The 117,456-nt window shown below is 44.4% G+C and overlaps 12 protein-coding genes, 2 long non-coding RNA genes, 2 other non-coding genes and 1 pseudogene across 19 annotated transcripts; 8 read left to right on the forward strand and 9 right to left on the reverse strand.

Moving 5' to 3' along the window:
• Positions 1 to 11,329: 11,329 nt before the first annotated feature.
• Positions 11,330 to 14,546, reverse strand: LOC117855726 (probable indole-3-pyruvate monooxygenase YUCCA10). The gene is made up of 3 exons (XM_072294262.1): positions 13,850 to 14,546; positions 12,199 to 12,564; positions 11,330 to 11,771 (listed from the first exon to the last, which is right to left on the reverse strand). The coding sequence occupies exons 1-3, from the start codon at positions 14,468 to 14,470 to the stop codon at positions 11,574 to 11,576; spliced, it is 1,185 nt and encodes a 394-aa protein (XP_072150363.1). The 5' UTR covers positions 14,471 to 14,546; the 3' UTR covers positions 11,330 to 11,573.
• Positions 14,547 to 31,932: 17,386 nt separating this feature from the next.
• On the forward strand, positions 31,933 to 34,466 carry LOC117854584 (probable indole-3-pyruvate monooxygenase YUCCA10; annotated as a pseudogene).
• A 2,250-nt stretch (positions 34,467 to 36,716) lies between these two features.
• On the reverse strand, positions 36,717 to 45,965 carry LOC117857221 (uncharacterized). 2 transcript variants are annotated; one of them, XM_034739743.2, is made up of 11 exons: positions 44,086 to 45,963; positions 43,340 to 43,570; positions 42,794 to 42,923; positions 42,162 to 42,314; positions 41,815 to 42,053; positions 41,656 to 41,725; positions 41,241 to 41,447; positions 40,014 to 40,243; positions 39,326 to 39,404; positions 39,120 to 39,257; positions 36,717 to 37,495 (listed from the first exon to the last, which is right to left on the reverse strand). In XM_034739743.2, the coding sequence occupies exons 1-11, from the start codon at positions 45,786 to 45,788 to the stop codon at positions 37,484 to 37,486; spliced, it is 3,192 nt and encodes a 1,063-aa protein (XP_034595634.1). In that variant the 5' UTR covers positions 45,789 to 45,963; the 3' UTR covers positions 36,717 to 37,483. The 2 variants fall into 2 exon arrangements, with proteins under 2 accessions (XP_034595634.1, XP_034595635.1); XM_034739744.2 differs by lacking the exons at positions 36,717 to 37,495; positions 39,120 to 39,257; positions 39,326 to 39,404 and adding an exon at positions 39,437 to 39,590 and having other exon boundaries at positions 44,086 to 45,965.
• A 1,239-nt stretch (positions 45,966 to 47,204) lies between these two features.
• Positions 47,205 to 47,400, forward strand: LOC117859364 (U2 spliceosomal RNA). The gene has a single exon (XR_004641163.1). It is a non-coding gene; the product is annotated as a U2 spliceosomal RNA (small nuclear RNA).
• A 476-nt stretch (positions 47,401 to 47,876) lies between these two features.
• Positions 47,877 to 53,631, reverse strand: LOC117855147 (pentatricopeptide repeat-containing protein At3g63370, chloroplastic). Its single transcript, XM_034737435.2, is given in 7 exon segments — positions 47,877 to 48,345; positions 48,490 to 48,553; positions 48,637 to 48,877; positions 49,637 to 49,716; positions 49,927 to 52,195; positions 52,197 to 52,531; positions 52,534 to 53,631. Coding segments are annotated over 3 exon segments (2,841 nt in total). The 5' UTR covers positions 53,285 to 53,631; the 3' UTR covers positions 47,877 to 48,345; positions 48,490 to 48,553; positions 48,637 to 48,877; positions 49,637 to 49,716; positions 49,927 to 50,440.
• A 1,013-nt stretch (positions 53,632 to 54,644) lies between these two features.
• Positions 54,645 to 54,717, forward strand: TRNAI-AAU (transfer RNA isoleucine (anticodon AAU)). Its single transcript has one exon. It is a non-coding gene; the product is annotated as a tRNA-Ile (tRNA).
• A 2,544-nt stretch (positions 54,718 to 57,261) lies between these two features.
• Positions 57,262 to 61,706, reverse strand: LOC117855523 (uncharacterized). 3 transcript variants are annotated; one of them, XM_072294250.1, is made up of 3 exons: positions 60,532 to 61,706; positions 59,783 to 60,437; positions 57,262 to 57,353 (listed from the first exon to the last, which is right to left on the reverse strand). In XM_072294250.1, the coding sequence occupies exons 1-2, from the start codon at positions 61,582 to 61,584 to the stop codon at positions 59,796 to 59,798; spliced, it is 1,695 nt and encodes a 564-aa protein (XP_072150351.1). In that variant the 5' UTR covers positions 61,585 to 61,706; the 3' UTR covers positions 57,262 to 57,353; positions 59,783 to 59,795. The 3 variants fall into 3 exon arrangements, with proteins under 3 accessions (XP_072150351.1, XP_034593792.1, XP_034593790.1); XM_034737901.2 differs by lacking the exon at positions 57,262 to 57,353 and having other exon boundaries at positions 59,679 to 60,158; positions 60,273 to 60,437; positions 60,532 to 61,687; XM_034737899.2 differs by lacking the exon at positions 57,262 to 57,353 and having other exon boundaries at positions 59,679 to 60,437; positions 60,532 to 61,699.
• A 1,580-nt stretch (positions 61,707 to 63,286) lies between these two features.
• Positions 63,287 to 67,757, reverse strand: LOC117859285 (ATP-dependent Clp protease proteolytic subunit-related protein 4, chloroplastic). Its single transcript, XM_034742496.2, has 7 exons — positions 67,449 to 67,757; positions 67,153 to 67,356; positions 66,760 to 66,815; positions 65,018 to 65,144; positions 64,694 to 64,771; positions 63,591 to 63,704; positions 63,287 to 63,510 (listed from the first exon to the last, which is right to left on the reverse strand). Exons 1-7 carry the CDS (start codon positions 67,668 to 67,670, stop codon positions 63,439 to 63,441), a joined length of 873 nt encoding a protein of 290 aa, XP_034598387.1. The 5' UTR covers positions 67,671 to 67,757; the 3' UTR covers positions 63,287 to 63,438.
• Positions 67,758 to 73,085: 5,328 nt separating this feature from the next.
• LOC117858615 (NEDD8-activating enzyme E1 catalytic subunit) lies at positions 73,086 to 77,781 on the forward strand. Its single transcript, XM_034741720.2, has 9 exons — positions 73,086 to 73,294; positions 73,390 to 73,553; positions 74,012 to 74,214; positions 74,689 to 74,921; positions 75,021 to 75,083; positions 75,163 to 75,219; positions 76,273 to 76,394; positions 76,612 to 76,729; positions 77,169 to 77,781. The coding sequence occupies exons 1-9, from the start codon at positions 73,175 to 73,177 to the stop codon at positions 77,451 to 77,453; spliced, it is 1,365 nt and encodes a 454-aa protein (XP_034597611.1). The 5' UTR covers positions 73,086 to 73,174; the 3' UTR covers positions 77,454 to 77,781.
• A 1,045-nt stretch (positions 77,782 to 78,826) lies between these two features.
• Positions 78,827 to 81,380, forward strand: LOC117854491 (uncharacterized). Its single transcript, XM_034736700.2, has 3 exons — positions 78,827 to 79,073; positions 79,198 to 79,250; positions 80,958 to 81,380. Exons 1-3 carry the CDS (start codon positions 78,983 to 78,985, stop codon positions 81,075 to 81,077), a joined length of 264 nt encoding a protein of 87 aa, XP_034592591.1. The 5' UTR covers positions 78,827 to 78,982; the 3' UTR covers positions 81,078 to 81,380.
• Positions 81,381 to 83,019: 1,639 nt separating this feature from the next.
• On the forward strand, positions 83,020 to 85,784 carry LOC117854963 (hydroxyproline O-arabinosyltransferase NOD3). Its single transcript, XM_034737228.2, has 8 exons — positions 83,020 to 83,582; positions 83,919 to 83,986; positions 84,194 to 84,395; positions 84,562 to 84,659; positions 84,768 to 84,837; positions 84,927 to 84,998; positions 85,136 to 85,249; positions 85,417 to 85,784. The coding sequence occupies exons 1-8, from the start codon at positions 83,130 to 83,132 to the stop codon at positions 85,480 to 85,482; spliced, it is 1,143 nt and encodes a 380-aa protein (XP_034593119.1). The 5' UTR covers positions 83,020 to 83,129; the 3' UTR covers positions 85,483 to 85,784.
• A 2,539-nt stretch (positions 85,785 to 88,323) lies between these two features.
• On the forward strand, positions 88,324 to 89,584 carry LOC117859335 (early nodulin-like protein 6). The gene is made up of 2 exons (XM_034742576.2): positions 88,324 to 88,817; positions 88,929 to 89,584. Exons 1-2 carry the CDS (start codon positions 88,577 to 88,579, stop codon positions 89,327 to 89,329), a joined length of 642 nt encoding a protein of 213 aa, XP_034598467.1. The 5' UTR covers positions 88,324 to 88,576; the 3' UTR covers positions 89,330 to 89,584.
• A 184-nt stretch (positions 89,585 to 89,768) lies between these two features.
• On the reverse strand, positions 89,769 to 92,964 carry LOC117859334 (uncharacterized). Its single transcript, XM_034742575.2, has 7 exons — positions 92,328 to 92,964; positions 92,049 to 92,102; positions 91,745 to 91,954; positions 90,724 to 90,836; positions 90,531 to 90,628; positions 90,268 to 90,392; positions 89,769 to 90,181 (listed from the first exon to the last, which is right to left on the reverse strand). Exons 1-7 carry the CDS (start codon positions 92,814 to 92,816, stop codon positions 90,029 to 90,031), a joined length of 1,242 nt encoding a protein of 413 aa, XP_034598466.1. The 5' UTR covers positions 92,817 to 92,964; the 3' UTR covers positions 89,769 to 90,028.
• A 1,717-nt stretch (positions 92,965 to 94,681) lies between these two features.
• Positions 94,682 to 98,048, reverse strand: LOC117857711 (protein DELETION OF SUV3 SUPPRESSOR 1(I)). The gene is made up of 3 exons (XM_034740532.2): positions 97,903 to 98,048; positions 97,712 to 97,823; positions 94,682 to 95,001 (listed from the first exon to the last, which is right to left on the reverse strand). Exons 2-3 carry the CDS (start codon positions 97,809 to 97,811, stop codon positions 94,868 to 94,870), a joined length of 234 nt encoding a protein of 77 aa, XP_034596423.1. The 5' UTR covers positions 97,812 to 97,823; positions 97,903 to 98,048; the 3' UTR covers positions 94,682 to 94,867.
• Positions 98,049 to 98,553: 505 nt separating this feature from the next.
• Positions 98,554 to 101,780, reverse strand: LOC117857712 (uncharacterized). Its single transcript, XR_004640838.2, has 4 exons — positions 101,343 to 101,780; positions 100,907 to 101,059; positions 99,407 to 99,563; positions 98,554 to 99,013 (listed from the first exon to the last, which is right to left on the reverse strand). It is a non-coding gene; the product is annotated as an uncharacterized lncRNA (long non-coding RNA).
• Positions 101,781 to 102,147: 367 nt separating this feature from the next.
• On the reverse strand, positions 102,148 to 104,995 carry LOC117858547 (uncharacterized). Its single transcript, XR_004640986.2, has 5 exons — positions 104,705 to 104,995; positions 104,515 to 104,608; positions 104,022 to 104,134; positions 103,729 to 103,925; positions 102,148 to 103,622 (listed from the first exon to the last, which is right to left on the reverse strand). It is a non-coding gene; the product is annotated as an uncharacterized lncRNA (long non-coding RNA).
• A 9,069-nt stretch (positions 104,996 to 114,064) lies between these two features.
• LOC117858594 (G-type lectin S-receptor-like serine/threonine-protein kinase At2g19130) lies at positions 114,065 to 116,669 on the forward strand. The gene has a single exon (XM_034741694.2). It carries the CDS (start codon positions 114,110 to 114,112, stop codon positions 116,531 to 116,533), a length of 2,424 nt encoding a protein of 807 aa, XP_034597585.1. The 5' UTR covers positions 114,065 to 114,109; the 3' UTR covers positions 116,534 to 116,669.
• Positions 116,670 to 117,456: the final 787 nt, after the last annotated feature.

Here is a 117,456-nt window from a genome sequence, read left to right on the forward strand (position 1 = left end):
ACCCCACGCAGCCCAGCCCAAGCCCAGATTTAGTGATGAAAATAACCGTCATAAATTGTCGCCACGTGAGATAGCTGTTGGTCATGGATTAAATAGCCACGTAACTAACATGACGTGGCAACTAGCGTTTTGTTGTGGGCTTAGCCCATATAAGAACTTTATTTTCTTGTCTGGACCATTTATTGCTCATGGCCCAATTGCTTTTATCTCCTAGCACATTACAGGCTCAATCTTTATGTAGGCCCATCAATTTACAAGCCAAACCAATTCAGGCCCAATTCCATACTAGAACACAATTTAAAAATATTCTTAGAACATTACAGCACAATTTAAAAATATTCTTAGAATAATCAAGGTAGCCAAAATTACTGTCATATAGTATTGAAGCCATTTCATCATGTATTACAAATCACACAGAAATAGAGACCAAAGCTATTTCATCATGTATTAGAAAGGCAACAAAAAGTGCTATGAATAGACCAAAATCATTAGTCTGCCTTCATCAAACTCTCAATCTCTTACTGCTTTGCACTGGCCAGATCTCATCCTCAACCAATCTCTTCTAACTACTCGTTCCTTGCTGCATCTGTTCATCGACCTAAAAAAACACATTGTCAAATACTCAAATACTCAGTAATATTTGCAGTGGAAAGTTTTGAATTCAATGGATTACTATCAAATTTGAACAGCATGTTATAGCTCTAAGTTACTGCTGGAATTTAAAGTAGTAGTATCAAATTAGAATAGGTTAGAGTAGCATGAAAAATGTTACTTTGACCGGATCATGTTAAAAAGCATGCATATCCATGGAAAATATGACAAACAAATGACATTATCAGTACTTAGTCCCACAGTCCATGAACTAAGCAAGCAAAATATAATCAAAGCACCATGCATGCATATGACCTGCAATGTCAATGTACAATAATTTGCTCACACCAGAAACACCATGCATACATATGAACTGCAATATATGTTACATCTAACAATATAATTGAAGTTGGACTATCATCATTTACGGAAAGGTCGCATACATCAAAGACTATGTTACATCAAAAAACTGCATGGTGGAAGACAATATTTTGTGAATTGCCATATGGTGTACTGTACAACTACTCAGTATATTTGCGTACTAGAGCCATAGGGTCCAAGGTTTTTCTTACACGTGACAAGAATATTTCTGTTGAGGCTAGTCTTAGTGTTGGTGTTTTGTACCGCCAACTAGTGATTGTACGCCGCACTCTCCTCACTTCTGATGGCTAGTACACAAGAATAAGGAATTATACCGGTTTGGGAAGTCCCCTACGTCCAGTTTTGGCAGGAGACGTGTTCCTCGGATCGAGTGCATTGAGCTTACAACGGGGTGCTTGCAAGCAAGCGTTCATGCAATGCGAGAGTGTGTGCGTGTGAATGAAATGCAAGAGAGAGAAGCAAGGCCCAATTCCGGGTGACAATGTTGAGAAATGGAGGGGGTCCCCGATCTCAAAGGTCGGGGGTTGTGGTGTGGTCGGGGCAGCCTTGCGCTAAGGGACTTCCTTATCCTATCCTCTTGACCGGTCGTGGGCTTCGCACGCCCTGTACGGTGGCTCCTGTGTGGTGTGGGCTGCTTACGCATGGCTTGGCCTGCTCTGCGATGTGCCCCCATCCCGTCCACCAACCCCGTGGTAGTGAACAGGACGGAAGCTGTCGCTGATGTCCATATCAGAGATGAGTAGGTGAGTCTTGGTCAACGCCTTGGACAGGGCGTGCTGCTTCTCTCAGCTTTCCCCAACCCCCTTAGTGCACTCACAACCACTCCACACCGTTACACCTGATGTTGGATCATGCCTCGCCTACGGGTACCAGGCCTGGTGTGGTGGCATGGCCATGATCTGGACGGGTCACCCTAGCGGCGAGGGTGATGATGATGTCGGGGCGCGTGGGCATGTACGACCGCGTGTGGCCTCATCCTGCAGGTCATCCTGGGCGATTCGAGGGGTGTAGCCTCACCCTCGGACCCCCCGGCTAAAGGTCGACTCCCTTCGCGAGGTCATGTCACCGCGTGGGGCGATCAGGGGGGCCACGCCCCGCATTTAATGCTCCTGGTACGGCACCGGTCATCCCTAGTCAAGGAGTGGGTGGAGCGTTGTGGGACCCTTGCAGGCTCTATCCCCGATCTGGATCGGTGAGTTATGGCCCTCAGCCCCCGACCAAGGGAGGTCGGGAGGTGGGCCAGGGCATCTCCTGGGCCGCCTCCAGTATGCTTCTCACTGTTGAGCCCCTGGCCTTTTTGCGTCTGGTTGTCTTAAATCCCTTCCTCGGGGTACCCCTGGTGCAGGAACCCGTCACTTAGTGTTCATGGAAGTAGCAGGAGCTGATGTGGTTGACAACACCCTGCAAATTAGTACAAAGTAGCAGCCCATGGCAACACCCTGTAAAACCACACATATAAGAACAATTATATAAAAGCAAAAAGAGAGCTATTGCATTGTAATATTTACAATACTACAAATAAGCTTTCAAATCTGTAGACATTTAGCAAGTAAAGGACTACAAGGGCAGATAGATTTTAACCAGTGTGTGTGTGACAACACAATCTCTGGTTCACGTTCATTTACCAACAGCAGGATACAAGTCAATGTAAAAGAAGGCATTAAAAAGGAGATCCCTAGCACTAGAAATTAGCGTCTCTGAAATGTAAAAGGAGACATATGATTACTATCAGGCACTTTGGATGCACGAAATTTATTTAAGATGAACACTAGACTGAAGACTGAATTATCCAAATGTAGAAGCAAATCATGATGCAGGCACAAAGACAGGCATTACAATACACACCTGCACATTTTACCAAAAAGCCCACGATTGCACTTTCTCCAAGTGCTGCAATCACAATCTGCTTCAGAAGAAATAAACAAATTAAAAGGTTAGCTATGCTACTGATACATTATTCTCAAATCCTCGAAGAAACTGAATGGTAGATACATCAGACACAAGAGAATCTATTATTTTGATTTCTTTTCCAACAGGTCACAAACTGCAAACTAAAGTGTAAATTACATTTTAGCATCTACAAAACTCATGACACAATTAGGCCTTTTGCAAGAAATTATTTGAGGAGATCTGCAGCACGTTAACCTTAGCATGGTTGCAGACTTTGGAGATGGGGGGGGGGGGGGGGGGGGGGGGGGGGGGGGGGGGAAGCAATGCACGCAACATCATGGAACGCCTACTGACGTCGCCTGCTCCTCCGCAATGGCACCATCAAGGGGTGATTCTGACAGCAGCCTACACGCACGCGACGCCAAATCAAATCAACGACAGCTCTCAGTCACAAAGAAACAAAACCGAAGCAAAATAGCGGAGGCATCACATACATTGGGACGAGGCCCTATTCCTAGAGCACGAGGCACCACCGGGTGCGCGGTGGATCTCGTCCGCGGTGCAGGCAGGCAGATGAAGAGGGCGGCACCGCGGCACCACTCGACGGACAAAGCGCCGCCGCTGGATTCCATGGAGCCGGGGCTAGATTTTTTTTTAACGAACTAGGTAGGAGAGCTGCCGATTATATTAGAAAGAAGGTGAAGTTCATACTCGACGAAAATAAAAAAAGGAAAAAAATAATGCAAACACCGGCATGTTGGATTGGGTTATCAACGCACGCCGCACCACACCTCACACGTAACTCAACTCTACAACACATCGGCCAGTTGGATTGGGACATCAACCCACGCCGAACTCAACTTATCTCAACACCTCGACGATAGAACCGAAGCTTTACCGCAGCTTGTACCACCATACACACGGTCAAGAAGTCACCGAAACCTCCCATCGTAACCTAGCGTCGACGTTGAACCGAGAAACAAACTGCACCGCACCGAGAAGGCCACCACTATGCAAGACCTTCCGCTGTAGTGCCGCTATAACATCACTCTCCACCTGGCAGGGTGATAGCACTGAATCCGGACCTCTCGCAGGCTGCCTCACAGTCGCCGCCACGATAACACAATGTGCGGGGACCTCACCACATCCACTGTTGGACTCTGCCTCTCTCTCGTCACCTCGAATAGACACCGCGCACGGCCGCAGTACTCCATGTCACGGATCCGTTTCTTTTGTCGCTGTCACAGTGTTGAGCGATATTACCCCACTTCCAAGATCTCCATTGATCAGCCAAGCCGCCACAGTGTGTCGACCTCATCTCGTTGCTTCGCCCTTGCACATAGCCTTCTCCGCCATGTCAGCAAGCCAGGAAAGTCGCTTGCACCGTTTTCCGACGATGTACCGCACCGGATAGCCTAGCCAAGCTAAGCAACCCGCCGCAGTCCGCTACAAGCCTAGTCGTCTCATGTTGCCGTTGCCGCAAGTGTCGTCCTCCAACACAGTCCCACACTGCACTGACAGCTGCCAATTAATGTCAGCCGCCGTGGTCCGCTGCAAGCAGCCAAATCTGACAACCATGCAACAACCCCTGACCGCCACTATAACTTCGACGCCCTGCACCTGGGCTCGACCATCATGTAACGCCCGTACAAAATTCATCAAATCAAATCACTCGCTAAAACTCATTTTCAAAATCTTTCACCATTTGAGCTCCCAAAATTTCAACTTCCCGGTGAATTCGTCGTCCCGGCAGCAAGCCGACCACCGTGCATCCTTTTTCCTTTTCCTCTCCGCGAGTCATGTCACGTGCCAGATGGATGACCGCCGCGCATGCTCGTGACCGTTTCTGCAATCATCGCCATCTCCCCCTCTCGTTTTCTTCTATTTTCTCCTTTTTCCCTTTCCTTTTTCCTGTTTTCCTTCTCTTTCTTTTTCCCTTTCCTTCCTTCTCTCTCCTGCCGTGCATGGCTTCCTGCCGCGCTTGCACCGCGCATGCACGCCCCCTAGCCCGCGCACCGCGCCAGCGCCTAGCCCTGCCACCACGCATGCCACGCGCGCTCCAGCGCGTGCCCAGGTCCCCCGCCCTGCGCTAGTGCCCCCGCATGCCGCACCTTAGCACCCAGCCCCTGTGCATCCTCGCCCAATGCGCGCCCCCTACCGTGCACGCCACCGTGCTGCTGCCTTCCCACCTCGCGACGCGCGCCCGACCCCGTTACGCCACGCACGCGCTTCGCCAGCCCCGCCACTACCGCCCCTGCCACCGGCGTGACGCCCGCGCCAAGCCGCCGTGGATCCCGGCACAGCGCCGCCCGTGTGCGCCATTACTGCCGTCCCTATGCTCCGCCCCTTTACGCCACCCGTTGCTGCCCCCTCCCTCGCCTCCAGCCTATAAAAGGCCCTCCACTCCACCACCAAGCCCCGGCCATCCTCCTTCCTTTCCCGTGCTCCCAGCGCCGCCGCCCAGTGCTGCCACCGCCGCATCCCACCGCCACCCCAGCCCGAGGTGAGAAGAGGAATCAGACCCCTCGGTCTCCTCTCCGTTTTTCCCTACTTCCCGACTGCCGCCGTGCCCCGACGCTGCCCCTTCCCGGCTAGGCCGCCCCCTCCCTCCTGTACCGTCCCTGGTTCTATCTCGAGGAAGAAGAAAAGGGCACTTTGCCTTTTTTTTCCCTCCCCTTGTCCCTTTTTACACCAAGACCCTTCACCCTCTCTCTTTCCCTTTTCATCAGAAGCCCTCCCCCTTTACGAAAGGTCCCTTGACCCATTAATACCAGCCCCTAAGCACCTTCTCGGCAATATTTTATGCGCCAAATTTCCTCTTATGCATCCCAAATTCGACCACATCATTCCCAAACATATTCCCGCCGAGTCATCTACCAATTCCATGAAAACACTCCTCCTTCCTCTATTTTCGATCTCTCTCTCTCTCTCTCTCCGAGCTCAACAAGTAAAACTTTATTTTTTATTTTTTTATTGTGTGCTTGCTCGTGCATGCTGTAGATCGTGGAGTGACCGAGGAGGAGGAGTTCGAAGAGGAGCTTGAAGGCAGTACCGCGAGCAGGAACTCCCGGACGACTTTGAGGATGGCAACTCCAATCTCACCCATTGATGCATATTTATGTCAGTTTTACAGACACAACCTATTGGCCGTTTTTATAAATTGCATATTGTTTTACTGCTTAAAGATCCGGTTGGATAGCCACCCCTTGATTGCTATGATTATTCCTCGATGTCCTAGAATTATCTCTAAATATGATATGCTCTATTTGGATGATAATTACTACTAGAATGCTTAGGACCTTGTTACTCATTTTATTACAATTCAATTATGACTATAATGTGTTTTATCAAAGAATAAATGCGTGAGTGTTTTGGTGAAAACAAATGGGATTTTGTAGAAAGATAAGAAAAGATGTTTTGATGAGACGGATGGGTGTTTCTTGTGTGAAATACCAAGTTGGGCTCGTACCTTAGTGGTTGAGCAGGTTGGGAGATATCCGTCTTATCTTAATTAAGGACCGAGTTGATGTGTCATCTTGCCTAACCCAACTTATTGTGCAACCACTTGACCTTTGTATGCAGCGAAGGCTTAGCATAAATCCTACTAGCTAGTCGGTTAGCCATCAGGAGAGCTTGTGAGCAACAGAAGATCATGGACAAAGAGTAAGTTTGTGTGACTTAGGTCCTGGTTGAGACCTCATTGGTAGGCCAATAACCCTTTGGTTGCTTCCGTGTTGGCTAGTCAGTCTTAGCTAAAGTGGGTAATGACTTTGATAGGATCTGCACTGACACTAAGGTGATCGTGCTACGGTACCCTACTTGTGGGTAAATTGTACACCTCTGCAGAGTTAAAACCTATTTGAATAGCTGTGTTCATGGTATTGAACGAGTTACGGTTTGGGCACATAACTAGCTTTTGGGGATGGATGATTTCCATGGCGTGTGTTGGATTTTGGAAGTGTCCAGTATTTGTGCCATGAGCTATCGCGGACGAAAAGTTCGGTAGCATTAAAACTTGGATCCTTTGTGTAGGATCAACCCCACTTAATTATTCAGTTACCAAAGAAATGCTTTGCGAAAACTCTTTTGAAAATAAACCCTTGCATATGTTGAAAATCTAGTTTTATTGCAAATAAACCTTAGCCTATTTATTGATATATCTTGTGCATATTCTTGATTGTATCCCCTCCGTGGATGGGGTTGGACTTGTTGAGTACTTTTGTACTCACCCTTGTTTTGTTGCTTCAGAGGAAGACCCATACTTCGTTGCCAAGGACATCGAGTAGGTGGTCGATTCCGCACCCAACGTTGCTTGTGGCGTTGGTCCTTTGCAGGATGCTTCCGCTAGTGCATAGTCCTGAGTGCTGTCTAGGGTTTATCTGGACAGTAGCTTGGATCATTACCGTTGTTGTTTTACTTATCATTTTGGCATGGCTTTCGCGCCCGTTCCCTCGGAAGTTATACAATTTATGAACCATCTGTTGAATAAATATGTTATCAGCCTCTTGGGACTAATATTTGTATCACATTTAGTCTCTGCTTATGTGGGGATGCTTCAAATCACCATTCAGCACACCACATGGCGGAGTTGCCACCTTTGGCTATGGACTCCCATAACAATAGTTCAGCAATGCCACGAACCAAGTTGGGTCTCTAGAGACGACGCCTCCAAGGAGGGCACAACACCAATAGCGCCGTCGTCGCTCGTTCAGGATCTAGACAGGGTTTTCACCCAAAGAACCCCGTGCAGCAGGATTGTAATTCCAACATGATGCCCCCAAGGGGGAAGACGACATCCTAGGATACCACCGTCATGTCCACCAGCATGAAGGCCGGTGAGGGCTTTCGCCCGAAGCAATACAACCCTTCGCTGCACGTACATGGTTCGGCACTCCCGGACCACCGCTACGGCAACCCAGCCGAGGCGACGCTGCCGCCGCACCTCCACTCACCATGCCACTGTACCTCCACCTCCATTTTTGTCGCCGCTCTCCACTGCTGCCCACGTGTAGCGCACTCCACCGCCTGCACCTTCCTGCCGATGCCGCGTGTCTGCTTGTCGTTCCACCGCCACATGTCTTGCAGCGCGTTGCTTCTGGCCATGCACACTTCCCGGCCACGTTCCTCCCGGCCGCCGCGCGCACTCCCAGCCGCGCTCCTCCTGGCCGCGCGCTCCTCACGACTGCGGTGTGCCTCCCGACCGCCGCGCGCACTCCTGGCCACGCCGCGTCATGCTTTTCTCCTAGTCGGCACTCCTCTGTTGCCCGCACCGGCTTCCCGGCCTTCATTCGCGCGCATCACCCACTGAGAGCCCACCAGCAGCTGTCAACTCGCACGATCCGCCATGCCAGCCGCCGCCCCCGCACAGCATCCTCCGCCGGCGAGCTTGGACACGCGCACGGGCGGTCGCTCCCGCCCCTCCTCCTCGCGGCGCCCCTCCTCCTCTTCCACGCCGCGCTCCTCATCAGCACGCTCCGCCTCGCCTCCTTTGCCGACCGCGACCCGGGCAGGCCCCCCATGGCCACGCGCAGTGCAGTAGAGATGCATCGCTGGTCGTTGCCCCCCTTGCGCGCGCGCGCCTTGTCGACGGATCCATCCATGGGGTCACCGGATCCACACCCACCGGTGCTGGATCTGGCCGCCGGCACCGCCCCAGGACCCCTCCGACAACGAGGCAGCCGCGCCCGCCTGGCCATAACGGAGGAGAAGAAAAAGCACCCCACAGCCGCCCTCATTGCGGGCTGCTCGGACATCCAACGGCCGGCTCGAGCGGCGGCGCGACGAAGGGAAGGGAGGAGGGAGGGGATGGGAGGCGGTGGTGGCGCTCGCCCGCCCGTGTCGCCCACGCGAGGGGAGCGGTTTTGATATCGGTGATGAAAAGATAGTTTATGGATCAAATCGTAGTTTTATATGAACTTTGTGTTCCAAAGATAAGCGCCGGGGCTAGATCTATGACTGGAGGGACCACCCGCCGCCTCACATACATTTGCTGCAGCGGCGTGGATGCGGCAGGACTCAAAGCAGATCTCGCTCGCGGCCGCCGCCACCGCTTGACCCGCTAGGTGTGGGGATGCCACAGCGGGGTGAGCACCGATCGCGCCGCCACACCGCATGCCCGGGGTTCTCTAGAGGTGCGGGGAAGGCATGGCCAGGGTACTTGAAGCGGCATGCTGGGCTGCTGGCAAGGTCTGCAGGCAGGTATGCCGCTCTCGTCGCGGCGCCAGTGAACAAAGGAGGAGCTAGGCTTTCGAGAGTGGGGAGTGTTTACTAAAGGGATTTTATAGCATCACGACACAATCCTATCCATCAAATCAAGGATGGACGGACAAGGATGGTTGGGCCGAGCAGGTGCTTCGAGAGAATGGCCCAAACCCTGGACTTTTGGCTCGTTTAGCTTTGTTTTTAAATTTTCAACTAATTAAGGCACCTTTGTGAAACAACTTGCAAAAATAATTATCTTAAATACCTCAATACAATTTTTGCATATAATAGACTACATAGATATTATTATGTAGGATTTCAATAATTTTTGAACTCATTAAATATTTTCTATAGGTTAAATGAATTTCTACATGTTTATTGAAAGTAATTTTAATTTTAACTATATGTATGTCAAACAAGATTCAAAAAAATTGCATAAAATTGTATTCAAAGATAGGCCGGACGAGGGGGAGAGCTGGGCTGTGGCAAAAAGGGTCATGTTGTAGAATTGCAGAGGGAAAAAGGATGGGCCGAGGCGGGCTAAAAAGTAAAGAGAAAAGAGATTGGGTCCAAACATTTTAGCTGAAAGAAAGAGGTTTGAACACTTTTGAAGGGATTCAAACAAAGGATTTGAAATGAAATAGCATCAGATTTGTAATTTTAGTTTGTTAGAAAATTTAAAAAGTTTAAAATTTTGGTGGTTTTGACATGAGACAAAACAAATGGTGTTACACTAATGAAACTAGAGCCATCCCAATAAAATAGCATTCCAAAGGGAAAAAAGAAAGAAAACATAGATGTGGGATTCACCAAATAAGTGCATGGTTTTGATATTTGGATTACTCAGGGTCTAGGGAAAACAAATGCAACATAAATGGTGGATTAATGTTTATGCATGGTTAACTTTTATCAAAAAGTAGTTTTAGTACTTTATTGCTAATTAAATAGGAAACAACAACTACCTTAGATTAAAGGGTGGGTCTGTGCCAATCGTGACATATTTTTCTTTATTATTATTGTGGTTAAGTATGATATCAAATCCGTGATGATTTTATTGTCTGTCACGGAAACTAGGCCCAAATTCGAGCTCAAATTGACCATTTGCAGATTTGTGACGGAAATTCATAAATCGTCGTAGATATAAGCATATCTATGATGTTCCCTGAGAACGTCACCAAAAAATCCTTCATGGATTACCACATTTCTTGTAGTACAAGCTACAGTGCGTGTGGGCCGGTCCACTAATATAACCACGTATCGTGGGAGGCTATCTCAAGCCTCAATATTGAGCCACGTCTTTGTCGACTGCGGAACTGCAGTTGGGCTTTTTATAATGGGCTGTAATCCTTTGTTGGACCGATCTATGGAAGTAACAGTGCGTGTGGCGCCACAAATAGCTATTTATCACACGCGAGATGTACAGTCGCGGAGCATATGGCACACCATGTCTTGTCAAAAATGCTGCTGCATTAGGCATCTCCATTTCTCCATCAATGCAAATGTTTTTAAGACACAAACCTAGCGATAGGAATTTCACATCGTATTTTTCTCTACTTGGCGGAATAAGAGTGTGTGTGCCGTGTACCGACCCGTGAGGCGCTACAATAGTTATAACTATCTGTTGGCTCAAATGCTTATATATCACTTTTATCTTAACAAGAGCTAGTATGAAGGATTATTTTTCTACCGTTCAAAGCTTATATTAGTATAGGCCCCAACTTAAAAGGAGATGATTGGAGATGTAGATGCCGGGCCACCCAAGATTCGGAGGTGTGCTACAGCGACTAGCTATCTAGCTTGCATTGCTCTTTTCTCTCTCCCCTCTCCCTATCTCCTCCACACAGTAAAAATGTACAAGGATCTCTAGAGATATGCACATGTCGTGACATTGTTGACCCTCTGACAATTAGACTAATATAGAAGGGATCATTTATACGAGGGGAAGTACGTGACATCATAAGCCTTAAGTTTCTGGTATGGACCGGGTATGGAGAGAGAACTTGACCGGCTCTTCATGGCGACATAGTTTTTTTTTCTCCTCCCGTCCCTCCTCCACACAAGCAAAATGCATGTGAGGTGGATTCCCTATAAACAGCTCAGGTGTCACCCTATTGGAGCTGCCCTGTGAGTCTGTGACAGTGAGATTTTAAGGCGCTACAGTTTCTGAGCACAAGTAAACATATCAAAGGTTTTTTTTGAGTAGCACTTCACTATGAGCTACAATATCGCTCTCATGCAGTCGTTGGGACATACAATCGAGGGCACAGACAGGGCAACGACCATGGGTACGGTGGCACATTTATTAACATATACATAACAGTTACCAAATGCAACAAATCTCGACAGCGTCGGGTTGCCTTTTATGTCCTCCTTTTCATAATGAGCAGCATCCGCAGCTCACAAGCTACTATAGCAGTATATATAAATATATATATGACCGTCGGCGAGCCGGCCGGCAAGGCGACGGCAGCCGTTGCCCACGCATCCGACGGACGCGAATGCTCGATGGGCTACTTGGAGCCGTTGCTGTGAGTCTGCTGGGGGCGCACAAGCTCGCTGATGTCGCCGGCGATGAGCTCCGCGTCCTCGTAGCTGCCGTAGATGCCCCTCCGCACCAACCCAGCGCAGTACAACCCGTTCTCCCCCTTCCAGTGCTCCGGGTAGGGCCGCGCCGCCATCCCGTCGTCGCCGATCAGCCCGTCGTCGCTCTGAAACCGTTTCGAAATTAAGGAACTCAACGATGAAGACCACGTACACCAGCTCATCATCAAAAGATAATATATATACAACTGATATGGGGCCATGAGAGAATGATTCATTTAAGATTGTTGCAACTAGGGCGAGCGTGGATGCAAAGATGAAGCCGGCCGGCCGCGGTCTGACCTTTGCTTCGCGGCAAAGTCTTGCTCACCGCACATGTTCATTCTCGGAACACACAGCTAGCTAGCTTTCCGCGAGGAGCAGCAGCTGACGATGATCATGGAAGCAAATGTGCAAGGCTAGCTTTTGTCAGGGCAGATCATGATGCATACGCGCGGTGCACCGGCCGGCCCAAAAGTTGCCATCGATTCATGCATAAGAAATTGCATCTCACATGCATGTGCGTGAATTGTTACTGCACTCACGTATACGTACCCTGAGCCAGCGCCTGACGGTGCTCCGGTACCCGGTGGCGAGGACGATGGCGTCGAAGGGGTGGCGCCTCCCGTCGGCGAACTCGACGACGTTGCCGCGGACGCTCTTGACGCCGGCGGGGAGGACCCGGATCTCGCCGGTCCGGATCTTGGAGTAGGTGCCGACGTCGATGACGGGGTAGGCCGGGGTGGTGAGCTTCATGGTGAAGGGCCCCACGGCGGGGCGGCGGAGGCCGTGCCGGGCGGTGTCGCCGCCGAACACGACGGCGCACATGAGCAGCACCAGCTTGTCGATGATCCACGCCGGGACGTGGTACCCGTACAGAGACATCGCCACGTTCCAGATCTCCTTGGTCACCAGGTGAAGCTGCATGCGCGTTCGTCGATGCAAATAAATTGATTTTAAATGAGCAACAATTTTTTGAAACGAAAATATTTGTTTTGAAACGATAAATGAACAACAGTAAAATAAGGGGCATTTGTGTTTCTACCCCTCTTTGAAGTGTAATTGTGATGTTACCCTCATTTTCTCAACTTTGTGATTTTGCCGTCAACTATTCACAAGTCAATATGACTTTGCCCCTAGTTAATGATCAAAACAGAGGTAAATATATAAATACCAAGGGCAAAATCGCATTGACTTGTGAATAGGTGAAGGCAAAATTACAAATTTTAAAAAATAGGGTTAAATTGCACTTCAAAGCAGAAGCACGACAAAAAAAAACCATAAAATGAACAAACCAACTCCCGATTCGTTATGTCAGGACATAGACCTTTTACTTTTAATTTCTTCTGAGAGAGCATGCAGAGCTAGAATTAGGGGGTGTTTGTTTCAAGGATTGAGGTTTAGTCTCTGTCACATGGCGAATGTTTAGATACTAATTAGAAGTATTAAATATAGGTTAATTGTAAAACTAATTGTATAGACTAATTTCATAAATCTATTAAGCCTAATTAGTGCATGATTTGACCATGTGGTGCTACGATAATATGTGCTAATTATAGATTAATTAGGCTTAATAGATTGTCTCGCGAATTAGCTACAGATTATGTAATTAGTTTTATAATTAGTTCTTGTTTTGTTTTTCTAATTAGTATCGATGTGATCTGAACTATCACAGATTCGAGCATCGGTTGCGATGTCGACGCAAAGGGAACATTGATTCGACACCCACACTGTTCAAGTTTCAGGTGAGAGATGCAACAAGATTATGTATTCCTAATTAAATTATGTCGTACGACTCAAATGATGGTTACTACTGCTTCCAAAGCATCATGGTATATATACATATAGAGAAAACATTGTATGCATCGATAGGGACAATTCAACAAGGATCCAACGGCCGTGGTAGGGACGTACTAGGAAGCAGGAACATGCATGTCGCTAGCTAGCTTCATAGGGAGGATACGGATGGACATGGATCGAGCAGTCTACGGGCATAGGATTCGCGTGCATCGGCGGCGAAGGCACCATGCATGCCGCCACGGATGCACCAGTACACTTGGGCTGTCAAAGTGTCAAGCCAGGCGGCCACGCTGGCACATGTGCGTGGTCGCTTGTGATGACTATTCAATTGATTTCCCGGCCCGCTTCCTACACGTACGCTTTGCCAGGGAAGGGAAGGGGGCGATCGAGAAAGCGGCGTACTGACCTCGCTGCGGACGGAGATGGAGGTGACGGCGCCGGCTGCGGCGAGGTCGTAGGCGATCTCCATGCCGGAGTTGCCGCACCCGACGACGAGCACGGCCTTGCCGCGCAGCCCCTCGCCCGACCGGTACTCGGCGGCGTGCACCACCGTGCCCGGGAACGCCTCCAGCCCGGGCACCTCGGGCACGAACCGCTCGTCGTTCTCCCCGGACGCCACCACCAGGAACCTCGCCGCGTACAGCTCGCGCCGCTCCGTGGCGAGGTCGACGGCCTCCACCTCCCACCTCCCCTTCCCGGCGTCGAACCCCGCCGACCGGACCTCGCGGCGGAGGCGGGTGCGGACGGCGAACCGCGCGGCGTAGCCGTCGAGGTAGCGGGCGAATTCGTCGCGGGGGAGGTAGGTGGGGGCCTCCTCGGCGTGCGGCGCGTGCGGCAGCGCAGAGTACTGCTTGGCGAGGTGGAGGTGGAGGCGGTCGTAGGCGCGCTTCCGCCACAGGGAGCCCACGCAGTCGTCGCGCTCCAGGACCAGGCTCCGCACGCCGCGGAGGGACAGGCACGCCGCCACCGCGATGCCCGACTGCCCCGCGCCAACGATGATCACCTCCTCCTCCGCCGCCACCGCCATTGCCGCCGTCCCGAGCTCCAGGACCGTGCACGTGGAGGGAGAGAGAGAGAGAGCGAGAGAGAGGAGTAGAAGGCAAGTGATTGCCGTTGCCTTTTTCTATGGGAGGTTTTATAGGGAGGTGGGAAGGGAAGTTGGTGGAGGCCGGTCGTCAGGTGGAGTGCCGTGGAAGGGTCCTAACGGCGGCGGTTGGGCCCGCATGGCAGCGTCCAGGAGATGCCTTGGGGTCATCCGTGGCTGGTCGGCTGGTCCTGGGGTCCACGCGTCGGGGACTGTATTTGTTCAGGCTTCTGCGTTGGATTTTCTGGTGCACCTGTCATGGATGCTCAGGGGTCGAATGACTGCATCTGCATGTGCTTGGAGTACACGATGCCAAAGATAGTGGTAATTCTGCTGTATGAATATGATAGTATAAGATATCTCATACTAATATACTACTACTAGTACAACTATAAGATATCCCAATATGAATGCTTTCTAAATATGAATCTAATAATATAAAATCTATATGGTATAATATATAAACAGGACGGGATAATTCTCAAATTGGACTTTGAAAAAGCCTATGATAAGGTTAACTGAACTTTCTTACAGCAGGCTCTAAAAATGAAGGGTTTCTCTCCTACATGGTGTAAATGGATTGAAAACATAATTAGTGGGGGAAGTGTTGGGGTCAAAGTTAATGATGACATTGGACATTTCTTTCAAACAAAACAAGGGCTAAGACAAGGAGACCCCCTGTCCCCAGTGTTGTTTAATGTGGTGGCTGACATGCTAGCAGTTCTAATATCCAGAGCCAACGAGAAAGCGCAAATTAAGGATCTAGTACCCCATCTGGTAGATGGAGGATTATCTATCCTCCAATATGCAGATGACACAATCCTTTTTATGGAAAATGATATAGAACAGGCTAAAAATCTGAAGTTAGTACTAAGTACATTTGAAAAACTCTCAGGCCTCAAAATCAACTTCCATAAGAGTGAATTGTACTGTTTTGGGGAGGCAAAAAATATAGTCAAAGAATATGTGGAGATCTTTGGGTGCAAGGAAGGAATTATGCCTTTTAAATATCTTGGAATTCCTATGTACCATCGTAGACTTACCAATAAAGATTGGAAAATGGTTGAAGAGAGATTCCAGAAAAAACTAGCAAGCTGGAAGAGTAAATTATTGTCAGTTGGAGGAAGGTTGGTACTAATAAACTCTGTCCTTTCTAGTTTACCAACATTTATGATGTCCTTCTTTAGAATACCTAAAGGTGTTCTCAAAAGACTGGACTACTACAGATCTAGATTCTTTTGGCAATGTGATGAACACAAAAAGAAATACAGATTGGCCAAATGGAGTATTTTGTGTGTACCAAAGAGCGTAGGAGGATTAGGCATATCAAGCCTGGAAGTGCAAAATAGATGCTTGTTAAGCAAGTGGCTATTTAAACTTTTGAACGAGGAAGGGGTATGGCAAAAATTACTTAGAAGAAAATACCTAAGTAATAAAACTCTTACTCAAGTGAAGAAGAAAAAGGGAGATTCACAGTTTTGGGGTGGACTCATGGAAATAAAGGATCAATTCATGGCAATGGGTAGGTTTGAAGTGCATAATGGAAAGAAAACCAGATTCTGGGAAGATGTATGGATTGGAAAGAAAGCTCTCAGGGAGAGATTCCCATCTTTGTTTAACATAGCTAGGAGGAAAAATGACACTGTGGCCAAGGTCTGTGGAGCGGTTCCCCTGAATGTGTCATTCAGAAGAGCTCTTACAGGAGATAAATTAAATGATTGGCTAAAATTGGTGGCTGAAATAGAAGGTCAGGGCTTGGAAGATCAGGAAGATAGATTTTGTTGGAGCTTAAACAAAAGCAAAGAATTCTCAGTAAAATCCATGTACAGAGAGATAATGCAAGTTGAAGGAACTCCCTCCTTGTGTGCAGAATGGAAGTTAAAAATACCTTTAAAGATCAAAGTATTCTTATGGTATTTGAAGAAGGGAGTGATCCTAACAAAGGACAATCTTGCAAAGAGAAGATGGCAAGGTAGTACCAAGTGTTGTTTTTGCAACGATGAAGAGACGGTGCAACACCTATTCTTTGATTGCCATTTAGCAAGATGCATTTGGAATACAGTTTTCTTTTCATTTGGAATTCAACCGCCTGTTAGTGGTCCTAATATGCTAGGTTCTTGGGCTAGAGGTTATCCCTGGAAATATAGAAACCAGATGATTGTAGGAGCTGTTGCACTATACGGGCTATTTGGTTGAACAGAAATGATGTGCTGTTCAAAGGAAATACCACTAACTCCTTTTTGTAGGTAATGTTCAGAGGGACTTATTGGGCAAGGGCATGGGCGATGCTATCTAAGGAGGAAGAGAAAATTGATTTGAAGAAGATCTGTAGCAGACTTGAAATTACTGCTTTGGATTTCTTCCATAAATATGGATGGAACTTTAGGAGAAGATTGATGTCTTAGGCTGTCTGGCGTCAGGGCAGATCTTGAAAGGTTTATGTGCTGATGGCGTGGGTCTTTCTTCAGTTTACCTGGAAGCTGTCTCTAGACCTGGGACCTTGGTCTGTTTTAGTTCGATCCTAAGAAGTACCAGAGATCTTGTTTAGTCTTGTCTGAACTTTGTTTTGGAACCAGACTCTAGAACTAGGAGCTTGGTCTGTTTTAGTTCGATCCTACCTTGTTTAGTCTTATCTAAACTGTGTTTTGGCACTAGAAGTTTCAGGAGCAGCCTGAGAGCTGCATGTTTTGTGTTCAGGTTGTAAGTTGGTGGCTGTAGACATCCAATTGAGAATGATCGAGGCCAGATAATGTTCCTTAATCTAAAAAAATAATATATACCTTCTTATATAAAAAGAAAAAGGAGGAAGTATAATACAGTGTGTTCTTTCAGTACTAATTAATTTCAAGTTATTATCTTGAAGATTTTCAAAAAAAATCTTGAAGATATCGGGCACTTCTTCGTGCGTGTGCGGGGGGGGGGGGGGGGGCGGGGCGGGGGTGTTTAACTCTTGGAAAAAAATTGTCTGCGTTCATGGTGTGTTGACATGGAATGGTCACAAAGATGCCATCGAAGGAGTTCATCTAACCGGCCACTCGCCCAACTAATCTGTCTCTTGGTCTCCTATATATCCTTTACAGAGTCTTAGAGGATTGGCAGTTTGGCACTCAACGTATGCATGAATGCACCCATGGAAGAATGGAACGCAGTATATATGGCCTTCCTCATGAAGCCGTGATGAGGACCACTGCCGATGAGGATGCACAGCAGAACCAACACTGAGAGAGACAAAAGCACACAGCCATAAGGGTGTGTTTAGTTTGATCATATTTTTTTTATCCTAACCGAGCGTATCAACATAATCTGATAAAAATTAAAATATGTTTGGTTAGTAGCTAAGCAGGTGCAAAGGCCGCGCGGGCGAATGCAACAATGCACCCTTAGCCTAGTCGTGTGGATACACTTAAAAAATAAGCTCTCATGTGTCACCCTAGGCAAAGAGTCCCTGCACTCGCTCATACAAGCGACCAATATCTTCCTAGCATACGCAACCAACCAAATACTCTTCTTTCCAGGGTTACGACATGCATTTGGCATGTTTCCACTCATTCGAGATATATTCTGCGGCTTTATATATGAAAGCCCATTTGATGAGAAACAAGCACACCTGAAGTGGTTTAATTTATTATGCACATATTTGTAGGATCAAAAAGGAGTTGGAACTTCAAAGCTAACCTATTCAAACATTTCCTCAACATATTAGCCTCGCCACTACAAGAGTAGCCAATTTTCTCAATGGTTTTATTTGCAAACGAAAAGTGGTTTCTAATATATGTCTTTGATTAAGTATATAAAAACCATGGGGCAATGAATTTGTCGGCAATCCTGTTATTAGTGTTTTGCTAATTTAATTTGTTAATAAATATACAGATTCTACTAGAAAAAATGTAGTCCTATTGGAGAAATTATTAACGAGGACTAAAATTGTGGACTAATCATATATATATGACATATAGTAATAATTATAATTCATGTGGTGCACGCACGCAATGACCCACCGCCACATCAATAAGTGGCTCCCAAGAAGAGACATGCTGTACATATGCATGTAAAGTCTGTACATATGCATGTAAAGTCAAAACGATCTGAAACTCAAATTAAAGCTAGCTTGACCTTCATGAAAATAACATCCCCCCACGTATATAGGAACTTCCATACTACTCCATCAGTTTCACTATATTAGCTTATAGCTCACTATGCACACTATAATAACCTATAGAAATACAGATTTTGAGGAAAAAAAAAACCGTTGTGAAATTGCTAATACCTTGATATACATGACGTGGTACACCTAAAATTTTTCAAAATATTTTATTAAGGTCATAGAATAGAAACATTGTGATAATGACACACGTGATCCCTTCGGTGCATAAATATTTTAGAAATGTCCTCTTAATGCCATGGACAAACATACAGGGAGTAGCATCTTCCTTGGATGATAATGTCCAAGCAACTAAGAATCTGAAGTTGTTTCTCATTGGTTCAGCAAAGATGTATTTGAGTCCAATATAATGCAGTAAGGCTAGTCATGCCATATAATTCAACAATGTTTTTACACTTGTTCGCCAATATTGCTTACTGAATTAAGGTAAGAAATAATAGCACTGAAGATTTTGATTGCAAAACTCAACACGTTGAAACTTAATATTTGCAAGTTTTTTTTCTCAAACATTAATATTTGAAAGTTAAGACTTGCAAAATAGTGACATTAAGATTATAGTATGGATCTGGTGCAGGGACCCTAGCTCCACACAAGTGAATGTAAGAAAAGGAGAGAATTGGCGCACATATAAATATACACATATAATTTGCAAGGACCCCTGCACCAGTGAGACAAACTCCTTTGGTATATAAATCATTTTGCATTTTTCCCAGTTCCCACAAAGATGAATTTAACATCTTCAATCAAGTTGCATTTGCCCTAATTTCTCTTGGTTTCTCCTTGCCTTTAGAGTCTTATTGGATTGGCACTCAACACACCTGTTATGCAGCTTTGCATTATAGTCGTCGTGAGACCATACATAGCACAACCAACAGCGTGACTGTATCAGACAAATTAATCAAATTAAACACTGCCCTTAAGACTGCTCCCCTTCAGCCACCACTAAACAAAGTCAAGAAGACAGATAACAACGCAAATTACATGTAGATTAACGCGCATTACGCGTAGCTGAGTTGGTCTCCGACTCAACATGATAGTACATATTTACGGTTAATTATTATATATTCTTTTACTGAAATAGTGAACATGACCATCTCAAAATCTACCAGATTAGTTTCTTGATCCTTGTATTAGGACCATAAGAAGTATGTCCAGACTAAATCCCGTCGTCAAAGCAACCAGGCATCCATGGAGATTGCAAAATAAAATCTGCCCTTATACTTCAATAATGCTGCGTCCATTTCAATACGAGTGAATGGTGCTAATAACTAGGAGTATTAACTACATAGTGTAAGGCATGCATTACATATGGAAAATTTCAAGAGACGACGTAAGTTTGTTAAAATTTTAATTCCCAAGGGACCAAAAATGAGAAGAGATATAGGAGTACTCTTTCTAATTACAAGATGACACATGCACGCACTTTGCATGGTGGTTCATATAAGGTCCCTGCGAATTGCGATGGTGGTACAAAATGACAGTACAACACACCACCACTGGCTCCGAGACGCTGCCGATCGTGGCCACTGGCGAGCCAGGTGATGTTCTTCTCGCCCTTGCGATGCCTGCTTGGAGTACATAACTGACACGTCGCTAAAAGAGGAGACAACTTATTCTTTTCCGTCCTATGTCGGTACGACGGCGAATGAGTGCTGCTAGGAATCAAATGTACGGCGAGGATATCATGGAGATAATTTAGGAAACATCGGAATTTTTCTAGAAAGAGAAGAGAAATGTTTTTGTCGCCCTTTGTAAGAGTACTATTACTGTATACAGCGAGTTGAGGGTGCTAGGAATTAAACATACAGAGGACATTATGGAAGGTTCTATAGGAACCATTGGACATAATTGATGTCAAACAGTTTAATTCCCACCACAAGAAAAGAGAATTATTACGTTTCGTCGTTTGTAAGCACGAAGGGTAGTAAACGGTGCCAAGAACTTCTAGCCACGGTTTCATTCCCAGGTGATGAAAAGAGATGAGAGTTATTATTTTTCGGCCTTTCTAAGTATGACAGCTGAGCAAACGGTGCTAAGAATTAAATTGTAGAGATGGTATCATGGAAAATTTTAGGGAATAGTGGACAATTATTTTTGCAACGGTTTAATTCCCACGTGATCAAAAGAGAAGAGACTTATTATTCTTCATCTTTTGTAAGTACGAAGGTGAGTGGACAGAGCTTTAGAGAACATCTTTTCTAGCTAACAGTGGACATAATTTATGTCAACAATTTTATTCCCATATGAAAGAGAAGAGACTTGTTCTCTTTGTAAGTACGACGGTGCATGAGTGGATGATGCTAGGAATTAAATATGTATAGATGAGATGTTGGCAAATTTTAGAAAAAGGTATACTTAATTTCCTCCCACATGAACAAAGGAGAAAAGAAACTTATTCTTTTTTAAGTATTTTGTTGGGAATTTGGTACTTCGGACTTCTCTGCATAGCGATTCTTGGTGGCATTTGAGCAAATCCCGGTTGTCTCCATTTTTGTTGACTTCCATATGAGAGTATCTTCGGCTTAGTTACCCTTTGCTACCAGTATGGAAGATTGAGATGCTTTGTTTCTTGTGTTGCATATAGATCCAGTTTCGGGAGCTACCACCTGCGGACGCGATCAACTTCGGGCCACGTGAGCGAAGCTAGAGGGGGCAAACGCTAGCCAATTAAGCTTCATGATGTCAAGGAGACGAAGCAGTTCAAGCAAAGCCGGGCGAGACCAGGTGCGGATCCATTTCAATTGAAGGGTATTTAGTTGAATATTCTTTTTTAAAACCTTTTGTATATATAGTATATACTATGTACACGTATTAAGAATAAACACACAACAACATGCTATTGAACCAAGAAAAGACTAGTCCACCCTTCCCTCCCTACCTCCTGGCCTGGCGACCAAGTGGCTCAATGTGGCCTCTTAGCCCAATTCCTCTTTCCTGCAGTAGTGTCCAAGAAATGAGTCAATATGTTACCCAGCCAGAAGAACACCTGCATAATTATTTTATTAATAATCATTGCATGGTTCACGCTCGCATCATCCACCCACATCAATAAGTGGCTCCTGGTAAGAGACTTGATACCCACAATCCCACATGTGTGTAAGGTCCGAAATTTTTGAATTTAAAAGCCGACCTGTTCATGAAAATAACATTTCCTTAACATATGATGGGAGCTTCCATATTAGCATCTTTAGTGGTGACAAGGACCAAGCAACTAAGGCTCAAACTGATAGAAACTTAAAAGCTGGCCTATTCATAAAAATAACATTTCCTTAACATAGTATCTGAACTTCCTTATTAGCAACTTTCCTGGTGACAAGAACCAAGCAACTAAGAATAATCTGAAAACGTATGCCTCTAGCTGAGAGACCAGATTCGTATTCTATAGTGAGGGATAAGGGTACACACGGGTCCCCACTGACCAGGATACTGGTCGGCCCTGATAGGTGGGCCCACCCGACCACGCCGTGCGGACCAAGGCAAGAAGATACATGGAGCAAAGCTCGGAGGCCGGGTGAACCAATTTTGCCCGGATATCAGGGATTCTTGTTGTAAACCGACTCAGATTGCCGACTAGGATTAGATCCTATCCGACTTGTAACTCTAGATCGTCGACCTATATAAGGTGGCCAAGGGCACCCCCGAGGGCAACGCACATCATCTCTTCACATCACATACCATCAATACAATCCACCAGAACACAGGACGTAGGGTATTACTCTCCGGAGGCCCGAACCTATCTAAACCTTGCGTCTCTGTGTTACCATTTGAGTTCTTGGTCTTGTGATCTCCCTCGCCTACAAATCTACCACCTGGGTAACCCCCTGGTGGATTGCCGGTCACTAAATTCGACAGTTAGCACGCCAGGTAGGGGTGATCATGAGATCCTCCCCAGCGAGCTGGATGGCATCCCGCCCCGGCGTCATCTTCCCCAAGAGCATGAAGGGACTTCCTCGCCAATCCGATCCAACTCAGTTTTGGGAGCATGTCATGGACTCTGACTCCACTGCCTCCATTGGCGACTCCGTGTCCGCTGCCAGCTCGGCATCAGTCAGACCTGCATCGACGGAGCAAGGTCTTTACCCGAGGATCAGCACTGAAAGTGCATCTAGGCCTCTAAGTGAATTTTGGTGAATTGAATGACAAAATGATTAAAGGACTAATTTGTTTGCTTAAGATTGTGAGCAGGATTTTATTCTCATATTTATGATATGATATTGTCTCTTAAGATAAATGTGTATTATATGGCTCACAACAAAGAAAAGTAAGCAAGTGTGTGATCCCGTGATGAAAGTGCATGATCAATGACAAGCAAAGGTGAAGTAAAACTTGGGGATATGCTTGATGGTTGATCTATTAGTCTCCAAATCATGTGATAGCTTGATTGACAAGTAAAAGGATCATCAAGAAAAGAATAGTGATATTCACAAATGGATATTGCAAGACTTCATGAGTATATGAGAAAAATACAAGAGTTTATGTGCTACATATTGGTCTTGCTATTGGAAGCTTGGAAATCATGAGATATTCTTTATCAATCAAGAACAAGCATTTGAAGAGGATTTCAAATGGGATTTCATTGTTGACGTTAAAGCAAAGCTAAACTCAAAGTGGCAAGAATAGGTGAAGAAATCAAGCGAGATACTAGAGCGAGGGACTAAGAAAGCTTTGGACAAGCAACGGCTTGGGCCATGTACGTTTTGCTAAGGTGAAGTGGCTAGTATCTGGGGGGATTTCGAAGTATCATATCTAGGTCTTACCGAGGGAAGCAATGCAATGCATTCAATCTAGTGTGATTGGTAAAATGGAGTGACTTAGAATTCAAGTATATCTTATCATGAACAAGGGAGAATCCTAAGTCACTAGCTCAAGATGGATGTGCTCAACATGATAGCTATGTTCAGAGCCCTCAAATGACTATTGATCGAAGTATGGCATGGATGAAGACTTTCAAGCTCAAGTGGAGGATATAGAGTTTATATTTATTCTTGAGTATAGGTATGCCGTACTATCAATAGGGATGCAACATTAGCTAATTGACAACACCAAAAGTGCTCTTAGTTAACCTATGTGAGATTAGCCTTAAGAAAACCCTTGAGTGAGCTAACTATCCCCACTCAACTAACAATGGTTGTTTCAATCAGTAGATGAACTGTAAGTGAGTGTTTGAGTGTTTTTGGGGCTAACTCAGCCAAACCGGTCTAACTGGTTTGGCAGACTGGTCTGATCGGTCTAGGGATCAGAGAGCAAACAGCTAACTGAGTCAAACCGGCCTGACCGGTCTGGTATGACCGGTCTGAGGGCAACGGCTAGTTTTTCAAACTAGACCGATCTGACTGGTCTAGCAACCGGTCTGACCGGTTTGACCTGCCCTAACGACTAGTAGTTTCTAGTTTGTGGGGTTATATATACCCCTTAGCCTCCTCCTTGAGGGGCTACTGTTCCACACGACTTGAACACCATCGAGTGACCAGAAGAGCTCTCCCCAACCTCTTTTTGTGAGAATTGAGTGATTCTTGAGAAATCTTTGAGTTGGATTGAGAGAGTGATCTTGTGTGAGCATTAGTGAGTTGAAAAGAGCAATCCATAGCTTGAGCACTTGTGATTCCTATTGAGAAAGCATTTGAAGAATTTGTTACTCTTGGAAGTGTGCCTCCTGGACGGCTAGGTGTCGTCGGCTAGTTCCCAAGGTGTGGTGAGTAGCGGCAAGTTTGTGAGGGCTGCGATCTTGTCTCCGCAAGGAAAAAAGATCAACTAGTGGAGACGAGAAAAGTGGTTGAAAGAGACCTAGCTTGTTGGAAGGAAGTTGAAATAGACTAGCTTGTTGGAAGGGAGTTGAAATAGACTCGTATTCCAATAGGCTCCTCAACGGAGATGTAGGATTCATTGGGTTGAATTTGAACTTCGGATAAACAAATCCTCGTGTCTTCATTTTAGTTTGCTTCACTTGTTGATTTCTAGCAATTTACTTGTGCTTTCGCTTCGATCTACTTGGGTGTGCTTGTCTTGTGTGCAGGGACTATTTTTTCCTGTTAAAAATCATCTACAGAAGCCACCCTCCAAGTTTTGTTGGTGCTAGAAGGAGAGGAGGGATTCGAGCAGCACTTGAGTATCACCCTGCTTGGACCGGTCTGGTAAACCGGTCTGACCGGTTTAGCCTGGGCAGTGCTGCTGAGTAGGTTGAAGTTTCATAAATTGATCATCTCGCCTATTCACCCCCCCCCCTCTAGGAGACATCTCGGTCCTTTCAATCACACCGCCTGCCCAACAGGTCAGCGATCTCTCTCTCTCAGAGAGGATCCCGCGCATCCTCGTGGCAACCCACCGACCCACACCCTCTAATCTAATCGCGGGGCTAGATCGCATCAGCAACACCATTGCTGAGTGCATCAACCTCTCCGAGGCGGCACTACGCTCCAGAAGGTCGGCGCTGGGCTCTCCCAGCACCCCTTTTGGCATAAGAATCTAGCTGCCATGTTTTCTGAAAAACTCATGCAATCTTTTTAGATCCAATCTGATGGCCCAACCGAACCCACCTAGTTTTCGGACTGCGGCGAGTTCTAGGTCCCTCGCTTCGCCCTAACCCCAAACCCTTATGGCGAGGGCGACAGCAGAATCTCTACGTCACTAGATCGGCAAGTCTTCGCTGTCTCCGCTGACGAACCTCCTCGTGATGGTGAAACTTCCTCCCAGGAGGAAGGGCGCAATGAGAGGAATCAAGACCGCTGTAGGTGCCACCAACAGGAACGAGCCGAGCAAGTTCATCAGCCGCCTGCCGCCCCCGCAGTGTCCGATGCACCGCCCGTCCCACCAGCACCTAACGACGGTGACAATGTCGACCAAGGGGAAGCTGCAGGTCGACACAGGCATCCCTTATGTGCTCGCAATCTGCAAGCCGACTTCGAACTGGCCGGTCATGACGTCTTCGCCACACCTCAAGCCAACCTGGGGGCTATTTTTGCCGACCTGGAAAATCTTCCAGACTCGGAGCAACTGTAGCGGATCCGGGCACGCATCCGCGTCGCCAACGCCCAGATCGAGGAAAAGGCCCAAGCCCCAGCATGCTCAAGAAGCCAATCATTGCACTCCAGATCGACATGTACCTGGCACTCCTGAAGCCAATCTACTCAGAGTAGATCCGATCGCAGCCGAGCCGATCACGGCCGCCGCAGGAGAGGTCGGCTGGAATCCATTCAAGAGGAGGTGGTGGACCAATCCCAAAGCAACGATCACCATCCCGACGACAACGACCGCTGACTAGATAACCATACCACCGCGACAAACCGTCGCTGCGATGGACGAGGAGACGGTGAACACCGTGGTCAGCTTGGTAGGCAACCTGACAGTGACCTCTGCGACCTCTGTGGTGAGCTCAACAACCGTCACCAGGGTGCTAGGAATTAAATACTTATAGAGGACATTATGGAAGGCTCCAGGAGACATGTCATCAGTTTAATTCCCACCACAAGAGAAGAGAATTATTACATTTCGTCCTTTGTTAGTACGAAGGGTAGTGAACGGTGCCAGAGATAATGTACACGGAGGGTTATCATGGAAAATTTAGGAAACCGTGGGCAAAAATTTCTAGCCATGGTTTTAATCCCCACGTGATCAAAATAAGATAAGAGACTTATTCTTTTTCACCTTTTATAATTTCACCTTTTATAAGTACGACGGTGAGTGAACAGGTCTCAAGAGGACACTCTAGCAAATTCTAGCTAACAGTGGACATAATTCTGTCAACAATTTTATTCCCATACGAAAGAGAAGAGATTTGTTCTCTTTCGAAGTACGACGGTGAGTGGATGACGCTAGGAATTAAATATGTATAGATGAGATGTTGGCAAATTTTCGAAAAAGGTATACTTAATTTCCTCCCACATGAACAAAAGAAAAAAATAAAATTATTCTTTTTTAAGTATTTTGTTGGGAATTTGGCACTTCGCACTTGATTCTTGGTGAGCATCCGAGCAAATCCCGGCTATGCAGAGAAGTCCGAAGTACCAAATTCCCAACAAAATGCTTAAAAAAGAATAAGTTTCTTTTCTCCTTTGTTCATTTGTTCATGTGGGAGGAAATTAAGTATACCTTTTTCTAAAATTTGCCAACATCTCATCTATATATATTTAATTCCTAGCATCATCCACTCACCGTCGTACTTACAAAGAGAACAAGTCTCTTCTCTTTCGTATGGGAATAAAATTGTTGACAAAATTATGTCCACTGTTAGCTAGAATTTGCTAGAGTGTCCTCTTGAGCCCTGTTCACTCACCATCGTGCTTATAAAAGGTGAAAAAGAATAAGTCTCTTATCTTGTTTTGATCACGTGGGGATTAAAACCATGGCTTGAAATTTTTGCCCACGGTTTCCTAAATTCTCCATGATAATCCTCTGTGTACATTATCTCTGGCACCGTTCACTACCCTTCGTACTAACAAAGGACGAAATGTAATAATTCTCTTCTCTTGTGCTGGGAATTAAACTGATGACATGTCTCCAAGAACCTTCCATAATGTCCTCTATAAGTATATAATTCCAAGCACCCTCAACTCGCCGTATAGTACTTACGGTCACAGAGGGCGACAAAAACATTTCTCTTCTCTCTTGATCATGGGGAAATCAAACTGTGTTGATAGAAATTGTCGTGATGTTTCCTAAATTATCTATGATGTCCTCCACTTACATTTGATTCCTAGCGCTTACTCGCTGTCGTACTGACATACTCCCTCCATTTCAAATTATAGGTCATTTTAGTATTTTAGGTTCATAGATATTATTATGCATCTCGATATAGTGTATGTCTAGGTGCATAATAATATATATAAATCTAAAAAAGTCAAAAGATCTCCATTTAGAATTTAGAAAAGAGGTAGGAGGACGGAAAGAATAAGTCGTCTTCTCTTTTCAGTGGGCGAATAAACTGTTGAGTCTATTTTGGCGACGTGTCGGTCACGTACTCCAAGCAAGCATGGCAAGGGCGATGAACATCACCTCGCTCGCCAACGATTGGTAGCGTCTCGGAGCCAGCGGCGGCGTGCTGTGTCATCTTGTAGCATCATTGCAAGGTATGAACCACCATGCAAAATAAGTGCGCGCATGCGTCATCTTTTTTAATTAAAAATAGTACTTCTATCTCTCTTCTTCCTTTTGGTCCCTTAATTGGGAATTAAAATTTTAACAGAACTTACGTCTCTTGAAATTTGACATATACTATATATAATGCATGCCTTATATGTAGTTAATACTCCTACAGTACTTAGCACCATTCAGTGCTCGTATTGAAATAATGGAAGATGGACCATTGAATTATAAGGGCAGAGCTTATTTTGGAATCTCCATGGATATCTGGTTGCTTTGACAACGGGGTTTAGTTTGGACATACTTCGTATGGTCCTAATACCAGGATCATGGTGTTAATCTGGTTTCACGCGCGCACATTCTACCCTTATGAAGGCACTTAAGAAACTATTCCGGTAGATTTTGAGATGGTCATGTTGACTATTCCAGTAAAAAGAATATATAATAATTAGCCGTAAATGTGTACTCATCATGTTAGAGTCAGAGACCAACTCAGATCAGTTACGCGTAGTTCGCGTTAATCTGTCTTCTTGACTTTGTTTAGTGGTGGTTGAAGAGGAGCAGTCTTAAGGGCAGTGTTTGATTAATTTGTCTGACACAATCACGCTGTTGGTTGTGATATGCAAGATCTCACCAACTTCGGGTCCTCCTCACGACGACTATAATGCAATGCTGCGTAACAGTATAGGTGCATGTGTGTTGAGTGCCAATCCAATAAGGCTCTAAAGGTAAGGAGAAACCAAGAGACAAAAATTGGGGATATGCTACTTGATTGAAGTTGTCAAATTCATCTTTGTGGGAACTAGCGGAAATGCAAACGATTTATATACAAGTTCGGCTCTCTGGTGCAGGGGCCATTGCAATTGAATGGTACGTGAGTATTTAGGTCTGTTTGGACCCACGCATCTAAACTTTAGCTGACAGGTAAAGTTTAGAGGTTTTGTTTAGTCGGAGCTAAAGTTTAGCTGTGGTTGTTTGGATCCACTAGCTAATTGACCCTTGGACTATCCTATCCTTGTCATTCCCTTCCTCTCCAATCTCTCTCTCCCGTTCTCTTCTCTGTCTACTCACTTTTCTCCCATTCCATCCAGTGCGGCGGTGGTAAGCATCCCCGGTGGGGCGGCGGCGAGCAACCCCCAGCACGGCGCGCCCCTCCTTCCAGCGGTGGCGGTCGTGCGCATCGCGTCCCCTCCTTCACCCTCACGTCAGACAAGGAGGCCGTCGCGTCCCCCGCTGGCGGGGCGGACGAAGCAAGGGCTCGTCCCGAAGCTCCACCGGCGCCACTCGAGCTCTGCCGCCTCTTCTGGATCAGGATGGGGAGAGAGGAGAGAAGGAGGGGGAGTGCGGACCCCACAGGTCCAGGTCCGTCGAGGATGCCGCCGCCGCTCGAGCTCCGGATCACAAGCACCGACCCCAACCACGACATCCTCCTCCGCACTGGCGACCGCCTTCACACCTTCACCGGATCCCTCAACCTCCCATTCCGCTTCCACCCGCTCCTCCTCCCCTACACCACACAGCTCACTAGGGACCCCACCGCTGGGCTGGAGTGGCACATGGACGTCGGAGGAGGAGGAGGCCCGGATGGGGAGGAAGGCGGCGGCGCAGCAAGGACCGATGGGGTAGAGCCACGGCAGGGAGAACTTCATATCATGGATAACTTTCCGGTATGATTTCAATTTGGACATGTAGTGCATGTCATTTCTTTAAAAATCATGATTGCTTGAATATTTCACAACTCGTTTTTCATATTTAGTGTTTGAGGTAGGAGGATGGAAGCAACTTATGTGGATACTACTGTCGTGAGTTCATCCACGGCATTGTAGGTCCCAAGAAAAGGTAGGGACCGTCAACACCAAGTACGTAAACATAATTCATATCAATTTTAATATTTTTCAATCTGCACATATTTTGGTTTAAAATGATGATGTTAATTTGCATGTGACAGATTGCTGAAATGAGAGAAGATCACATCGCCCCAGAACAACTCGGAGCAATTCAAGAACAACTATGTGGATTCTTTTTGGAGGAGGTCGTAAATCCAAAGGGAGAATTCTATTATGATGGAACAAGTGTGGGTCAACATCATCCAATCAGGGACTCGGATGATGACGCGTAGTGCATATTCGGAAAACTTGTAATATTTGAAGTGTATATAAATTGTATAAATATAATATATGTAAACTTTACTATATGCTAGATCAATATATACATATATATATATATATATTAGCGTAATATTACTACTATACGTAAATGGATATTCTACACTAATACGAATACTAACCAACCCACGAATTAAAATGAAAGGAAAATAAAAAAAGAATAACCATTTAGTACCGGATGGTAAAACCAACCGGTACTAAACTGCCGTCCGCAACAACGCGACGTGTCTCGCAGTTTAGTACCGGTTGGTACTACCGACCGATACTAAATGGCCCATTTAGTATCGGGCATTTTGGTTGGTACTAAATAGCGTGGCATTTAGTACCGAACAAGCGGTACCGGTTAGGCTCCCGGTACTAAAGGGGGATTATTGACCGGTACGAAAGGTCGGTCCTCCAGCAGTGTGTAGGTCGTTTTAGCTTTTTTAGATAGACATACACTATATCTAGATACATAATAATATCTATAAATCTAGAAAAGTCAAAAAAACCTACAATTTGGAATGGAGGGAGTATCATCTAAGGAAGATGCTACTCCCTCTGAATGTTTGTCCATAGCATTGAGAGGACATGTTTTAAAATATTGACGCACCAAAGGGATCAAGTGTGTCATTATCACAATGTTTCTATTCTACGCCCTTAATCAAATATTTTGAAAATTTTAGGTACGGTGTACCACGTCATGTATCAAGGTATGATGGCAATTCACAACGGATTTTCCTTAAAATCCATGTTTTCTATAGGTTGGCGTGTGCATGGTGAGCTATAATCAAATATTGTGAAACTGAAGGAGTAATATGGAAGATCATATGTGGGGAAATGTTATTTTTATGAATAGGTCAAGCTTTTGAGTTTCAACTGTGTTGACTTTACACGCATGCGTATAATATGCCTCTTTGTTGGGAGCCACTTGATGTGGTGGTGGGTGATGCGTGCGTACGTACGTGCACTTAATTATTGCCATATGTCATCCATATATGATTGGTCCACAAGTTTAGTCCTCGTTAATAATTTCTCCAAGAGGACAACAATATTTCTAGTGGAATCTGTATATTTGTTAACAAATTAGCAAAACACTAATATAACAGGACTGCCCAAAAACTCATTCTCCATGGTTTTTATATACTTCATCAAAGACACACACACACACACACACACACACACACACACACACACACACACACACACACACACACACACACACACACACATATATATATATATATATATATATATATATATATATATATATATATATATATATATTATAGAAACCGCTTGTCATTTGCAAATAAAACCATAGAGAAAATTGGCTACTCTTGTAGTGGTGAGGGTTATATGTCGAGGAAATGTTTGAATAGGTTAGCTTTAAAGTTCCAACTCCTTTTTGACCCTGCACAACATATGTGCATACTCCCTCCGTTTATCTTTATAAGACGTGATATGACTTCACACAGTCTCCTAGATTATACTTTGACCATTCATTTATCAAACATTATACTCCATCCGTTCCAAATTGTTAATCATTCCAACTTTCTTGGAAAGTGAAAGCATCTCAAGTTTGATCAAATTCTAATATTTATGATATCAAATAAGTACTTTTAGATTTTTCATTAAATATATTTTCATAGTATATCTATTCGGTGACATAAATCTTTATAATTCTCTCTATAATTTTGATCAAACATAAAATAGTTTGACTCTCCAAAAAAGTTGGAATGACCTACAATTTGGAACGGAGGGAGTATTATTTATGGTTATAAACTTATAACATTGGAGAGTACATTTGATTACCAATCTAACCATTTCAAGTTTATATTATAAAAATAAAAAATGTTAGCTAAATTATTGATAAAGATTATAAAGTTTGAATCTTAATATACGTGTGTATGCGCCTTATAAAGATAAACGGAGCGAGTAATATATAGCAGGAATATTACCACCATTTTTGCAATCATATACAGTGAGAACATGCAGATGCAGTCATTGGACCCCGCAGATCCATGACAGGTGCACCAGAAAATACAACCCAGAAGGCAGAACAGGTACAGTCCCCGACGCGTGGACCCCGTGACATCCACGGATGATCCAAGGCATCTCCTGGAGGCTGCCACGCGGGCCCCACTGCCGCCGCTAGGACCTTCCACGGCACTCCACCTGACGACCGTGCCTCCACCAACCTCCCTTGCCACCTCCCTATAAAACCTCCCACGGAAAAAGGCAATGGCAATCACTTGCCTTCTACTACCCCTGGAGCTCGGGCCGACGGCAATGGCGGCGGCGGTGGTGGAGGAGGACGTGATCATCGTGGGCGTGGCGTACGAAGCCTTGTCCTGGAGCGCAACGACTGCGTGGGTCGCTGTGGCAGAACCACGGAAGCGCACCTACGACCGCCTCCACATCTACCTCGCCAAGCAGTACTGAGCGCTCTCGCACGCGCCGCACGCCGACGAGGCCCCCACTGGCCACTACCTCCCCCGCGATGACTTCGCCCGCTACCTCGCCGGCTACGCGGCGCGGTTCACCATCCGCACTGTTAGAAATAATCTTGATTCATATGTGTATCAGCATGTTTAAATTTCATTTTGCATGTAGTAGTGTCAATTTGTGTAGGTCACATGCTAGTAGAAGATGTGTACATGAGATACATATATATGCTAGGTTGGGTCAGCTCAAGGTGCCGACGTGCCGTGTGACGTGGACGTCGCCGTGCGACGTGGTGTTGCACGTAGAAGCATTGGACCTAGAGGCAACTACCTACGAATAAGTCAGATTGGTCAAGGATAACATTGTGTGAAGGAGCAGCAAGGAGAGGTCAAAACTGTTAGCATGTGCATGGATCGTGGAGTCTGATTTGCATGGTCATTAGTGAGAGTATTTGGTGTTCCTAACTTGCAGGGGATGGGGATGAGTCCATGCTGTGATGAGTCAAGCCGTAAAATGTGTAACTTGACATGCATGACCATAACTGCCGGCTAGTGGGAGAAGTGCTACTCGTAGTATTTAGTTCCATATATTCAGTCATTTGTTTTGTTTTGTGCTGTGAAAAGTAAGAAAGAGTTTTCGTGTCTGTCTATCAAAAGAAACAAGTGTGCGTGTGTGTCACAACCGAGAGAGAGGAAATGATTCCCCATCAGAGAGAAGATTAAGTGTTTGTGATAAACACTTATACCTGTGAGTGAGCGATTCCAACACGCACGCGCCTCCGCCGCGAAGTCCGGTCGCGGGGGTTCGACGGGGAGAAGGGGAGGTGGGAGGTGGAGGCCGTCGACCTCGCCACGGGCCGGCGCGAGCTGTACGTGGCGAGGTTCCTGGTCGTGGCGTCCGGGGAGAACGACGAGCGGTTCGTGCCCGAAGTGCCCGGGCTGGAGGCGTTCCCGGGCCGGATTGTGCACGCCGCCGAGTACCGGTCGGGCGAGGGGATGCGCGGCAAGGCCGTGCTCGTCGTCGGGTGCGGCAACTCCGGCATGGAGATCGCCTACGATCTCGCCGCCGCCGGCGCCGTCACCTCCATCGCCGTCCGCAGCGAGGTCAGTACGCCGCTAGTATATGGCTCGCCCGGCCCCTTCCCTCCCCTGGCGCCGCCGGAGTGTGACAGCCCAAGCATTCCGGTGTTGCCTCGCGGAGGCCTTAACGAATCGAGTTGGTTTGTTTATCGTTGTTAATTTTAACTTTAAAAAAATAAATTTGCATCGACGACCGCGCATGCAGCTTCACCTGGTGACCAAGGAGATCTGGAACGTGGCGATGTCGCTGTACGGGTACCACGTCCCGGCGTGGATCATCGACAAGCTGGTGCTGCTCATGTGCGCCGTCGTGTTCGGCGACACCGCTCGGCACGGCCTCCGCCGCCCCGCCATGGGGCCCTTCACCATGAAGTTCACCACCCCGGCCTACCCCGTCTTCGACGTCGGCACCTAAGCTAAGATCAGGACCGGCGAGATCCGTGTCCTCCCCGCCGGTGTCAAGAGCGTCCGCGGCAACGTCGTCAAGTTCTCGGCGACGGGAGACGCCACCCCTTCGACGCCATCGTCCTCGCCACTGGGTACCGGAGCACAGTCAGGCGCTGGCTCAGGGTACGTACGTGCAGTAACAATTCAGACCGCAGCCGGTACATGAACATGTGTAGTGAGCAAGACTTTTGCCGCGAAGCAAAGTTCAGACCGCAGCCGGCCGGCTTCATCGTTGCATGCATCCTCAGCTTGCCCTATATACTTGCAACTTATATGAATCATTCTCTCACTCATGGCGCCATCAATTGTATGAGCTGAGGTGGTCTAGCTTCATCATTGAGTTCCTTAATTTCGAAACGATTTCAGAGCGACGACGGGCTGATCGGCGATGACACGGGATGGCGGCGCGGCCCTACCCGGAGCACTGGAAGGGGGAGAAAGGTCTGTACTGTGCGGGGCTGATGCCGAGGGGCATCTACGGCAGCTACGAGGACGCAGAGCTCATCGCCGGCGACATCAGCGAGGTGTTGCGCCACCAGCAGGCCCAGGGCAACAGCATCGTCCGCAACAACGGCTCCAAGTAGCGGATGCGTGGGCAACGGCTGTCTCACCTTGCCATGGGCACACCTTGGACAAACAAATTGAATCAACTACTTGTCCTAAACGTCATATATTTATGATGGAGGTAGTATTTTTTTTTTCTATCTATAGTTGATGTGCAATGACAATCTGAGATATATAGTTGATTTGCTATCTACTAAAGTTATGACATGTAGAAGTGATCAGCTGTAAAATTGTAAGAGACGCTCTAAGATATATAGCCTTGTACAAGGGCATCTCCCGGTTCAGGATTTTCAGTTTATGAACATTAGCATGGTTTTAGTTAAGGTTGTAGAAGTCAGTTGTAGACGGCACAAATAGACCGTCCAGAAATTTAACTATATAATACCAGCTCCAAAGTTTTCATATGACATGCATGTATCCCTGTTTTTCTTCTCTGGTCAGTAATCCACCAGAGCAAAATGCTCTCCGGTGATGAAAAAGAAGGTTCACTAAATTGGAGAGGGAAATCAACAAGATGTACATCACTGTAAAAAATCCACCAAATGTGCTCTTATGGGATCTAAACAATTGGTGGTGGGAGTATAGAGGGAAAAAAGAGATTTCTCACTTGTTGAATTCAAAGAAGATGTAGTGCCACATGTTGGGAGGGGCAACCAGTGCTTGCGCTGCATCCTCGCTCAACTGTTCAGCTGCGCCAACATGGCTGCAGCCGAAGGCAACTTGGATTTTCATCTCTGACTGATGCAGACTATCTCACACCTTGATACCCATCGCCAGTGGTGCTTGGCATCTCCGCTCCCGGCCGCCAAGGTTGCCCGCCACCACAAATACCTACGGCAGCTGCCTTGATCAATGTAGACTTGCATATTCTAAGCATCTATGTATTTTCATGGCTACTATAATCCCGTGCGCTTCGAGAGGGTGCATTGCGTCGATTGTGCATGGTGCTTAAATTGGAGTGGATAGATAAGGCCTTTGCTCATCAGCTTTGCATCTTGCATTGTGACTCATGGTGGTAGGCGTGCTCATTGGTCCTGCTTTTTGCGAGGCATGGTGGTAACCCAACCTCCTCAGTTCTATGCCCTATGAGAGGTGTCATAGCTTCCGCTTCTCATTTACACGTTATTATCATCATTGTGGTCATTGTAATCTTGGTGGTTTTGTTGGTAGGTGTCAGAGGATGGTTGGGCATGCAAACAGAGCAGGCAACGGATGTTGTGCCACCTTTGCAACAGCCAGGCTTCGTCAGTCCATATGATGAGTATGACATGGATCAAGCAAAAGAGGATGAAACGGAGGAGTTGAAGAAATCTAATAAGTTGGTTTGGTTGCAGGACCACGGCAACACCCGTGTGCGTCGCCATGGTCACTTTGTGTCTACAACATGACAAGGGGGTTAGGCATCTAGTGTTGGATGAGTTTCTTCGCAGTGACGCTCGTTTTGTTGCATTCCTTTCAATAGTAGAGCTCCACGAAATTCTACACCTTTCTATGCCAATTCAGCACAAACCATGTCAAGAAAATTCAAACAAGTTAGAGCTGGTCTCAAGAAATGGAGCATAGAACTTTCAAAATGAAACAAATTGATTCATAGCTGCAACTTTTTACTTGTTATGCTAGATGGCATGAAAGATTAGACCTTTGAGTGCACATGAAAGAAAAATTTAGATCCCTTGTCAAGGACCATTTGGGTAAACTCCTTGAAGCAAAAAGAATCTACTAGAAGCAAGGAACCGAAACTAGATGGATCAAATTTGGTGATGAAAACACAAAACTCTTTCAGGCCATGATTTGATGGTACCATAGTGACAGATCATGAACAGAAAGCTGGTGCCCAATGGACTGCTTTCAAGGAAAGGTTAGGCATTTCTAAAATTTACAAATATTCATTGTGACCTTTCAAACCTCCTGCAATAGGTTCTACTCCCAAAATTGGATGGCCCTTTCTTAGTGGAAGAAATTCATGCTTCTGGCCCTGATGGTTTCAATGGTGCCTTTATAAGGAAATGTTGGCCTCTTATCAGAGAATTTAGGCTGTGAAGAGACTTTGCATCTGGTGATTTGGACCTCTCCAGCATCAATGGTTCTCTTATTACTCTTATTCCTAAGAAAGATCACCATCAATCAGTTAATGACTGCAGGCAATCCCTGCTTACTAATCAAATTTTGAAAACCTCATCCACTCAATTGTCAGAACAAGTAGATTCCTAAATGGAGTGGCAGTGTATCAAAATACATGAACTTGGAACTCCAGGTACAAAACAGTAGCATAGCAAATCACCGAGTCAACAACGGCCAATCACACTACTCACTCATGCCATCTTATTCTTGTTACAACAAAAGAATCAATTAACCTTCGGTTCAGAACAACAGCCACGACCCCAAAAAAAACATACAGAAAAATTGTATGGAAGACCAAAAGAAAAGGGAAACACAAATCCTGCCTTTTCCTATACAAAACTGTAAACTACAAACAACATTTAGAAAAACCATTTGCTTCTGTCACCCTCCGCATGCTTCCGCCACACTCCGGGGGCAGGGTACAGAAAACGTATGCCTCTATTTACAGTATTCCAGTCTTGTTGATTCCATTCCAAAAACCAAACTGCTCCAAGACACTATGCACAACATCAGATATATGAACAACACCTTTACAAACAAAAGCTTGCCTCATGTACTCTGCGCTCTCCACACCAGAACCCAATGAACACCAAAACTGACATCAGTGATGACTGGTGAGGCATTAACACCAAGAACTTCATAGGGGTAATGGTACTCATACGGTCTGCAAAGTGCAATCCTGAGACACACCAGAACTGACATTAATGATGAGGCATGAACAAGGCCAGTGGCATCCTGTCCTTTGTGAGAGCGCACAAAAGTTCATGTAGGGCATCTCCAGTATGATACGACCTTTGCCGTGCCACCTGATGATCCAATGCTCTCACTAAGAGGTCCTATCATCATTTTTTCATTACTCTGGCTATTCCAGTCATATATGCACTGCTTGCACTATCACTCCACTTCCCAGGCTCCATCACTCCCTCCTCTGCACCACAATGCAAATGACACAATTAGGAAACAGTTTGTGGTATTTTGGTTACGAAACGAACAAATGAAGCAGCAAGTTAACAAATTGCCATGAAGACTTTGTTGAAATATCCCTCCCAAAAAAAGATGAATGTTCTATCTGCTATTGTAGATGCAGGAAATTGAATATTACAGGGCTAAAAAAAAGAAAAAAAAGAAAATTTTAAAACTAGTTTGTAAGAATATCGCTGGAAACTAGATTAAACTCCCATTAGACATCACATTAGAAGCATGGGTGGAACTTTTCAAAAGATGCTTATAAGAAAGGTTCTTCAATTTATAAACTTGACTGCAAAGTTTGGATTTAACTTGACCTGTTATACAATAGAGACAGACTAAATTAAACCTTAACAATCAATTTGGAATTTGCAAATTACAAAGAATCAGTAACTACACAGGGTTTGCTTGTAATCACGAAGTGTCAGCATCTTAACAATTGATGATCAATAGCCGAAGCATATGAGCACAAACATTGTCAAAAAGCTTCAAGTTGAAATATTACTGGTTAGCATGAGTACTACTTTAAACATTCATGCTGACAAAAGACAATGATATTATTGGAATATTGAATTCTAAAACAAAAAAAGAATGCATAATATTGACTGGCTCTATATTCCGTTATGTTGCAGTATTGCTCACGCGGTACTTATCAGCACAGTACTAGTTAGATACTTGCGATTTCAATAATTAGTTTCCTTGTAGACCGGGTTCATTCCTTGTGGATGTACTTTGTGTTTTCACATATTAGTGAAAGTTTCCTAAGTTTTTTTCTCGAACACACAAGAGAACTGCACATCATTATATTAAGAAGAAGAAAGGAGACCAATATGACTCGTACGAGTATACAACACATTCACACAAATGCCCCCAGGGGATGTACTGATTCCTAAGTAAAGGATTGTTTCTTATGATTCGCATCATAGTTAATATAATGCTTGTTAATGAGCAAGTACAATTGTTTATGCTGAATTGAGAGGGCAGGGGAGGCACTTAAGCCCCGTTTGGTTCTTTAGTCCAGACTAAAATTCCAGTCACATCGAACATTCGGAGGCTAATTAGGAGGACTAACATGAGCTAATTATAAAACTAATTACACAGATAGAGGCTAATTCACGAGACGAATCTATTAATCCTAATTAATCCATCATTAGCACATGTTTACTGTAGCATCACATTGTCAAATCATGGACTAATTAGGCTTAATAGATTCGACTCGCAAATTAGCCTCCATCTGTGCAATTGATTTTGTAATTAGTCTATATTTAATACTCCTAATTAGTATCTAAACATTCGATGTGACAGGAATTTTAGTCCGGACTAAAGAACCAAACGGGGCCTTAGGTATTGTTACCTTCATTTTTTTTTGTTTGATAACTTATTGTGTTAAGACATATAATCGCAATGCCTGAGCACAGCATGTGTTGCATATTGCAATTTACTTATCCAAAAAAATCAGTTGAGATAAATCTGATCCAAAGCTAATTTCACTCATTTTACCTGATAATTTAGTAAAAGTAAAAGCAAGAAATTAACACGATAACAGGAGCAAATGAAAAGATGGCTCATCTCTCTGTAATACTTACCATTGTAGGGTCTGAAAGCATAGAATATGCCTTTCCAATTATTTTGAATAAATAATCAGCATCTCTGCGGATTTCATTTGTGATTTCTCTCCATATTGCATCACTGATATTTTCACTTCTCACAAGAAATTTACCGGCCTGTGGCAGAACAACTGTTAGAGAAGAGAAGAATGTGAGTTACAATTGCTGGAAAACAAATACATTACTTTGTCTGGATGATGCCTTAGTGCTGCTTTGCGGTATGCCTTCTTTATATCCACGGTAGAGGAAGAAGGTTCGATTCCTCTGAAAGGAAAAGGAAGTGACTTACTCAAATGATCGAATGAAATTGTGAACTTTTTCTCCATGTAGTGGTCAAATAATTGTATGAAATTGTGAAGTTTTTCTTTCCACCAAAAGCGTATGAAATCCCTCTGCTCCGGCATGTTCTAAACTATTTTCCACCACTTTTCAGCTGAATGAGTAACCAACCTTGGAAGGAAAATTAGGCATCAAAAACAGCTTCCTTCCGTAGGGGTTCAAATGGGTGTCAATTTTGGCAGGTAAGTATCCACTTTTTAGTTCCAATGTGAAAGTTACAACTGACAATACTGCAAACAGAATTCGATAAACTACGCAACTCACAGGAACAAAAGATATGGCAAGAACATTTGGATTTCATCAAGCTACAGAAAGATTCATTAACTGCAGAAGTTGCAGTAAAATGTAGTTAAAAATCAAGAGCACCCATCTACATGACCAATATTAAATTAAGAGGATGTAAGTAATGGCCTTCTATTATTTCAGATTCAACTTATAAAGCTGAATTGTGACAAAATTTAAATTAATAGGGACTACAGAGAATATAATATGCATGCTGTAGGTAATTTAAAATTGTAAAGGACAAAGACTTACAATATCATATACACATTTAATGGGGCCCCCTTTCTGGCATCCCGTTCCAGAGAAGAAAACCGAAGATTGGCTCGATTCAGATTGCTACGGATACTCTCTACCTTCTCTGATGGCATGGACATATTTTCTTGCAGTTGTTTCTCAAGAAGAGTAATTAACCTACGAAGATCATTTTCTGCCTGCTCATAGTCCCTTATGAGTTCGTACAAACTAGATCTTCTGGAAATAGCCTGCAAAAGTAGCAAGCACAAATAAGTTATGTTTTGACAGGCAGGACTCGAATTCATGGAAAGACTACAACCAAAAATCATGAGCCAAAAGGCCCTTCTCAAGACTTATCCAATAAAACTTGAGTCACACTAAAATACCATTTAATGAGTCACTGCATGTGGTTCGTGTCAACCTCACATTGGATGACATCTGATTTGTACACATTGTTCATGGTTCTTAGGTAATTAATTATAGGAATAATATTTAACATGAATATAAAATACCATTAACCAATGCTCTAAGGTTCATATCAAATATTAGTCTAGTTGATCACCAAAACCGTCCACACAATAATGATCGCAGTCAAAACAATTAAGATATTTCCCCAACCAAATAAAAACTAGCATACAAAAGATGAGAAAAGTAGCAACTTTGCATTACAAAGGAATGGTTGTTACTTGTTGCTTGTTACCGTTGGTTTTGATGGATGGAATCCACATAATTAAAAACAAGAATTGCTATGTGGAAACAAATATTTCACTACATAAACTAACTGGAGCATGCCTATGGATTAGGTAGAAGGCCAAAAAGTCACAAGCAGTTATCTTTTTTTCTCAAACTACGCAAGAGAGCTGCATGTCATTTCATTAAGAGAGAAGAAAAACACAGTACACGAACCGGCTCAAAAACACACACCTCTCTCTCACACACACAACCCCAAACAAGACAAACTATCCAAATATCATTATGTACTTAGTTTGGGGTAAAATTAAGTTGAAAAAAAATTAAAATTCAAAAGGTGCCAACTACTCATGCATAGAACATGCAAGGAAACAGGTAAATTCTTAGTGTGTGAGCTAACAGTAAGGAAAGTATGGCCTACTAAAGCACATGATAAAACAAATTGGCATCATAGCACAGTTGTACAAGTGCCTTTGGCTAAAGTATAGAAAGTGTTAGAGAACACAGTTACATAAGGAATTTTTATTTGATACAACAGGAGGATAATACACCAACCTTAGCATAATCTGCATCAAGGGCTATGGCTAGTGAGCAATCTGCAATTGCATCTAAAATTTGACCCATTGCTTGATACGCCGCTGCACGGTTACAAAAGCAGACTGCTAAAAAGCGTAGTGACTCGCTATTGCTCAGCAAAGCAGCAGTGTAATGTTCCACAGCCTCCAAATATTTACCAGATTGAAATGCTTCATTCCCAGCAGCCTGAAATACAGCAAACAAGAATGTGATGCCATCAGTGTAAACTTCTTGAAAATTTGCTGAATACCAAGGACCATCATGTGCGCACAAGATCAATAACAACATCACAGAGCGGAGAGAATGCTGGATATAGTTTTGCAACATATGGATAGATTAGTGGCCCAAAAGAATGCAATTGAGTGAAATCATATAAGGCCAGCATATGACATACTTTAAGCTGCAGTAGTTCAGATATTGCCATGGAGAATGATGAAATAGATTCCTGAGATTGCTTCCCACACCTAGTGAGTGTTTTCTCAAAATTAGCACATCATATAAGCAGTGATGCATGGAATTTGGAAGCAAACAAAACTAGCATCGAAAATATTACCTGCATTCCATGACTTTTATTTGGTCATACTTTTTTAAGAACAGGTGAGCCTCTTCAAGCTTTCCAAGGAAGAAATACGACTTAGCAATAAGATGATAGCGCCACAACTTCACAAAGCAAGTATTATTGTCCAAGCTATTGGTTTCTGAATGCTTCTCAGGACACAAACACAGGCTATTGTTTTCTGCTACATAAAGAGTTTCTTCGCAAAACTGGATTACTTCTTCATATCGCTGCAACTATTAATATCCAACAAAACTAACAGTTAGCCCAAAAATTTACTATTGGAAAGTGGAAACTTAGTAATGGTGTACACATGGCAAAATAAGTTTACCGTACATACAGACCAGTAACAGTGCTTCTGCTTTCATCGCCATCAAGTTATCTGAATAAATACTTATGGATAAAGCATCAGAGATCATTTGTAAGGCACTAGGTATCTTGTCAAATGCCTTCTTCATAAGGTACTCCTTGGACTGATGAATAAAACCAGATATTTTCTGCAAAAAATACACAGACATAATGATTGGATTACCAAGTTGCACATAACAAATTATTTTGAATGCGTGTTTTCTGAGAAGGGTTAAGAAAGGTGCAGAATCCAGATAAACACTATCCAAGTAATAAGACATGCAACACAAAACAAGTGCACTCAAGAGTTGCAAACATCTATACTGCACCAGGTGCATTCGCCATAAATCAATTTTCTTTCATACTGCTGGGTAGTCACAGTCTGCCAAACGTAGCACTAAATGTATTAATGACGTGGGATCAAGCCCCACTTGTCAATATCACAGCTAATGGTAAGTTAGAATTTAGAAATATGTTGCCAGTTGTTTGTTGCCAATACCCCTGGGTAATTATCGTGTACCGAATGGGGGAAAAACTGCTCAAAAGGTGGTTAATTTGAGAAACATTTAATCTGGTATAATAGGGGTAGTTAATCGGCATAATATCAGAAAGTTAATCTGTACAATACCTGAGCTTTTTGTAGACCGTCCGAAGCCTCTTCTAAAATTTTATGGTCCAAGCTTGATAGATGACTAGACTTCAAACACATCTCAAAAGCCTTTTGTGCTTCTTCCACATCCCCCAGGGCAAGTAGGCAGCTAGACCCATTAGATGAGCATACAATAAGTTCATATATTCATAATGTAAAATGCAAGTGAGGGTGCTACACACCTACGAATAACTAAATAATTACCAATATCTGTTATAAATTGGACCTTCACTTAAGACAAATTTTACGACTAACAGTTGCATGAAATATTTCTTTTCTTTGAGATCTGAATGCAACACTCTAAAGTTGGTTAGACTGAGTAATAATCCCTAGAAAACATGTAAAAAAAGTAGGATGCTTCCATGGATTTCCAATAAGATAGCTTTTGTTTGTTCTACTGAATAGACAGAACATGAATTGTGATATGAACTGCAACAGTTAGTTTTCCTAGAAGCTAGTATGAGAATGAAAGCCAATGCATTGGTTATTGTATCAACAGCATAGCCTGATAGCCATTGGTCTTACTTGGCAGCTCTGACTTGTGCCTTGAGAAAGCTGGAATCGATACCAATAGCTTCTCGACAATCAGATAGGGCCTCTCTCATCTTACCCAGAGACATCCGAGTAGCTGCACGATTGCTGTAGCACAGCATTAATGCTTTTCTAGAAGCTTCATTTGGAGAAAAAGAATCAATCCCATGGGTATAGCATTCCTCAGCCTTAGTTAACTGTCCTTCCGCATATGCTTGATTCCCCCTAGAACAAATTAAGCAGCTCCGCATTAAAACATCAAATATCACAAAGGACATACAGCCCGAGGAACCCCAAAGATAAGGTAAACTGTACGCCTAGCTAGTGCAACGCAAACAATAAAGCTATTCAATCTCGATATAGAACTCAAAATATTTTCACTTTTTGTTATTCCTTCATAATACTACTACCAGTCTACCACCCAGACATCTAATTTTGACCAGCAATCCAGCAAAATGGTTTGGTCTAAGTGTAAACAGGGAAAATAAAACCCAAAATAGAAGATATAACTGATTAACCAATTTTTGAACGGTAAGAAGTCCAAATAACCCCCTAAGTTTTGCTCTAAACTCCGCCTGTCACCCCAAACTCTATGACCAGGTAACCCCTTAACCTCCAAATGGTTTTACAGGGTTTTCTACAACCACTTGCATGGTTTGGGTTGGGTGGTTTCACCCTTGCAGAAGTCCATGCTAACTAAATAAGCAAAAGGGAGTGACAAGAGTACGTCATGCAGGCACCTTAAACGCCATGTTTCACAATCTTCATGGTGTTCAAAGTTTTCTGTTTTTGTGCATTCCGCTCCCCCGCTTATGGTTACCCTGTTAGGTTCCATTTTGATGTATTCAGTCCACTGAGCAGCTGAATCCCCACATTGCTGAGTAGCTGAAACTTCTGAGCGTGCAAGTCCAATGGCAGATGAAGGAAGGCTTTGAGTAGAGTTAGCATGATTACACATTCCTACACCTTTTTTCTTGTTGTGTCGTCTTTGTAGGTGCAATGTCCTTTGATTAAAAGTTGATGCAGAAAATATGAAATCAGATTGACCAGAATGTTCCGTGTTTGCTGCAGAAGTAAACTCAGTTCCATCACGACTACTTTCTGTTATTTGCAAAGCAGAGTTGTAAGAATTGCCTTGGACGCAATTGATACCAGAGTCCAATAATGCATCTTTCAAATTGACCTTTGTTTCAGAGGACACCTTTTCAGAGCAATGGTCATTTCTTCTAGATACTGATTCCAAGGAAGAAACCTGGTGAGCTGAGGAGAATTTCTTTGGCATTACAGTTCTTCTATTTGTGATCATACCCTTAACTCCTTTGTTCCTAGATGCTACATTGTGGTCTTGAACAGTGAAAGATTTCTCATCGAATGGCCTGCATTCAGTAAGTTCTGAGGCTTCTACTGCTTTGATATCGTAAGGCACCTTTACAAAAGAAACCTTCGCACTGCCATCTTCAGATCCAAAGCTAGAACCAAACTTTACTGTAGGAGAAATTTCACAAGGTTCTGAGTGTAGAGGATTCTTATTAGTAGAACCAAATGCATCCTTTGCATCCTGCAAAATGAACTTTGTGCAAGTTCTATCTTTAGCAACTGAAGCATTAAGTTGTTCAGAGTTATATATTGCACCGTCTTTATCACTTGAATCTTCATTACTGATACTAGTTTGAGTTGCATTAGCAGTGAAATCCCGGTACCCAGCATGTCCACCAAAAACAAAGACATTCTGTTGAACATTACCACCATGTGCAGAAATGTTACTTCCATCCTTTGGCAAACTACCTTCATCCACAGAATTTCGGATGGGCAAGCCGTCCCCACTCCTAGCAAGTTCCATAGGAGCATTATGGTTGGTGGAGGTTTGCGAAGCTAATGATCTTGTCTCCGCATTCTCACATTGTATAGATTGAGATGGGGCTCCTCTCCCTTCATCAAGTTTCTCGGTCTGATCGTGAAGAGAGTCCGGAAACAAACCCTCATGCAAACTGGAATTGCTTCCATGGATCCCAGAGGGATCACTGGCGTTCATCACTGGAACCGGATCATCTCCTCCGGGAGCATCAACGTCGCTTCGCCTGCCGGAACCACCATCCAATACGAGCTTGTCAACTGCAGACCGGAGCTCAGTCAATGAGGCCTCACCGGATCCGGACGAGAAGGTCCTCCTCAGCTCCGGCGCCCCGGCCCCGCCACCCCCGAACACGAAGTTGGCGTCGCGAGAAGCGCCCCAGGAGCCCACGGACGGCGACCCCTCCTGCTGGGCGGAGGCGGCCGCCCCGGGGCGGCGCGAGAGATCGATCCCGGGGCGCCTGATCGTCGCGGAGGCGGCGGCGTGGCGCCGCGGCCTCGCGGCGCGGGGCCTGGGGCTCGAGGCGGCGGCCGGGATGGTGGGGAACGGCGCGGAGGCGGAGATGGCGAGCGGATCGGGCGCGGGGTCCATCTCCGGCAGCGGTGGCGAGGCGGGGGCGGCGGTGGTGGAGGAGGAGGAAGAAGAAGAGGCGCTTCACCTACACGGCGGCGGCGCGCCGGGGACGTGCGCGCCGTCCCGTGGCGGGGCTGGCAGGTGGGCCATGGGGCAGAGAGAAACGGGGACGGGGAAGGAGGTGGAGGAATTGATCTGATCCGGTTGGATTTGAATTGAATTGATCTGGAAAGGGCAAAAGGGAGAAAAGAAAAGAGTACAAGAGCGGTCGTGCTGACACTGACCAGATAGAATATATGGCCACCAACACGCTAATCTCTGTCATGGGATCCCACTCCTGTCAGCAGTTCCCTATCACCGAATCACGAATAAACTTGTCAAAATTCTTCCAAGAAACACGAGGAGCAAACAGTAGCGTAAGGTCTCGATCAAGGATTGCAAATATGCTACGTCCGTCCCATTTTAAGTGCATTTGTAAGATTCAAAAATTGTCCCAAATTAAATGCAATAACAGAGGCTCAGGGTCCAAATATCTCCATGCTAAAAAATTATTGAGCCGAACTGCCAAAACCTGAAAGGCTCGTGGCTAGTAATAAAGAAAGGGCAAGCTGAAAGGTTCTGGACCTTCTAAGTTGTTATCAAGCCATCTATTTCCTATACATAGGGACAATAATGTTATTTCTTATCAATGCTAATTTGATGTTCAAATTAAAAAAAGTACACTTATAGTGGGACGGAGTAGCTGCCTCTATCATGATGAGACACGGTTTTGTTTTAGTAGCTTGTAAATTGTGGATTAGATTCTAACTAAAGATTATTCCGTTATTACAATGTGTAAACTTGAACAAAGTGATGGACGTCTTTCTTTATCTAGGTTTGTGTTGGTGCTACTCCGGCGTGCAACTCGTTGTATAGTTTTTTAATTTCTTTCTGGTTACGTGGTTATAGCCTTCCAGAGATATAATCTTATATTTTTTCTGCTATATCAATAAAAACACACTCGCCGAGCCTTGTTCATTAAAAAAAACTTAAACAAACATTGTTTTGTATGGTAAAAATTCGCAATAGGCGGTTCCATGCACTCGTTCCTCAACTGAGTATTGACCATGGCCCTTGTAACATGCCAGTGGTGTCAAGAGCTGGCTGGCAGGGGATTGGATATGGCTCGTTATTCGTATGAGCCAACTCAGAAGATGAATCGCACATATGGGCCGCACGCTTCGGACTCATTTGTTAAGTGGGTCACCGGCATCATGAAACAGGCTGCTCTCCGCCCAACGCGACAAAGCCCAACATGATAACTTTGGCACCGGTAACCTGATTTAGCTAAGCGAACCTGTAACCAGATTGATAATTAGTACCACATCGCTAGGGGAGATCATCTGTGTCGGTGTTGAACAACATAAAACAAGGGGTACCCCAACATAACAACTCATACCTTTCTCGGCCTTTTGGCTAAGATCAAGTGTAGTATCTGTTCTTATCAGTTTAATATCTGATATGTGGGTCAAGTACCCACAATGATATTAAATTTATTTTTTGTGGGGGAGAACTAATAATAATGGCTTGCCATTAGGTTTTCAAGTGTCGCCTAAGCGTTGCACTGCTGCTTAGGCCTGGCACACCCCAACCAAAATAAAATTAAATTTTGATATTTTTGTTTAAAATAAAAATAATCAAATTGATGATTATGTTGGGCATTCTAAGTCTTACTGGTTTATTCATTAGATGAAATAAATAAAATTATATAATTTATGCATATAAATTTGCTTTATATCCTCAAAAAGGCATATATGAACCGTGCGTGCAAACTTGATATTTTATGCATAGAAATGTGCATTTACATCCTCAAAAGGCCGATGAAGCGTAGTACCGAATAGATAAGTTTGGTCTTATTGAATGACCCAGGGAACAAATTGATTTTAAATTTAGTTAGTTTCACAGCGAAACACAGTTGAGGTGAACATGCATGCTGCAACTGATATCAAATACCTGTGAAAAGTGAGAACACAAACTTGTACAAGTCCGTCACTCGACAGAATCATGGTAGAATATTTTTTTGTAAATAGTAATCATCAGGCTCACAATTTGTTTATGTGATCACGGTGGCAGAATTCAGAGCATGTTTCGCATAAGCATTTTCCAGCCAAATCTGTCATTGCAGGTTCAGTTGAATTACAAAATATGGGAATGCAGCGCAACCTATGAACTCAAGCTCCATATACAAATGCACCAAAGAACTGCAATTTGGCACTTATTCATTCTGACAAAGAACTTGGTACACTCCGATCACATGATTTTGTCTCAGCCAGAATGCCAGATGGTTTTGTCTCAGCCAGAAATGCCAGATTAGCACTCCCGTTAGCACTTCTACCCATTAGCACTCCCGTTTGGAGACATGGCTAATGGATAGAACTAAAGTCCATGAAATATCACTTTCACCCCTTTATCTCCTCACTTCCCCCTTTCTCTCTCCCCTCTTGGTCTTTTCACAAGCCATCAGCACCCATTAACGTATCCTATTGTATCCAAGAGCCAAGACGTGAAAGCATCAGGTCCTGCTGCATTCCGTTGCCTACAATTATGTAGTTGTAGTTGCTGAAAGAAGTAACTAAACATTGTTTGGACAAAAGAAGTAGTAGCCTTCTTATTTCTGCAACTCCTAAACTATAAATCAATTGAGCCGACATTGAAGTAGTTCAACTGCATCTGCATTTACCTGTGATGGAGTTGCTTAGGTCCTTGAATGGAGTGTGATCTCCAGAGCATTTTGAAGGCACCATCTACAGGAGAGAAAGATAGCAGATAAAGTAATCAGCAAACAGTTGTTAAACAAAAGAACAAGCACTGCTGTTATATTATGAACCTGAACTGACACAAATATCTCCTTCCACACCAGTGTAAATTCCTCCATGAAAAAAAAAGATTCTTGAGCTTTCTGAGAACTAATATAATGGTTCTGGTTGACTCCAGCTGTCAATTTGGTCGATGAATTTCTTTACCTTTCCGAGAGCTAATGGTTCCTTGATGGTTGACTTCCACCTGTTTACTTAGCTGCTGGCTTCGTCTCCTCAGTGCTGTATGTCAATTGTACCAGCGAGAAAGACCTGAGTACAAAAGGAATTATGATGACAGGTGCCAACTTGACCACTTCTTTGAACACACTGGAGAGGAAGGTTTGAAATATTGTTTGATTCTATAAAATTCTTAGAACCCTGATGTGTGCAAATAATATTTCAGGGTGATCAAGTATTGCCAATGCCAGTGAATGTAGGAGAGTGTTCTGAATTGAAATTTATATCTGGCTGACTTAGGCATATATTTACTGGAAGTAAACAACAATTTCACAGGTAGCACGACTGAACTCATGAACTTCGTTTTTTATTCGGAGATCATGGATTAGGTAGATTAGAAAAATGTTTCAGAGGCTTATGGAACAGAAGTTCAGCAATTTACTATTAGTTTCTTCAGAAATTAAAATTGCTCGTGAAGGGAGACAGCATGCATTGTTTCCAACAAGGACTGTTTGTCCAGTCAAATAAAAGCCAGATAAGGCACATGATGCAGACAGAAATGTGTCGGTCAAAATGCACAGTTTCTGCTTAGAGATAGCAACACTGCCAATGCCTCGGACTTCCATACCCTTTCACGGAATAACCACAATTTCAGACGATTATTCAGTAAGAGGGCTTATTGCTGACTCAATTTATTTGGAAAGAACCGATCTGATAGTTAATGGTATATGTATATTGTAGAACAGGAATTATATGTGTTTTACAATTGGTGTATTGTTCCTCGCAGCACTTCATATGGATCCTTTATCAAGAAAACATAAAATTCAATAGGAATTTCACCTCACACTATACCTTAGTAAAGAGGAAGAAATAATCAGCACAATCCTTTTTAAAATTCCATTTTTCTCCACATGCTCCCACAGACCATCAACCTACAAATCGAGACAAGTCAACAATTCATTTAGTCCATGTTATTTGAAGTCTGTACTCCATTGATTAAACATAAGGGTTGGGGCAATGTATACTAATTTATCCTGTTCAATGTTTAATCTACTCGTTGTACATATTTGGACTGCAACTATCTACCGCTCTCTTATCCACATAAATAAAATGAGATCTAGTAATAGCGAAGTGTCTAATACCGTGAAAAGCAGGAACTGGGAGTCAAATCTAATGCTTGCCGTGTTTGCAAAAGAAGCGAGATAAGATATTGCTCTAGATCCCAGCATCAGGTACTTCTTGACAATTCGCAGAACATCCTGTCCTTCTGTACCCATATCAACCAAAAATTCTTAAGCAAACATTTTTGACAATTCACAGGACACCTTGTCCTTCTATACCTTTTTCTAAGATTACTGAAACACTCAGGCTGAAATAGACAAACATGTGAACATACACAATACAGAGTTTCCAATTTTCCATGTCATTTGAGTCTTTGCAGCTTATCCATTTTATATGTTGATGACCAAACAACTAATTCAAGAAGATTCTCAAAAATGCCTCGAATGCCTCAGCGCAGAAAAGTTAGTACTGTCATTTCATTAGCCCAAATGCCTCAGATCAGACAAAATTAATAATATCAGAGGACCAGAAGTCTGGAGTAAGCTCTCAGCCAATAAGATGCCTATGTAGTTAGTTCTATGGCCTAAATCACGTTCACCAGAAGTCTCCACAAGAACAAGAGCCTCCACTGAAATGGTGGAACCTGTTGGCATCTCGGACCACGATATCCCTTTCAAACAGCTTGGACACCAGCTCGGTGAACTCGTGGCAGTCACCACACACCCTGAGGTTCTTAGCTATCCTTAGAGGCGTACCTGAACGAGTGCTGATCAAGCCGAATGCTATTGCAAGCCTCTCGCTGTGTTTATGCAACATATCTATCTTCTCTTCACTCACATCATGAAGGACAAACCTTGTGTCCTCTGTGTAACCTTCTTTCCTCATTTTTTCTGTTATCTCAGCAAGCTTGAGATGGATTGCCTCTGAGTCTCTATGAGAGTGATCTCTTGCTGTGAAAGTGTGGACATTGTTCCCTATCTCAATCCAACTGCAAGCTGGATCTTTTCTCAACCCTAGTTCTTCCATCCTGGTTCTAACTTCATTGACATCATGCCACTTTCCCATCTCAGCAAAAACATTTGATACAAGAATATAGTTGCCTGGGTTGTCAGGTTCCAGCTCAAGAAGCTTATTGGCTGCAACCACAGCAAGGTCATGGTTTTTGTGGACACGACATGCCCCAAGCAGTGCACACCACACCACAGATGTTGGTTTCATAGGCATAGACTCAATGAACCTGTAAGCCTCCTCAGTCTGGCCTGAGCGGCCAAGAATATCAACCACACAGGCATAGTGCTCCTGCCACGGTTTTACCTGGTACTTGTTCATCATCATATCCAGATAGTATTTACCCTCATCAACAAGCTTTGAATGACTACAAGCATGCAGCAGAGCAAGGAAACAAACATGATCAGGAGTCAGACCAGTCTGTAGCATTCTCTCAAAAATATCTATGGCTTGCTTGCCATGTCCATGCATGCCAGTAGTGTTAATCATTGGTGTCCAAAGAACCACATCTTTAGCCCCATAGAATACTTTGGTAGCATAGATCATGTTTCCACAACCAGAATACATGTCCACGAGGGAACTAACCACCGGACCTTCTATAGGAAAGTTCCTTCTGATTAGAAAGCCATGAACCTGTTTTCCTTTTGTCAATGATGACAAACCAGCAATAGCCACCAAAATACTTACTAGTGCTACAGAATCAGGTTCAATATTTGCTTTCTGCATCTCAGTAAATAAGGAAACAGCTTCATTTAACAGCCCATTATTTGCACAACAGTTTATCATACTAGTCCAAGTAACAATGTCCTTTTTCTCTACCGTCTGAAATATATTTAGTGAATGGTGAACCTCTCTGCAGTGCCCATATATATCTATCAGCCTATTCTTCAGTATCAAATCAAGCAACCCATTTCTAATAGCATACGAATGAACTTGCTTTAGCAGAGAGAGGATTTTCAAACCACTACATGCTTCTAAAATGCTTCCAATCATCATAGAATCCACCTTAATCCCTTGTTTCTGCACTCCTCGGAATATTCCCAGTGCTTCAAAATGCTGAGAACTCTGCGCAAAACAAGCAAGGATTGTTGTCCAAGATATGTGATCTCTAATACTCATGCTTTCAAATACTTTTGCACAACACTCTATGGAATCACACTTTATGTACATGTCCATCAATGTATTCCCAACCTGCAAATCAGTATGAAGCCTATGCTTTATAGCATAGGCATGAACCTCTCTGCCATTGTTTAGCCAACCCAAATGTCCCAATGCTGAGGATAAGCTTACAACACAGGCATGATCAGGCTGAAAACCATGTTGAAGCATTTCACCAAAAAAACTCAATGGCCTCAACATACAAACCGTGTTGGATGTAGCAGGAGAGCATCGAATTCCATGATATGTAATCTTTCTCATCAATCTGATGGAAAACTCTTACAGCACTATCCACCCATCCGCATTTCGCATACATGACAAGCAAAGCATTGAACTGGATGTTGAACTCACTGCTACATTTGAGAAGTGCTGCGTGTAACTCCCTACCCTGATTCAGGAGAGCTAGCTCCACGCAAACTTGCAGCATCCCCACAGCCGTGTAGGAATTCATACCGAATCCGGAGCTCTGCATCCCTCGGAACAGCTCCAGGGCTTCCAATGTCCTCCCATTCTGCACCACCCCGTTATAACAGAGTTCCAGGGCGCGACATCCCTCCCATCCTGCAGCCAGTCGAAAACCCGCAGCGCTGAATCCAGCATGCCGCACTTGGCATACATCCCGATAAGCGCATTGGCCACGAGGGTGCTCTTATCAAGTCCACTCTTCACAGCCAGACCGTGCACCTCGTGCCCGCAGCATCGGTCCCCCTCCACACCGCACGCCTTGAGCACCAACGCGAGCGTGCACCCGTCGGGCGTCGACCCCGGCGCCGCCGACGCCCGCATGGCCCGAAAGACCCGCACAGCCTCCACGGCGCTCCCGAACGAGAGGTATGACCCGACGAGCGCGTTCCAGGAGAAGACGGTCCGCGCGGACATTCCGTCGAACAAGCGGCGCGCGTCGTCCACCCGCCCGCACCGACCGTACATGAACACCAGCTTGGTCGCAAGAAAGCCGTCATCGTCTTCGTCAAGGGAACCCGTGGCCAGGGCGTGCGCGTGGACCTGCCTGCCCTCCGCGGCCGCCCTCCTGGCGGCGACGAGGTCGAGCACCCAGCCGTAGTGCTCCCGAGGAGGCTGCGCCCGGGCCGCCAGCAGACGTAAGGCTTGACGCAGGTCGCCTTCCTTGCAAAGCCGCTTCAGGGACACGGAGGCGGAGGTGGACTGGAGGGGCGAGCTGGCGGGTGCGGGAGATCGGTGGGGGAGTGGTGGAAGGGACAGCGCTGCCATGGCGGTGGCGGGCTTGGAGGCCCCGGGGAGTCGGACGCTCATGCCACGGCCTTGCCAAATGTCCGAGGGCTCGCCATCTTTTGCTGAAGTCTCGCGGCTGCCGTCGTTGCGCGTCGGGGTGGTCGGACGGAGCACCGGAGCCGAGCAGCGGCGAGCCGTGGAGAGTGGGGTATGACCCTAGCAGATACGCGAACAGCCGGACGGGGGCGCGGCGACGGCAAGCCCCATGGCGGCGCCGGCGTGGCGTGGACTGGGAACGGGATATATTTAGGCCTTTACCAATGTCTGCGAGGGGTGAACAGTGCGCGGGGGAGCTGGAGCCGAAGCCGGCTGGAGCTCCTCCAAACATGCCCTTAACTATTTGCTATCCGATGGCACTATTTCCGTTACCATCCTTACTTTCACGAAGTAACATTTTTATTTTTTACAGATATAGCGTGCCAACTCACCATGCTAGCATGGATCCGGGATGTGAAATTACTGAGCCACCCCGCTTATCCAAAAAAAATATGGATAATGACATTGGCATCATAGACAAGTCATTTGGTTTCCAAACTGCGGTGGAGATTGCTCAGCAGGCAAAGGCATGCAGCATGCTGTCATTGTAGTTGCTGAAGGAGCTGGTCAGGAATTGATTCCCCGTACTGATGATCAGAAGCGTGAGCAGGACGAGTCTGGCAACATTGTGTTTCTTGAAATCTGAGCTGGGTAGATGGTGGAAGAAAGAGCACCCCCAATGAACTGTTCAGTGTGAAATACATCGATCCTAAATACATGATTCGAGTGGTTCCGGCAAATGCTACTGATAATTTGTACTGCACCTTGCTGGCTCATTCGGCAATCCATGGGGACATGGGGGCATGGCTGGGTTTACTGGCTTCGTGCCTGGTCCGAGTAATGGGACATACACAGTTAGATACCATTGGAAGACGTTGCTGTGGCGAAGAACCCTGTTGATATGAATGATCACAAATGGGCATGGGTCAGATCAGTCACAAAATCAGCCAGATTTCCTGATATCCCAAGCATAAGACCTGAAGCTCAGTGGTGTCGCCAAATTGTAAAGATCACTGATCCTCCCTGCACATGTTAAAATGGATTTCTCTGATCCAGTTGCTTTCCCGGTTATTTTCTGTTCAATAAGATGGTTCGATGGTAGATGCTGTCCCCTCCAGTTTGTGTGCTTGTGGAACTCTTCTGAGAATGTAGGTAGCAAGCTGTGCGTGTACGTATGTCTAAATTGTCGTTCTCATGAATAAATGATGCATGATGAAGCTTTTGTTCGAATTAAAAAAATGCTGTTTCCCTTAAGCAGCTGTTTGTCAGTGGCAGAGCATGGAGTAAAAGTATGCTAGTTTTATAATATGTAAAACAGATAAATAGGAACACTTGAAACCAAAATGGCCTATTGCTCAGTTGGTTAGAGCGTCGTGCTAATAACGCGAAGGTCGCAGGTTCGAGACCTGCATGGGCCAATCAATTTTTTCCCCCCCACATTTTGGTCTGCGCGACCTGCCACGACGCTTCAGGCTTCAGCTGAAGCCAAGTGCCCAGTGGAAGAAAGATTAGGCATCAAAAACAGCTCCCTTCCATAGGGGTGCAAATGGGTGTCAATTTTTTAGTCCCCCTTTCAGCGGCAATGTGGGGTTGGAATTGACGATACCGCAAATAGGATTTCTATAATTACTTTCTCCGATCACAAATATAAGTTCATTACATGACTGATATGATCTCCAGCATGAGACTTTGACTCGTAATATCTTAAAAAATATATGTTATCATAAATGCAAATAGTTACATAGGATGTGAGTTCTTTCATAGTGAATCTGTGGATGCCAATCTTGTTTTATCGATCTATATAAAATTTAAACAATAAATAGTTAAAGATCAAAAAAATTGTTCTAACTAAGGACAAACCAAGATGGGCTTATAGTTACGATCAGAGGAAATACACAACTGAGAGGAACAAAAGATGTTGCAAAAACACTACACTTTCATCAAGCTATAGAAAAGATTCACTAGCTGTAGAAATTACATAAAAATGTGGTTAAAAAAACTCGATAGCACCCATCTATAGGACCAACCTTAAGGCCCTATTTGTTTCAGATTATAATCCACCTAGATCATATAACTTGGATTATGAGTCATGGGTACTATGGTAAGAGATAATCTTGGGACTACACTAGGACCACAAATAATCTGAAATAAGGACAGCTTATTTAAGATTATTTGTGTTCCTGATGATCTTTTACCCTACCATCCTTGCACCATAATCCAGCTTATATGATTTAGGAGGGAAACAAACCAGCCCTAAATCATAGGAGGGAAACAAACAAGCCCTAAATCAAGAGGATGTAATTAATGACCTACATTTCAGATTTAACTTTGTCATGGACCCTATGTATAATGACATGCCATGGCTTAGTCAAGGTGCTCCTAATTGAATAGTTTTGTTTTCGGTTTTCCAAATAACATCAATGCGTATTCGTTCCCAGAGCCATAGTACACGATTTTCATTTTCGATAATAGAAAATATATATATATAATAATAACAATAATAATAATAATTTAGGCTTTTTTCCGATTGTCTCGGACCAGTTTTATATATACCGAGCGGGGCTCAGGCATGAACACCAAGATCTACTGTTCCCCGGGGTAATGGCATTCAGTTAGCAAAGTGGAATCTCAAGACATGCCAAGACTCTTTGACATTAGGGATTAGGTATGGCATCCTGTCCGTAGTGAGAACACATAAAATTTCACGTAGGACCACTCCGGCATGGTACCTTTGAGCTGTGCCACCACATGATTAAATGCTCTCACTAAGAGGTCCTATCCTCATTTGCATTGCTCCGGCTGCTCATGTTGCATGGGCACTGCTTGTTCTACCGCTCCCACTTCCCGGGCTTCATCATTCCCTTTACTGCAGCACATTGCAAACGGCACAAACAGGAAACAGCTGATGGTGTTCTGGTTTCAAAATGAAAACAAATAAAAGCAAACCTTGACAGACTTTTATACACAGAAAACCAACTGCCATAGAAGAAATGTTCATCTTAAAGATGACGATGTTACTTACTGTAATAATGAATACTAAAATAAAATAGCATGCACATTATTCATTGCCTCTATATTCTATTAAGGTGTGGTAATGTTCATGCTGTCCCTACCATCGCAGCATTAGACTTTGGAATTCATTATTCTCCATATTCTATTAAAATAGCCAAGCTTCTCGCGTGGACTGGTTAGAGTGTCAAACTCCAGGAGTCGTTGAAACTCTCATCCCAACCTGGGTTCGAAACATGACACCTTCTTAGAACAAAGCTCGAGAGAGTCTCCTCCTGTGCTCGAGTTTTTTTCCTACCAGCGCAGTTTTACTTTGGAATTTGAGATACGAACAATTGTAAATTGGGTTGGCTGATTTCCTTATAGATGTACTCCATGTATTTTTCACGTATTAGAGAAAAAAATCCCTAAGTTTAGATATTTATTCTTATGGGGTATATAATCGAGTCATCCCTATCAAAGGATGCATCCATTATGAATTTAATGCAATCTGCAAGTCTTACCCTCATACTGCACTAACACTACTTAGCATAATACTTGTTAGTGGCCGAGTACAATTTTTATTGTATGTTGCATTGAGTGGGGAGGCATATTGTAATTTATTTTGCCCCCGAAAAAGACATCAGGCAGAATAAATCTGATCCGAGCTAATGTCTACTCATTTGAAATGACAATTCTCGTTAAAAAATGGTAAAAAGAAAATACAACACAGCAACAAGAGCAAAAGAAAAGTTATGGTTCATGCCTCAGTAATACTTACTATTGTAGGATCTGAAAGCATAGAATATGCCTTTCCAATTATTTTGAATAAATAATCAGCATCTCTGCAGATTTCGTTTGTGATTTCTCTCCATATTGCATCGCTGATATTTTCACTTCTAACAAGAAATTTACCAGCCTGTGGCATAACTACTGTTAGACAAGATAAGAATGCAAGAAACAAAAGATGGATAAGGAATACAATACTTTGTCTGGGTGATGTCTTAATGCGGCTTTGTGGTACGCCTTCTTTATATCCACAGCAGAGGAAGAAGGTTCGATTCCTCTGAAAGGAGAGAAGGAAGTGTATTGGTCAAATAATTGTATGAACCTATAAACTTTTATCTCCACCAAATGCGTATGAAATTCCTCTGCTCTCGCATGCCCTAAACTATTTTCCACCACTCGTCAGCTGAATAAGCCAAGTGGAAGTAAGATTAGGCATCAAAAACAGCTTGCTTCCATAGGGGTGCAAATCGGTGCCTATTAGAGATTGTATAGCTGCTTATATGCTTTCCATGTATACATGGTTGTATTCCTTGTATACCAAGCCATATTAGCTATATACGAAGGTCACCCCACCTCATTAGGGGTCTGGTGTTTCCCCCAATTCTATCATTCTACATGGTATCAAGAGATCAGGATCAATCTCTCTCGGAACCTTCCTTCCGCTCCCCTATTCCCTAACCCGCGCCATGAGTCCATCGCGTCGCGTCCACCACCCAACGGCTCGCCACCACCCCTGTCACGCGTCCTTCCTCTCCTTCCCTCACGGCACCAATGTCTCTAGATGTGGCCAACCCTTCCAACTTCGGCACTCTCCTCTCCATCGGCGTCGGGACCATGCCTGCGACCAGACGAGGATCTCTCTCCTCCACAGGCGACAGGACTGCGGCCAGCGGCGGTGGCGATTTTGTCCATGCCCCGCGCCGCCGCTTCCCGTGATGCACCCCCACGCCACTATCTCCGTGCAAGCCCACGTCCCCACGGCCCTGACAATGAAGATGACCGGCTACTCCAAGTGGGCCTCCTCCTTCAAGTCGATGTGCAGCAAATTTGGCCTCAAGTCGCACATCTATGGCTCCGCGCTGCCCTGTCCAGACGATCCCCATTGGGATCAGGCAGACTGTTGTGTCCCTAGCTGGATCTTCAGCTCCGCAAACATCCCCCTTTTGGTAGGCAATTATCCCCCTTTTGGTGGCAATGTGGGGGTTGGAATTGATGATACTGCAAATAGGATTTCTATTAACTACTTTCTCCGATCACAAATATAAGTCCATTAGAACACTGATATGGTCTCCAATATGTAACTTTGACTCATGATATCTTAAAAATATGTTACCATAAATGCAAAGAGTTACATATGTTAGGATATATATGTATAATCATATTGTGTTGTACCTGTTTCTTGTACACCAAGCCACCTTGGTTATATATATGAAAGGTCACCCCCCCTCCTATGGTATGTGGTGTTTTCCTATCCTTCTATGTGGTATCAGAGCTAGAGGTCTCGAGTTCGAATCCTGACGGATGTGATAAAATAATTGCAATCCACTCCAATTTCCACGTATGCGGTCTAATCACAAGTCCAGGTCCCCCCCTGATTCAACACCTTCCGATGCCCTAGACGTCGTGTTCCCTCAACACGAGGTCTCCACCCACCAGCGCTGCCTCCCCTCATGGGCCGTGCCTAACCCCAAACCCCGATCCAATCTCGCTCCTCCCTACCCCAATGCACGCCGTGCGTTTTCTTTTCTCCCTCACCGATTTTGTGGATTTTGTAACATAAGCTTAGAGACCAATTGAGTGCAACAAAAAAATATAATAACAAAGATAAAATACTCCATGAGTGTAAAAAACAATTTAGTTACTATTTCACCGTGGCAAGGCATGTGCATTTCTACCACAAACCCAATCCATCATAAACAACTAATGGATCATCTGTGATTAGGCCCTAGAGCATATCATCAATATAAGATAGAAACTAAAGTGTCGTGGTGCCGAGCGAGGGCACATGTCACCCACTAAAAATTGAAAACAAGTGATGTTTTATTATTTTTTTCACTGTATGTGCCCGCTGAAATGGTTTATATGCCTCTCATGATCAATAAATATTTGGCGATTCTGTCTTGATTCTCTCTTCTCTTGATGTATATGTATGCATCCTCTCATTTTTTATCCTAGGTTTGGGTTCAGAACTAGGCTACTCCTCCGTTTCAAATTGTAGGTCGTTTTAGTTTTTCTAGATTCGTAGATGTTTATATGTATCTAAATATAGTGTATGTCTAGATGCATAAAAAGATCTATGTACCTAGAAAAATCAAAACGACCTACAATTTGGAATGGAGCTACAACCAGATGCTAAATCCCGATTTATTTCTCGAGAGGGTAAGCAGGAGTTTGTATATGGCATGTTTTAACTAGGTAGGCTTAATAATTACTCACTCCGTTCTAAATTATAGGTTGTTTCGGCCTTTTAGATTTATAGATTTTGTTATACACTTAGATATACCATATGTCTAGATGCATAATAATATCTATGAATCTAGAAAATCTAAAATGACCTATAATTTGGAATGGAGGGAGTATATTCCGGTGTCTCGACAGCAAATAAGTTGATATCCTGTGATTTAATATTTTCGCCTCAAAGCCCTCGAGGCCTCCACATATTATCTTTAATTCTTTATGATTAGAAGCCTAAAACACCATACATACAGTGTCAGTTATATTACTCCTCGCGGTAGAACATCGTGTGTGCATGATTCGGGCTGTCGTCTTCGTTGGGCCGGCACACGGAAACACGTGCCTCGCGCGACGCCTTCTGCAACACCGACACCCGCTCATCGATGTCCTTGAGCTGCTCGTCTCCCGGAGTTCCCTCTCCTTCCACCGTGACCAGCACCATCTGCTCGAGGACAGGAGCCCTCTTCAGGAAGAACCTGAGCAGCCGCAGCTCGTGCCTTGTCCCCCTAAAATTCGCAATCTTGATAAAAGTCAGCTGCTCAAGGACGACCTCGAACATGAGTATGATGTCTGCGTCGTCGTCGTCGGTCAGCGCTGCTGCCGAGCTGCTTCCTCCATCGCTGGGGAGCTGCGGATGGGATAATCCATATCTCACTATCTCAGCTGGTAATAAGCAGTTCCAAAACACATGTATTTTCTCAGATGAGGTACAAACGGAACATAATTTGTGCACGAGATTTACACGGACGAAGAGCCGTTGGAGGACCGGAAGTTGGGTGAGCATGAAGAAAGTGGACACATGCTCGAGGCCTTCATTGTCCAGGGTGGCCATCAGCAGCTGCAGCTCTTCTAGGTTCGGCAGGTCTGCATATGCCATCTCGTCATAGGTTTGCTGTTCACGAAGAAGCTGATCGACAAAAAGAGTAATCGTTAGTGCTGTTCCGTATCTGCCGAGTACTGAATTACTGATAACTGAATCTGTGGTTGCAATTTTTGGGTACCAGCAAGCCGATGGAGCAAAGCATCAAGACCCGGGCATGCGCGACGTGGTACAAGAAGGGGTACTCGAAATCCTGAGCGTTGGGATCCTCGTACTCGCCGAAGCCGAGGTGGCACATGCGCGCGTCCCGCAGGGCTGGCATGGTCATGGTGGTGTCGTCGCCCAGTTCGATGGGAACGGCGTAGTCGTCGGCCTCGCTGAAGTAGACCCGGCCGTGGAAGGCGAACGACTCGAGCGCCGGCGCGGCGACCCGGAGCTCGCGCAAGGCGCGGCAGCCGAGGAGCTCCAGGACCCGCAGCCTCTCGCTGCCGATGGTCACCGAGGTGAGGAGGGGGCAGCTCCTGAGGGTGAGGGACTCGAGCGCCCCGCAGCCGGTGAGCACGCCGCGGACCGCCTCGTCGGTGACGTCGGCGTGGGCGAGGGAGAGCGAGCGGAGACCAGCCAGCCCAGCCGCGGGGAGCCGGACGGCGCGGAGGCTGAACCCGTCCAGCGCGAGCCGCTCTAGCGAGCACCTGGTCTGGAACACGTCGCCGGGGAGCTCCAAGCAGAGCGCTGCGCCGCTTCCGCGATCGGCGTGCGTGGCCGCGTCCGCATCGTCGTCTTGCTGCTGCGGCGGCGCCAGGTCCACCTCCACCTCCCTGGCGCCCCTCGCCACGGCGGCCGCGACCCACCCGACGACGTCGCGTCCCAACGCGCTGCCGTCGCCCACCAGCCCCGATGGGGACGGCGACACCAGAGCCACGCGGAACGCGTCGAGGGGCGCGCCGTGCTCGGCATGGAGGCGGAGGCAGCGACCCACCGTGGCGGCAGCCCGCGCCGGGGTCTGGCCGCGGGCGAAGTCCCGGTCGGTGAGGTCGATGACCGGGGAGGCGGCGAGCGCGCGGAGCCACTGGGGCGCCCACCGCCGGGAGAGCGCGCTGGTGCGGGCGGCCTGCTTGAGCGGGAGGTCGCGGAGGATGGAGTGGAGGAGGTCGTCGGGGAGGCTGCTCAGCCGGTCCTCCTCCGTGGCCCCGGCGGCGTTGCTCCGGCGCTGGCGGCGCGAGTGCGATTCCATGTCACGGTGGATGCTGGGTCGCCTCGGTTGGAAACTGGAATTGTGTGCTTCGGCCGTTTGGCCAATAAGGCTTTTATATTATGGCAGCTTCCATTGCAAGATTGGACAAACTAGTGCGCGCCAAGTGCGAACAGAAGACCCCCACACGGGTCAGTGGCGCACGTTGGATTGTTGGCAGCTGCTTGCCTGCTTGCGAGACAAGCAGGCGTGCAAAGCCAGCGGTCAAACGTGTTTCACCAGTAACAACACTACTCGTATAGTCATTACTCATTACTGTTACTATGCCACATGTGTACTGTAACTGTTCCCCCCCCCTCCTAAAAACAGGCACATAGTATTCCTCACAACAAATCAGGTGTTTCAGCTTTTCAGCCGACTTATAAGCTGAAGCAAACAGGCCCCAAAGTCCAAACTGGCATGGACAGCATAAAAGGATTTTACCATACTATTAGGGTGTTTGAATCCCCGAGCTAAACTTTAGCTCCTGTCACATCGAATGTTTGACACTAATTAGGAGTATTAAACATAGGCTAATTACAAAACCAATTTCACAACCCCTAGGCTAAATCGCGAGACGAATCTATTAAGCTTAATTAGTCCATGATTTGACAATATGGTGCTACAGTAAACATTCGCTAATGATGAATTAATTAGGCTTAATAAATTCGTCTCGCGATTTAGCCTAGGGGTTCTGAAATTAGTTTTGTAATTAGTTCATGTTTAGTCCTTCTAATTAGCATCCGAATATCCAATGTGACATGGACTAAACTTTAGCTCCAGGATCCAAACACCCCCTATAGTTCGTAACTATAGTATCCATGTTCTGTTAAGTACTTTACTTAATATCCAACTATAGTTTGTAACTGAACCATAGGGCTCCATGTACTAGTAAGTACTTTACTTCATTATTAAATCAAGGATTCAAAGGATAGGTGTTTGGATCCCGAGCTAAATTTTAGCTCCCATCACATCGAATATTTGGACACTAATTAAGCCTATTAAATATAGACTAATTACAAAACCAATTTCACAACCCCTAGGCTAAATCGCGAGACGAATCTATTAAGCCTAATTAGTCCATGATTTGACAATATGGTGCTACAGTAAACATTCACTAATGATGGATTAATTAGGCTTAATAGATTCGTCTCGCGATTTAGCCTAGGGGTTATGCAGTTAGTTTTGTAATCAGTTCATGCTTAGTCCTTCTAATTAGCATCCGAATATTCGATGTGACACGGACTAAACTTTAGCTTCAGGATCCAAACACCCCCTTAAGTAGCTCTGAGCTTTAGAGAAAAACACGAGCTCACTCTGAACTTTCAGAAATGCCAGAGTTATACAGACACCGCTAAAAACAGTGTAAATTCCGATCTCGGGCCTCTTATGTAAATATCAAAACTTGTGTTCAAATGATCACGAACTGCACCAAAACGTTCACCAAGGATGATCGAGACTCACGTGAAGAGAGCTTGTGAAACCAATTATGTTATGCATGGCAGTCATAGCTTATAGATAAATCGAGCAGGATTGTAGGTATTCTTCCACCATATTCGGTGGCATATTTTGCGGAAGAGGGCAACTTGATCAATACCAAGAGATAACCAACGCTCCACGACCGACCAAAATCCGCGATTCAGCAAGATGCACGCCTATTGGGGCAAGGCCGCCAGGGTAATACAGGTTGAAACAGTAAGGATCGTGATCGAGGAAACGCATGTGCATTGCATAGGCTATCCGGTAATGTGCTCTACGGCCAGCAAATGAATGGCCACTACCCATCAATGCTCAAACGCATGTAACTGGCCACTAAACTTACAAAGATGTGTCTACTTGCGTGAACAAAAAAAAACACTATATTAAATTTGATCTTTTGAGTTCTGATACGACACCGCTGTCTTCCTGGATTTTCTCGTTGTATATCACCTGTCGAGCATGGAGATTACTGTTAGTTGTCGTTAAATCAGATCGGGTAGTTTCTTTTGATTCGCTCTGAGATTGCTTACCTTGTCAATGATGCCATAATCCACAGCTTCACTGGGGCTAAAGTATTTAGGCCGCCTGATGTCCCGAGCGATCTCTTCAATTGGTTTACCAATGTGCCTGGCCAGCAGCTTAACCTGAACACAAAATCAGACAGTAAATTCTATACTCAGAGAAATAGCTTTGCCCTCCTCAACTCTCCATGGGAGAACTATCACAAACTAAGTTTAATGTGCAGAAATATTTAAGTCACAGGTTTTAGATTTTCTTTCGAGTGCAAAGCATCCAAGGCTGTGTAGTATATCCAAACTAGATGCGATGATCCAAGTTTGTGCCAAGCACTGTTATCCAAAATAGGTTTGAGAAATAGTTTCAGTTTTCCCTAACATTAGGCCCAAGCACAGTTCTCCATGGTCATGGTTACTGACACTACAATATAAGAATGGTTTGGCAAAACTTCCAGATAAGCAAATTTTATAAAGTGAATAGTGATTGACAGCTAAAAATAAAAAATGTCTTATGTACTTCAAGTGAAATGCAGTGAAAATTAGTGTTTTTTTTTGTGTGAACTGCCTACATCTGGAAACTGAAAGGACTCACTTCCAAGACTTGAAATTCGGATCATCGTATTAATATTAACAATAGTGGCATGGTTATTTTCTTTTCTCCTCAATAGATTTATCACCAATGAACAGAAGAAATATAAGTTTGGGATTGTATAACTTCGGCCTTGTTTAGTTGCCCAACTTTCGGGTGCCAAAATTACTGTAGCAACACTGTAGCGTTTCGTTTGTATTTGTGAATTATTGTCCAAATATTGACTAATTAGGCTCAAAAGATTCGTCTCGCAAAGTACAACAAAATTGTGCAATTAGTTTTTGATTTCGTCTACATTCAGTACTCCATGCATATACCGCAAGTTTGATGTGATGGGGAATCTTCTTTTTGCATAGTGCCAAAGTTGGGATTTTGGAGTGAACTAAACATGGCCTTTGTATCTTCCTACATTAAAGAACTGGAGCATAATATGAAACACTAGAAAGAAGAAAGATAAGCTAATCTTGGATCATTTTATATTCATGATAAGGATATCAAATTTTTATCCCTATAAGAGATGGAAAAATACCATTTCTATCTTGACATTTCGGATCTCTTTTCTTGCAATATCAACGTCTGTTGCCTGACCTTGAAAACGACCAATTGGCTGCAAATTACATGTAACAATGGTAAGACATTCTAGTCTCACATTTTTAACAAGCAAATAACAGTAACACTGCACACAGCTTTGTATGTCCATAAACAAAATATGTGCAAGTGCAACACAGTGTAGGAGCAAGTGTAAGGTCATAATGATTTCTGCTGAATCTAATTAGTTGTGTACCATGTGCATTAGATTCATCTAACAAAGAAATTATAATGTATAAATATCAACATAAGAAAAGAAAATGACCTGCTTTATCATTATCGACGATGATGGAAGTGCAGCACGGTTACCTTTAGCACCAGCAGCTAAGAGCAAAGCAGCTTCTCCCCATGCATTACCAACACAAAGGGTGAAAATTGGAACTTTTACATACCTGCACAAAGGTAGAGACATTAGCTAGTACTCCAGATTTTTTTAAGAAAAAATAAAAAAAGAACTGTCATTGGTAATGGCTGGTAGAACAATTGTGCCTCCATATATGAGCAGTTAGCAGATCACTACAGGTAAAATAATGAATGTTTGCATAGACACCACTCGTTCACTTTTAAATTGCATGTACACCATTGAAAAACAGAGATAGCATAATTGCCACCGTTTTGCTGACCTGGCACTTGAGAAGGCCACTGACTTAAGACGGGGTACTAACCGTCCAAATTTGACAAAAAGACAACACTGCATGTTGATAGTGAAACTGTCATCACTGCCCTTCTCTAACACTGCTGGTCTCTCGGCTTTGATGCCATCATGCCAACTCGACTTTTTTAGCGGAATACACAAATTAGGGGCTGGGAATCAGTGGTGGACCCAAGGGTTTTAGGAGCCCGGGCTATGCAATGGATAAGACCTCACATCCTCTATATATGGGCAATTTAATGATTGGAGCCTAGTGGACTTGAGTGCTGAGGAGCCCGGGCAGAGGCCCTGGGTTCCGGGCCCTGGGTCCGCCACTGCTGGGAATAATGGCATACATGCAATTTTTCCCATTGTGTAACTTGGCTAACTTCAGAGTGTATAACAAGGGAAAGACATTTAAGAAGCTGAACCATCAACCATGGACCTTGGTGTTGTTTTGTAAACTGTAGGCATTGTTTAATGTGCTGGACTTCAAAGACACTACTCTAACTGGTAATTTTTGGAGAACTTTAAACCTGAACAAAGTCCCTTGGGCTACTGCTCTGCTCTTATCTTACAGTTATAAAGAGGAAAAACCTTGGAAGTCCTATAGGTGCAATTGTATTTGTATATAACACCAAGACAAGCATGTGGCTTTGCAATTTTGTCACCGTATATCTTCACAGATATATTTTACTTTAGAATGTATGATTAACTCTTCTCATTTTAACTACAATATACAAAACTTGCAACAGTAGTAAGACTGGCTATATGAAAACAGTACTGGAAGAGTCATTATTAAAATACTTCCACAATGCTATATTGCTAATATATTACGATAAATGTCAAATGGGCAAAATAGCATCTTGAGACCATGCCAAGGTTTAAAACAACACATATTTGTGAACATGAATGCAATAAACATGCATTGGCACAATGAGATAATATAAGAGGGCCGAACCATACTTGGTTACGTGCAAAGCAAGTTATCTGCATACTTGAACACGAACTTGAAGAGGTGTTCATAGTATTTGGTCAGAGACTGGGTTCCTAGTGGTGCCAGTTGCTAGGTAGGCATGGGATGTGGAAATAGGTAGCTGTATGGACCCAGATATTTGTCATTGACCCATGGTAAAGAGCTATGATGTGCATAGAAGATAAAATGTTTGAGTTGTCACTCTAGGTTTTTCAGGCCTTCTGCTTGGCAGCCACAAAAATATGCATATTTATTACAATGAGCTAACTACTATATATACATTCACTTTAGAGAACACGTGCAAAGCATCAGCCAAGTGAAGCCATTTGAAGGTGGGGTAGGGATAGCCACAGGTTTGCAAGGAACAGAAAAGAGGATAAGTACATATGTCGAAGCTGACCTCATAGCATCGTATACTGCAAGAGCTTCTGTCTCATAACCTAACTTCTCACCATTCTGAATAAGGAGGGAGATAAACATATCAGAATGATATGATGACTGACACTTGAGCAAGAATTATTATATGTAATTGTTAGAGATAAGGTTGTACAGAAAAATTTAACTTGGTGTATGGTGGATGACAAACACAAATAAACTTCCATATTCTAGCTGAACAAAACTCTCTGCTAGCTAAGGATTGAAGAACCGAAATCTACATGCTAAATTGGCAAGCCCAACTCAAGCCTAGAGGAAAGTCTTTGGAGTCACAAGTCCGTGTTCGTTCTCTATAAACAAGTAATTCTCGCCATACAAAGAAATCAAGGAAAGGTGAATCAGCAGCGCGGCAGCAAACCTTGGTGGTACCGGTGGAGTTGATGTACAGGTAGATGGGCTTCTCAGCGTCGTCGTACTGGAGGTAGAGGAACTCGGCGAGCATGAGCTCCGTGACCGACGGCACGAGGCACATCCCCAGGTACACGATCCGGTTCTTGTACAGGAACGAGGCCAAATCCGGCGGCGGCTGCTCCCACGCGGTCCCCCTCAGGAACGGCACCACCTACACACGCCAACAGAGACCATTTCAGGCGTTAGCCCAACTCCCGACGCACCGAATTCGCTCGCCGGAGCTTGGCCACGCGCGGACCGTACCATCGCGACGACATCCCTGGCGCCGCGGCCGCCGTCGACGGCGGGGTCTCGGTGGGGGCTCAGGAACCGCGGCTTGGCGGCGGCGGCGAGCGCGCGGGGGCGGGCGGCGAGGCGGAGCTGGGATGAGGGCGAGGCCGGGAGGGAGCGGGGCGGGGAGAAGAGGGCGCGCACGTCGAGGGCGACGCGGGGAGGGGACAAGGCGGCGGCGGCGGCTGCCTCCATGGCGAGGTAGCACGGCAGAGGGGAGCGAGCTGAGCTGAGCTGAGGAAGCGGCACGGTCGGAGTGCGGATAAGCCCCCGCAGTCGGGGTTTGGTTTGGTTCGGCCCGCGGCCGACGGCCGACGGCCACGATGGGGTTTACTGGGCCGGCCGATACGCCTCGGCGATCAAACTAGGAAGCTGTTTGGTTGGAGAAATGGTAACGTATTGTAAATGTAAATACAATCGGATCGCAGCGGTTTCCATTTTGGGATGAACGATTACGTCCTTTATTATGCAACGGTATCACTTATCAGAATAAAATGAATAGCAGTTTAGACTGATAGACAAACTGGAAGCATCAAGAGAAAGTTTGCATGAGTGCAATCAAAATCTCTAGTACTACTATAAAAAAATATGTTGTTAAGTCTTTGATCTTTTGATCTCAGTTTTTCCCACCTTATTATTCCCATGCCTCCCACGACAACGTAACTCATATCAAATTATGTATGAACTAAAATAAAATTGCAAAGGTAGACACAAACCACTATTATTAAGTTTTCTCTCAACCTACTGAGACATAACTTTTAGCCAATATATATGTGGAGAATTAGGATCCGTTTGGCTCCTATAAGCAAACTTTCCTAACCTTACCTCGCCTGGCCAGCACAATCATCAATGACCTTGCCTACCCAGGACAACTACTTTAGCTCTCTCACGCAAACAAGGTCAAAACTTGCCAAGGCTCCAAGGTGGCCCCTCATCCAAATTCTCAGCTCACTTTTCTCTCCTAGCTGAGCGAGGCGACAAAGTGACAGGCAAGTGAACCAATCATTCCCTTAATAACAATTAATATATGACGATCTTTACACTATCTTATGCATGTATTGCGATGGTATATATACATTTTAGCAAAATATGAGTATTAATAAGTTCGCTCGAGTTGTAGCTTTTTAGACATGTTCACTTAGATAAAAAGTTTTGCATCTTTATAATAATAATATCAGCTCGCCATATGTGTTGGGTTCATAACTTCAAATGGGTTGGATTGGGTCAAACTCATTTTTTTGATGTTTGGTTCATAATCTAGAAAGGCTGGATCCATCCTAAAAGAAAATATATTTCATTCCACTGAATCGAGCGAATACGACGGACCAATTTCATCCCTATCGCGCATCATCTCCTTCCATTAGTTGGGAGTGCAGCTCATGGTATGAGAAGCTCATGACGGTATGGGGTGGCGCAAATTCGGCGGAGCTCGCAGCCATGGCGTAAATCCAGCTAACTTTGTGTGTGAGCGGCATTGATAAGAGCCGGGAAAGGGGTAATGCATGCGAATCCACGTCCATAAACCCATAATATATAGGCATGAATGAGGGAGGCGAGGCCTTCTGTCTCGCGGCGGGAGCAGGAGCTCCCACAATCTAGAGCGCGAGTAAGGTGATGGGGAGAGCTCACAAGTCAGCGGGGGAAAGGCAGCATGGAGACGACCGATTGTGGGGACTGGGGAGCCCAGGCAAGGATGACGACAAGGGGCTGTTCGCTTCAGCTTATTCAGCCGGCTTATCAGCCATCAAACAGTGTTTTCCTCTCACAACAAATCAGCCGTTTCAGCTTTTCAGCCGGCTTATAAGCTGAAGCGAACAGGGCAGACACGTAGCACGGGTGCTCAAGCGGTGAAGCTGATAAGAAAGATAGTTTTCTCAGAGTCTGACACGTGGGTCAACTATTGACTATTGCTACCGTTTTGGAAATTCCATCTATGTCCTTGTTTACTTCACCCCCAACTCCCAACTTTGGCACTATGCAAAAAGAAGATTCTCCATCACATCAAACTTGCGGTACATGCATGGAGTACTAAATGTAGATGAAATTAAAAACTAATTGCACAGTTTTGTTGTACTTTGCGAGACGAATCTTTTGAGCCTAATTAGTCAATGTTTGGACAATAATTTACAAATACAAACGAAACGCTACAGTGTGCTACAGTGCCGGCACAGTAATTTTGGCACTTCCAATTTTGACAACTAAACAAGACTATCTCGTATCCTTTGATCCGTCCAAAATCAAATACAAAATTGGGTTGGCTCCGGCCTCCTCAACTAAATATGAGATGGATCCATCGTATCCCGAAAATTAGGAACATATCTCAGGATCCCCAAACCAAATACATACTAAGACTTTGAGTCAACTAGAACCATACAATGGGTTAGGACTATAGCACAGTTAGCCGTACTCACGGCTAGATGCTTATTTTGTCACTTCATACTGGCTATCAATGTTCTACACAAACTGTATGCATTATACCATCCTTTTTATTATTGTGCAAGCAACAAAATAGCAAGTAGTATGACTTTTCGCATACGTAGGTTGCATAATAATACTCTAAGATAGTTGTTATTGGACAAGAGTGAAAATAAAATGTAGGTCCGGGGCACTTGCCTCTTCGATTCAGCTTGTCTTTGAAGAGGTCCTTGCCTTGCCTTATATACACGGAGGCAAGATTACAGGTCGATTGGTTACAAAAATACTAGCTGGATACAACTAGAGAAGTCATACTCTTATTATACTTCTTATCTTTCCACATAGACTATACCGTCCTGCGTCATGGTCTCCATGTCAAATGCACCTCGGTGTCCAGTCCCATATTTGGGACTGTCCTAACCTTCTAGTGGGCCAATAGATGTATGTATGACAAACCCCCGAGTTTTAGTCGAATGCAGCAGTTCCAAGTACTTTTAGATCTTCACCAACTACTTCTGGTGCTCTTCGAGTACTTTGTCCAGTTGAATCTTCAAAGGTACCCAAAGACTACTATGAGGCTGGAATGTGCTCAAGCCTCTTTTATCTTGTGGTCTTCGACTTGGTTTGGGCACCGAACTTATCGAGTCGAGACGGAAAAAGGATTGGTGTCCACCTCGATCTCGATGCTATGCTCTGGAGTCCAATTCGGCGAATTCTCCTGGCGCATGTATATGAATAGGAATCGAATTTGCCTTGGACTTCGGATATGGACACGGTGAGTCATTGATTGGTCGACAATCATGCAGCGTCAAGTAGATTGATTTTGAGGTTTAGCAAAGCTCTTCCGATGATCTCGATGATCACCCCTGCCTAGCATGCTAGATGTCGGTATTTTATACTCGGTAACCTGCCGAGGGGCATCTGTTGACGGCAGTTAGCACGCCAATTTGTGAAAAGCGCACGGATTAGCTCTTCCTCAGAGTACTCCCCCAAGGTTTATCAATCCGTGAAACTTATAGCTTCACAAGTTCTACTTCAACTAGCATTGTTAATATTAACTTGATGTTAATGAGTGATTCAGATCCAATCTACTAAGCATGTATAAACAGATAACAGATAGAGTAGGAGTAACCAATCTAGAGCAACCTAAACTATGCATATGTTGTAATTCTGAGCATGGATAGCAAAGCAACACATATATGATCATATTAAAAAGCATCTTTAAATCTACACTCCCGGTCTGGATCCCGAAACCCCCCACCTTACACAAGAAAGATCTTGCCACGTTCACCTCTATCAGCGCAAGCAGGTTAAGGGCATGATTGTCGTACATGCATCTATGGACCTACCGGAGGGTTTGGACAGTCCCAAATTTGGATCCGTGGATACGAGGTTGGGAGGTAAGTCTCTATCTCCTTGTCACGCTTGCTTTGCCTCGCCTTTGGTTCAGTCGTAGAGATGAGTGCGACCCTTTCAGCATCAATGACCTCAAACCATGTGGGCCCGTGGGTTCACGATTTGCGAAGTGGGGATGTAGCCCCCTTTTGCCACTCATTCTCACCACCAATTGTTTTTGAAAATAAAGAGAGTATTTAGCTTAATTTTTTGAATATATTTGAAACTTAAAATGTTCATGATTTGATTGACTTCCAATTTTAAGAGATCTAGAGTAAAGCTAGTAAACTTTTTTTAGAATTGTTAATTAATTGAGTACAACTTCCTCGCATTCAGTTGAATTTTGAACATCAATGTATATTAGGAGAAGTTTTATAGAAAGAGTTTTGAATCCTCGATGATAAAGCCCTGTTTGGCATGGCTCCAGCTCTGGGTGGAGCTGCTCCACTCCAGAACTTCAGGAGGTGCTAGCTCCACTCCAGAACTCTAGAACTAAAATGAGGTGTTTGACTAGTTGGGTGCTCTCAGCTCCAAAAAAGATCAATTTCAGTGTGGATTATCATTGTTGCCCCCTAATTCAGGCCCTACTTGTCATCCTCTCTATCCCATCTTCTTCTTCCTCTGGGTATGAACGGATCACTCTATAACAAAATTGGACCAGACCAGCTGGTGCAGGTGCAAAAGAAAATTAAAACACTGCGCAAATGTGACCATCGAACGAGACCAGAAAGGAACATATATACATCGCATTTCTCATAAATCACCCTTGTCATCGGAGGTCGGTCCTGCGTCCACTGAGCTAGTTAAGAAGTAAGAACTGGACATTGCTTAATGCTTACCAACAATAATTCCAAAATTTAGAAGAAAATCTTGATTTTGCAGATAAGCCAGACCAACACAAGGTTGTTATTTCCAAACATATATCTAAAGTTCTCGTCACATCACGATTACAGAACACCGTCGGCCACAGCTATCGGCGGCTGCAGCGTTCCTCCAACCCCGGTGGCGGGCCTCTGCAGGGCGCTGCGGCCGGCGGTGGCATTCTACGGCGGGGTGCTGCGGTCGGCGGCGGGCTTCGGCGGCGAGGCGCTGTAGCCGGCGGCGACGTCTAGGGCGGCCGGTGGCGGGAACCTACGACCGAAGGGGTTGAGGCGCGCGGGGGGCGTCTAGCGTGGGCGGCGGGGGGTGCGGTCGACGGCGGGGCTTGGGCGGGCGGCGGGGGGTGCGGCCGGCGGCGGGGCTCCAAGGCGCGGGACGGAGGGGCCACGGCGGCCGGCGGCAGGAGCGACGGGCGGCGCTAGCGCGGTGGAGACGAGCGCGTGGAGTCTCGGAGGAAAATAGAACGAACCGTTTTTTCTATGTAACCAGTGGTATTGGTGGGTAATTATCCACCAACTCCACGAGGAGGTTCAAAAGAGTGGTTTCTGGAGCAGCAAAAGAGGTGCTCCAAAACTGCACCTCCATTTGCACTACAGCTCCATGGAGTTGCAACTCCATAGAGTTTTGGAGTTAGCGTGTTTGGCTGAATTTTTTGATGGAGTTGCTGGAGTTTAGGAGTGGAGCTGTGCCAAACAGGACGTAAAAGGAATTCTGAATTTATGGGAAGTTGGAACTGATGATTGGAGCTAGATGCGCGATCGGCATCTCTGCTTTTTGATCGGAGAAACCGGAAGAAACCCGAACGCAGCCGCCCAACTTGCACCTCAGCCGTCTGTTCGGGGCGGATCACGTATCCCGGCCGTCCACGCCAAGGCCCTGGGGTTTTCGCCATCTTTCTTCTCCCTTCCGCCGCACCCATCGCAGATTCACAACCAGCTCCTCTCTTATTCTTCCTCGTCCCCTCCCCCTCCGAGAGCTCGAAGGCGAGCCGAACCCAGCGCGCCGCCGCGATGGCCTCGCCGGACGCGGAGCAGCCGGCGCCTACGGAGCCCGCGCGGTGGCGTGACCTGGACATGCTCCTCTCCCGCCCCGGGAACCTCGTCGAGGCCTCCTTCGACCCTAGCCCCACCGTGAGTGGTCCTGGCCCCCCACCGCCGATTCCTCTGCTGTTTTCTCGCGTTCTACTCGTAGGTGGCTGATTTCACCGGTTGATCCGTGCGCGCAGTTGCGGGACCTGCTGGGGAGCCTCGTGGAGGTGCTGGTGGTGGGCGCCGGCGGCCTCGGGTGCGAGCTCCTCAAGGACCTCGCCCTCTCCGGCTTCAAGAAGCTGCACGTCATCGACATGGACACCATCGACGTCTCCAACCTCAACCGCCAGTTCCTCTTCAGGTCCGTGCGGTCGTCACCCCCCACCCCTTCCCCATTGGGCGGTTGGGCCTCCGCGACTTGGTCGGCGAAGATAGGGTTTAGGGAAATTTTGCCACAGGACTCAAATTGTGCGTGTTTGGCTGAAAGAAGCGAAAAAAATGATCGTGGCAGCAGGACGCTATAAATTTGTGTATATTTGCCACTATACCTGATTTAGTTTCCTCCAGCAGATGTTTAAAGATGTCATCTGGGCTTGAAGACACTAGATTGTTTTAGTGACTTGGAAAAGAAAGATGTCTATCTTCGCCCTAAGTTCAGATTGAGCCTAGAATTTGTCTTGGTCTCATTAAGCTGAAAAGCCTCACTTGATTGCAGCCACCACTATTTGTGTGCCTTCATATTATCTTTCCTTTTTTTGTAAATAAATTCATTTTGTCACCTTCATTGTCTTAATGGGAGCTGGATGCACTCTTGTGCAGAGTTCAAGATGTTGGGAAGTCCAAGGCTGAAGTAGCGGCGAAGAGGGTTATGGAGCGAGTTAGTGGGGTCAACATTGTGCCTCATTTTTGCAGGATTGAAGATAAAGAGTTAGAGTTCTACTCTCAGTTTCACATAATTGTCCTCGGTCTGGATTCAATTGAAGCTCGAAGCTATATCAATTCCGTGGCATGTGGCTTCTTGGGTATGTTTTCCATGTCACATTTTAGGAAAATAGGCTTCGAAAGGAGACTGCAGCCCTGAGTATAATTGTGGCTTGGGAATTGCAGTGAATTTGTTTGCTGTGCATTCATCATATTTACAAATTAAGATTAACAAAATTCGACAAAAAAAGTATGATAGTTTAATGGCAATCAATTTTGTTCTGTCCCCCACTTTAACTTAGCAATAAGTTCTATCAACTTTGCAAGCTGCTCATAACAGTTTTTTTTACGCTATGTGATTATTAAGATGCTGCGCAGATAAACTCAAGGTTTTATGATTTCAATTCTGTCCTCAGTGCAGATTATATCCTCCCATTATTGTTTTTATGACATTTGTAGTATTGTTTGTTTATGTTTCCATTCTCATTTGATTAGAGCTTGCTCTGTAGAAATAAAAAATATGCCATGCACGTATAGCATAATGATGCGCCGTATATATATCATCTGCATTGCAGAGTATGACTCAAATGACAATCCACTCCCGGAGACAGTCAAACCTATGGTAGATGGTGGAACTGAAGGATTTAAGGGTCATGCTAGAGTCATAATACCAGGAACAACACCTTGCTTCGAATGCAACATATGGCTTTTCCCTCCTCAGGTCAAGTTCCCCTTATGTACCCTGGCGGAGACACCAAGAACCGCAGCTCACTGCATTGAGTATGCTCATTTGATAAAATGGGATGAGGTTCTATTTTTTCTCTCCACATGATTTCTCTTTCAGACCCCAACCCCCCTCCCCCTCACAACCACCCAACACTATTAACAGTTAAATCTACTGTTGTAGGTTCATTCTGGAAAACCTTTTGATGCTGATGATGCAGAGCATATGCAGTGGATTTATTCAGAGGTATCTATGCTGCAAGATCATATAGATTATTTTATCAGTAGTGTGCTTGTCAAATCATTTGACATGTATACTTATACAGGCTTTAAAGAGAGCAGAGCTTTTCGGTATTTCAGGTGTTACATATTCTTTAACCCAGGTTAGTTTTCTTTTTATTGACCAGGCATTACCTATGATATAGTCCGTGATCTCAAAATCTTTGCTTCTCCAATTGAATGTGTTTGTCTAAGAATTTGGCAATTGTGGACGGATTCTTGTCCAACTGATCTCATTTTGCCCAGAGTCATGATTGTTGACATTTAATCTTATTGTATGTACACATGTTAAATAAAAAAGGCAACCAACTTTGTTCTATTGATTTTTATGTTCAAAGAAAAAGAGGCTAGCAATGCGGGACTGGGTATGTAAGAAAAATCCACTGTGGAACTAATTATCTAAGGCTGCTTGAGTGATATAAACAGTTAAGGTCTGAGCATAAGAATGGTTCTAGTTAGGGGTATAGCTTCTCTAAGGAAAGTTCCGTTAAGTCATGGATTTGCTTATGTTTTAAATAGTTTTAGTCGTAGAGTAAGGTATCTGGCTAACTGCATGTGATCTACCCTGATTATGAATGAAAGTCTCTCCTGATTATCGGTTTATCAGGATTGTGCTATCACTCTTGTGTTTCTTTGTTACTTTGTGCACATAAAAGCCATCATCTAGTTCATTTTTCTACATGGTTTACCTGGTGCTTAAGCAGTTTTTAGATAAGCATATGCTTCTAATTCTCTGCACTTGACACCTCCACGTCCACAGAATTGAATAGTATTACTTTATCATAAATGTTTGTCAATGGTCAGCAACTTATTTTCTGTGCATGTCATTGATAGTGCTTTGGTTTATTATGTCCACGGAATCACGCATTCAAAAGGAAAATAAAATTATTTTCAATATGTGGCCTGTTTTGATATTGGCTCAGAAGTAATAAACCTTTCCATGTATACTAGTATCTGGAATCCTAACCTTTATTTTGTCAGTGGTATACTCTGGCAGTTTTCTTCTATGTTTGTTATGTCTGCTAGTTTGAACTCTCCATTAATTGGACAGCAGAATTCAGCTTTTTATGTAATGCTTAGTTGTTTTCTACATCTTGAAAGGTCTATTATTCATAGCAGTGGCATTCATAGTGCTGGCTATGTTTTATGAATTTCAGGGTGTTGTCAAGAATATTATTCCAGCCATTGCTTCAACGAACGCAATTATATCTGCTGCTTGTGCGTTGGAAGCCTTCAAGCTTATTTCTGGGTGCAGCAAAAGTGTATCTAACTATCTCACGTGAGTTCCATTGCTTCACGACTCATTCTTACTGTAAAAGTTGGTTTCGTCAAGAATGAGGACTAAATTTTTGTTCCATCTTTTAACCAAATCCAGTGCCACATGAAAACTTTACTAACAGCGTAATCTCAGTTCACCAAACGAATTTCTTAATGGGGGTTGCAATAGCACAACACAGCTCAGTTTGTGAATGAATGATTATTATGCCTATTTACAGGTACAATGGTCTGGAAGGAACTCATATTAAAGTAACTGATTTTGTCAGAGACAAAGATTGCCTTGTATGTGGGCCTGGTACCCTTATTGAGCTGGATACATCATCCACTCTTGCGGAGGTGAGTGTTGAAAACCCATTTCAGTGATTGTATGAGCAGTTTTCTTTTCCCAGGATTACCTTATTAAAAATTCCTGCATATTATGTCATTTGTGTATGTTATATTTCATATTCTAGTACATGTTATGGATGAAGTTGTGAAAGGGACATAGATATGAGATGCTTAAAGTATGCAAAGGTACAAGTTCTATCTAGATTGCATATATACACATGCATCAATGATCATAATGATATGTTCATGTAACAACCACAATCATCAAACAACATTTCATCATCGCTGAGTCCTAAAAATGGTCATAGCTGGCTTATATTATTTGTTAATTTAACATGCCTTGTTATTTTTTTTCCAAGGGTAACTCAAATGGTATGTTCCCATACGATTGGTGCAAACCTTCCCCCAATACCACTTTATTCATCAGCTGCTTGATCTCTTGTGGCAGTTCATCAAGATGCTCGAAGAGCACCCGAAGCTGCGGATATCGAAGGCTAGCGTGACGCACGAAGGAAACAACCTATACATGCAGTCCCCGGAGGTGCTGGAGCAGATGACACGGCCAAACCTGAGCGTCCCCATGTTCGAGCTCCTCAAAGGGGTCCCGTGCGCGACGGTCCACGCCACGGGCATGGCGGAGAACAACGGGAAGAAAGTGTCGTCGCTGAGGAAGCTGCGCGTCGCCTTCAAGGGTGTCGAAGCCTCGAATATGGACACGACCGAGAGCTCGTAGGTCTCCCGAGGAGGAGGATAACGCTTTTGAGACGATCAGAGTCAAGTATACTTTTCAGGCAGGCTGAACCAAAATTGAGATGCACGCTTGATAACTTTGCATCTAACCCCTCGTTTTCTCTGGAAATTAAGCGCAGTCCAACACAGGGTTCACATGCACCGTGGATGATACATCCGATGGATGCAAGTGGCCGGGTGCATGGGAGCACCCCAAGGGCCTTGAGTACCAGAACTTTTCTCCCTGACCTGATGTAAGCATCATTCATAGTTAGATGCTTTGTGATCACCAACAGATATTGGCACACTAAATTTAAGCCGTTGAACCTCAAGGATAGCTGATGAAAATATCAAGCATTCAAACATCTTTTGAAATTCAGCAATACAAATGACAAGGTAATCCCTCATGAAGCATAAACACCAACTTATACAAGCCATACATAACTGCAGTGACCACAATAAAGGGCCATGCCAGCAGCAAAAAAGTACCAATGTAAAATGTGATGAACATAAATACTGCTAAAACAAAACGTTGAATCTTTAACAACAATTAAGAAAACCGATAAACCATGATGTCCACAAGTGAGGTATAAAGATATATGTAGAGCAAAATAATTCTCCAAAACACAATGGAATTTCGAGCGATAATATTTTTGAACCTGAATCTAAACTATAGAGCTTAATAAGACTATAAAAAAAATACAAATGAACGATTATATAGAGAGCTATCCACATCATAACAAAAAACGTGTTTCCTTTGGGGGTGAATGGGGGAGCATCGACAAGGTAAGGCACCTTTTGGAAGCAGGGGGAGCCAAACCCAAGGATGGAAAAAACCCCACTAAGAACTAAGATGATAATTAAAATTATATCCTCATAGATTACCTACCCAGTGAAAAGTCCGAGATCCTAGAGGGATTAGAGTTTCCAAATTAGATCTAAGAGAATAGGTATCTCAAATATGAATGACATGGTTATCGACGGATCTTAGGTGCGTCTGCAAACAATAGGTTAATTGGCTCGAGAAGAACGGAGAGGAATAAATTCAAAGAACGAAAAAAATTATAGGAGACGTTGCTTCACATTCATACTTTTTGAGGGCCTGGTCCCTCAAGCTCTTCAAGCTTGGTAACCAGCTTAGCATCAAGCTCCCAGCCCTTACCGTCCAGTGCTTCTTTCCCCCATTCTCAGCATTGGCAATGTCACGTTCAATCGCCTGCATCTCCCTTATCAAAAAATAATGAAAACAATAAAAATAAATCGCTTGCATCTCCATACGCATCCGCCAATTGATAACGATTTGGGCCTTACAACGTTAACCTTTTTTTTTCTTGCTCCTTTTTACATAGCAGGCTTCTCCGGCCCACAGCAGCCCACGAAGTCCTAAGCCGAAGAACTGAAAACCCTAGGCGGCGGCGGCGCATCCCGACTCCCGACCGCCGTATAGCAGCAGAGCCTCCAGAGAGGCGCTCCAGCGGGATTCCCAGCAGCAGAAGCAACACAGGCCGCGCCGTGCGACCGGGGGCGAGGGAGATGACGCAGAAGCAGACCATGTTCAAGGGGCAGAGCAAGAAGAAGACCATCCCTCCCAACCGCCACGGCAAGGCGCCCCACGTTCGCAAAGGTACGCGTGCCCGAACCGACCGCGGCGTTCCCCACGTCCTAGGTTGGATTGTCTTTGCGTGCTCTTCGGTGCTGATTGCGTCGATTGTTCGCTTGGATGATTGGTTTGCTACTCGGTGTTGCAGGGAAGAGGGTCGTCAAGCCGACCAAGTTCACCAAGGACATGGACGCCGAGAAGGTATGCTTTAGTGTAGTATAACGTAGCATTAGCAAAGGCCTGTGTATCGGAATTTGTCTTCTTCCTTTACGTCACAAGTTAATCGAATTCCTTGCTCCGGTTTGTACTGATTTATTAAGTGAAAAAATGGGTGTTTGGATGATTCAGTTTAATTCGGGGCTGAATTTGGCTGGATGTCAGTTTAATTTTATTAAAATGACTCTGTTCTGTTTTTAGCAATTATCATGTTATTAAGAGGGTACTGAATTTCCAATTGTACGTCAATTCTTTAAGAGGGTACTAGAATTTCAATCGTACAGAGCATGGGGCCGCAGAATTTTGTAGAACTGGGTTACTGATTATGTTTGTGGGTAGCTTTATAAATCAATGTTGTTTCGGTTTGTTCCCTTGTTCCATGTAAATATCACTTGCAAATTTGCGATGGTATTTTGATTGAGTGCCATCCACTGTTTTTTTGGTAGTATCAATGTTCTGCATTTTCCAACAAAATTGTGTGGCTATTGCTAAATTATGTTATAAGTGTAACTTGAAAGTTGGGACTGGTCAATAACTCAATACAATCACTCAGGGATTAATCCCTGTTTGTGTGTTCACTTTATCAGTTAAGAGTCTGTTAGTGTCATTTGCTTTTGTTTCAGTTAAGTCAGCTCTTTCAGTTAGCATTCGGCTGGCTAAGTCAATTCTGTTATAGAGTCCTAGTCTTCAGGATAGTGGTTAACCGAGTCATTAGATCTCATCCACAGGAACTGCTCCTGGTTGTTAGGGGCCACCATGGCCAGTAGTCATCGGCCATCAAGGCCTTGTATTCCTTTTATATAAATAAGAGAGCAATATACAGAAAAGCTGTATCTTTACAGCGCAAAACCTGTGAGTGTTTCTGAGTTACTGTGAGTCGAGTTCTTACGATCACATCTATTGGTATCTCATATGCTACTCCCGCTGTCATGAAATATAGGTTGCCATGGGATCCATGTGGTCAGCTTTTTAAGATCTAATACTTCCTAGAGTTTAGTACTATCATATGTCATTACAGTAGTTAATGTGAATCCTATTATCCTGTAATGGCCATTCTCCGATGATGATCTAATCTTGCAGAAATTGCTGATTCTTTGTGCAGATGCCAAATTTTGTTAATCAGATATGATTTAGTTTTGTTGTATTCTTGCAGTGATAAATAGCAAATGCCTCACTTGGAAACTGGAATCTTGAATCGAAATTAACTTAACTTTGTATTTATATTTAATCTGTATTCTGAATTTCTTGTGAGTTCCCCAGCATTTTAGCAGGTTTACAGTTTTCCCTAGTAAAAGTGTGTACCATACTATATACATTAAATATATAATGCAAGGACACACTAAGAGATTTACCAGTCTATCTATTTATTAAATATATAATGCAGGACACACTAAGAGATTAGTTCTTTTCCCGTTGAATTATCTGTGTTTTGTATCATGCTCAACATTCCTTTTGTTTACTGAAATTCAGTAGTGTGCCTTGTGGGGTTTTCAACATGCGTGGCTAGTTACTATGAACTGAATTAGTTAGAACTAATTCAAATATAGACACATGCCGACCCCTAAGTTTTGGTTTAAAGACACTAGTAGTATTGCATTTAAAGTCATGAAGCTTATGTAGCCTGCTGCTGCCTGTCCTTATTTCATACTGTGTGCTCTCAGCTCAACCAACAGAAACTTCCTTGCATTGCAGGAACTCACCAAGTTCATCAACCAGTGCAACGAAATAAAGGCTGCGAATCTTGCTAGCAAAGAAGGTGGCGACCTCAGCATTTTGAAGGTGGACGGTGATCAATCTAAATCAAAGAAGTAGGAATTTTCTGGTAATAAGAAACCGAACATGATCGCTTGAAGTGTGATTTGTGGTAATGCCGTGTATGCTGTTTTCCAGAAGAAATCCAGTGCCATATGGCTGGGTAGAAGGGCATGTTTAGTGCAAAGTGACGGTGTAACTTGCAACATGCCATACAAGTTTTGTTCTGTGACAGACTTTTAATTATGTTAAAGTTGGTAGTATGTAATTATCCTATACGTTGAAACATTTTTTTTCCTTTTGCCGTGGGCCAATGGGAGCGCCGTGGCAGTCTGGCAGTGTAAAAGCAGGACGTTGCAACCATCGCAAGCATCGCGCCTTGTTTTATGCATGCCGTTGCAATCATGCCTGCCTTGCTTTTGCGCTTTATTCCCTACCATTTGAAGCAAATCGAGCTGTTTGCTTGCTTTCAAGGAACAACTCGTCACGGCACTACGTTACGCAGAAGGCTATTTGACCCTAACCGTATTCTAAATTGAACTTCAGCTGTGGTTCCATTTACAGTGCTTTCATGAGGTTTTACTATATACCGATACTATTTTTTTTAAAAAAAAAGAATAAAAATCATAATCATAGGCAATGTAATGAATAAATAGCAATGGTAACGTTTGCAATTGGGTAGCGGATCCTACGCTGTTACAAGGTAGTAGTTGCTATTGGCTTAAGCGACTGCTATTAGGGCTGCTGTCTACTCGTGTTAGGTCACTATTCTCTATGATGATGGTTCAAAGGACAATGAGGATGTTTAAATTGCAAATAGAAATGTTGAAGATCGTGATTTAGGCAATGATGAAGAACGATGTGATGATATTATTTTTCATTGATACGGGAACTTAATATTAATTCGTCTCCATGTATATGTATTTATATATACATTGAACACTGAAATGTAATAACTAACTATTTTTAAGTTAACTTGATGTTAGTATTGATGTATGCTTCAAAACTTTAACTATTGCTTGAATTCTACTACTGGGACTTACTGCCGCGATCCACTACATACACACTAAACCACTATTTCCAGCGACTCTCTGCAATTTATTAATAGTTTGACCCTAGGTAAATTACTAAAATCACATATAACTAGTGTAATTGTTTGTCAATTTGAACTTTGGAATCCCTATAATTTTTATATCTGAATGTTTCAATATGTAGTACACATTTTACACTTTTCATGTACAAAGGACAAAGCTCCTGGGTGGTTGATTATTACTTCCTCCGTCCCAAATTACTATTCGTTTTGGCTTTTTATAGGTATATAGATTTTACTGCATATCTAGACACAATATATATTTAGGTGCATAGTAAAACTATGTATTTAGAAAAGTTAAAACAAATAGTAATTTAGAACTAAAGGAATATTTATAAAATGGCGCTGGTTTAAACCACCTGGTTACGAAAGAATTATAAAAAGACTACGTGCGTGAAGTATTTTCCTATATGATTTGGAAGACGTGGGTACGTTGAAAAATGTATATGCCAGGCATCGTAACTCCGCAGGAATAAATAAACAGCTATATTTTCATATGAACCCACCAAATTTCCTGCCAACTAAATCAGCTCACTGAAATCAACAAAATCATGATAAAAAATAAAATACCCATCCCGAATCAATAATATAAATCAGCTCACTGAAACCAACGAAGTCAGGCGTCTGATTCCGGGAAAAAAAAATAATTAGAGAAGTCAAGAGAGGGCGAGGCGCGCAGCGGCGTCGAAGCGCGGACTAGTGGCCGGTGGGGCTTCCGTTGACTCGAGCCCTTGACGAGCTGGCCTACATGCCGGGCCCCCGCCGGGCCGCCTGGCACGGTACGGGCCCACCTGCAAGCGAGCGTCGCCGTCGCCGTCTCGCTTACGCCGCCCTGCTCCGCGATTTTCTTTGAAAGGATTCCACGTCATTAATTCATGGAATGGGTACTGCCAATTTGTTAATGCTTCCCTCCCAACCCGAACTCGCACGCCAAGAATTCTAGAATCTCTCTCTACATCTCCACTTCTCCAGACTCCAGAGAGAGGAGGGAGAGGGAGAGAGGGGCCGGAGAGACTGGAGAGATGAACGCGGCGGCGCGGAAGGCCGCTGGCGGCGGTTGCGGCGGCGGCATGGGGCGCGGGCCGGCGCTGGTGCTGGCGCTGGTGGCGGCGGGGGCGTTCCTGATCTCGTACAACTTCTTCGCCATGCTGCTCCGCGGCGGCGTCGGCGGAGGCGGCGCCGGCGCGTCCGCGGCGGCGAGGGACCCGGTGGTGGCGATGCCGGCGTGGATGCGCGAGGCGGCGGGCGGCGAGGCGCGCCGGCGCCCGTTCCACGTGGCGCTCACGGCCACGGACGCGGCCTACAGCCGGTGGCAGTGCCGGGTCATGTACTACTGGTACAAGCGGATGCAGGCGCGCCCCGGCGGGGAGGCCATGGGAGGGTTCACGCGCGTGCTGCACTCGGGGAAGCCCGACGGGCTCATGGACGAGATCCCCACCTTCGTCGTCGACCCGCTGCCCGCCGGCAAGGACCACGTACGCAAACCGTAAACAGCAAAACCACCTCTTTTCTATCTCCTTCGCCCTGTTTATTTGTTTGTTTGCTCTTGCTCTTCAACGTGGGGCAATGTGGGGCTACAGAAGATTTTTATATTTATGTTTTCCGATATAAAATTTGCTGCCGCCGGTTCGACTTGCAGTGATAAACCGATGGTTAAAAAAACCTTTAGTTTTCAGATTATGATTTGGCAAGAAACTTGCTCGCGGAATAAAGGATCACGGTACCATGTGCTCTGGCGATGTCTCTTGATTCACTTGTGTGACATTTTGTCTTGATGGTCTGTCCCCTGACATTTCAATACCCTTGTGCAGGGGTATGTGGTCCTGAATAGGCCATGGGCGTTTGTCCAGTGGCTTCAGAAAGCAAAGATTGAGGAAGAGTGAGTTCAGATGGACCTATGTTTCTGGTTTTGTTACTTTCTCTTTGGTTGCAAGTTTAACCTTCCACGCTAACCTCATGATTTAGCATCCAGTCAGGCATGACTTAAAAATAGCAAGTATTCAATATTTTCCTTCTTCCATGCTTAAATAACAAGGATTTCTAATCTAATGTGCATGTGACTGTTCTGCTTTGATGAAAATGGCAGGTATATACTGATGGCAGAACCAGATCATGTATTTGTCAAACCTTTACCAAATTTGGCCCTTGACAATGATCCAGCAGCATTCCCCTTCTTTTACATCACACCATCAGAACATGAAAAAGTTATCAGGAAATACTATCCTAAAGAAAGAGGTCCTGTCACAGATGTTGATCCTATTGGGAATTCTCCTGTAATTATTAAGAAGGTATTTCTTGATGCAAACTTAACACTCTTCACCTACAGTAGATTTGTTGAACTTCCATTCAGTGCGTTATTATTCACAAACATTTATTTTACTTGTTTCTGTTTGGGTTTAGTGACTTCATAAGACCTCACTTAACACAATTTCTTTTCATTTGAGAACTTTTCAGACACTTCTTGAGAAGATTGCCCCCACATGGATGAATGTCTCGATACAAATGAAAGAGGATGAGGAGACAGATAAAGCTTTTGGATGGGTCTTGGAAATGTAAGAATTACCTTGTCTTGTATTCTAAGTGTACAAGTTCATCTGTTCACTTGTTACCTTGTTATGATTCCAGCTTTTACTTTTGTGTTGTTTTTCTTTGACATTTAGGTATGCATATGCTGTTGCTAGCGCATTGCATGGGGTTCAGCATATCCTTCGTAAGGACTTCATGATTCAGGTACTCCACTTGCTTGAGTTCTTATCTCCATGGTATTGTTCACTTCGAACAATGTGTTTTAGTGACATGATGACAAACAAACAACGCAGCCACCATTTGATACAAAGCTTGGGAACACATTTATCATCCACTTCACCTATGGATGTGACTATTCACTCAAGGTATTAGAATCTGAAATCGCAGAATTTCTTCTATATTTCTGATTTTCATACGAAGTTAATATGTTTGAGCGCACAGAATATGTTACTGCTCCTGTTATTCTACTGACATAAAGTATTCGGCAATGATAATCTTTCAGGGTGAACTGACCTATGGAAAAATTGGTGAATGGCGATTTGACAAAAGATCATTCCAAGATGGGCCACCACCAAGGAATCTGACACTGCCACCTCCTGGAGTCCCAGAAAGTGTGGTATGTGTACCATCACATAAATCGGAAAGATGCACAGAATATTTATTATGATACAATAAATGTATTACGATGTTGAGCTGTTTCTTATTTACTCCCCATGGAATTTTCTTGTGACTCCTTGTATTTGACAATCTACTCTGGCCTTCCCTAATATTTTCTCGATGCAGGTTACGCTTGTAAAAATGGTCAATGAAGCTAGCGCAAACCTTCCTCGGTGGGATGATGGAATATAAGCTGTGGCCAATATCAAAATATGTCCCTTGTATGGGGAAAATGCCAAGTATCAGGTGCAGTCGGCCATTTTAGCCCAAGCAGTTTGCACCCAAAATAGCTGCTTGCACTTGCATAGTTACATCAACATCATACATGATAGAAGAAGATACACCATTTTCTCTTTATATTTTTATAGAAAAGAAAAGTAAGTTAGCACTCATAGTTTTCCATTTAATCATCTCTGTAACCGCTACTCGCTGCAGAAAATCTCAATATAAGTTTTCGTGCGAGTGCAATTGTGCTTGCATTTTTTTTTTGGCAATGTTGTAGGTCATTTGTTTGTTCATATGGGGCTTTCTCCTTTCCATTCCTACTTGCAAGCCGTAAAATTCCATGTTGGGTTGTAAGGAAATATGTAATTTCTGCGACCCAAGAAATTTGCTAGAACTTATACCAAGAAACAAGAACTTGCCAGCTCTGAATCTGGATCGTATCGCTTGCTTGAGACTTGCAATCAATTTTTGTGTGTATTCAAATTGGTTCATAAATTAGTATGTCAGGTGATGCTGTTTGTTGGCTATTGCATACACGTTCTGTTTTAAGGATGTTGTTCACTGACTTCCAGTCTTGCAGTTCCATCTATAATAGCTCAGAAAATCCAGAGTCAACTCGATGGCTGTGACCTATCCCAGTGGGATTTCCAAATATTATGAAGTACTATTTTGTAGGGATAAAAGGGCCAAAATTCACCCTTTCTTTAGATCATGTCAAAGGAAATAATAATAAATGTGGGAAGTTTTGAAGGACCGAGGCGCTATAGGATAACACAATTAAACTAGAGAAATAACACAATAATTTTATAGTTTAAATTAAATTCAGCTTAAGAATGCCATTTCATCTAGATCAGCTTAACATGTATTTCATGGATCCCAGACTCGTAAGTGTGGCATCGTATGAATCGCAATGGGCGATGAGCCGATTAACGATTGGCGATAGCCTGAAGCGTTAACGGCTGCCGCTACCTCCACATCAAGCGCATCGTCACATCGCCTGATCGTCTCCAGCAGTCTTCCTTTCCTCAATCCAACTATCATGTTGAGAGAGTTGATAAGAAAATAGTGTTCAAACAGTCTCTCTGTACCTTTTCTTTTTTTCAATAATTATTAGGATAACCTAATAATTCACCCCAACTTTCCCTAAATAAAGGTGGAGTAAATAGAGGTGGAGCACTATGTTGGGATCATTGAGGTGTTGGGAAAGTCGGGGCATCTAAATGAGGCTCTTGAGTATATTGAGAAGCTGCCTTTCGAGCCCAATGCCATGGTATGGGAGTCATTGTTGAACCTGGCACGTATGAATGGTGATGTTGATCTTGAGGACCGGGCAGAGGAGTTGTTGGTGTCGCTTGATCCATCCATGGCAAATCCTAAGAAGTTCCCAACACCACCTCCGAAGAGGCGTCTGGGGATTAACATGCTTGATGGGAGGAACAAGCTGGCAGAGTACAGGTTGCCACCTAAGGTTGAAAAGAAGGTGGTGAATGAGCCGAGGTACGTCCCAGATACAAGGTATGTGCTCCATGACATTGACCAGGAGGCAAAGGAGCAGGCATTGCTGTACCATAGTGAGAGGCTGGCAATTGCATATGGTCTGATTAGCACCCCGGCAAGGACTCCATTAAGAACCTCAGAATATGCGGGGACTGTCACAATGCCATCAAGATCATGTCGAGGATCGTTGGGAGAGAGCTCATTGTGAGGGACAATAAGAGGTTTCACCATTTCAACGATGGAAAGTGCTCTTGTGGAGATTATTGGTGAACATATATCCTACCATTGCAATGTGGTGCGATATTGAAATTTGCTGCTCATGAGGATTGCTGCCATCCTGCATGTAAATATATGTTTAACCATGTCCTTACTTTTCACTATAATTGTGGCTGTAACTGTAACACCTTGAGATTTGCAAGTGTACTTGTTGGACACCTGCCACCCCAGGGGCAGAGCCAGACTATTTAATCACTGGGTCAATCATGCTATCATATCGTCTTATAACTCTTAAAAAGAAATTGCTATTGTTAAAGAGTAGATTATTTAGTGAAGTAAAGCAAAAGTTGCTGCATTCAGCTCTCAGCTAACGCTGACATAAGCACATAGCTTTGAGTTGTGAATGTGGATACTGTCTTTTGCTTGCAATCAATTTCATGTGTACTAACTGGGCTTCATAGATTGCGTGTAACATGACTGAATGTTGACTCTATATGGCTACTGATACAAGTTATTTTTTAAGGATGTTTCTTCATAATTTTCATTTTTAAAAAAAGGATATTCCTTGATTTTCACTTATCCAGTTCCGGGATTCCATCTATCAGCCTTTTTTTTTTCTTTTGTGTTCTTTTCTTTCATTTCGTTTGAGTTACTTCCCTAGTGAAGTTTCCAAATAATTAGGTTGTAAGAAGACTTTTTTCAGTGAGAAAAGGGGACCATAAAACCGAAATCCAGCCCAATTATTATTTATTACAATGAACAAATCCGCCTGTTTCTTTTTTTTTTAAAAAAAAAGTATATGCAGAAAATTTGAAGGATCGAGACGCGAACATGATAGGTTCCAATGGAGCGGTTGGCCTCTCGAATTCAAAATTCCCTCGCACCCAAATCGGAAATCCATACGCGGAGGCATAAACATACGATTTCCAGCTGAAAATTAACAAAACACTTTCGGATACACGGCGAGCAGCGCTAACCGCCGCCGCAGCCACCTCGTCAGGTCGTCCCCCACGTCCTCTCTCGCCCGCTCGCCGCACGAACGCACGTTCCCATCAGCGCAGAGCGCGAGCGCGCGCGCCGGCGCGGTCAAACTTGCAACCGGCGACGCGACGCGACGCGCCCCCGACCCAGCGAGTCGTGGCAACCGCCCGACCCCCCCAAAAGCCTCTATAAAGCTCGCGCGCACCTCCGCCATCACGCACCTGCAGTTTCACTTCCACTCCACGCGCGCGCGCAACAAGCCGTCGATCGTCGAGAGCCTGCAGGTTGATCGAGCACGGCGACCGGCGCCACCGTCTCCGCTCCGCGCTCGAACCGCGCGCCGCCGCCTGCCGCCGCTGCAAGATCCATGGCCGCGACCCCTGGCAGCAGCTCCCCGCTCCTCCCGGCGCTGGCCCTCGCCGTCGCCGGCACCTTCTTCTTCCTGCTTGTCGTTCCCGCCGTCGTGGCCGCCGGCGAGGCGGCCGCGGCGGCGCCGGGGCCACTGGAGTTCCACGTCGGCGGGCCGCGCGGGTGGCGCGTCCCGGACGGCAACACCAGCTACGGCTGGTGGGCCATGAACAACCGCTTCCGCGTCGGCGACCGCCTCTGTGAGTATCACCTGATCACCACCCCAAGCGCTTCTTGCTCGAGACCTCGTCGAGCGCCGCCGATGCAACTGCATGCTAACGATGGCGACATGGATCCTTTCTCGCGTGCAGACTTCAGGTACGCCAACGACTCGGTGTTGCTGGTGGAGCGGCCGGCCTTCGACGCCTGTGATACGGCGGCGCCGCTCGCCGCGTTCGCCGATGGCGCCACCACGTTCCTCCTCGACCGCCCGGGCTTCTTCTGCTTCATCAGCGGCGCGCCGGGACACTGCGAGGAGGGCCAGAAGCTCATCGTGCGCGTCATGGTGCACCCGGCCATGGACGCGCCCGGTCCGGCCTCCGCTCCAGGGACGTCGGCACAGCCCGGCCACGGCGGCGGCCGCCCCGGGCCGTCGGGAGGATGGCCCGGCGCGACCTCCGGCGCTGGCACGGACGTTGCCGCTGCCGCTGGCGTCGCCGTCGCGGCGGCGCTGGGTGTCCTTGCCAGCCTCGTCCTGATGATGCTCCAGTGATCAGCAGTTTGTAGCGTGTGCATGTGCGATCTCGCGTCTAGTAATTTGTTAGGTTAATCTGCCTGTTTTTATCTCTGCTTGGGTTCTTGTCATTTTTTACATAATTATTCATGACTCGTCTAGTTACTAGTGTGTTGGTATTGTGTCGTGTGAAGACAATTTGCTACCGTAGTTTTATTGATTAGTCGTGTGTTGTTTAATTCCTATGTAATGTGATCTGCTGATCTATGTGCTATGTTATTGGACTTACCATGTGATGCCCCTGATTTGTTTATCCGGTAAAAAATTGCAAATGTTTTGCTCTCATATCGTGATATTGCAGACGATCCGTCAAACATCCACACGAAGTACGAGTGTGGTGTACAGTAAGCAAAAGAGAAAACATCCTGAAAATTTACGTTAGTGCCCTACGTATTCAAAAAGAACTTCTGAATTCTGATACCTCTGAAAATTACTTTTCATTGTTTGGTTGCAAATTGCTGATCTGTGATATAAGTATTTGTGCTGTATCAAATCAATTTAAAAAAAAAAGAATTATAAAAGTAGTCCCTGTAGAGTGACAACGTGTTCGATCATCCGTATCTACAAGTGGCTGACGATCCATCATATCTACATCATGGGCTCATGGCTGAACATGCTATACAGTATATACAATCTGTAGATATTTGCTTCAGATGCAGCGATGGTCAGCTAGCTAAACTACCACGGCTCGGAGTTCTTGGTCCAGTAACTTGCTGCTGGTCTGCAGCTGCTCCAGCCATCCTCTGCTAAAATTAGAGTTATCCGTGCTCTGAGAGTATTTACAGCTTCATCCTCTAGTATCTCCAATCGGTTGCTCGGCGACTGCCCGACCTGAAAGGGGAAAGCAGGGAGGGCGTTAGTGACTTTTACATTTTCTGGATTCCTCCCATGACAGAGGTCGTGCCTGAATGAGTTACCATGGCTGTTTGGTACGATGATAAGTATTGTAGGCACTCTTCATAGTAGCCACAGTGGTACAGGAGCGCGGCGTAATCCCTCAGTTCATGCGGATCGTGTTGTAGTAGTATCAGCCGCTCACATGCTGAAACAAAAAAAAAGCAAGATATGAAACTGGTCAGGGACTGATAGAAACACAATGCAAAATACTGAACTTTATCTCAAATAAAGTAGTGGCGCAGAAATGATCCATGATACATCAAAAATTACAAAAATGCAGTACCTGCTAAAGCACGACGCATATCACCAAATCGAACATTAGTCCATACTCCACGCATCAATCTATGCTGAGCAGCTTTAGCTGCAGCCATCTCTACGGCGCTGTTAACCAAAATTGACATCAATCCAGGTCTGCAGCAGTATCTGTGTAAATATGGCAAAATAAGGAACTAAGCTGAGAAATTAAGAGAAACTACCTTATATTTAAAGCACCAGGGCCATGGTGATTTGCAGTAACAGCATTCAGAAATAAACTACTAGACTGATTAGACTGGAATGGCCAAAATGTAGCTTTCAGAGTTCTCAAAATCTGCAAAAGGACTAATCAAAATAAGCCCCAATAAGGAATACAACAACCAACACTTTTCGCTGCCTGGTTATAACATCTTTGACAGAAGAAAAACATGCATGATGATTAAGAGAAAATACCAAATTTCTACTAAAAATAAGGAATCCATAAGGTTGCAAGGAAAATTTGTACAAATTGGATTCATAACTAAAGCTATTCAAACGTACGTTCAATCCATTAGGTTGAAACATAATAGTGTTGCATACTGATCCAATTCAGATTACAATACATCAGGTGGTACTTCCTGAATTGCCAATTCAAAATCACACATCATCCATGTATACTTTGGTATTAGTCATGACTTAGGAAGTTCAGGGTACAGAGGAGGGAGAAACAGAAGATCTGTTAGGAATAAGTTACTGACATTACAATGAATATAATGGATGAACAAACCACAAAAACTCACCACAGAAAGGGTGTTCGTTTTCTTTGTGTGATCTATTAGAAAAAGCTTGTACAGGCAAGAATGAAAAAAAAGAGAGTACAAAACCAAAAATTTCAGTTCAGACCTATCCACCAGTGTTGTGCAAATGAATCGTCATAGAGGCAGCAAAATTGGTTGAATTCATACATAGGAGAATATTGAATTGTTTGATACAGTTCGAATCTCATCCTAAAAGATGAAAACTAAAAGCAGACAACATCTTTTCTGGTGAACATGAAGGGCAGAAGCAGGCAAAATTAGTGAAAAATTCCTGTTGTATGATAACAACCCAGAAATTCCACTATGGCATTTTGTATGCATATGGGGACTGCAACAAACGTCTTAGCTTTGACATTTGTTGCTCAAGATATGCATAGATGCTAAGCACGGAAAAATAAACTCAATGCACTTCAAAAATGAAGATTGAAGGTTGGAATAACCTCACCTCAACCAAAAGTGACTTTGAAGTCATAATGTGTTGCTGGTCACCCAACTTGCTTTTTTGTTTGTCATAGCCTCTAGGGAGGCTATCGAGATCAGTAGGAAAGAATATCTCTGCATCGAAATCCAGTAAGCCATAGATGCGTACAGTCTTCAGTATCTCTGAATATATCAATGCAAGCATTAGAGCAGATCCTGATCTGCATGTCAAGACCTGGGCATCGTACAACACAAAGAACGCTAGATGAGTCATAGAAAAAAACATACTATAACTTCTATAAGGGAGGGGAAGTCAGAGCCTAGCATACCGAATGAAGATACATAGCCCGCACATCAGAGACTCCATTTGTTCTTCGAAAGCCCTGAATGGAAGATCCTAGTAAATTAGCACCAATACTTGTAAGCTCTGCATGTAGAACAGAAATTCGCTACAACACAATCTTATTTGAGAGACTGGGACCTATACTGCATGCTAAGATCAAACGACAGATGAAATGACTTCAAATTGCAGCTGTCCGTACGCAGGGATAGTGACCCCCAAATCGTGTAGCAAGAGGATCGGAATAATTTCACAACGAATCGTATACCTTGTGCACGTAGAGGTAGCGGTCGAGGTAATCGAAGAAGACCTCGGGCGGCGCGTGGGAGGGCGGGAAGTTGCCGCCGGCGCAGAAGCCCGTGGAGAGGTCGTCGAGGCGCGCGATGAAGGCGTCGACGGGGAGCGGGACCGAGGAGTGGGAGACGAGCGAGTCGTCCTCGGCGGCGACGCAGAGCGCGGCGCGGGCGAGGTCGGCGCCGCGGCTGATGGCGATGCTGGTCCCGGCGTTCAACCGGGTGAGCCGCCCCACCTGCTCCGCGAACCCCTCCCGCGCCTCCCTGGCGTGCGCGGTCGCGACCCCCGCGGCGTCGAGGGAGTCGTGCAGCACCAGCCGCGGGGCCTCGCCGCCACCGCCGCCGCCGTCCTGCTCCTCGGCCGCCGCGCGGGGACGGACGGAGGAGCAGGGGCGCCTGCCGCCACGGCAGGGGCAGCGGCCGACAGCGGAGGAGGGGGGCGACCACGCCACCGCGGAGGTCATGTCTGCAGGGGTGAGTAAAGATTCGCGGGATCCGGTGGTGGCGTCGCGGCGGCGAGCTGAACAGCTGCGGCGTACGCATAAAAAGAGATCCCGTGCAGCTTGTGCAGTGTTGCTAGATGCAGTAATTTAGACAGTTCTCCCTCCTTCCAAATTTTAGATTTTCAATATTTGTATGCATCTAAGTCTATATCTAGATTCAAAACAATATATAATTTGGAATATAGAGGACATGCGGGTGAGTGAGACAACGACTTGAAAGGGCAGTTATGGAAGAGCCTCAGGGTACGCTTAGTTGAGCTGTAGTTTTTGGAAAAGTAGCTGTGAGCTGTAGGCTGTAGCAAGCGGACCTCACAAGTCATTCATAGTCCCCCTCTCCCTCTCACTGACGAGCGCTTCTTCCTCTAGACTCTTCACTGCTCCACCCTACCTCCCCTGCTCCTCCTCCTCCCTCTCCACGACGTCACGGTAGGTGGGTGCGGAGAGGGGTGCCGGCGCCGCCAGCCGGGAGAGGAGGAGGAGGGCCACCGCCGCAGGTCGAGAGAGGAGGAGGGGCGCCGTCGCCGCGGGCCGGGAGGGGAGGAGGAGGGCCGCTACCGCCGGTCGGGAGAGGAGGAGGAGGGCCGCCGCCGTAGGCTGGGAGAGGAGGAGGAGGGCTGCCGCTGCTTGGGAGGAAGGAGGAGGGGTCCGAGCGCCGTGTCGGGGACGGGAGAGGAGGCATCGGGGAAGATCGAACAGGGTAGAAAGAAAAATAAAAACGAATCGGTACAACATAATCAATGGCAGGTGGGTAATTTTTGTGAAAAGTTGGAAGTCCCGGCAAGTAAAAACAGGAGTAAGAGAGCTAAAGCAGGTAAAAGCAGGTGAGAATTGTACATGTCAAAAGCTATTTTTCATGTACCTTTGGGTGGAAGCCAACCCTTTTGATTAGCTTTTGACTTTTTTCCAAGGTTGAAAGCTGAATTAAAGGGATTCTCAATTTTTTTTAAAACAAGTTGGTAAACATATGTAAATATTACATATGTAAAGATTGATAAAGTTTCTTCGCTGATTAAGGGTACGTCGCCTACCAAAAATAAGGCCGTTTGATTTTAAAATAGATTTAGAAAAATAGGAATACGACGCTAAGTCCAAAATAAACTTCTACAGAGATCTGTGATGTTCTTCTTAACGAAGTGGTTACCAGGCAAGTTCTCGAGAAAAGGAGATTTCCGTTGTCAAGCTCAAGATTCTAAGCGCTGAGCTCAAGGATCTCATACGAGACACAATGGTTTTTAATTTCTGGTGTAGGCTACCGGCACAACGACAGCTCAAGGATCTTGGTTGCAGGCCATGCCCTGCCAAGCCACGCGCGCCCCCGCCGCAGTTGTGGCGCGAAAAAGCAGCACCGGTTAGACGAGCCACAGGTGCAGAAATTAATTAGATTTCGTGTGGCGCGCCAAGGATTCGATAGCAACCAAGCAATGACTATTTCTATGGCAATGACTATTTCTATGGCTGCGCCGCAAGTGAAGCGTGGCCAGGTATAGCGTGCAACCAAGCACGCCCTTGTTTGGTTGTGGGCTGTGGCCTTCGCCCTCGTTTGGTTTCGGCCCTCAGCCCGGCAGCCGACGAGCTGGCAGTCGAAATCGACGGCCTGAATAAGTCGGCTGGTCCAGAGAGAAGCAAACAAAGCCTGAATAAGTTGCCTGATCCAGACAGGTAGATACAGGCAGAAAGCAAACAAGCCCCTAGTGCCTGGAGTAATCACCGCTTCTTCGTTGGCCACACCACGGTTAGAGAAAAAGACAAAAGAGATCGAAAATTGGCGAAGGACCTTGCGTTTCCGCTAGTGCACCTGAGCCAAGGAAGGCAGACCTGGCCATACGTGTCCATAAAATTTATTGTGCCATCATTCATATAGAAATTCAACGGTAATATGGAAAATACAGCCCGGGCATAAACTTTCTCGTAGCACTATTAAGCAAATTAGGTTACTCCCAGGAACTGTCCGAAGCACATTATGGCGCAGAAAGTAACGGCCACACAAGAGTAACATTTATACTAGAGATAATTCAGCTCTTCTGGGCGCTGGCGCCCTCCAGTTCTTTCCTCAGCTGCAGCGAGAAATCATCGTTAACATCATCGTCATCCCAGTCGTCCTCCCACTGTTGGACGGCTTCATTGCCTTCTTCCTTGTCGTCCCATTCTGCGTGATAGGAACATGTGAGTAACAAGCATTCAAACCACAAGGTCTAGTGGCTAGGGAATTCAGAAATTTTATGTGCAGCATAATATATATAGACTATCGATTCCTACATTTGTTTGCAAGGAAAAAGAAAAGATAAATGACCATGTTTTCAAGGCATAGATGAAAATAGTGCTTTGGCAAGCAATGAAAAGGCAAACCTCTCATCTAATCCTACCATTATTCCCTGAGCAAAATCCTCCCGATCGAGTTACCATTGAGGTGAGCTCAGTTCATTACAGCTATTTGACGCATAAAAAATCATCCAATAGCATGAGTGGATCAAAACATATGTTCATTAGAAGCGAAGTAAGAATCTTATGATAACTAAAGCAGGCTATGTTGGGTTAGATTGATTTGGTGCATCGTTATTTATACACCCACTATTTTTTAGTTTTGTCGAGCAATGAGTAACAGTAAAGCTCATTTAACCAATTCTTTCTCTGCTCCTCACTACCAAGTGCCCTCCATCTAGTGTTTTCCACCTCCAACCATGCCATATAACCAGGTGTGGTTCATGATTACATGGTATCAGATCCTCTGATACACTCGCTGACTCGCATCAATTCTATCTGTCTATCTATCTGTGCTGACCCTGGTTCCATTATTGTCTAGACATTGCTACAACAGAATTAGCGGCAACATGGATAGATGGTGGCAGAAGCCATGGAGGCATGGGTGATTGTCAAATCCGACCAAGTTGTCATAAACCAAGATCACAGCTGCAGTAACTACCATCTTCCACAGGATTAAGAGGCTACCCCCTCCGTCCCGCAAAGAGTGTCCCTTTAGGTTTGTCCTAAGTCAAACTATTTTAAGTTTGACCAAGTTTACAATGAAGAGTATCAATATTTATAACACTAAAATAGGTATGCTAGGAAAATATACTTCATAACGAATCTAATGAAACTTGCTAGACATCAAAAGCATTGATATATTTTTATATAAACTTGGTCAAACATAAGATGGTTTGACTTAGGACAGGACTAAAGGGACACTCTTTGCGGGACGGAGGGAGTAGATGGCATGATCTGGAGGTAGAAAGCACTAGATGTCGGGGTTCTAGATAGGCAATAGACTCAGGGATACATCAGAAGGGAGCTTTGTTGATATTTTGCTGGCCAAAACTAATAACACATCGAAGCATAGCCATGCACATAACCAACCTAATACTAACCTGTACGGCTAATTCTAGTTCAACTAAACAATTGGACTAAGAGCAACTCCAGCAAGGTCCCTACACAGACCCTTACTCAAAAAGTAGGGGCAGAGATTAAAAAATGTACTCCAGCAAGGTCCCTACTTGGGTCTCTACTCTAGAGAGGCCCTACTTTTCCCCCTGCAGCCCCTTCTCCCATAGGTGGAGAGAGAAGACCCCTACTCGGTAGTTGGCCATTTCCCCCGCGTGCCCTCTCAATAGTAAATAGCTCCCTTCTTTTGCTTTATTCAATCAAACAAAATAGGCATAGGGTTATTTCCAAACACCACCCCTCTTCCTATATCAGAATAGGCACTGCTATATAGAGTAGTTCAGTTTTACTTGGACCAGAATCTTTATGTTACGAATTATTTGACTGGGAACAGAAGGTGGAGTATTACAAAGTCCAAATTTCAAACACAAGCAATGCCAGCAAGCGCGTTCAAGTATGCACATCAACACAACCATACAGGTGCCACAAGGACAAAAAAAAAAGGTAACAGGAAGATCCAAGAAATGACATATTTACCCCTTAATTATCATCTCTATCAACACAGCCTATGGCATTGTTTCTTTGCAGTCTAAGTGATTAGCATATAGCAGTTAATGTTACTGAATATTTGAAACAACAAGGTTTAGCTCACTAGATATAAAGCTGGCATCTGACGATCATACTTGAATATGAATTACCAATATAGTATTTGGCTTACACTTCTCACATTAAACACAACAACAATGGTATTGATCTTCACTTCTGCTTGTCTTCAAAATTCAGGGTAGTCTATTCTAATTACATAATTGTGGAGGTACGCCAAGGACAAGCAAAGACGTTGCTGAAAACAGAGTTCCCAGGGTGGCTCAACATGTAGCCAAATCATCATTTTAAATGACTCAATCGTTTCAAACAGAAAGTTGCAATGCAGCACAATGCCCCAGTTGTAGTAAACAATTCAAGCACTTAACAACACTAATTTTAGAAGGAAAAAGTCTATTTTGCAAAAACATCTTTTACATTAGACTTATTTCATTTTAGAACAACATTTACTGTGAATTGCCAAAGTAAATGGGACAATATACAAGGGGGAAATCTTTTAAGATGGGAGTTATATGCACCAGGCCACTTACAGACTAGACACCACAAAAAGAAAATTGAATTACTTCAGAAGCACTAGCCCAGTCCAAGCAAATCCAGGCACCAAATTAAGAGCATATACCCTTTTTTTTTTGCTGGGGAACAGCATATGTGGTTACGCAATGACAGATAGGTCTGAGATTATTGAGATTCCAAATAAAAACAACTAAACCCCTTCTAAATTTCCCCTAATCCCGCTAAAATCCCTCCCCCTAACAAATCGGAAGAGATGAACAAGATGCTAGCAGCAGCCGAGCAGCGCATGGATTTCCATCTAATCAATCAACTAAACCTTATTTCTCCGAATCAAAGGAAATACGGTAACGGAAGCGAGGGCGCACCTTGGTCGATCTCGAACTCCTCGAACTCGTCGTCGTCCTCGAGGAGGTCCATCTTGGCGGCCTCCGCCTTCGCGTCCGCCGGCGCCGGTGCCGTCGCCATCAACGCTGCGATCTGCGACGCGGCCGAGCGGATCAGAGGGGAGGGGATCAAGGCGGGGGAGGGGAGAGACGTGGGGGAGAGCGCCACCAACCTGATTCGCGTGCGGGGAGAGGAGGCGGAAACCCTAGCTGGACCTGGAGGCGGCTGTCCGTCGGGTGCGTCTTTGCGGGCTGCTGCCTTGGCGACTCGGTGCGGTCGGGGTTAAAGCGATGGGCGGTGGCGTCGAACTCGAACCGGCTTAGGAGTTGGAAACCAGAACGATCGAATCGATTAAATCCGATGTGTGATTTTTTACCCCCAACCCTTCCAGTTAGGATATTTTATATCCACGTGTTGTGATCAAAATTTATATTAATTTTGTTTTTCATGATAAAATTCTAAGGTACAAACAGACTATTAACAAATCAATAGTGTCTACAACGATTTACCCGTGCCACGGGAGAAAAAAAAATCGACGCAATAAAAGGAGCGGAAAAACTATATCGACCTAATAGTTATTTCGATGAGATATGGAAACATCCGTACAACTATGTAACCTAATTAACTTCAGCAATTTTGTGTTGTTGTGCCTCTTTTGTCCATACTCCAGATCTCCAAGCCCTTCTCACGCCTATTATTTTTTAATAGTGCTTTAATCAGGAACCTTGCACATTTTGACGCTAAGCAGTGAGACCCACTGAATGAAAATGCTTTGCAAGGGGGACATATTCGGTCCTATGGACAAGTATCTCAGTCTTCAAGCTTGAGAATCGGGCCAGAACTCCAGATTACCTTGGTCCCATGTACTGTGGCTAACAGTTATCGTATCGTGCGTTACAAAGTCACATAAAGAAATCAGCTAAAGAACCCTTAAATTGACTGGTTCTAGCTAAAACATGCTGCCGCTCTCATTCCATACTGGTTCCGGTACAAGGACAATGGAGCATGTCCATACGAGGTCGTGAGGAAGGGCAACGGAGCTCACTAATCATCAGCTCCAAGCCTGCAACTGCTGTCGAGAATGGCCTGCTGAGTTTCGACTCTTTGAATCCAGTTTTTTCCAAAATCCTCTAGGGCTCTCGGCAAGGATCCACCTTTCTTTTGGGGTGAGCTACTGGCGACTGACAATCCATGCTTCTTGAATGCACCCTCGTTGTCGATTCTGCTTCTATTGTGTCCGGTGGAAATTTCATCTATTTCAGCTGGTATAGCTCAATTTGATGCTTCAAAAACAAATACACTTCAATGGTAGTAAATATTTTTGCTAAACATTAATTAGCTTCAATTTTATAGATCTAGACAGCATCACGAAGGGCATCCGGTGAATCTGCTAGCGCAGTGATCTTTGTTTTCATGAATAGATAGCCAAAGACATTGTCAATTAAAACAAGATACATGGAAAAAAGGAATGTAGGAAGAAAAATTCACATATGACAAAACTATGGGGTCTTACGCACTAACTTAAATACCAAATACTCTAGAATTGAGAATGACGACAGTATCTTCTAAACCAAATGAATTAATTGACAGTACAAAAAAGGAATGTAGGAAGAAAAATTCACATATAACTTAAAAACACTAAATTATGTATTCTGCAAAGCTGAGATTCTTCTTACCAAGAGTCGTTTTTCCACTACTGTCCATGCCATGCTTTCATCCACCCACCACACTAATATCCAATGTCGTCAACATGGTTCCCTGCAGCTGATCCTTGCCATTTTTTCAGAAGTACCCAAAACAACGAACATCCTCACTTGCTAGCAGCCAATAAACCTGAGGCAGAACATATTTCTGTGTCACTTTAATCCTGAAAGGCAAAACGAATTTACATGCATGTGGTTTTTAATTAGAGAATGTTACTACAATTCACAAAATGTTTTCAAAGAGAAATTTGATGAAATTCAATGTGAATGACCATGTTGTAATACTCCAAAATAGCTTTTGTGGTCTAATATTAGCAGAACCATTATTTCGAATAAGAAAAAGTTGTATTTGTGCATTCTGCAATTTCAATGGCCTATAATAAAACACAACAGTTCCCACCTGCATGTCAGTATCCAACCACAAACTGGGCTTGCACCGTAATCAAATAAGTAGAATTTTTAGTGCCTCCTTTTCAGTATATTGTTCAAGTTTCTTTTCACTATGAAGGGGCAGTAATATGGCTTTGCATCTACCACTATTTTCCATTTAAGCAGTAGAACTTGATATACCTTGTTGTATTAAACAGGACATCTAGATATTGTCTGATAAATATTACTTGTGATGGAGTTGGATAGGTCTTTGAACAGAGTGCGTTCACCAGATCGTGTTGCAGACTCCATTTGCAAAAATTAAATCTAAGGAGTGTATAAAAACCATTAGTAACAGATGGAAGCATTTTAAAGTCTCTTTTAGGATGGGAAAACACCTGAAAAAAGACACGATCACATGCTATTTAGGCATATGTGCATTCAGCCACCGAAGTGAAGAAAAAGACAAGATTTTGCTTATGAAGAACAATATGATGGCACTAAACTACAATAAACACAGATGTAGTATGCAGCCGCTAGTCCTAATGTCAGGTCACCAGATGCAGTATGCCAAGGTCAGCAAGTATAAAATCCTTCTCAATATCAAGTTTAAAAATTCAGTGAGAACTCCCTGGTTTCAAGTGCAAAGATACTATGTAAGAAAAAACAACAAAATTTAGAATAGACTATATCATACAAACTGGCTAGATTGAGTTCAAAGGGAGCCACAATGCTTATTACCCTAACTTGTGATATGTTTCAAACACAGCAACAAAAGTAGGCATTAGCAGGGAGGAAAATTATCATGAGAAACTGCATCCTGTCATAGGTACTACACTGGAAACTAAAGGACTAATTCTGCCAGCTATGCTCCAACCAATCTAATAAGCAATACTGAGTTTGTTTGTCACTCTGTAACTACTGTTAACACTGAGAGGTGCCATTCTAGGCTGCAAAATAATCACTGATACACTCATCCTCCATCTAGAACCCCAAGAACCACACCATGCGAATAAACTCATCTTAAATAAAAAACTCTGAATCTCTAAATTCACATCCTTGGAAGCAAAGTGAGATAGATCGACCTAAAACGAGTTGCCATACCTGAAGAGTAGAAACCTGAAACTAATTCTTGACTGCCGAATCATCATGGAGTCGCAACTATACCCATTTGGATTCCTCTTTTATAGTCCAATCATTTTCTCTAGCAACTGAATTTCTATTCTTCTTCCCCTTCCATCCGATTTTTGGTCAGCGCTGGGAAAAACATCCAGTCAGTCAAACAACACACATTTGTTGGATTGAGTTCATCAAAGCTTGGTACAAAAACTATTCAGAAATTGCTCATAAGAAAATTATCCTACAAAGGAGTCACGTCGAAAACAAACATGCACAATTGATTTGACCACAGCCATGCTAAGTAGATGAGATGGATAATATCACTAACGCATCTGGATTGGATTGCAATTGTCTCCATAAATCGCATTTGGAGATGACATACATCCGTACAATGGAAAAAGAGAGAGAAAACAAGCCTTACCTGGACGTCGCCGGATCCGTTCAACCTGTGGCTGCGGCAGTTGGCGCTCGATCCAGTACGCGCTCGTTGATGCTTTGGCACTCAGCAGGACAGCGACCCCGGCGCGGTAATCGAGAGGATTCGAGGCCGGCGGCGTGGGACTCGACGGCGCGCCGCACTACGGTGAAGACTGAAGACAGCCACCACGCCTGATGATGCCTGCGGTTTGCGATGAGGAGGATGTATATCTGAGTGGTGTGCCTCCGTGATTGGTGAGGTGATGGGAGCGGCAGAGAAGCACGATTTTCGGATGCAGGAAGTGATCGCACGGAGGGGAAGCGAAATCGCTCGCAACAAAGAAACGAAAGGTTGTGCGGATTCCTCGGAGGCGGAGGGGCGTTCCTTCGATCGGAGGGCTGATAGGCCTCCGTCGCCGCTTCTGCCGCGCACGGAGGGCTTAAAATCGACTCACCGCGGGACGATTAGCGAGGAGGGCGAAGAAGTACGACGTTTTACCGTGCGTTACTACGGGCAATAAAATATTTACATTTACATTACAATATACGAATCAGAACCACTAAATAAGACAATAGTAGCCTAAAAATAAGTATGAATATTAAAAAATATTTAATCTAAGAAAATACGTAATAAATTAAATAAAGCTTGACACATAATGTAATCCTGTAGAGATAAAAGCTTTTAACTCATGGCTTACTGTAAAATAATAGAGACAACACATAACATAACCCAAATAGCATACTCATAAATACAACATATAATATTTATAATAGTATGTTACAATAACAAGACAACATTTGCTCATAGTTTATAGTGTTCGATCCGGTCGGTGGATTTAAATCACAGACCAACAAACTGTTTCCAACACAATTTATCACATTACATGGCCTTTCCATTACATTTTCTATTTACAAAATAAAGCTTACTCTTTTATCAAATAAATAATGGGATATGCCTGATCTCCAATGGGCTATTGAACTTCTCTCAATAGAACTTCTGCAAGCAGACAGATTTAGGTTATCAGCTAAAGCTTCAAAATATTACCCAGATGTATCTCAATCTATCCATCCGAAATTCAATATTTAAATTGCAGTCCAAAGAAGGTGGAAAAGGGTCGGCTACAGTTAACAAGAAAATAGGATATTAGTCATAAACTGCTAAAGGAAATATAATCTCAGGGGTCTGAATTCATATTTCACTCATCTGCTACATAATCCACACATGAAAAAGGCAAGGCTTGCGTTTGTAAAGGGCTAACTATCCTTCTCTTGCAAAGATAACTCACACATAAAGCATGTATTGAGATGCTAAAAACAAGCAATTGATTCTACAATATGTTCATGTCTGCAAGGAAAAAAAACATCTGTAATCAAACTCAAGATTTCTCGTACACGTACCTGTACATAAGATACTTATTTTGACATTTGATCAATCACACTTAGGACAGACAAAGAGAACATTTCAAATTATATGTCAACAGCAAGCTTGGATTCCGACCATGCGTGCATCTACAAAATTGGTGACCAGCTTACCAGAAACAAAGTGTAAATGGATTCCGACCATGTGTGCATCTACAAAATTGGTCACCAGCTTACCAGAAACAAAGTGTAATGACCTAGCCATTTAAGCTGAAACTAAAGAACAGGAAGGAGGTAATCTAGATTATAATATTATAATAGAATCATGTAAACAGACATTCTCCCGATATTCTCCCGATATTGTGGAAATCTTTCAAGTTTCTAAAACTTGGTGCATATAAAAATATCCACGGAGGCATGATTAGTAAATGTTATTTCTGGATGTCTAAAATACTAAGCATATTATTATAGTATATGTCTTAATCATAACATAGAAACATTTCATGTGTATACATAGAATAAAAAATGAACACCCCATCGGGGTTTGTCCATTGCTAAATTTCATTTGACCAAAGCCACCAAACACAGGATAAGCTACAAGCCTACAACCAATTAATCTTCCAAGTAGAACCTATAGAATCAACTCATATACAAATCCTCTTCCGTCCCCTAAGAATATATAGCTGCAAAAGTTCATGAAAAAAAGTTAAACCAAATCCACCCCGTGTGCACTATAACTTCAAATTGTAAACTCATGGAATGACATGTTGCTCAAACTCAGCCTCTGATCTGGAACTCTTGGTGATAAAAAACTGCTTAATGACTGGCTTAGTGCCTCAGTCTCAAGTGCAGATTCACCCAAGTCTGAGTTGTCAAATGGAACTGACTGCCACTCGAGTATAACATGTCCCAGAGATTCTGCAACCTGCATGGACAAAATTAATCAGAGAAATAACTCAGCATGAAAATCCTGCAACACAGTAATGCTTCTTCATACTTGCACTTGAGCAACATATAGCGGTCACCATCACCTGTGATCATTAAGCATTATGAGTTTCATCAGCGATTGTTTCACCTCGTGAAGGTCCTCGAATCACCATTACCGTACCTTTCAATATTTATCTTGACACATCTTCAGTTAACGCAAGACTTCAGACAGAGACCAATGATGTATACGTAGTTGCTTACAGAGTTTCTGTGACTGAAAAAGTCTCAAAGCATGAATAGGCTTTGAGATGCAGAATTCAGAAATCAGAACACATTGCCAAGTGTGCAGAGTACAGAATCAGGTAAATCCTTGAGCTTGACTAAAGAAGTTGTTTACCAATTCGGCTGTCAGCACTTTCTTTTGGCAGAGGTACGATAGCTTCTGAGTTATTCAGTATAACCACCATGACCAGTTGACCACCAATGGTTCTTAGTTGATGGTGCCTCTGTCTGCCAACAGGAGAAATGAAATCATGAAGTGATGTGCCGAATAATCATTCAAGAGAGCATATCTTTCATTTGTTCATGAAAAATTTCAAGCAAGCTGATAATCTGTTGGAATAGGAAAAGACACCAACTGTTGGAATAATATAACAGGAAGCTAATTGGAATGATATAACAGGAAGGAAATTGACGCACTATCCAAAGGTAATTGATACACATCGATTACATACACAGATTTGCCTTGTAAAACGCTACGAAACTTCCTTCACCCTCACCTGCGAGTATTTCAACCAAGGCAGCCACCGGAATGCAATGAAATATTTTCTCAATACAATCTAAAATTTTCAACATGGTGATGCAATTTGAGCGGAGGGAGGAGAGCTTACCAGTCAATCAAGGATAATGGCTAGCATCTCTAGAGGGGATTACTCATCGATTGTGAATACATCTGCTGATGCCAGCCTAACCTCTGCCTATGAACTACAATTGGGATGATTTTTACAGAGCAGCCAGTGAAAATGAGATCTTGGGGATGGAATGGAAAAATTTAGAAACCCTAAGATGAAAGCTACTAACCAGAGAGATCCCATCCCAAATCCATGACAAATCGACAATCTGCAACAACAAGAAGAGGGATTCATGATTCTTCACTGGCAACAAAGAATGAATGGAGGAACAGGTACCCTGCCCTTCGACGATGACGCTGCACAATCGCTGGCACACGGAACACCTCTTGTTGTGGTGAATGTAAAAGCGATAGACCGGTGGGAAAGGAGAACAAACACCGTTTTCTTCTTGTTTACTGTCTTACCTGCAAAAACTGATATACTAACCCTTCAGCCATAAACAATTGTATTTCTGCAGCTATCAGAAAGGGGTAAACATTTATACTAATAAAACTGATCTGGGAAAATAGAAATATAGAACAGAGAAAACTGGTACTACAAAGGTCAGCAAAAATATGGGCCTCATTCAGTTCAATTAAAAACAGTTCAGTATGAGCAGAATTGAATGCGAACAACCAAGATGTGTGTTGTTCACTATGTTTTCTTGGAACTTTTTCTTTGACTAAATTAGTTTTGTTAACATTGTTTTCTTGGAACTTAGATAGGAAGTTATGTATTGAGAAAAGAAAACATACAAATGAATTCAACTAAACAGCAATAGCAGCCCAAAAGAAACAGATAAACATAAATACCTGATAATGTTTTATGAAAGCCTCCCCCGATTGAAGAAGCCCTGGCCCTCCACGATTTCTTTCAATGTTGTTTTTGTCCTGATCTTTTTTTTTTTTGCGAAACCTGCCTGATCTATTTGTTGAGAACCATTCATTTTCACTAATGAAGGTTGCTTGTCCCCACATGGAATGGCCAAGATTCTTCATGTTTTCTTTTTCTTTATGCATATTGCTCCTTTTACATCAAGTTTATATTGTTATGCACACACTCTGGTCATGCCTCATTCTGGCAGCTTATTTGCATGCTTGCTCTCCCATGGCCACTTAGTCGTGCTGAATGAATTTGTATCGATTTATGCTTTAAATAAAAGGATTGTGCACAAAGCACAGTTGGGCAATGGTGCGTGCAACTTTTAATTCAGCAGCACAAAAGGAACAGGTAAATGGAATTGGCACACCACCGGTTTTAGAACATCTACCTTGAGCTGCAGCCTGCACATCATCACTCGTGGAATCCCTGATGTGGAGAACAAGCTTTGTGCTATAGTTCTGGTGGGCAGTATAGAAGTCCTCTAGAGCCAATGAAATGCTGGTAATTGCTATTTTGCCGACCAAGGACCCCAAGTCAAGAATAACTCCAACATGGACCTCATGTGCTCCTCCTCCAGAAGCATTTTGTGCTACACCAATGCCAGCTGATAGCAAGAGGAGCAGGATGACTCTGGTTGCTATCTCCATCTGGGGAGCTGCCAGGTTTGCAGAATCTACTTGCAACCCCGTATCAGTTATATAGACTGTTTTAGTAGTCTCTTTCCGAGGTGTTTCCGCTAGCACAATGAGCTTGTTTAATTTGTCCAGTACAGTGTTGCTTCGAGCTTACCAATCACTTGAATATTGAATGATGATGATGACCTAGATATTGAAAACTTTGTTGTCATCAATTTGACATATCTATGTCGTTACGCTTTTACTAATCAACTGATTATTGATAGTTGATCACATAAAAAGGAATGCAGTAGTTGACATTCATTGGCATGCCTTCAGTTTGGCTGGGTCTCACTGTTGAAATAATGGGCCTAGCCCATAAGGAATTTCAGAATTTCAAATAAATTTCAAAGGCCCATGTGGGCAAGAGGTGGAGTGGTGCAAGTCTTTAGTCCCACGTTGCTAGTGGAGAGGAGGGATGACCAACTTAAATATGGAAGTTGTCTCCACTCCTCCAAGCTATGTGTGTGGGGAGGGAAGAAGAGCTCCACATGCGCGCGCTCGCTCGCCACGCCACGCCTCGCCGGGCCGGGCTGGGCGAAGGGCGCGGGCGCGCGGCACCTGCGTGAATGGTCCGCCGAAATCCGGCCCCTCGCATTGCGGGGGCACTTGGGAGAGCAGGTCTCCGGAACCGTCGTCTTCAGCGATCCTGCACCGGGAGAGGGCGAATAAGGTTTTTGGGAAGTCGCGCAGACTGCTCGATCGCTTCCTCTGCTTCGTCAAGTTCTTTGTCGACTTCTTCACCACGGCTCGTCTACCTCTTCATCGCTCGGGCCTCACTCGCCGTCGCGAACATCGTCAGGCTGCTGATCGTCGTCGGCTGCTGTACCCAGTAGTCGTTCAGGAGCCGGTCTTCATCAAGAAAGAAACGTACGATCTCTTAACTCAAATTATGTCTTCCATACTAGCTATTATGATTTGTTGCAGTATGATAGCACTGGATAGTATGGTAGAATGTGTGATTCTATTTGCAATGATAGACTTGTCTAGATCTTGCGTAGACATGTCTAGTTTAATCTGCTGTCTGTTCATCGTATTCATGATTTATTTCTGGATTAAATTTAAACTAAAAGTGCTTATATATCCAACAATCCAAAAACCTTATTATAGGCACTTTAGTTTTATGGCTGGATTTCTTGATGCACTGAGGCCAGCACCGTTTGCTGGCGTGCACTTCAAGAGGTGGCAGGTGAAAGCCACGTTGTGGCTTACTGCCATGAAGGTGTTCTAGGTGTCCAATGGCAAGCCGGAAGGGGTTCTCTCTCCTGAAAAGGAGAAAGAATATTCGGAAGCCAACACAATCTTCTTGGGCGCTGTGATTGATGCACTTGCAGAACATCTGCAGGATGTGTACCTTCATCACACGGTCGCAAAGGAGTTGTGGGACGATCTGACTGCCAACTACGGTGGCTCAGATACTGGCACTGAACTGTACATCATTGAGCAGTATCATGACTACAAGATGGTTGACGGAAAATCTGTAGTCGCTCAGGCTCATGAATTACAGTGCATGGTGAAGGAACTCGATCTGCTAAAGATTGTCGTGTCCGACAAGTTTGTGGCTGGGGGCATTATTGCCAAGTTACCTCCATCCTGGAGGGATTTCGCCACTTCTCTCAAACACAAGAGGACAGAAATTTCTGTTTCAGACCTGATTGCATCTCTTGATGTTGAGGAGAAAGCTCGGGCTAAAGATGGACGATCTAAAGCTGTTGAGGGTCAGACCAGTGCCAATATGGTGCACCAATCACATCACAATGGCAATGGTGGCAAGGGCAAGGGCAAGAACAATAAGCCTAAGCAGTCCACTACCTTCAAGAAGAAGAAGAACCAGGACAACGAGGGATGCTTCGTGTGCGGTTCTACTGACCATTGGGCAAAGAAGTTCCCAAACCGCAAAGGAAGAAAACCTCCACAGCAGAAGTCTGTGAGCATGGTGACCAGTGCTGGAGACAGAAATAGTGGGTATGGTAATTTACCTTCTATTTTTTCAGTGTTTCAGTCTACTAACACTTGGTGGCTTGATACTGGTGCTAATGTTCATGTGTGTGCTGATGCCTCCTTGTTTTCATCTTACCAGGTCGCTCAGGATTCCTCCATCCTAATGGGGAATGGGTCACATGCTTCTGTTCATGGTGTTGGTACGGTAGATCTGAAGTTTACTTCGGGAAAGATCATGCAATTGAAGAACGTGCAGCATGTCCCTTCTATCAGGAAGAATCTAGTTAGTGGCTCCCTTTTGTGTAGGGATGGTTTTAAGGTAGTGCTTGAGTCTAATAAAATTGTCGTGTCTAAGAGTGGACAACTTATTGGTAAAGGCTATGAGTGCGGAGACTTGTTCCGCTTTTCCCTTTCAGATTATTGCAATAAGTCTATGAACTATTTGTGATGGTATTAATGAGAGTGATGCTAGTGTTTGGCATTCACGTTTATGTCATCTGAATTTTGGTTCTATGTCTCGACTTTCCAGCCTGTGTTTAATTCCGAATTTTTCCATTGTCAAAGGTTCTAAGTGCCATAGTTGTGTGCAATCTAAGCAACCTCGAAAACCTCACAAGGTAGCCGAGGAGAGACACTTGGCACCACTTGAACTCATTCATTCTGATATATGCGAGATGAATGGTATGTTGACCAAAGGTGGAAAAAGATATTTCATGACTTTGATAGATGATGCGTCTAGATATTGCTATGTATATTTATTGAAAATGAAAGATGAGGCTCTTAACTACTTTAAAATCTATAAGGCTGAAGTTGATAATCAACTTGAGAAAAAGATCAAGAAAATTAGGTCTGATCGTGGTGGCGAGTATTTCTCTAATGATTTCGACTTGTTCTGTGAAGAACATGGTATTGTACATGAGAGGACGCCTCCCTATTCGCCCCAATCAAACGGGGTTGCCGAAAGAAAGAATCGCACCTTGACTGACTTGGTGAACGCCATGTTAGACACCAGTGGATTATCTAAGGCATGGTGGGGGGAGGTTGTATTGACTTCATGTCATGTCCTGAATAAAGTACCCATGAAGAATAAGGAGAAAACTCCCTATGAAGAATGGATTGGAAGAAAACCATCACTTTCATACTTACGCACTTGGGGTTGCTTGGCCAAAGTTAGTGTGCCAATCAACAAGAAACGTAAGTTGGGACCTAAAACTGTGGATTGTGTCTTTTTGGGATATGCTCATCATAGCATAGCCTATAGATTTTTAGTGGTCAAATCAAAGGTGCCCGATGTTCACGTTAATACCTTGATGGAGTCTCGTGATGTTACGTTCTTTGAGAATATTTTTCCTATGAAACAATTGCATAGTATGTCTAGACTATCTTCTGATATGATTGCTGAGACAACTCCTGAACCTATTGTGCTTCCTGATCATGCTGAACAAACACTTGAGCCAGTTCATGAGGAGGTTAACAGTGAAGCTCCTAAGAGGAGCAAGAGACAAAGAACTGCAAAGTCCTTTGGTGATGATTTCACTGTCTATCTCGTAGACGATACTCCTAAGACTATTTCAGAGGCATTAGCATCTCCAGATGCAGATGATTGGAAAGAAGCTATCCATAGTGAGATGGACTCCATTCTTTCTAATGGAACTTGGGAGGTTGTTGATCGACCGTATGGTTGTAAACCTGTGGGTTGCAAGTAGGTGTTCAAAAAGAAGCTTAGGTCTGATGGTACTATTGATAAGTACAAGGCTCGACTTGTGGCTAAGGGTTATACCCAGAAAGAAGGCGAAGATTTCTTCGACACCTACTCACCTGTTGCGAGATTGACCAGTATTCGAGTATTACTTTCCCTTGCTGCCTCACATGGTCTTCTCGTCCATCAGATGGATGTTAAGACAGCTTTCCTTAATGGAGAGTTGGATGAGGAAATTTATATGAATCAGCCTAATGGGTTTGTAATAAAGGGTCAAGAGAACAAGGTGTGTAAATTGCTGAAATCTTTGTATGGCCTGAAACAAGCACCTAAGCAGTGGCATGAGAAATTTGATACTACACTCATATCAACAGGCTTTTCTGTCAATGAGGCTGATAGATGTGTGTACTACCGCCATGGTGGGGGTGAGGGAGTTATATTGTGTTTGTATGTCGATGACATACTAATCTTTGGTACAAATCTTGACATGATCAAAGAGGTCAAGTTATTTCTGTGCCAAAATTTCGACATGAAAGATCTGGGAGAGGCTGATGTAATTCTGAATATCAAGTTGATCAAAGGAGAGAATGGGATTACTCTCACGCAATCTCATTATGTGGAAAAGGTCTTGAGCCGGTTTGGCTTTAAGGACAGTAAGCCTTCTCCCACACCTTATGATCCGAACTTGATACTTCGGAAAAACAAGAGAATTGGTAGAGACCAATTAAGATACTCTCAGATTATTGGATCACTTATGTATTTAGCCAGTGCTACTAGGCCTGACATCTCATATGCTGTTTGCAAACTGAGCCGGTTTACCTCTAATCCGGGAGATGATCATTGGCGTGCGCTTGAGCGAGTCATGCGCTATTTAGTTGGCATTATGGATTACGGAATTCACTACTCCGGGTATCCTGCAGTACTGGAAGGCTATAGTGATTCAAATTGGATATCTGATGCTGATGAACTGTATGCCACAAGTGGATACGTCTTCACTCTTGGTGGTGGTGCTGTTTCATGGAGGTCATCCAAACAGACTATCTTAACGAGGTCTACCATGGAAGCAGAACTTGCAGCATTAGATACAGCCACAGTTGAGGCTGATTGGCTACGTGAACTCTTGATGGACTTGCCTATTGTCGAGAAACCTATGCCGGCAATACTTATGAATTGTGACAATCAAACAGTGATAGTCAAAGTGAACAATTCTAAGGACAATATGAAGTTATCAAGACACATTAAGAGACGTCTGAAATCTGTCAGGAAAATGAGAAACTCCGGAATAATATCAGTGGATTACATCTCAACTGATAAGAACTTGGCAGATCAGTTCACTAAGGGGCTGTCACGTAATGTGATAGACAATGCATCAAAGGAGATGGGTATGAGACCCATATGAGCTACACCGTGGTGGTAACCCAACCTATGTGATCGGAGATCCCGTGAAGTAGGATCTGGGAAGAACAAGCCATGGGATAGCATGAGAGTATCCTACTAACCCACTCGAGAAATGATGCAACACTCTCAAACCACTGCATGGCAGGCTGGCTACTGTCTTAATATATTTTGTTGGCTTTAATTAGCAAAGATGTTGCCCCTGCAGAACATCTTGGAAAAATATACCTATATGAGCCCGACTGTTATAAGGTCGCAGTCTGTGAGACTTGGGTTATCTCTATTAAGCTCATGAAGAGACTAGGGGGTACGACCTATATGCCCCACCCGCGGGGTAGGCTACAGGCAGCCAGGTACTAGTCCCGACTTTGAGTGAAACTTGTCCGCACAAAACTTGCAATTCAAGGCTTAGTCCATTGTTCAAGTTGTGGATGAATGTAGCTTGAAGCTCTAGGCGAGAGTTCAACTTAACAGTCCTCGCTGAAACACTAGTATATAAACAGCAGTGAGAAACAAGCAAAATCTCTGATGGGCATTTGAGATCTGGTGGGGGATTGTTGAAATAATGGGCCTAGCCCATAAGGAATTTCAGAATTTCAAATAAATCTCAAAGGCCCATGTGGGCAAGAGGTGGAGTGGTGCAAGTCTTTAGTCCCACATTGCTAGTGGAGGGGAGGGATGACCAACTTAAATATGGAAGTTGTCTCCACTCCTCCAAGCTATGTGTGTGGGGAGGGAAGAAGAGCTCCACACGCGCGCGCTCGCTCGCCACGCCTCGCCTCGCCTCGCCTCGCCTCGCCTCGCCTCGCCTCGCCGGGTCGGGCCGCGCCGGGCGAAGGGCGCAGACGCGCGGCACCTGCGTGAATGGTCCGTCGAAATCCGGCCCCTCGCCTTGCGGGGGCGCGGCTTCCTTTTGCCGTTACTTGGTCTTTAAGTCAGCGAGATATATGGAATCCTAACCGGTTTAGATCACGATCGCGACGTGAGAATCGTGGGCTCTCCTATATATGTGACCTACCGGCCTCTACCAGAAACAGATCTATTCGAGGTAGGGTTTTTGCCTCCTCTCGCTGCTGCGCTGCCACCGTAGTCTACTCCATCCCGATTGCCGGCGTGCACCGGCGATTGGGAGAGCAGGTCTCCGGAACCGTCGTCTTCAGCGATCCTGCACCGGGAGAGGGCGAATAAGGTTTTTGGGAAGCGCTCTGCGCGACTGCTCGATCGCTTCCTCTACTTCGTCAAGTTCTTCGTCGACTTCTTCACCACGGCTCGTCTACCTCTTCGTCGCTCGGGCCTCACTCGCCGTCGCGAACATCGTCAGGCTGCTGATCGTCGTCGGCTGCTGTACCCAGTAGTCATTCAGGAGCCGGTCTTCATCAAGAAAGAAACGTACGATCTCTTAACTCAAATTATGTCTTCCATACTAGCTATTATGATTTGTTGCAGTATGATAGCACTGGATAGTATGGTAGAATGTGTGATTCTATTTGCAATGATAGACTTGTCTAGATCTTGCGTAGACATGTCTAGTTTAATCTGTTGTCTGTTCATCGTATTCATGATTTATTTCTAGATTAAATTTAAACTAAAAGTGCTTATATATCCAACACTCACCACCAATTTTCCTTCTCAAAGTCAGTTGCTTCTAGTCCACGCAGTTTCTGTTGGCAAATTGTGATGGTTGACTTGACTGAGCAAAGTTAAATGGTGTATGCTGTTTTGACTGGCATTTGATACTACTACCTCCATCCTTAAATATAAAGTAATGTTTATAACAAGTTAGTTCAAAAATAAATTAAACTGGTTGTCCTAGACATCATGTATGAGCGGAGCTTCGGAGGGAGTAATTACTTTTGCGATCGCAGCGATAGGTGCCATTTCACCTTGGCGAAGAGGTCCTCCACCTACAGAGTGACCTGGCCATTATGAATTCAGTTTTCTCTCTTGTTAGTTGGTGTAAGGTGCAATTTCGAGGCAAGGATGGTCCATTGCATAGAACAAGTAGAGCCCTACCGACGAACATGGTATATGAGGCAAGTTATTTATCTCAACCTGCATATTCTTTTCCATCCATACCCCTTCTTCCTCCATATGCCTTTGGCTGAGTCTCTCTCCTCTCGTGTTTCTCTACCTCATTGCAGCCAACAGCAAGATGATAGTTAAAGGGTTAGAAAAATCTCAATAATGCACATGAGACATAGTTGAAGGGTAAAATTGAATCACTGATTTGATAAATTTTCATGTCAGGAAGGTTGTTGAGTGAAACCATACATGGTTATTGGCCAGATTGCACATATCAATCCATTTTTCAGATTCCTACACATCCAGATTGTACGTATCAATCCATTTTTCAATTCGAATTTCGATAAATCAGCATGAACACATCCAGATCAATGTAACCAATCCATTTTCCATCCCCTTACCAAGAAAATCTACATGCACACATACATCGAAGTTGACGTAGAAAAAACGTCGCCTTTTCACTTTTTTCAAGTAGTAGAGAGTAGAGATGTGCAAATGAGATTTTGGCCAGACCAGAGTACCAGACATCAGAGATCTACCCGGGAGTTAGCAAGGAACCACCCTTAGCAGCCAGGAATCTGGAACATGGTCATGTTCCTGGAACATGCATGAAAACCTTTCATAAGTGTAGTACCATATTCCTTGTTCCATGTTCCCGGAACATGGCTGCTAACACTTTTTTTTTGAAACGAAATGGCTGCTAACGCTTCATTATTACAGCAGAAACTGATGATCGAAGTTGTGCTTAGAGACTATCAAACACAATGACCAAGTCGATAATGGCGTCTTCTATACATTCAATAAGGGACGCCCATAAAAAATCTAACACAATGAGCAATTGTTCATGGCTGATGCAATTTTTTTCAGTTTCTTTATTTTAGGCTTCCAACTAATCATCATTCACTGCCAGCGACTTACTGATACAATAAGATGTGATAAAAGCACCCTTCTTCCAGGCTTCCAGCATAATCGTCTGCCGTGAATGGTGAACCATAAACACAGCCAATCCAACATGCCCTCAACCTACATATTCATCCCAGTTTCCTTCTGCATCCTGATCATTGCCACATCCCTGTGCTCCGCGGCGGACACCATCTCGGCCGGTCAGACACTCGCCGGCCGTGGCGGGAAGCTCGTCTCCAAGAACGGCAAGTTCGCACTGGGATTCTTCCAAAGATCGACCGGCAGCCGCTCCAGTACCCCGAAATGGTACTTGGGCATATGGTTCAACACAGTCCCGGAGTTGACCCCAGCTTGGGTGGCCAACCGGGAGAACCCGCTCCCCGACGGAACCTCGTCGGAGCTCATCATCTCCGACGATGGCAACCTCGCCATCTTCAACCGACCCAACCGGTCAATTCTGTGGTCGAGCCAGGCGAACACCACGACGAACAACACCATCGCCGTGCTTCTCAACAGCGGAGACCTCGTCCTGTCCGACGCGTCGAACTCGACTGCCATCTTCTGGAGGAGCTTCGACCACATGACCGACACTTTCCTCCCCGGTGCCAGGATGGGCAGGAACAAGGTGACTGGGTGGACCCATGGCCTTGTCTCCAACAAGAACTCGCACGATCTGTCTCCGGGCATCTACTCTGGCCGCCCATCTCCTGAGTCTGCCAACTTCGAGCTGCTCCTTTCATGGAACTCTTCGGTTACATACTGGTCATCCGGGCAATGGGAGGGGCAGTACTTCAGCAACATGCCGGAGATGTCGGCTCGCCATAGGTTCATCTCCGAGTTCGTTAGCAATGATCGGGAAGAGTACTACACATACTGGTTGAAAAACGAGACCATGGTCACAAGGTATGTGCTTGATGTAGACGGGCAAGCAAAGATGATGCTCTGGTCTGATGCTTCAGCGGAGTGGATATTCTTTTATCCAAAACCAGGGGCTCAGTGCGAGGCGTATGCTATCTGCGGACCGTTTACGGTTTGCAGAGAGGATGTGCTCCCTTTCTGCAACTGTATGAAGGGTTTTTCCATCAGGTCACAGGAAGACTGGGAGCTAGGGGATCGAACAGGCGGATGCAACAGAAACATTCCCTTAAACTGTGCCAGCAGCAACTCAGGCATAAGTGGTGATCTGACAGACATGTTCTATGCCATGAGGAATGTTATATACCCTGATAATGCCAAACACATTGAAACTGGGAGTGCCGAGGAATGTGAAAAAAGTTGTCTTGGGGATTGCTCCTGCTATGCATATTCCTACTCTGGTACGTGCAGTGTTTGGAACTCTGAACTGCTTAATGTTGTGCAAAGGTATAATGGAAGTGCCAGCGAAGGAATTCTTTACCTTCGGCTTGCTGCCGAAGAGCTAAAGACTTCAAAACACAGGAGAGGAATGATAGTCCGGTTGGTGATTGCTGCAACCATCTTCACCGCTTTGTCTCTGTTTGCAATTATATGCATGTTTGTCAGGAGACGGAAAAGGCAGCATTCATCTATGGAACCAAGCAACATCAGAGGAGGAATCATGGCTTTTGGATACAAAGATTTGCAACATGCAACAAAAAACTTCTCAGAAAAATTAGGAGGTGGTAGTTTTGGATCTGTGTTTAAGGGTGTTTTACCTGACTCAACTGTCATTGCAGTTAAAAGACTTGATGGTGCTCGTCAAGGAGAGAAGGAATTCAGGGCAGAAGTGAGTTCGATAGGAATGATCCAGCATATTAACTTGGTCAAGTTAATTGGCTTTTGCTGCCAAGGAAGCAAAAGATTGCTTGTCTATGAGTATATGCCAAACCATTCTCTTGATGCCCATCTGTTTCAGAGCAGTGGCATGCCCTTGTGTTGGGGTACTCGGTACAAGATAGCACTTGGCGTTGCTAGAGGATTAGCCTATTTGCATGAGAATTGCCAAGACTGTATTATCCATTGCGACGTTAAGCCGCAGAACATTCTTTTAGATGCTTCTTTTGTTCCTAAGATTGCAGATTTTGGGATGGCAAAGTTTGTTCGAAGAGATTTTAGCCGAGTCATAACAACAATGAGAGGAACTATAGGATATCTTGCTCCTGAATGGATAAGTGGCGTGGCTATCTCATCAAAAGTAGATGTTTACAGTTACGGAATGGTACTGTTAGAAATCATATTTGGAAGAAGAAACTCCGGAGAAGAATATAACAGCGATAGTACCTACTTGCCGGTACAAGTTGTAAATAAACTCCTTCAGGGGAATGTGCAGTGCTTGGTGGATCAAAGCATGCACGATGGCATCAATCTGGAAGAGGTTGAAAGGGCTTGCCGAGTTGCTTGTTGGTGTATTCAGGATCACGAGTCCCGCAGACTGACTATGGGAGAAGTAGTCCGGATTCTTGAGGGCCTGATTAAGGTCGATGTGCCTCCCATGCCAAAGGTTCTTGAAGCAATTTCAGGAGGCACAGATTCAACGATCGCATAGATGTGCGAGTTCTTGAACTACCCAAGTGATTTGCTCTTTTCAGGTGTGCTGTGGTGGACTGGTGGTGGTGGGTCGAGGATGGGGAGATGGTGCAGGACGTGGCGACGGCGAGCAGGCGCAGGCCGGGCGGTGTAGTGTCGAGGATGGCGAGGCGGCGGCGGTTCGAAAAAAAAAAGGACGGGAGCGGCGAGATGACGGGGGAGCCAGCCTTCAGCTCGCGACCGGGCGGCGGCGGCGGCGGCGAGGTGGGTGGGGGGGCCGCGAGCGCGATGGGGTTCCACGGAAAAAAGAAAAAAAAAGGAACGGAGGGACGGCTCGGAGGGGTGGAGGGGAATCCGACGGAAGGAGATGGATTGGAGCGAAGGCCACGGAGCCGAAGCGGAATGACGTACCTTTTCATTTTTTTTAAGTAGTAGAAGAGATGTAAGTAAGAGATTGTTGTGTAGTATTATTAGCTTTGGGCATGGACGAAATTTGGCTAGGTCCGGCCCTGAGCTTATGTGTTAAACTAATGCAATATATAACTTATATTTAAGCAGTCATACAAAGATAGGTTACTTCCAATAGATTTTTCGTTCTCATGACTTGACGCATAGGATTTTTTTACCAACTATTGATTAGTCACAAATCAAGTACCATGCGGAGTCTATGAAATAACGACACTAAAATATGCATGTGAGGAAGAGTTTAAATATGAATTCATTACTTTCTTGTAAAGGTGATTATACCGGAAACATCAATACAAAATCCTATTTCAAATGTGGGATTAATCTAACAGCATAAATCAAGAAACCAACACCCTCGACTCCGGTTGTGTTGATTTACCCGTACAATCTGTAAGTGTTGATTTACCCGTACAATCTCTAAGAAAATCTGCATCAATTTCTCCAGCCGGCCTGCATCATTCGAGTCATTAGATGTGC

Source organism: Setaria viridis, chromosome 5 (genome assembly GCF_005286985.2).
Source record: "Setaria viridis chromosome 5, Setaria_viridis_v4.0, whole genome shotgun sequence".
Lineage (NCBI taxonomy): Eukaryota > Viridiplantae > Streptophyta > Magnoliopsida > Poales > Poaceae > Setaria > Setaria viridis.

Coding starts and splice junctions, on each gene's coding strand:
- LOC117855726 (XM_072294262.1), bottom strand. CDS start 14,470: ATGGCGGTGGCGGCGGAGGAGGAGGTGATCATCGTTGGCGCGGGGCAG. Junction 12,565..13,849: donor CCATCTCCGTCCGCAGCGAG/GTCAGTACGCCG, acceptor ACGCGCATGCAG/CTTCACCTGGTGACCAAGGA. Junction 11,772..12,198: donor CCGTCAGGCGCTGGCTCAGG/GTACGTATACGT, acceptor AAACGGTTTCAG/AGCGACGACGGGCTGATCGG.
- LOC117857221 (XM_034739743.2), bottom strand. CDS start 45,788: ATGGACCCCGCGCCCGATCCGCTCGCCATCTCCGCCTCCGCGCCGTTC. Junction 40,244..41,240: donor TTGATGCAGATTATGCTAAG/GTTGGTGTATTA, acceptor CTACTTTTGCAG/GCTATTTCCAGAAGATCTAG. Junction 39,405..40,013: donor TTAAATGTGTATATGATATT/GTAAGTCTTTGT, acceptor TTTTCCTTTCAG/AGGAATCGAACCTTCTTCCT.
- LOC117855523 (XM_072294250.1), bottom strand. CDS start 61,584: ATGGAATCGCACTCGCGCCGCCAGCGCCGGAGCAACGCCGCCGGGGCC. Junction 60,438..60,531: donor TTTGCTCCATCGGCTTGCTG/GTACCCAAAAAT, acceptor TTTGTCGATCAG/CTTCTTCGTGAACAGCAAAC.
- LOC117859285 (XM_034742496.2), bottom strand. CDS start 67,670: ATGGAGGCAGCCGCCGCCGCCGCCTTGTCCCCTCCCCGCGTCGCCCTC. Junction 63,705..64,693: donor GAAATGTCAAGATAGAAATG/GTATTTTTCCAT, acceptor TTTTGTGTTCAG/GTTAAGCTGCTGGCCAGGCA. Junction 63,511..63,590: donor ATTATGGCATCATTGACAAG/GTAAGCAATCTC, acceptor CATGCTCGACAG/GTGATATACAACGAGAAAAT.
- LOC117858615 (XM_034741720.2), top strand. CDS start 73,175: ATGGCCTCGCCGGACGCGGAGCAGCCGGCGCCTACGGAGCCCGCGCGG. Junction 73,554..74,011: donor AACCGCCAGTTCCTCTTCAG/GTCCGTGCGGTC, acceptor ACTCTTGTGCAG/AGTTCAAGATGTTGGGAAGT. Junction 75,084..75,162: donor TGCAGTGGATTTATTCAGAG/GTATCTATGCTG, acceptor ATACTTATACAG/GCTTTAAAGAGAGCAGAGCT.
- LOC117854491 (XM_034736700.2), top strand. CDS start 78,983: ATGACGCAGAAGCAGACCATGTTCAAGGGGCAGAGCAAGAAGAAGACC. Junction 79,074..79,197: donor GGCGCCCCACGTTCGCAAAG/GTACGCGTGCCC, acceptor TCGGTGTTGCAG/GGAAGAGGGTCGTCAAGCCG. Junction 79,251..80,957: donor AGGACATGGACGCCGAGAAG/GTATGCTTTAGT, acceptor CTTGCATTGCAG/GAACTCACCAAGTTCATCAA.
- LOC117854963 (XM_034737228.2), top strand. CDS start 83,130: ATGAACGCGGCGGCGCGGAAGGCCGCTGGCGGCGGTTGCGGCGGCGGC. Junction 83,583..83,918: donor TGCCCGCCGGCAAGGACCAC/GTACGCAAACCG, acceptor ACCCTTGTGCAG/GGGTATGTGGTCCTGAATAG. Junction 84,999..85,135: donor GATGTGACTATTCACTCAAG/GTATTAGAATCT, acceptor ATAATCTTTCAG/GGTGAACTGACCTATGGAAA.
- LOC117859335 (XM_034742576.2), top strand. CDS start 88,577: ATGGCCGCGACCCCTGGCAGCAGCTCCCCGCTCCTCCCGGCGCTGGCC. Junction 88,818..88,928: donor CCGCGTCGGCGACCGCCTCT/GTGAGTATCACC, acceptor TCTCGCGTGCAG/ACTTCAGGTACGCCAACGAC.
- LOC117859334 (XM_034742575.2), bottom strand. CDS start 92,816: ATGACCTCCGCGGTGGCGTGGTCGCCCCCCTCCTCCGCTGTCGGCCGC. Junction 90,837..91,744: donor CAAAGTCACTTTTGGTTGAG/GTGAGGTTATTC, acceptor GTCCTTTTGCAG/ATTTTGAGAACTCTGAAAGC. Junction 90,629..90,723: donor CCTGGTGCTTTAAATATAAG/GTAGTTTCTCTT, acceptor TTTGGTTAACAG/CGCCGTAGAGATGGCTGCAG.
- LOC117857711 (XM_034740532.2), bottom strand. CDS start 97,811: ATGGCGACGGCACCGGCGCCGGCGGACGCGAAGGCGGAGGCCGCCAAG. Junction 95,002..97,711: donor GGAGTTCGAGATCGACCAAG/GTGCGCCCTCGC, acceptor CCTATCACGCAG/AATGGGACGACAAGGAAGAA.
- LOC117858594 (XM_034741694.2), top strand. CDS start 114,110: ATGGTGAACCATAAACACAGCCAATCCAACATGCCCTCAACCTACATA.